General features: G+C 40.8%; 14 protein-coding genes across 23 annotated transcripts in view; 4 read left to right on the forward strand and 10 right to left on the reverse strand.

Moving 5' to 3' along the window:
• Nucleotides 1-7242, forward strand: part of pde6b (phosphodiesterase 6B, cGMP-specific, rod, beta) — a 13701-nt gene extending 6459 nt beyond the window's left edge. Inside the window, exons 10-22 of the mRNA XM_036529086.1 lie at nt 152-295; nt 439-504; nt 915-1061; nt 2065-2172; nt 2473-2582; nt 3833-3920; nt 4042-4142; nt 5146-5253; nt 5436-5499; nt 5591-5665; nt 5905-5988; nt 6711-6867; nt 7184-7242. Of these exons, the coding sequence (XP_036384979.1) occupies nt 152-295; nt 439-504; nt 915-1061; nt 2065-2172; nt 2473-2582; nt 3833-3920; nt 4042-4142; nt 5146-5253; nt 5436-5499; nt 5591-5665; nt 5905-5988; nt 6711-6867; nt 7184-7242 (1311 nt within the window). The remainder of the gene's footprint in view (nt 1-151; nt 296-438; nt 505-914; nt 1062-2064; nt 2173-2472; nt 2583-3832; nt 3921-4041; nt 4143-5145; nt 5254-5435; nt 5500-5590; nt 5666-5904; nt 5989-6710; nt 6868-7183) is intronic.
• Nucleotides 7243-16976: 9734 nt separating this feature from the next.
• On the forward strand, nt 16977-17853 carry LOC118778092 (heat shock protein beta-11-like). The gene has a single exon (XM_036529432.1). It carries the CDS (start codon nt 17067-17069, stop codon nt 17682-17684), a length of 618 nt encoding a protein of 205 aa, XP_036385325.1. The 5' UTR covers nt 16977-17066; the 3' UTR covers nt 17685-17853.
• Nucleotides 17854-19217: 1364 nt separating this feature from the next.
• Nucleotides 19218-19919, reverse strand: LOC118778169 (heat shock protein beta-11-like). The gene has a single exon (XM_036529566.1). The coding sequence runs from the start codon at nt 19916-19918 to the stop codon at nt 19307-19309; it is 612 nt and encodes a 203-aa protein (XP_036385459.1). The 5' UTR covers nt 19919; the 3' UTR covers nt 19218-19306.
• Nucleotides 19920-21575: 1656 nt separating this feature from the next.
• LOC118778190 (heat shock protein beta-11-like) lies at nt 21576-22339 on the reverse strand. Its single transcript, XM_036529597.1, has one exon. The coding sequence runs from the start codon at nt 22273-22275 to the stop codon at nt 21664-21666; it is 612 nt and encodes a 203-aa protein (XP_036385490.1). The 5' UTR covers nt 22276-22339; the 3' UTR covers nt 21576-21663.
• A 1681-nt stretch (nt 22340-24020) lies between these two features.
• Nucleotides 24021-24692, reverse strand: LOC118778417 (heat shock protein 30-like). Its single transcript, XM_036529944.1, has one exon. The coding sequence runs from the start codon at nt 24630-24632 to the stop codon at nt 24021-24023; it is 612 nt and encodes a 203-aa protein (XP_036385837.1). The 5' UTR covers nt 24633-24692.
• A 1431-nt stretch (nt 24693-26123) lies between these two features.
• LOC118778198 (heat shock protein beta-11-like) lies at nt 26124-27052 on the reverse strand. Its single transcript, XM_036529609.1, has one exon. The coding sequence runs from the start codon at nt 26987-26989 to the stop codon at nt 26378-26380; it is 612 nt and encodes a 203-aa protein (XP_036385502.1). The 5' UTR covers nt 26990-27052; the 3' UTR covers nt 26124-26377.
• Nucleotides 27053-28706: 1654 nt separating this feature from the next.
• LOC118778171 (heat shock protein beta-11-like) lies at nt 28707-29409 on the reverse strand. The gene has a single exon (XM_036529570.1). The coding sequence runs from the start codon at nt 29343-29345 to the stop codon at nt 28734-28736; it is 612 nt and encodes a 203-aa protein (XP_036385463.1). The 5' UTR covers nt 29346-29409; the 3' UTR covers nt 28707-28733.
• Nucleotides 29410-31063: 1654 nt separating this feature from the next.
• LOC118777833 (heat shock protein beta-11-like) lies at nt 31064-31766 on the reverse strand. The gene has a single exon (XM_036529036.1). The coding sequence runs from the start codon at nt 31700-31702 to the stop codon at nt 31091-31093; it is 612 nt and encodes a 203-aa protein (XP_036384929.1). The 5' UTR covers nt 31703-31766; the 3' UTR covers nt 31064-31090.
• A 1605-nt stretch (nt 31767-33371) lies between these two features.
• LOC118777834 (heat shock protein 30-like) lies at nt 33372-34054 on the reverse strand. The gene has a single exon (XM_036529038.1). The coding sequence runs from the start codon at nt 33988-33990 to the stop codon at nt 33379-33381; it is 612 nt and encodes a 203-aa protein (XP_036384931.1). The 5' UTR covers nt 33991-34054; the 3' UTR covers nt 33372-33378.
• Nucleotides 34055-35711: 1657 nt separating this feature from the next.
• carm1l (coactivator-associated arginine methyltransferase 1, like) lies at nt 35712-52992 on the forward strand. Of its 2 annotated transcripts, XM_036529034.1 has the most exons (13): nt 35712-36052; nt 37912-38037; nt 39266-39372; nt 39543-39647; nt 40692-40802; nt 42496-42673; nt 43952-44042; nt 48048-48129; nt 49116-49201; nt 49583-49672; nt 50519-50656; nt 50816-50905; nt 51481-52992. In XM_036529034.1, exons 1-13 carry the CDS (start codon nt 35890-35892, stop codon nt 51488-51490), a joined length of 1377 nt encoding a protein of 458 aa, XP_036384927.1. In that variant the 5' UTR covers nt 35712-35889; the 3' UTR covers nt 51491-52992. The 2 variants fall into 2 exon arrangements, with proteins under 2 accessions (XP_036384927.1, XP_036384928.1); XM_036529035.1 differs by lacking the exon at nt 51481-52992 and having other exon boundaries at nt 50816-50909.
• Nucleotides 52993-53866: 874 nt separating this feature from the next.
• cfap53 (cilia and flagella associated protein 53) lies at nt 53867-57559 on the reverse strand. The gene is made up of 8 exons (XM_036528170.1): nt 57502-57559; nt 57065-57294; nt 56474-56647; nt 55918-56221; nt 55146-55361; nt 54723-54939; nt 54463-54565; nt 53867-54124 (listed from the first exon to the last, which is right to left on the reverse strand). The coding sequence occupies exons 1-8, from the start codon at nt 57556-57558 to the stop codon at nt 53878-53880; spliced, it is 1548 nt and encodes a 515-aa protein (XP_036384063.1). The 5' UTR covers nt 57559; the 3' UTR covers nt 53867-53877.
• A 1308-nt stretch (nt 57560-58867) lies between these two features.
• Nucleotides 58868-73866, forward strand: pum3 (pumilio RNA-binding family member 3). Of its 3 annotated transcripts, none has more exons than XM_036529224.1 (18): nt 58868-58942; nt 59372-59467; nt 59876-60079; nt 60333-60471; nt 62104-62179; nt 62490-62583; nt 62689-62755; nt 63433-63607; nt 63930-64033; nt 65639-65717; nt 65816-65914; nt 66057-66110; nt 66248-66328; nt 66450-66592; nt 68058-68280; nt 69380-69467; nt 70281-70371; nt 72522-73866. In XM_036529224.1, the coding sequence occupies exons 2-18, from the start codon at nt 59383-59385 to the stop codon at nt 72649-72651; spliced, it is 1932 nt and encodes a 643-aa protein (XP_036385117.1). In that variant the 5' UTR covers nt 58868-58942; nt 59372-59382; the 3' UTR covers nt 72652-73866. The 3 variants fall into 3 exon arrangements, with proteins under 3 accessions (XP_036385117.1, XP_036385118.1, XP_036385119.1); XM_036529225.1 differs by lacking the exon at nt 58868-58942 and adding an exon at nt 58950-59005; XM_036529226.1 differs by lacking the exon at nt 58868-58942 and adding an exon at nt 58960-58980.
• A 2102-nt stretch (nt 73867-75968) lies between these two features.
• On the reverse strand, nt 75969-79692 carry kcnv2a (potassium channel, subfamily V, member 2a). Its single transcript, XM_036530146.1, has 2 exons — nt 78382-79692; nt 75969-76285 (listed from the first exon to the last, which is right to left on the reverse strand). The coding sequence occupies exons 1-2, from the start codon at nt 79687-79689 to the stop codon at nt 75992-75994; spliced, it is 1602 nt and encodes a 533-aa protein (XP_036386039.1). The 5' UTR covers nt 79690-79692; the 3' UTR covers nt 75969-75991.
• Nucleotides 79693-82730: 3038 nt separating this feature from the next.
• On the reverse strand, nt 82731-116188 carry vldlr (very low density lipoprotein receptor). Of its 7 annotated transcripts, XM_036528361.1 has the most exons (24): nt 115872-116188; nt 107349-107468; nt 103650-103772; nt 102117-102239; nt 100899-101270; nt 100489-100611; nt 99891-100013; nt 98083-98202; nt 97433-97558; nt 96589-96760; nt 95849-96073; nt 95014-95132; nt 94601-94740; nt 93854-93995; nt 93146-93295; nt 91357-91428; nt 89578-89649; nt 89089-89160; nt 88527-88598; nt 87654-87725; nt 86707-86748; nt 85994-86074; nt 85140-85309; nt 82731-83494 (listed from the first exon to the last, which is right to left on the reverse strand). In XM_036528361.1, exons 1-24 carry the CDS (start codon nt 116041-116043, stop codon nt 83459-83461), a joined length of 3039 nt encoding a protein of 1012 aa, XP_036384254.1. In that variant the 5' UTR covers nt 116044-116188; the 3' UTR covers nt 82731-83458. The 7 variants fall into 7 exon arrangements, with proteins under 7 accessions (XP_036384254.1, XP_036384256.1, XP_036384255.1 ...); XM_036528363.1 differs by lacking the exon at nt 89089-89160; XM_036528362.1 differs by lacking the exon at nt 88527-88598.
• Between the last annotated feature and the right edge of the window lie 3947 nt (nt 116189-120135).

A 120135-nucleotide genomic window follows, 5' to 3' on the forward strand; every position in this document is an offset into this window, starting at 1 on the left:
CAAGGAGGGAGTGCTTAGTTAATACACTGTGCTATATCACATTCCTTGAATTATTAATCAAAGAACAATACATCATTGTGACCTGTTTTCCAAAAATTATAAAACTGTTCAACCTAATATCTTTTAATTACTTTATCACTTCTTTTCCCAGTCTCTTACACAATTCTTGGGCTGGTCAGCACTCAACACAGACACCTATGACAAGATGAACAAACTGGAAAACAGGAAAGATATTGCTCAGGACATGGTGCTGTACCATGTTAGATGCCGTGACGATGAGATCCAGGACATTCTGGTGAGTGAATGTTCAGAAACATCAAGCAAATATGCAGCCTCTATCTGCTTTTATTCCTCACTCAGCTGTTTGAAAATCCTTTCTGATGTGCAACATGTCAAAGAGTCGTTATGGTGACGTTTTTTGCCTTGTTTCATTTGTAGAAAACACGAGAATATTTGGGAAGGGAGCCAAACGATTGTGAAGAGGATGAACTTTTACAAATTCTGGTATTGTGCTCCATGTCTGCATTTGTGCATCTTTCATTTGAAAAAAGCTTCTTCCTGTTTGAATATCAAAACGTAGAAGAATGGTAAAGGTCAGTTCCATATTTAATTAATGCTAGGTCATTACAGAAGCATAAATGTAGTCTGCTGTAGAGGTAAGAATACAAAATTTCTACTACAGAGCTCATTATGTACAGCACAGCAGCAGTGGAGAAGAAAGGATCTACAGAATCAATCTATAGAATCAGTACTATGACAGGGCCAATTTAGATTTCAGGGCCATTTTTCCTAATAACAGATTTTTTTACACTTACAAAAGCTTTTAATTGCATCCATGGAAAAGTAAAAATAATACAGAAAATGAAAAATGAAAATCGTTATGCTGTTTATATGTAATTTGTATCATTTTGCAGAAAAAAGAACTACCGGGCCCCAAAAAGTTTGAGATCTACGAATTCAGGTTCTCGGACTTCGACTGCACAGAGTTGGAACTAGTGAAGTGTGGGATTCAGATGTACTATGAGGTTGGCGTGGTGAAGAAGTTCCAGGTTCCACAAGAGGTAATAACCCAATCTGTTTCCCACTGGTCTTTTCACATGTCTGTCACCAGCAAAGCTTTTCCTTATTGCCTATATTATTGTGTATTGCCTATGTATAATGTGCAACCGTCCCGTCCCCAGGCCTTCCATAACAGATTCCACGAGACAGGCAGCCTGCTCTCTGTGAAGGGGCAGGAGCAGTAGAGAGTGCGTTAGCATTAGTTGTCCCATTACATACTCTAACACAAGCTGTAGAATAATTTAACACAAACATACTTCAATAAGTTACCATAAACATGACCATAAACAGCAATTACATGCTTCTTGCAATTAATAAACACAATATTGACAGATATCACAAAATATAATCCTTAAAAATGTAATTATATTGTAATTTTTATAAAATTTTAACATATAATTTATATGTGTATTCAGATATGTATAAATGCACAATGACAACATGCCTTTCCATGGATATGTGAGATATGTGGATCCATGGATATAGATATGTAGAGGTACAATGCAGTAAATTTCCTGTATAAGTGTAATAGAAATGCATATTGTGTAAGGGGGTGTTTCTTATTCACAGTTTGTCCTTCAATCTGATGAGCAATTGTAGTAATTGTACTTGCAACCTAAGCAAAACAGAGACAATGATTATGCAGACTAACTGTATTCAAATGGACAGAGCTGACCACCAGCATTAACTAGTGAATGAATTGGCAAGACATAGGCAATACAAGGTCACTCATTAATACTGAAGCCAGTCTAGAAAGCAAATAATGTTGCTGAGCATGCAAATATATATTATGTTCCAATTGTTTGATTATTAGAAACTGTGCAATATTAAAAACATCAGTCATGCTAACAACCAACCTCTGACAGTTGTATGTAACTAACATACACATATACAGTTTAATTTGTCCAATCAAACATTTTCCCTCGGTCTTATATCCGTATAGGGACACATTTTTTTGCAAGCCAAATTGTAATATTCATTCGCTTTCCTTCTTGTCTTCAACAGGTTTTAGTACGGTTCATGTATTCAGTCAGCAAAGGCTACAGGAGAATAACCTATCACAACTGGCGCCATGGTTTCAATGTTGGACAAACTATGTTCACATTGTTAACGGTATGCAGAATTCACGCTCTGAGGATTTCAATTTATCATGTATTTTATGTTAAAACTAATATTAATGTCTGACGGAAATGTGTTGGTTTTGACTTTGAATCAAATGAGATACCTTATATACTGTATTTTTCTCTTTTCTGCATGTAATGGTTAATGAAGAAATGCTTCACTTCCTGAATAATTTTAGTGAATCCCAATCCCTATTTTGTTACTACTGTTTGCATTTGAAATTTCCTCTGATTGAGTAATGATTTAGGTGTGGAGTGACATTGATTAAAGTACTGGTGTTTTCTGAGTCAGACGGGGCAGCTGAAACGGTATTACACAGATCTGGAGGTGATGGCAATGATTACTGCGGGTTTCCTGCATGACATTGACCACAGGGGCACTAATAACCTCTACCAGGTGAAGTGAGTATGCCTTGGAAATTTTTTCTCTTCTTTTGGAATCTTTAGGTTTTTCACTGACATTCTTGGCTCAGGCAAACCTTTTCTTGGCACAGAGCTTCACGCCTCTGATCTTGCTATTTCAAGAAAACAGTAGAAATGATCTGGTCATTTTACAAAGTCCTTATCTTAAGGGTGGATCAAGATTTTTTGCAGTAGGCTTGCATGTTTCAAGTCTGTGGAAAATGTAATCACAGAAATCAGAGATAAAAATCATCAGCTGTCAAACAGGGGTTTGACATATTAGCAGCAGGATAGCATGAAAGAGGAGGAAAAGAAAAAAAAGACAAGCAGCAGAATTAGCCTGAAGAGGAAAACATGTTTAAGATTTAAGATAAGGCTGCTGGAGACAAAACTATTTTAATGAAAATGGCAAATTACCAAACCCTGGATGGTCAGTTGTGCCAGTCTGTTTGTTAATGTTGAATTGATTCAAAACAGAAGTACGTTGAGAGGACACAGAGGTGGAGGAGTTGTTCCTGGGTACTTATGTAGCAGAAGGTTAATAGTATAGACTCGCTAAAAGATAGAGGGGTCAACAGAAGGAGATTAAGGAGTAGGAAAAAACAAAAGGTCAGATGTGGAAAGATAATTTTAATAAGTGGGAGACACATGCAAGGATTGTTATCCACTAGACATGCCAAAATCCAATAAGGAATGAATAAAACTGTTTGAAAGTTATCTGCAAGGTAATTGTGCCCACTGTGTCAGAAGAATGATGGTGCAGTAGGGGTATGTAATCCACCACTTCCTTGGGACTTGTCCTGAGAATGTAGATACGTACTCCAAGTACTTCATGGAATGGTGGTGCACATTCAATGGTTGTTAAATGAAGTTGTGAATGCTAATTCAAATCTCAGTACCTGTAATTAAAATATTATGTGATCCCAGATATTTTTCTAAATGAGTAGTCCTTCAAAGGACTTTCTGTTAATCCATACTTGTAAATAAGGACTTTGGACAGGCAAATCTATTGAAAGGAGTCACAATAGGACAGCCTCAACCAATGCAGAACTGACAATAAGCGCTTTGATCATTTAATTTAAAAATGTAAGTATGTGGATCTCAGCTCAATCTATTTACAAAATATTTGACATGCATGTAAAGGTTATGATAGTGCAAGTAATAGGTGCTTGTAGATAAATTTAAAAAGGAAATATTGCATGACCTGCCATTGCAGTGTTTTTTTTTTGTTTGTTTGTGTTCATGGGCAGATCGGCAAATCCTCTCGCCAAGCTTCATGGATCATCCATTCTTGAAAGGCATCATTTAGAATTCGGCAAGTTTTTGCTCTCACAGGAGGTCAGTTTTGTTCTGTTTTTAACAGATGAAATGGATGTTTTTTGCTTCCTTAAAATTAGGCTTTGTTTACAAATAAGCAAAGGTTACTATTCAATTAAAAGATGTTCTCTTTCCCGCCCAGTCATTGAATATCTTCCAAAACCTCAACAGAAGACAGATGGAACATGTCATTCACCTCATTGATATTGCAATCATCGCAACAGATCTGGCACTGTACTTCAAGTGAGTGATATCAGTTGATGAATTTACTATTGTGATGCAGTGTATCAGGCAGCATGATAATCCCTCAAGCTTTGAGAGGCATGACTCATAATCAGCCTAATTATGGCCTACCATTTATGGACTGTGTTTGGTTGGATCTTCCTACTCTAGAAGGTAAACAACAATCTTTTGTAATTGTGCCTTCAAAAAACTAATGGCATAAAGCAATGCTATCTTGAAAAGCATGGTTATTGGGTCCTTTCTGTATTCATATCTTTATTTCCACCATTGGCATAACCTCTCTTGCATTAAACCATTATGGTGACATAGTGCTTATGCAACAGTCAAAGGCCACCTCAGGATTATGGTGTAATTCCTTGAAATGTCTTTCTAAATGTGAAAATTAAGAAAGACGTGCTCATTGTAATGAACATTTCTGTAAGTAAAAAACTCTTTTTTTCAAGTCCTGAGATTGTTGTCACGACGTTTGAAACACTATTCAGAAAATATTTTTGTTGAGCTAGAGTCATACTTTCCATCATGTGTGTTCTTAACATTGGATAATTTAATTTTTTGATACGATGTGATTTTTCCTCATTTGAAGAACAGAATTAACATTTTACATTTGTTCATCATTTTGTCCTATGATACAATTATTTGCAACACAGTGCCAGTCACAGAGGAATTGCTGAATGAATTCGATAGTAAATACTAATAAGTAAATAAAATGTACAATAGTAAATACATATCTGAAGTGGTAATTTAGAATACATTTTCAAGCCATTTTTTCCAGGTGAAAAGGTCACATTTTATCTTCCAGTCTGAATGTATTACAGTTAGCACTTGTCATGTACAATATTGCTGTGCTAGTTAGAACAGTCAATAAACAGTATTGACTTTAACATATTATTCCCTCTCTTTGAAGAAAAAGAGAACTTTTATGGCCAAGTAGTAAACAATTCTGCAGTCATCATCATGATCATTTCTAGATTCATGCATCTGTTTTTTTTTCACCTTTTTATAGAAAGAGGACAATGTTTCAGAAAATAGTTGACCTATCAGAAACCTATGAGGATAAGAAGAAGTGGACGGACTTCATGTCCTTGGAGACAACAAGGAAAGAGATTGTCATGTGAGTGCAGGTTTCTGCAAAAGAAAAAAAAAATTCAACACCATTACTGTAGTGGAAATGCAATGAACATGTAGAGACCATACTAATTTTGAGTAACATGTTTTCGTGAAAAAAGCACAGTCTGTATCAGAAAACAGAAATCACATTCTTTGTTTTTGTTGTTTTTTATTTTGTACCCTTAGGGCGATGATGATGACAGCGTGTGACTTGTCTGCCATCACCAAACCCTGGGAGGTACAGAGCAAGGTGAGGAGCGACACTCAGAATCAGACTTTCGTCAAGTTCCAGTGCTGCCAATGGTGTTCTAAAACCTGTATGTCTTTCCGTTTCCTACCAGGTGGCGCTTTCTGTGGCGGCAGAGTTTTATGAGCAAGGTGACCTGGAGAGGACAGTTCTCGAACAGCAACCCATTGTGAGTGTCGTTTAGCCTATGTGTGGCTGTGTGCATGTGTGAGAGAGAGAGGCAGGTAATGTACAGGTGTGTGTATATAAGAAAGTAAGTGTGATAAGAGGTAGGGGTGTCTGTGTGTAAGGGGAGCGGAGTTTTGCATGTGTTTGAGAAAGCAGCAGAGTGCATGTGTGAAAATTTGATTGCTCGTGAACATGTATATGAATAAAGCACTCTGCCTCGATCCTCTTTGCTTTCCACAGCCCATGATGGACCGTAACAAGTCAGCAGAGCTGCCAAAGCTTCAGTGTGGTTTCATCGATTTTGTCTGCACCTTTGTCTACAAGGTACTGTTGGGGTTGTGTACAAGTACAAGACTCATAATGGTCATAATACAGCTGCATTTTGCAGCAGTTATTGACTGTGATGGCAATGTCCCTCTCATGGCCTGTCTCCAGGGTTGTGTACTGCCATTTTTCAAATTGTCAGATACTGTTTTAGCAATTGTGCCTTAAATAATTTGCATTTATAATAAAAGTTACAATAATTTAAGTAAACATAGGTTGATGTATAGAGCAAGACTGACTTTGCTCCACACAAAAATCATTGATCTCTGTTCTGTATATAGAACCTATATAATGAGAGCACCTTTTTAGTTGTTTTATCATGTGTAGTGCTATCTTAAATACTGCGCTGTGTAATAATGAAATTCTCACTGATTCACCATTACATAAGTAATGCCTTGAAACAACAGTAACACTACAACAATTGTAATACTACATATTAACTGTCATTAGACCATCTATTGAAAAGAGGATTGCTGGACCACCTGTTATCCTTAGGGTCACACAAAATGGATTGAAGTAGGGCTATCTCTAGGAAAAATGGTATTCACAAATCCTGTCAAACCATATGGACCATAAAGACCATAAAGCTTATGATCATTTGAGTGTTTTATTTGATTAAAACCATTGGAGCAGAGTGTGACTCATCTGGGTGAAAGCCACATGTGTCTGGTCTTCATCACAGAGCTCATCCTGATCACCCGCTTACATCCCCTTTCTTCCAGGAGTTCTCCCGGTTCCATCCAGAAATCCAGCCTATGTATGATGGCATCCAAAACAACAGGAAGGAGTGGAAGGCAAAGCAGGATGAGTATGAGGCAACGCTGAAAGTTTTAGAGGAACAGAAGAAGGCAAAAGAGGAGGCCGCACCGGTCAAAAAGGGTAAGAGTTTAACACGGCCATGTCCACCCTCACCGCTCAGTGTATTCCACACACACACACACACACACTGATTTTGTTTGCATTTCCTCTTTGTCTACCTTTGTTCACCACCTTGTACCCACTGAGTCCTTCCTTAGCTTTTCTAAACTGCTGAATGTTTGATTTGAATACCTCATTTCATATAAGCACCTCAAGGTCCTTGATCTGGCTTGGAATGTCCATCTCTGTTCAGTCATCAACTCCTTGTCCAGGATGACTTGATAGGCACCCTCTCAAAAGGGACGTCCTTCATATGCTTGTCTGTCTTGCTACGTAGAACCTGTCAACAACCCAAGCGGAGGCGGAGGGGGTTCCAAGACTTGCTCGATCTGCTAAAGGTCTGGGATCGTCAGGGAGGGAGGGATGTGCCAGGATACGACACAGCCACTCAGTCTATTTGCACAGGGGAGAGAGCAGCCTCACCCCGCAAACCACAGAATCCTGAGGAAGAAAAGCATGGGAGGGACTTCGACGTGCTGTCTGGGGGCTTGTGTCAAGCCACCCAGACACACCCCGGAATAGCGCCGGTCACCCACATACTTACATTGGCACCGTTGTTGCTGACTGAGACTTAGTTCCCTTCTTTTACCAGAGGGCAGTCATTCCTTTTTTCTTTTTGTCACAGTCTAATTTCGACCCTTGTTAAAGTCTTATCAGTTGATGGCTTTGGCCTTCATTGTTTCTGTCCCGTCAATCACAGTTGTGTTGAATTCTGTGACTGGTGGGGCAAATGGGGAAATCCTGCATGTTATGATTGTGAATAGATGAGTAGAGTGTGTATTTTACAAGGAGTTTTCCAGGAGCTTTGCTTATAACCATTGCCAGCTGGCTTCAAACCAAATGTAAAAAGTCACACAATACACATTTTTATACATAGAATGCTGCATTACGGATATCTTGTTTGATGATGCAAGGAGTGAAATAATCTTGCAATCCCTTTGGTGTACATATTGTAAGAACACAGTTTATTGCGATAAATACATGCATTTATAGTTGCTATTTTAAAACCATGATGAGTTGAAGTGGGTTCCTCTGCATTAACTCTTGGTATAATCTGAATCCTGTGGGATATTTTGTTGCTTTTTAGCCTGTATATTTAGAATTTTGTAAAACACTAAATTGATATCCATTTTGCTATTCATTTTAGGAGTTCATTTGACTACTTTTTCATAATATAATCACCGTGACTTACTGTGGTCCTCTCTCCTTCCAGTCATGAATCATTTACATTAGAGTTTTGTTTTTTCAGATAGTGGAGAAAAAACTAGTTCTTGCACTTTGAATTGCAATTGTATTTACTGTGTTTTCCCCATGTAAGAAAGGCTATTGGTAGCAATGGAAATACTAAGTAATTGATTAGGGAATCAAGCATTGTGAGATAGACTGTCTGAGTGTGCATGCACATGAATGCCTGGCAGGGAGGCAGTACAAAGGAGTTTGCTTTCTGGATTGTTTTCAAAGATCTATCCCTCTCGAAGTGGCTTACAGTAACTGTTGAAACTATCTGAAGAATTGCATTTGGGCAAGCGTTACAATGTGCCATGCAGGTGTTTTTTTCCACAGCAAATTGCGAGCACCTGGTACAAGTTCCTTGTGGAACTGAAAATGCATGAATGTTCAGTGTTAGACTGGATGGTCAACATATTCGAAAAACTCAATTTTGCAAATGCATGACATTGGTCACAAACTACAGTGCTGGCTGTCAAACCTATCTGCAATCTACTGTGATATCAGTCTAATAAGGTTGCTAAATCAAAGATTGTGTCTGAGGAACATTTGTTAAAGCAGATGTCTGTCAATGAAAGATGACTAAGGTGATCAAAAATATGAGCATGCTCTTTAGTTCTGAAAATTTATATCATATTATATTCTTATAATCTTCAGTATTCACCAATGGGAATAATTACAGAACCACTGCTGGAGAGAACATTAAAGCTGGTTGCCTTGATACATCTGGTGATTCATGAGTATACTTTAAGTGACAGTGATCCTGAACTTTGCAGCTGTTTTTTGTAATTACTCAAAGATGTGAATTCAGGGAGACCACGTGGTCTCTGGAAAGTTTTTTTTCTTTCTATTTTCTGGATACGTGGATCTAAGTGTGTGGAAAAAAACAAATCCGCTTAGACTTGAATGTATTCAATAATAAATGCAGGGGGGATATTTAAATTTTTGAATACACATTTACTGTAAATATACTCCACATGTAAATATCTTAAATAGTATAAGCGTATTATAAAAGGTTGATAGAATGCATTTATTCCTCTGCTGGCAACCAGCACAACCAAAGCATTAAACACAAAAACCATTAAATGTTCTTTGTATGCTGTCCATAGTTCACTTAAGGCAAACACAAAATAACACTATATGGCTAAGGGAAAATCATTTTTGCATGTTATCATTGAGGTTGCTGCTTTTTAATTTTGGAAACTGTCTCAATTAGAAATTTTCTGTAGCTGTTTTTTTTTTTATTTTATATTCCACTTGAAATATTGTTTGCTTGTTAATGACTATTGAAAACAAGAAACTGACTGTCCTTGGAAAACACATTTCAGATACTTACATTATACATTTAAATTAACAGTAGCCACAAAATTGAAATTCCCTTTATTTGCTTTTGAAAAATGTAACATGCAAAAATATATAGCTTTTTTTGTTGATAGTCAATGTTGTAAGGCTTTACCTGTATGTTTTGTGTAAAATGACGTGACACAAATAAATATATTTGTATGAATCTCATATGTCAACAAACACAATTTTCACTTATGTAATGACTAAAAAACTGATAGCTAGAGATATTTTTCCTGTTTGTGGTATGTACAAAAAAAGTTAGTGGGCAAAGATGTTTCACTAAAATGTTCAAGTTTGTCATTGTAATGCTACTGTAAGTATAAACAATAAGAGGATTCTTAATAAAAGGGAATTTAAAATATTGTCACTTAGGGTTCACTATTAACGTATGAATGTAAAATATATTTGTTTATATATTGTTTGGAAGGCTCTGTTTGGTTTTCCACCACAGGTAGCGGAAGGTAATAAAGACTGTTGATGCATCCAAAACCCCTTAGCCTACACAAACTCTTCGCATATTCTACCCATCAACAGCTGTATGTTCATATTGAATCTGAGAAGGCTGATTTAGACAGCAGACCAATTTTGTATATTTAGCTCTTGATGTTTCAACATTTGTGTTGTTCAAGTCTTTCCCAGAGTGGACTAATGTAGTTAAACTATTTAAGCTGTTACACATTGTAATAACATACTTGTTAGTCTTGGACAAGTTGTCCTCAATGTAAAACTGAAGATTATTATGCAACAACAGATCAGTAGCACAGGGATAATTACAGGGCAAGCTGGGTGCCATTTTAAAATATTACATCTGTCCTGCCAGTTGAAAACATTCTTGATTTAGCATTCATGTATGTGAAGACACTACATTTTCCACTCCACAGAAAAGTGGAGGGCCTCCTCTCCCCATAACTCCCCTTCAAGACCCAATGCATTTTTATCCATCTTAAAAAGGAGCATACCTCGAAACCTGCTTCAACCAGACATAACAGGTACAGTATCAAGCTGATCTGGAGGACCGAGTGGCACAGGCAGTAATGTTCACTCAGCACTTTCTTATATCGTCCCCTGACCTGAATCCTGGGATTTACGCTAAACCTAGAAAGGATTACGCCACCTCCATCTCCCCTGTAAGCTCCGTGCCAACAGCGCTGAAGGACAGGGAAGATGGATGGTATACATGCCGGGGCATTTACGGCTCAGTTCAAGTTTATTTATTCAAAGGACAACACGGCTCACCTGGGTCTCTCAGACAAAACAAACTGATTTCATACCTACTTTCATTCCACATTGGACATCTTAACATAAATACAAATAAAACATTTAATACATTATGTATTGTTTAGTTTTAATGCTAAGGAAATACAGTACCTTTAAAAAAGGATTTTTAGAATCTGTGTAGAAAGGATATTCTACATGTGGACTAGGGCTGGGCGATATGGACCAAAAATCATATCTCAGTATTTTTAGGCTGAATGGCGATACACGATATATATATCTCAGTAATTTCTACTAAGTGTGTGTGTGTTTGTGTGTATGTATTATTTCTCTTTTTTTTACTTTTTATTTTTCAGCTGAATTATAAAGTTCAAGAAAATCCACTGTTAAAAAGACAAGTTTTTTTTACTCTTTCATGCGTACGGTCACACCAGTGTGATTAGCCATTTAGTGCGTATGCTAAAACTGGTGCGATTAAAACACTAGATCAGAAAAATTCCAGCTAATTTTAGCTTTGAGGAAACAGCGATTTAACATTAAAAAATATAGCAAATGCTAACTGAAAACTGAGAGGCTTAATATCGATAATGAAAACATAACGAACCATGTAATGTAACACGTGCGCTACAAAATAAGTTACGTGCGAAAGGGTTAAAAGTTCAATAAATGCATGATGTTTCCAAAGTCAATGCGTATTCATGTTAAATAATTGTGATCTCAATATTGACCAAAATAATCGTGATTATGATTTCTGCCATAATCGAGCAGCCCTAGTCTACCTCCATGTTCCAGGAGAACTTGTGAGCGAGTGGGGCTGGGTTTGTGTGCATACGCAGAGGGAGAACGGGGGCGGGGTTGCATGGAGAGATGGAAACACTGGCACAGCTTTACGGAAGAAACGGGTTATGTTTCACAACATCAAACTATATCGATATAAAGGGTATTGTCTCATCCTATATCTCGTTTGAAAATATATTGATATACCTTAAAAAGTCGATATACCACCCAGCACTAAATTGTGGACTATATTCTGGAAATTGGCCTGATCTTCAAAGAAATATCATAAACAGACAATTACACAAGAGGGAACACTTAAATGTTATCTTTATTTAAACACAAAAAATGAACTTCCAAGTGCTTCTTTATTTCAGAATGGTGTCTTCATTGGCTGTAAAACAATGATATGTGGATTAGATAGCAAAATTATGCTTTGATGCGTTAAGAAAAGTAATTTCACTGCACTAAAATGCGCAAAACATTTTCTACAGCCCTCTTAAAACATAAGCCACGGAACATGAATGTTTTCAAACACTTATCCAAACACAAAATGAGACACCCAGCATTTAAGGTCAAACAGTACACAGAAAGACTCGCCCCCACATGCACACTTTGACCTTTACAGAGAGGCCTCTACTCAAATTCTTGGATTGGTTGCTAGGACTCCCAGCAAATGTACAAAATCAGATAATTTAGATATATTTGACAAACACAGTGATTATCTCAAGCTTAAAAAGTAGACAGCAGAAGACAGTAGGTTCAAAATACTGTGACAGACAACACCGTACTGACATTTTGGCACGTAATGATTGTCACTTTACAAGATGTTATTTTAAAAATGAAGGTGTGGATTGAGTTCCCGTACATTTTATTTTTGTCAGTTATTGTACCCATTTCTATTGGAGTAAAACACATTGCAGCATCTTATGTTGAAGTTCCATTAATCAATATATGAAAACATTAACATTTGTTGTAATGACTGTCCCAAAATTGACATCACTTAGCCTTTGCAAAAAAAATTTGATAGTCAATGCAAGACAAGCAAATTAGTGTTTTAATGCATTTATAAGGGTAAGGAGTGCCTTATTTACTCTGACTCATAAAATTAATGGGACCTTAATGTAAAGTGTCAGTGAAAACAATTACAGGTACAGAAAGCAATTATATTCTATCCTACAGGCTGTTTTTTATTTATATATATTATATATATATATATACACATACATATGTATGACTTATTCGACAATCTCTATTCTAGACATTTTTCTGTAACATTTTTAAGTATGTGTGTCAATATTAAAGGATTAACCTTCTGCCAGCTGTTTGGCTATGCGTTCCTGCTCCTCCCGGACCTTCTTCTCCTCAGCCTCAATCCTCCTCTCCTCTTCAGCTATGGGCTTCAGCTGGTCTGGAGACCATTAGGAAGAAAACTTCAGCTTGAGATCGCTAACCTCCATGCAAAGTCAACAAATCCAGTGAACTCATGCCAGTTGTCACTATTTAAGATCTACATGCTGAACAGCGTAAATGTTCTGTACTGTAATTGACAATCTGCCTGATATTTTCATAACAGCACATTTTCAAGTACTGCTAAGCCTCATAAGGGTAAATATTAATATGAAAATAGAAGCATTCTGTGATTTGATTTTCATACAGCTTGTTTTCTGCTTTATATACTGTCATTTTGTTGGCTCACAGCAAATGCAGCAAGATTCTACCAATATGAAAACTACCAAATATGTCTCATATATTAAAAAAAAAAAATCTGTATGTGAACAGTGACCCTTTAGCTTGCTTAAGTCAAATGTATATCCTGGTAGGAGAGCAATGATCCTGAATTAAACATACAAACATTATCTACACTACAGTAAATTAAAACAGATTAAACTAGTTTACCAGGATTCAAGGGTTAATTTTGATTCCATCCTGTACAGGCACCAACTTGACAACGGAATTGAACAGTACAACCATGAGGAGAAATTTGCTTCATCTTGTAAAGCCAGGTGAAAGAAATTCTGCCATCCATAAACTCAGACTGAAAGCAAATTCTTTCTTAAACAGGCGGCAGTGTAGCATAGTGGTAAAGAACAGGGCTTGTAACCAAAAGGTTCCTGGTTTGATTCCCCACTGAGGCAATGCTGCTGTACCCTTGGGCAAGGCGCTTAGTCCAGAACTGCCTCACCACAGATCTAGCTGTATGAATGGGTAGCATGTAAAAATTGTAATCCATGCAAATTGCTCTGGATAAGAGTGTCTTAACTGACAATAATATAATATAAATATAATTACCACTTGACAGTGAGTAATTCTGAGGCATTGTTTAGAAAGCCAGATCTAATTGCTACTTGCAACTTACCATATCTATTTTTGCCATAGATCACACCAATAACCAAGGCTGACCATCTTGCCGTCTGTAAATAGACATGAATGAGTCAGAAAGGTGTCAACGTATGAAGCCTTCCAGGATTACAAATTTTTTGCTAATTAACCAAGATTTAGCATTCGAGTAGTTTTTTTTTAGCTAATTAACAAAGATTTACAATTTACTTCATTTTATATATGTCTTTACAGTGACCTCGATAGAAATCTACGCGTGGACACTACAGGCCCCTTATGTTAGCCAACCTCCTTGCCTACAACTGCAACCTGCACTTTAGCCTGACAGCACGCACACTTTCATGTTCACTGCACCTTTGGGCAAAATTAAGAGAACAAATGAGACCTTAGGCTCAGTATGACACATGAAAACCTGCCGTCTGGTCGCGTCTAACTAACTGGGAAAGCTACAACAGCAAGCTGCAAAATAATACTGTGCCCGTGACCAATGCTCGAAGCCAAGCGAAAGTTTAGCTGGCAATCACCGATTAGTTATCTTGCCAGTATCACCTGGCTAGTTAATCATTCTGGATAGCTCTGGGTAAGCAGCCAGCTAGCTGGCTTGACAAATTATTGTGCATTATCCAGCCTGGTTGTCTAGAACATAGCTGTTTTGAATGCGAAAGACCTGGTCACAGTATTAAATTCAATTTAGCAGCCGATTTCCAAAACTGCAGACCCAAGTCTTTTAGCCATTTAGCTAGCTAGGTACATGGCAGCGGCGCTGACCTTCAATGGTACAATGAGCTTGCAAGCTGGGTAGCTGTCTGGCCAAGCAAAGGTTAAATTAAATGTAGCAAACTTAGTTGTTGAACTGATAAAAATATAAACGTTACCTACACGGATACAACCATAAACTCTGAACTCGTTTATGACCGTGATGCAGAGAAGTTAGCAGCAAAGTGGTAACTGTGTGCAACATAACTTGCTAACGTCTGCGAGACCCTATTTCAATGTCAACTGAATTGTACCGTGTCCATGTGTAATACCGTCGAGTAAAAACACCTGCAATGCACTGACAGAGTAACGAAGACACATTTTTAAAACATGTTAAAAATGTGTCATTCAATTTCTTGCAAAAACGTACCTTAATGAGTGGCGACACCTGCACTGGAGGAATCATTTTGTTCGTCAATGTTCCCTGACTGTGAAAGGGGCGGACCTTAAGCGCCAATGGATGATGGGAAAAATTAGTGCTGGCTCTTCTTCTTTAGTGAGGTTTATTCTTGGTAAATTGCGCATTGCTGCCACCCATTGACTTGGAGTATATAATGGAGTTGAAGGAAGTCCAACTTCTGCCAGCTATTCATGTGTGATAAAGAAAATCAAGAACAGGTATACACAGCTGGAAATATACGTGCAGTACAAATCAGTGATATCAGTGATAAATCTCTTCGATTTTTCTACCAACATGAACATGAGGAAGCTCTCTCTTTCCCCTTATTCACATCCTAAAATTCTGACTGTAAACTATGACTGGTCATCCAGTTTTTCTCCTTCCTGGTTTTGCCTCTGCAAACACTAACTACGATAATCTGAGAGCTGCTTGGAAATCAAGCAACCATAAGAACACAGACCTTGTAATCTTGTAAGTAACTTCCTTTTTTATTTTATTTTAAAGATTAGCTTACTGCCTGCTAAGTTGTTTCCGATTTTTAGTATTACGTGAATGATGTCAAAAATGAGCCTGTGTGCCTACTGTTCACATATACTAGATATAACTCGCTACCTACTCAACGAGTATCAACCAACATAGGAGAAAATTGGTTACACAGCATGGCAATCATGTTACTAAATGTTAACGTAAATATGGCATTTACTTGTGCCATGACAAGGCCATCTTTAGATCAACAATATCTTATTTTACCAGCATTAGTATTTGATAGCGGAAAATGATACTGCTCGTACTCTATAAGACCAAAATGCTCAGAACAGTAGCATGCACTTCAAGCACGGCAAAAGTTATCAACACGTTTGTTCCTGATGATACATGATAATGCATAATGCATAATACATAAAGGGCATTAAACTATATTCTATAATTACGATTGGTTGGTTGCTGCAACATGCTGAATCAGATGGCACCGCCTTAAAAGTGAAACCAGTTCAACTTTAATGTTATACTGCTTCCCAGAACCATTCCTTCGGCTAACAAGGTTGTTGTTCTATGTTGTGCAGTGTTACATTTTGTCTGTTAGGTTTACAGATTATACATTTCTGGTTCAATTACTGAACCAGGGTTTTTCTACCAATCCGTGTACAGTGTTTTCTGAGCTCTTTTTATCCACTTTGATTTATGATGATTTATTCCATGTAATTGCTTCTTGCAATTTTTTTTTTTTTAATTTTCTTGTTCAGTATTTAAAGTAAGGCTATTCTAATACACCTATTTGATGACAAGGGCTTTACTGAGATTCTGAGCAGTGCTGAACTCCTGTCAGGAGGTGTAGATTACTCTGTCACTTCTGTAAATAGGACATGAAGAATGCAGGAGGGATGTCTGATGTTACTAAATTTAGAACTGACACAAGCCAAGATTCAGAAACACATGAAGAAAAGTACATTAGACACCACACAGAGAAAAGTATTACAAACCACTTTTGTTGGCTCATCAGCACTGACAAAACACGACATCAAATACAGATGCTCATTAACAACACAGTTAGCTGTTCCATTGCAGTTTTGCATTCTAACACTTTCCCATACAGAACTGTACTGATATAGTTTTCTGTTGCACTTGTTTAAAAAAATAATAATAATAATTACACTTCACCCGGTCTTCTCAATCAATCAATGATAATACTTTAGAAATGTGCAATGTGTAAACTCATTCAAGAAATGCACAAAGCGTTTCATAGCTGTTAATTCTTCCTACTCAAATAACACTGTCCTATTAAAGAAAGATATGTTGCACCCTCAGAACATCTGTTGCTAGGGGATCTGTAAATAGAACAATACTGTATTCTCCAGGCATTTGACAGTCACATTGTAATAATACAGCCTGCTTGTTTTGGAGTATGACTGAACTGGCGTAGTCATAACACTGGCACAGCCTGACGCAGAGCAGATAGCCAGCACAGTGACTGGAAGGCATCTGGAACTTTCCATGGTGGACTATAAAAGCTGTGTGCTCTGAGAGCTCAAACAAAAACAGCACGGACACAGAAGCTAGTGCAACCCCAGACGAAAAAGAGGAAGCCCGCTCAAGATACCTGGTGAAGATGCTGTGTCCTCGCGTATTCCAAGCCTCCTACAATCCACTGATGGATTTCCACTGGCCCGTGCGCAGTCTCTGGCCAGAGACACGACCCCTGTTCTTTCAGATGGAGCAAGAAATGATGAGGCACATGCAAGAGATTAAGCACAGCTTAGAGTACATGGAGCAACTTCACAGAAAGATTTTTGAGGAGATCGACCCACTTCCTCCTTCAGTGGTGTTCCAGCCGATCACTTTCAAGATGGATAAGGAGGGAGACCGTTTTGCTCTGACACTGGACACGAAAGACTTTGCCCCAGAAGAGCTCTCTGTCAAACAAGTGGGAAGGAAGCTACGAGTGTCCGGAAAGAATGAGAAGAAGCAGGAGGATGGAAAAGGTTCCTTCTCTTACAAAAGACAGGAGTTCAGACAGGAGTTTGATCTGCCTGAGGGTGTAAATCCTGAAGCAGTGACATGCTCCTTGCTGGATGGGCAGCTCCAGATCCAGGCACCAAGGGAAGCATTGCCTGGAGCAACTGAGAGAGTGGTGCCTATTGATTGCGTACCTTCTGCGAAGACCCCGCAAGCACTTAGTTCAGAAAGTGAGAACAGCGTTGATGCAAAAGATTCTTCGAAGAACTGAACTGACTGTAATGCTGGCATAGTATTCCACAGGATTATGAGGACTCAATCAATTCTTGAAAGAAATGTGATATGCTCTATTTTTAATTAAAATAATTTAACTAATGTAAATCATGAAGATTAATCTTTTTCACCAAAAATATATATTTTCCAAGACATATTTTGACATGAGATGAAAATATAAATAAAATATGAAATTAAAGAGTTTATTTAAAATGACACGTGTTTTTATTTATTTTGTGAAACATTTTAAAGGTACATATATTTAGATGGCATACATGAATGTATTGCAAAATTCTGATCTAAAATGGTTAAATCTTAATATGTGCACCATACTTTATCTGCCATGCAATGCCAAAGTTTCCTCTTCCAAAGGATACTTTGTTACACTGGGTCCATGTCAACTAGGTCGCTCAAGCAACTTTGGGGTGGGGTCATGGGTTAGTGCATGAGTAATGCAATGATTTCTGTCCTAGCACAGCTGCATGTTATTCTTGAAGTACACCTGGCAGCTACGTGGTCATTGCAGCAAACTTCGGCATTCTGGTTCATCTTTGGCTGGAACTTCTACTGTATTTGGGTGGGAATTGGTGTGACACCAGGGGCCAGAGGTCTTGCTCTGTCTAGATGCTCAGGGTCTTGACTCTAGTTGCTTGTCAATAGTTCATGTTCATGGGGACCCTATTGGAAAAACAGTTAGTGGGTGCCCAGGTAAGGGGGTCCTTAATGCGCAAATTTTGTGGATGATCAACTATGAGAACAGGCAACTGTCTAGCTCCCATATATTAATGCATATGCAAAATGAATGAAAAGAATGAAATAGAAACATAGAGAGAAAAGTATACAATAGATACTTTGCCCATGTCTGTGTTACTGGGCTGTGAGGAACACTAAATTGTGAGACACATTCAATTTGAAAAAAAGCAAAAACTTCTGAAAACGTGTAAGAAAACTGTGATATAGTTTTATATTTTACTCAAAAAAGTGAGCAATACTCCTACTTTGGAGATAATTAGATTGTTTTTGAATAGCATGAAGGTATCTAACTAGCTGTCTAGTTGTTCTCTTTATTTTGTCACTCCTGTTCTAGTTCACTTGTTTTCATGAATATCTACACAAACCTGCAAGTTAGGCTGTAAGTTTTACCTTTCACATATCCCATAGAAAATACTCTTGACCGCTACTGATGTATAAATCTGGACACTCAACATTTAACACTTTCCTTTCAGTCTTTTGTTTGATTCATGTATATTTTTTGAAAAGTTGAGCATTGAGATTAGTTTTTTGCATGTGTATATGCCATGCAAAAAAAACCTTTTTTCAGTGTTTGACTTTTTGGTTTCATGAAATTAAAACTCAGAAACAAATATTATAATTTCACATTTTATTCACAATCAACATTTTTATTACAAAATCATTGCTTTCAGACATCAACAAATTCTTACATCTTACAAAATTGATTGATGAAATAGACATAAGATTCAAGTAATATTTATTTTTAAATCCTAAAATTGGAATGGGTTAAAATCCCCTGACGTAAACCCATTAATACTGAGTCTTCTTGGACAATCTTGACGACAAGCAGCATTTAAAATGCTATCAGTCCTGCTGGAGGTAAGTCCCCTAATGGTCCTTCTGAGTCTCTTCTGTGCGTCCCTCTGCCTGCGTGCTCTGAAAATGCAGAGTCTTCTCAGCAGGGCTGCAGGCGATGGGAACCACCCTCTCCTGGGGCTCGGACACGGCCGCCCTGGGCGCCTGGATCTGGAGCCGGCCGTCCGTCAGGGAGCACGTGACCGCATCGGGGTTGACGCCCTCGGGCAGATCAAACTCCTGTCTGAACTCCTGCCTTTTGTAAGAGTAGGAACCTTTTCCGTCCTCCTGCTTCTTCTCCGTCTTGCCACACACTCGTAGCTTCCTTCCCACCTGTTTGACGGAGAGCTCTTCTGGGGAGAAGTCTTCAGTGTCCAGTGTCAGGGCAAAGCGGTCTCCCTCTTTCTCCACCTGGTATGAGACTGGTTGGATGCTCATAGAGGCTGGGACCTGGTCGATCTCCTCAAAGATCTGTTGCTGAAGTTTCTCCATCAGCTCCAGGCTGTTCTTCATCTCCTGCATGTGTCTGCGCATCACCTCCTCCCGAAAGAAGAGGGGTCTTGTCTCTGGCCAGAGACTGCGAACGGGCCAGTGGAAATCCATCAGGTGGCCGAAGGAAGGCTGGAAGACGTGGGAGCACAGCATCTTTAGCAGGTCTTTAGTGGCGTTCCTTATTGCTCTGAGATAGCAGTGTGTGTAGCGTTAGCTCTGATCGCTTCTGTCACAGCAGCCAGAGCTGGCCGCTTTTAAAGCTCCTTGCTGTGAGCTCCAGACTGTTCGTGAACATTCCTGTCATTTCCACATTCCTCCACTGTGTGTCAGCCTAGAGGGAAATGATGACGTCACTCCAGTCATATTCTAAAGCGGGAAGCTTAGAGCTTTGGCTGCCTGCCAAAATATGGCCAGTCACAGAGTCGCTATACTTACTCAGGTGAGTCGCACTTTAAAATGTATGAATTGATTTTCTAAATATATTACACAGAAAAAGAGGTGAGAGTTGGACATCTGAATTGTTTTCTATTTATGCATTCATTTTACAGCACTGCTTACTTACTTCCAGAGTTGAGGCAGTCTGAAATCTCTTTCAGCAATATTTTAAACAAAATAACCCTGTGTTTTGGCTCAATGATGTTGTGGAGAGTGGACAACCATAAATGTTTTAACAAAGGAGATGGTTAGATGAAACAAGAGTGGGCTTTTCTATGCTCTCTTTTCTTTACTCTTTGATGGGGTCACTGCTTCACATGGCTGAAGAATCCCTATAGTGAGGTGTAAAGGGTTTGCTAGCTCATGAACTACAATAATCTGAATGGTGACACTGTTGTGATGAAATGGGTCAATTGCAAGGTGTCAGACAATGCAAGCTAGCTAACGAGGTTTCCCTTGCAGGCCCTCTCCTGATGCAACATGAGAACCTGAAAAGGCCTTGGTCAGTTGTAACTAAATATCTCAGGAATCACTGCTGTTTGAGAACTAGACCAAAGTGTTGATGTTCCCCTCTGCAGTGGACTTGCCTGAAATTTTGTGCTGGAATGAAAAAAATTGTCTGCCAACAATCTCACGCAGTGCTGCTAATTCACAGTCACTCAACAGTGCAGACAAAGTATCGATTTGCAGGTTTGTAGAGACAAATGAATTTCAGATGGTAATCTATCCGGTGGGAGTTTTTCATGAATGGTGACAAGTCAAGTGAGAACTGAAAGACATGTGGCATCATGCCCTGATCTGTACTTAGTGATGAAAGGCCGCTAACATCTGTCATTTTAGATGAGCGTGAAACGTTGAATTATTAATTAATAAATGTCTTTATTTGAAAGTTCTTTTTTTCTCTTTGCACACTCTGTCAGTCCTGTTCTAGTTCACCTGTTTTCATGAATATCTACTCAAAACTGCAAGTGAGGCTGTAAGTTTTACCTTTCACATATCCCATAGAAAATACTCTTGACTGCTACTGATGTATAAATCTGGACACTCAACATTTAACACTTACCTTTCAGTCTTTTGTTTGATTCATGTATATTTTTTGAAAAGTTGAGCATTGAGATTAGTTTTTTGCATGTGTATATGCCATGCAAAAAAACCTTTTTTCAGTGTTTGACTTTTTGGTTTCATGAAATTAAAACTCAGAAACAAATATTATAATTTCACATTTTATTCACAATCAACATTTTTATTACAAAATCATTGCTTTCAGACATCAACAAATTCTTACATCTTACAAAAATGATTGATGAAATAGACATAAGATTCAAGTAAAATTTATTCTTAAATCCTAAAATTGGAATGGGTTAAAAACCCCTGACGTAAACCCATTAATACTGAGTCTTCTTGGACAATCTTGACAACAAGCAGCATTTAAAATGCTATCAGTCCTGCTGGAGGTAAGTCCCCTAATGGTCCTTCTGAGTCTCCTCTGTGCGTCCCTCTGCCTGCGCGCTCTGAAAATGCAGAGTCTTCTCAGCAGGGCTGCAGGCGATGGGAACCACCCTCTCCTGGGGCTCGGACACGGCCACCCTGGGCGCCTGGATCTGGAGCCGGCCGTCCGTCAGGGAGCACGTGACCGCATCGGGGTTGACGCCCTCGGGCAGATCAAACTCCTGTCTGAACTCCTGCCTTTTGTAAGAGTAGGAACCTTTTCCATCCTCCTGCTTCTTCTCCGTCTTGCCGCACACTCGTAGCTTCCTTCCCACCTGTTTGACGGAGAGCTCTTCTGGGGAGAAGTCTTCAGTGTCCAGTGTCAGGGCAAAGCGGTCTCCCTCTTTCTCCACCTGGTATGAGACTGGTTGGATGCTCATAGAGGCTGGGACCTGGTCGATCTCCTCAAAGATCTGTTGCTGAAGTTTCTCCATCAGCTCCAGGCTGTTCTTCATCTCCTGCATGTGTCTGCGCATCACCTCCTCCCGAAAGAAGAGGGGTCTTGTCACTGGCCAGAGACTGCGAACGGGCCAGTGGAAATCCATCAGGTGGCCGAAGGAAGGCTGGAAGACGTGGGAGCACAGCATCTTTAGCGGGTCTTTAGTGGCGTTCCTTATTGCTCTGAGATAGCAGTGTGTGCAGCGTTAGCTCTGATCGCTTCTGTCACAGCAGCCAGAGCTGGCCGCTTTTAAAGCTCCTTGCTGTGAGCTCCAGACTGTTCGTGAACATTCCTGTCATTTCCACATTCCTCCACTGTGTGTCAGCCTAGAGGGAAATGATGACGTCACTCCAGTCATATTCTAAAGCGGGAAGCTTAGAGCTTTGGCTGCCTGCCAAAATATGGCCAGTCACAGAGTCGCTATACTTACTCAGGTGAGTCGCACTTTAAAATGTATGAATTGATTTTCTAAATATGTCACACAGAAAAAGAGGTGAGAGTTAGACATCTGAATTGTTTTCTATTTATGCATTCATTTTACAGCACTGCTTACTTACTTCCAGAGTTGAGGCAGTCTGAAATCTCTTTCAGCAATATTGTAAACAAAATAACCCTGTGTTTTGGCTCACTGATTTTGTGGAGAGTGGACAACCATAAATGTTTTAACAAAGGAGATGGTTAGATGAAACAAGAGTGGGCTTTTCTATGCTCTCTTTTCTTTACTCTTTGATGGGGTCACTGCTTCACATGGCTGAAGAATCCCTATAGTGAGGTGTAAAGGGTTTGCTAGCTCATGAACTACAATAATCTGAATGATGACACTGTTGTGATGAAATGGGTCAAGTGCAAGGTGTCAGACAATGCAAGCTAGCTAACGAGGTTTTCCTTGCAGCTCCTCTCCTGATGCAACATGAGAACCTGAAAAGGCCTTGGTCAGTTGTAACTAAATATCTCAGGAATCACTGCTGTTTAGGAGCTAGACCAAAGTGTTGATGTTCCCCTCTGCAGTGGACTTGCCTGAAATTTTGTGTTGAAATAAAAAAAATTGTCTGCCAACAATCTCACGCAGTGCTGCTAATTCACTTTCACTCAACAGTACAGACAAAGTATCGATTTGCAGGTTTGTAGAGACAAATGAATTTCAGGCAGTAATCTCTCCGGTGGGAGTTTTTCATGAATGGTGACAAGTCAAGTGAGAACTGAAAGACATGTCGCATCATGCCCTGATCTGTACTTAGTGATGAAAGGCCGCTAACATCTGTCATATTAGATGAGCGTGAAACGTTGAGTTATTAATTAATAAATGTCTTTATTTGAAAGTTCTTTTTTTCTCTTTGCAAACTCTGTCAGTCCTGTTCTAGTTCACTTGTTTTCATGAATATCTACACAAACCTGCAAGTTAGGCTGTAAGTTTTACCTTTCACATATCCCATAGAAAATACTCTTGACCGCTAATGATGTATAAATCTGGACACTCAACAGTTAACACTTACCTTTCAGTCTTTTGTTTGATTCATATATATTTTTTGAAAAGTTGAGCATTGAGATTAGTTTTTTGCATGTGTATATGCCATGCAAAAAAACCTTTTTTCAGTGTTTGACTTTTTGGTTTCATGAAGTAAAAACTCAGAAACAAATGTTATAATTTCACATTTTATTCACAATCAACATTGTTATTACAAAATCATTGCTTTCAGACATCAACAAATTCTTACATCTTACAAAATTGATTGATGAAATAGACATAAGATTCAAGTAATATTTATTCTTAAATCCTAAAATTGGAATGGGTTAAAATCCCCTGACGTAAACCCATTAATACTGAGTCTTCTTGGACAATCTTGACAACAAGCAGCATTTAAAATGCTATCAGTCCTGCTGGAGGTAAGTCCCCTAATGGTCCTTCTGAGTCTCCTCTGTGTGTCCCTCTGCCTGCGCACTCTGAAAATGCAGAGTCTTCTCAGCAGGGCTGCAGGCGATGGGAACCACCCTCTCCTGGGGCTCGGACACGGCCGCCCTGGGCGCCTGGATCTGGAGCCGGCCGTCCGTCAGGGAGCACGTGACCGCATCAGGGTTGACGCCCTCGGGCAGATCAAACTCCTGTCTGAACTCCTGCCTTTTGTAAGAGTAGGAACCATTTCCGTCCTCCTGCTTCTTCTCCGTCTTGCCACACACTCGTAGCTTCCTTCCCACCTGTTTGATGGAGAGCTCTTCTGGGGAGAAGTCTTCAGTGTCCAGTGTCAGGGCAAAGCGGTCTCCCTCTTTCTCCACCTGGTATGAGACTGGTTGGATGCTCATAGAGGCTGGGACCTGGTCGATCTCCTCAAAGATCTGTTGCTGAAGTTTCTCCATCAGCTCCAGGCTGTTCTTCATCTCCTGCATGTGTCTGTGCATCACCTCCTCCCGAAAGAAGAGGGGTCTTGTCTCTGGCCAGAGACTGCGAACGGGCCAGTGGAAATCCATCAGGTGGCCGAAGGAAGGCTGGAAGACGTGGGAGCACAGCATCTTTAGCGGGTCTTTAGTGGCGTTCCTTATTGCTCTGAGATAGCAGTGTGTGTAGCGTTAGCTCTGATCGCTTCTGTCACAGCAGCCAGAGCTGGCCGCTTTTAAAGCTCCTTGCTGTGAGCTCCAGACTGTTCGTGAACATTCCTGTCATTTCCACATTCTTCCACTGTGTGTCAGCCTAGAGGGAAATGATGACGTCACTCCAGTCATATTCTAAAGCGGGAAGCTTAGAGCTTTGGCTGCCTGCCAAAATATGGCCAGTCACAGAGTCGCTATACTTACTCAGGTGAGTCGCACTTTAAAATGTATGAATTGATTTTCTAAATACGTCACACAGAAAAAGAGGTGAGAGTTGGACATCTGAATTGTTTTCTATTTATGCATTCATTTTACAGCACTGCTTACTTACTTCCAGAGTTGAGGCAGTCTGAAATCTCTTTCAGCAATATTGTAAACAATATAACCCTGTGTTTTGGCTCAATGATGTTGTGGAGAGTGGACAACCATAAATGTTTTAACAAAGGAGATGGTTAGATGAAATAAGAGTGTGCTTTTCGTGCTCTCTTTTCTTTTCTCTTTGATGGGGTCACTGCTTCACATGGCTGAAGAATCCCTATAGTGAGGTGTAAAGGGTTTGCTAGCTCATGAACTACAATAATCTGAATGGTGACACTGTTATGATGAAATGGGTCAAGTGCAAGGTGTCAGACAAATGCAAGCTAGCTAACGAGGTTTCCCTAGCAGGCCCTCTCCTGATGCAACATGAGAACCTGAAAAGGCCTTGGTCAGTTGTAACTAAATATCTCAGGAATCACTGCTGTTTGAGAACTAGACCAAAGTGTTGATGTTCCCCTCTGCAGTGGACTTGCCTGAAATTTTGTGCTGGAATGAAAAAAATTGTCTGCCAACAATCTCACGCAGTGCTGCTAATTCACAGTCACTCAACAGTGCAGACAAAGTATCGATTTGCAGGTTTGTAGAGACAAATGAATTTCAGATGGTAATCTATCCGGTGGGAGTTTTTCATGAATGGTGACAAGTCAAGTGAGAACTAAAAGACATGTCGCATCATGCCCTGATCTGTACTTAGTGATGAAAGGCCGCTAACATCTGTCATTTTAGATGAGCGTGAAACGTTGAATTATTAATTAATAAATGTCTTTATTTGAAAGTTCTTTTTTTCTCTTTGCACACTCTGTCAGTCCTGTTCTAGTTCACCTGTTTTCATGAATATCTACTCAAAACTGCAAGTGAGGCTGTAAGTTTTACCTTTCACATATCCCATAGAAAATACTCTTGACCGCTACTGATGTATAAATCTGGACACTCAACATTTAACACTTACCTTTCAGTCTTTTGTTTGATTCATGTATATTTTTTGAAAAGTTGAGCATTGAGATTAGTTTTTTGCATGTGTATATGCCATGCAAAAAAACCTTTTTTCAGTGTTTGACTTTTTGGTTTCATGAAATTAAAACTCAGAAACAAATATTATAATTTCACATTTTATTCACAATCAACATTTTTATTACAAAATCATTGCTTTCAGACATCAACAAATTCTTACATCTTACAAAAATGATTGATGAAATAGACATAAGATTCAAGTAAAATTTATTTTTAAATCCTAAAATTGGAATGGGTTAAAAACCCCTGACGTAAACCCATTAATACTGAGTCTTCTTGGACAATCTTGACAACAAGCAGCATTTAAAATGCTATCAGTCCTGCTGGAGGTAAGTCCCCTAATGGTCCTTCTGAGTCTCCTCTGTGCGTCCCTCTGCCTGCGCGCTCTGAAAATGCAGAGTCTTCTCAGCAGGGCTGCAGGCGATGGGAACCACCCTCTCCTGGGGCTCGGACACGGCCACCCTGGGCGCCTGGATCTGGAGCCGGCCGTCCGTCAGGGAGCACGTGACCGCATCGGGGTTGACGCCCTCGGGCAGATCAAACTCCTGTCTGAACTCCTGCCTTTTGTAAGAGTAGGAACCTTTTCCGTCCTCCTGCTTCTTCTCCGTCTTGCCGCACACTCGTAGCTTCCTTCCCACCTGTTTGACGGAGAGCTCTTCTGGGGAGAAGTCTTCAGTGTCCAGTGTCAGGGCAAAGCGGTCTCCCTCTTTCTCCACCTGGTATGAGACTGGTTGGATGCTCATAGAGGCTGGGACCTGGTCGATCTCCTCAAAGATCTGTTGCTGAAGTTTCTCCATCAGCTCCAAGCTGTTCTTCATCTCCTGCATGTGTCTGCGCATCACCTCCTCCCGAAAGAAGAGGGGTCTTGTCACTGGCCAGAGACTGCGAACGGGCCAGTGGAAATCCATCAGGTGGCCGAAGGAAGGCTGAAAGACGTGGGAGCACAGCATCTTTAGCGGGTCTTTAGTGGCGTTCCTTATTGCTCTGAGATAGCAGTGTGTGCAGCGTTAGCTCTGATCGCTTCTGTCACAGCAGCCAGAGCTGGCCGCTTTTAAAGCTCCTTGCTGTGAGCTCCAGACTGTTCGTGAACATTCCTGTCATTTCCACATTCCTCCACTGTGTGTCAGCCTTGAGGGAAATGATGACGTCACTCCAGTCATATTCTAAAGCGGGAAGCTTAGAGCTTTGGCTGTCTGCCAAAATATGGCCAGTCACAGAGTCGCTATACTTACTCAGGTGAGTCGCACTTTAAAATGTATGAATTGATTTTCTAAATACGTCACACAGAAAAAGAGGTGAGAGTTGGACATCTGAATTGTTTTCTATTTATGCATTCATTTTACAGCACTGCTTACTTACTTCCAGAGTTGAAGCAGTCTGAAATCTCTTTCAGCAATATTTTAAACAAAATAACCCTGTGTTTTGGCTCATTGATGTTGTGGAGAGTGGACAACCATAAATGTTTTAACAAAGGAGATGGTTAGATGAAATAAGAGTGTGCTTTTCTATGCTCTCTTTTCTTTACTCTTTGATGGGGTCACTGCTTCACATGGCTGAAGAATCCCTATAGTGAGGTGTAAAGGGTTTGATAGCTCGTCAGCTACAATAATCTGAATGGTGACACTGTTGTGATGAAATGGGTCAAGTGCAAGGTGTCAGACAATGCAAGCTAGCTAACGAGGTTTTCCTTGCAGCTCCTCTCCTGATGCAACATGAGAACCTGAAAAGGCCTTGGTCAGTTGTAACTAAATATCTCAGGAATCACTGCTGTTTGAGAACTAGACCAAAGTGTTGATGTTCCCCTCTGCAGTGGACTTGCCTGAAATTTTGTGATGAAATAAAAAAAATTGTCTGCCAACAATCTCACGCAGTGCTGCTAATTCACAGTCACTCAACAGTGCAGACAAAGTATCGATTTGCAGGTTTGTAGAGACAAATGAATTTCAGATGGTAATCTATCCGGTGGGAGTTTTTCATGAATGGTGACAAGTCAAGTGAGAACTGAAAGACATGTGGCATCATGCCCTGATCTGTACTTAGTGATGAAATTCCGCTAACATCTGTCATTTTAGATGAGCGTGAAACGTGGAATTATTCATTAATAAATGTCTTTATTTGAAAGTTCTTTTTTTTCTCTGCACACTCTGTCAGTCCTGTTCTAGTTCACCTGTTTTCATGAATATCTACACAAAACTGCAAGTGAGGCTGTAAGTTTTACCTTTCACATATCCCATAGAAAATACTCTTGACCGCTACTGATGTATAAATCTGGACACTCAACATTTAACACTTACCTTTCAGTCTTTTGTTTGATTCATGTATATTTTTTGAAAAGTTGAGCATTGAGATTAGTTTTTTGCATGTGTATATGCCATGCAAAAAAACCTTTTTTCAGTGTTTGACTTTTTGGTTTCATGAAATTAAAACTCAGAAACAAATATTATAATTTCACATTTCATTCACAATCAACATTTTTATTACAAAATCATTGCTTTCAGACATCAACAAATTCTTACATCTTACAAAAATGATTGATGAAATAGACATAAGATTCAAGTAAAATTTATTTTTAAATCCTAAAATTGGAATGGGTTAAAAACCCCTGACGTAAACCCATTAATACTGAGTCTTCTTGGACTATCTTGACAACAAGCAGCATTTAAAATGCTATCAGTCCTGCTGGAGGTAAGTCCCCTAATGGTCCTTCTGAGTCTCCTCTGTGCGTCCCTCTGCCTGCGCGCTCTGAAAATGCAGAGTCTTCTCAGCAGGGCTGCAGGCGATGGGAACCACCCTCTCCTGGGGCTCGGACACGGCCACCCTGGGCGCCTGGATCTGGAGCCGGCCGTCCGTCAGGGAGCACGTGACCGCATCGGGGTTGACGCCCTCGGGCAGATCAAACTCCTGTCTGAACTCCTGCCTTTTGTAAGAGTAGGAACCTTTTCCGTCCTCCTGCTTCTTCTCCGTCTTGCCGCACACTCGTAGCTTCCTTCCCACCTGTTTGACGGAGAGCTCTTCTGGGGAGAAGTCTTCAGTGTCCAGTGTCAGGGCAAAGCGGTCTCCCTCTTTCTCCACCTGGTATGAGACTGGTTGGATGCTCATAGAGGCTGGGACCTGGTCGATCTCCTCAAAGATCTGTTGCTGAAGTTTCTCCATCAGCTCCAGGCTGTTCTTCATCTCCTGCATGTGTCTGCGCATCACCTCCTCCCGAAAGAAGAGGGGTCTTGTCACTGGCCAGAGACTGCGAACGGGCCAGTGGAAATCCATCAGGTGGCCGAAGGAAGGCTGGAAGACGTGGGAGCACAGCATCTTTAGCGGGTCTTTAGTGGCGTTCCTTATTGCTCTGAGATAGCAGTGTGTGCAGCGTTAGCTCTGATCGCTTCTGTCACAGCAGCCAGAGCTGGCCGCTTTTAAAGCTCCTTGCTGTGAGCTCCAGACTGTTCGTGAACATTCCTGTCATTTCCACATTCCTCCACTGTGTGTCAGCCTTGAGGGAAATGATGACGTCACTCCAGTCATATTCTAAAGCGGGAAGCTTAGAGCTTTGGCTGTCTGCCAAAATATGGCCAATCACAGAGTCGCTATACTTACTCAGGTGAGTCGCACTTTAAAATGTATGAATTGATTTTCTAAATACGTCACACAGAAAAAGAGGTGAGAGTTGGACATCTGAATTGTTTTCTATTTATGCATTCATTTTACAGCACTGCTTACTTACTTCCAGAGTTGAGGCAGTCTGAAATCTCTTTCAGCAATATTGTAAACAAAATAACCCTGTGTTTTGGCTCATTGATGTTGTGGAGAGTGGACAACCATAAATGTTTTAACAAAGGAGATGGTTAGATGAGATAAGAGTAGGCTTTTCATGCTCTCTTTTCTTTACTCTTTGATGGGGTCACTGCTTCACATGGCTGAAGAATCCCTATAGTGAGGTGTAAAGGGTTTGCTAGCTCATGAACTACAATAATCTGAATGGTGACACTGTTGTGATGAAATGGGTCAAGTGCAAGGTGTCAGACAAATGCAAGCTAGATAACGAGGTTTCCCTTGCAGGCCCTCTCCTGATGCAACATAAGAACCTGAAAAGGCCTTTGTCAGTTGTAACTAAATATCTCAGGAATCACTGCTGTTTGAGAACTAGACCAAAGTGTTGATGTTCCCCTCTGCAGTGGACTTGCCTGAAATTTTGTGTTGAAATGAAAAAAATTGTCTGCCAACAATCTCACGCAGTGCTGCTAATTCACAGTCACTCAACAGTGCAGACAAAGTATCGATTTGCAGGTTTGTAGAGACAAATGAATTTCAGATGGTAATCTATCCGGTGGGAGTTTTTCATGAATGGTGACAAGTCAAGTGAGAACTGAAAGACATGTGGCATCATGCCCTGATCTGTACTTAGTGATGAAATTCCGCTAACATCTGTCATTTTAGATGAGCGTGAAACGTGGAATTATTAATTAATAAATGTCTTTATTTGAAAGTTCTTTTTTTCTCTTTGCACACTCTGTCAGTCCTTTTCTAGTTCACCTGTTTTCATGAATATCTACTCAAAACTGCAAGTGAGGCTGTAAGTTTTACCTTTCTCATATCCCATAGAAAATACTCTTGACCACTACTGATGTATAAATCTGGACACTCAACATTTAACACTTACCTTTCAGTCTTTTGTTTGATTCATGTATATTTTTTGAAAAGTTGAGCATTGAGATTAGTTTTTTGCATGTGTATATGCCATGCAAAAAAACCTTTTTTCAGTGTTTGACTTTTTGGTTTCATGAAATTAAAACTCAGAAACAAATATTATAATTTCACATTTTATTCACAATCAACATTTTTATTACAAAATCATTGCTATCAGACATCAACAAATTCTTACATCTTACAAAAATGATTGATGAAATAGACATAAGATTCAAGTAAAATTTATTTTTAAATCCTAAAATTGGAATGGGTTAAAAACCCCTGACGTAAACCCATTAATACTGAGTCTTCTTGGACTATCTTGACAACAAGCAGCATTTAAAATGCTATCAGTCCTGCTGGAGGTAAGTCCCCTAATGGTCCTTCTGAGTCTCCTCTGTGCGTCCCTCTGCCTGCGCGCTCTGAAAATGCAGAGTCTTCTCAGCAGGGCTGCAGGCGATGGGAACCACCCTCTCCTGGGGCTCGGACACGGCCACCCTGGGCGCCTGGATCTGGAGCCGGCCGTCCGTCAGGGAGCACGTGACCGCATCGGGGTTGACGCCCTCGGGCAGATCAAACTCCTGTCTGAACTCCTGCCTTTTGTAAGAGTAGGAACCTTTTCCGTCCTCCTGCTTCTTCTCCGTCTTGCCGCACACTCGTAGCTTCCTTCCCACCTGTTTGACGGAGAGCTCTTCTGGGGAGAAGTCTTCAGTGTCCAGTGTCAGGGCAAAGCGGTCTCCCTCTTTCTCCACCTGGTATGAGACTGGTTGGATGCTCATAGAGGCTGGGACCTGGTCGATCTCCTCAAAGATCTGTTGCTGAAGTTTCTCCATCAGCTCCAGGCTGTTCTTCATCTCCTGCATGTGTCTGCGCATCACCTCCTCCCGAAAGAAGAGGGGTCTTGTCTCTGGCCAGAGACTGCGAACGGGCCAGTGGAAATCCATCAGGTGGCCGAAGGAAGGCTGGAAGACGTGGGAGCACAGCATCTTTAGCGGGTCTTTAGTGGCGTTCCTTATTGCTCTGAGATAGCAGTGTGTGCAGCGTTAGCTCTGATCGCTTCTGTCACAGCAGCCAGAGCTGGCCGCTTTTAAAGCTCCTTGCTGTGAGCTCCAGACTGTTCGTGAACATTCCTGTCATTTCCACATTCCTCCACTGTGTGTCAGCCTAGAGGGAAATGATGACGTCACTCCAGTCATATTCTAAAGCGGGAAGCTTAGAGCTTTGGCTGTCTGCCAAAATATGGCCAATCACAGAGTCGCTATACTTACTCAGGTGAGTCGCACTTTAAAATGTATGAATTGATTTTCTAAATACGTCACACAGAAAAAGAGGTGAGAGTTGGACATCTGAATTGTTTTCTATTTATGCATTCATTTTACAGCACTGCTTACTTACTTCCAGAGTTGAAGCAGTCTGAAATCTCTTTCAGCAATATTTTAAACAAAATAACCCTGTGTTTTGGCTCATTGATGTTGTGGAGAGTGGACAACCATAAATGTTTTAACAAAGGAGATGGTTAGATGAAATAAGAGTGTGCTTTTCATGCTCTCTTTTCTTTACTCTTTGATGGGGTCACTGCTTCACATGGCTGAAGAATCCCTATAGTGAGGTGTAAAGGGTTTGATAGCTCGTCAGCTACAATAATCTGAATGGTGACACTGTTGTGATGAAACGGGTCAAGTGCAAGGTGTCAGACAAATGCAAGCTAGATAACGAGGTTTCCCTTGCAGGCCCTCTCCTGATGCAACATGAGAACCTGAAAAGCCCTTGGTCAGTTGTAACTAAATATCTCAGGAATCACTGCTGTTTGAGAACTAGACCAAAGTGTTGATGTTCCCCTCTGCAGTGGACTTGCCTGAAATTTTGTGTTGAAATGAAAAAAATTGTCTGCCAACAATCTCACGCAGTGCTGCTAATTCACAGTCACTCAACAGTGCAGACAAAGTATCGATTTGCAGGTTTGTAGAGACAAATGAACTTCAGACCGTAACCTCTCCGGTGGGAGTTTTTCATGAATGGTGACAAGTCAAGTGAGAACTAAAAGACATGTCGCATCATGCCCTGATCTGTACTTAGTGATGAAAGGCCGCTAACATCTGTCATTTTAGATGAGCGTGAAACATTGAGTTATTAATTAATAAATGTCTTTATTTGAAAGTTCTTTTTTTTCTCTTTGCACACTCTGTCAGTCCTGTTCTAGTTCACCTGGATTCATGAATATCTACACAAAACTGCAAGTTAGGCTGTAAGTTTTACCTTTCACATATCCCATAGAAAATACTCTTGACCGCTACTGATGTATAAATCTGGACACTCAACAGTTAACACTTACCTTTCAGTCTTTTGTTTGATTCATATATATTTTTTGAAAAGTTGAGCATTGAGATTAGTTTTTTGCATGTGTATATGCCATGCAAAAAAACCTTTTTTCAGTGTTTGACTTTTTGGTTTCATGAAATTAAAACTCAGAAACAAATATTATAATTTCACATTTTATTCACAATCAACATTTTTATTACAAAATCATTGCTTTCAAACATCAACAAATTCTTACATCTTACAAAATTGATTGATGAAATAGACATAAGATTCAAGTAATATTTATTCTTACATCCTAAAATTGGAATGGGTTAAAATGCTATCAGTCCTGCTGGAGGTAAGTCTAATGGTCCTTCTGAGTCTCCTCTGTGCGTCCCTCTGCCTGCGCACTCTGAAAATGCAGAGTCTTCTCAGCAGGGCTGCAGGCGATGGGAACCACCCTCTCCTGGGGCTCGGACACGGCCGCCCTGGGCGCCTGGATCTGGAGCCGGCCATCCGTCAGGGAGCACGTGACCGCATCAGGGTTGACGCCCTCGGGCAGATCAAACTCCTGTCTGAACTCCTGCCTTTTGTAAGAGTAGGAACCTTTTCCGTCCTCCTGCTTCTTCTCCGTCTTGCCGCACACTCGTAGCTTCCTTCCCACCTGTTTGACGGAGAGCTCTTCTGGGGAGAAGTCTTTAGTGTCCAGTGTCAGGGCAAAGCGGTCTCCCTCTTTCTCCACCTGGTATGAGACTGGTTGGATGCTCATAGAGGCTGGGACCTGGTCGATCTCCTCAAAGATCTGTTGCTGAAGTTTCTCCATCAGCTCCAGGCTGTTCTTCATCTCCTGCATGTGTCTGCGCATCACCTCCTCCCGAAAGAAGAGGGGTCTCGTCTCTGGCCAGAGACTGCGAACGGGCCAGTGGAAATCCATCAGGTGGCCGAAGGAAGGCTGGAAGACGTGGGAGCACAGCATCTTTAGCGGGTCTTTAGTGGCGTTCCTTATTGCTCTGAGATAGCAGTGTGTGCAGCGTTAGCTCTGATCGCTTCTGTCACAGCAGCCAGAGCTGGCCGCTTTTAAAGCTCCTTGCTGTGAGCTCCAGGCTGTTCGTGAACATTCCTGTCATTTCCACGTTCCTCCGCTGTGTGTCAGCCTAGAGGCAAATACGCTGACATCACTCCAGTCATATTCTAAAACGGGAAGCTTAGCTTTAGAGTGGTGGCTGCCCAGTAGTCCCCCCTTATCCGCGGTTTCAGTTACCCGCGGTCAGCCGTGGTCCCAAAGTATGAAATGGAAAATTCCAGAAATAAAGAATTCTTAAGTTTTAAATTGCGAGCCGTTTTTGAAGCGTCATGAAATCTCTTGCCGTCCTGCAAGGGACGTGAATCATCCCTTTGTCCAGCGTATCCACGCTGTTTACGCTACCTGTCCGTTAGTCGCTTATGTAGGCTCTAGGATAAAACATATAGGGTTCGCTACTATCAGCGGTTTCAGGCATCCGCTGGGTGTCTTGGACCATATCCCCCACAGATAAAGGGGGACTACTGGTATTCCCACTCACAGAGTCGCTATACTTACTGACAGTGCATGGCGTCGTTAGGTCCAATCATTTGGGGTATAGCCCCGAATATTTTAAACCTCGCCAAGAATATTTTCGCCCTGAAAGATGAGGTGTTTATAGCAAAACAACAGACAGTGTAAGAGAGAGGAACTTGACTTCCCGCGTCCGAAGGTGAGATAATATTAATGTATTATAAAGGTAGATATATGCCGATCTCTCTTCAAAAGAAAAAAAAAGGCCCCAGGTATACTTGACTTAGCCTTTTTAATAGTTAGAAACTCCATTGCTTACTGAGATGAGTCGCACTTTAAAATGTATGAATTGATTTTTCTAAATAGCCTATGTCAGACAGATAAAGAGATGAGAGTAGGACATCTGAATTCTTTTTTATTCACACATTAATTTTACAATGGTTGTTACTTACTTTCAGTGTTGAAGCAATCTGAAATTTCTTTATGAACTAACCTTGTGCGTTAGCTCATTGATGTTGTGGAAAGTCGGCGACCACAAATGTGCATAGGCTACCCTGTTTATACAATGTGCAAACTCAGGATAGTTTGATGAAGTAAGAGTGTCCTTTCTCCGAAGAAAATACTGTTTACCTCTTATGTGGGCTATAAATCTGAGAACTGTATAGTTAATGCTAACCATATACTATATAATGGCCTTTCTTTCGTTTCGTTTTTTTCTTTATTAGGTGCTTTGTGAGTTTTTTATGTTGACAAAATTTTAAAAGTAATCTGTAACGAAAATTCAATATCAATTAATGCAATGGATATGAATTCCAGTATTGCTGCAACGTCAGCACGAGTTCAGTATACGTAATATATTAAATTTTAGCTGAGTTTGAAAAGTGCGGGTGTAGAAGAACGAGTGTAGAAGTGGAAGAGCTCCAAGTATTTGTCCCACTCACCTGGATTTCCTAACAATTCCTCAGCCACAATTGGAACTAATTAGAGATTAGCTAATTAGTTCAAGTTGTAGAATAAATAGCCTACTTACACTACAAATACAAATACTTGCATTTTTGGGGACAGGATTTCTCGGAGCTCAATTCGTAATCCTGTTTTTACCATTTTGCAATCATATTATTTCGTGTACTCACACAACTACTTTTACATTCTCGGTAGGAGTCGCTCTTTGTCCTTCAGTAACTTTTCCCCAACCAAGCTCCCCTCCGCCCCCCACCCGGTTAAGGGTCTACCTACTGTCCACTTCCATGGCAGTGTAGTTAACTAGGCAGATGCGGGCAAAACTGCACACAAAAGAATCGATACCCCATCACTTGTGGGGCAGAAACAGCCCATGGGACTATGGACACGTATATAGAACCGGACTGTTTCTCTGTCAACCTGTTGTTTCTCAACGAAGATCAGGCAAAGGGTGAAATTAACCTGTCCAAACAAAACCAGCAATGCGACCTTACTTTGCAGCTGAGCGGAGAGGTTGGGGAAAACGAGCTGACTGTTAAAGACGGTAAGTAGCCTACAGTTGCTGGCTAGGTTGATATCTGAGCGTGAATAACTATTTCAGCAAGTATTTTACAGATTATATTTTTTGAAAGTTGTATTTTGCTCAGAGGTACGCATTTTTATTGTGATTAATAAAATATTATTTGCAACACTTTCTCGTAGCAGACTAAAATGATTACTGGCAAATATTACTGTGATTATTTGAACAAATGAATGAAATAGGAAGATTTTTTTTTCTTGTTCAATCAATCTGCGAATCGATCGGATTGATTCGGAAGTCCATATCAAGGACAAGTTTACGCATCGGCAAAAAAAAAACAAAACATATAAGTTCATAAGTTGATCTATAGACATTAATTCTGCACATGCATGCTCTGGTTATAGTCTCACAACAGCCCCGAACATATGCAATTTGTCGACTGTATGTGCTGCAATGTCTTAGAGGGCTTCCTCATTGTAAATGCCTCATTTTTGTCGATATCAATTTTCTGATCATTACTCTTGGGGATTGAATTAGATATCCAGCACACAGCTGTGATAATTTAATTTAATTTAATTTAACATGCGTGCAAAACTATATGTCAAATCCAATATGTCTTGTTGTGTGTGACAATAATTTCATGTGTCTCACATGATATAATACAAATTTAGTATCTTCACGTGCACCACTCATTTGTTTATCAAAGTTTACTAAAATTGAAGTTTGGTGCTGGTTGGCTGTTGATTGGTGTATGAGTTTGTTGGGTCGTATTACAGCTTCAACCAGAAATCCAACTGTGTGTAAGATGCAGTCTCGGACAGATGTACAGAAAAGTCACATGGTGTGCGCCATGTCTTTAAAGCACTAGAAACTATTTAGCCCCCTGATAAACGGCGCAAATTAAATTTACAGTGGTGTAGTCTGTCTTGAAGTTCTAGTACGCGTTGCTTCGGAAAATGAATCAAGCTGCAAACACATTCATTGAAACCGAAGAGTGGATTAAAAAATAAGGCTGAGCGCTAGAGTGCTAGAGTAGAGTGCTTTTGGACTTCACGCTCTTTATGCAGGTGCTGTGCACATTCTGCCTGTGTGGGACTGGGCGAGACGGGCTGACAGGTCCATGGATTTATGGCCCTGTTGTGCAAGCCCTGGGAACCTCACCGGCGCTCGGGACGCACAGGGACCGCGTTATGTGAGCTCAGCATTGTCTGCTCAGATTGTTTTCCCTCGTACGGTACGCTGAGCCTGACCGGGCAGCAGTTTCTGCGTTTTTGGCGGACAGGATCAGATAGCAATGCAGCACGTTAGCTGCTGCGTGCCAGAGCTCACACTTTATGCCCCCCACATACACGCAGACCCCAAGGCAAGGTTCTGGAGCCTGAACTTAGACTGACTGTGACCAAATAATTAGATTGCATCAAAACACTTTTGAATTGAAAACAAATGGTGGATTGAAAGTTCGTTATGTTATTTTTACTTACAGAGCAACTTACATATCATAGATATGGTCCCATATTACCAATAGATATGTTACTCCAGCATTCCCCCTTTCTCATGGGGACGTCAACAGCAAGGATTTTTATATTCAGTAGAACTTGACATGACAAATCAAGTTCCCAGATTGCTAAACCATGTTGCTATCCCTATAGTTTAAAAATACTGGATATGGTAAAGCATAGGTTCCTCCTAATTCCTCACAACGTACAAAGGGAAGGTGAATGAATGCTTATTAAAGAGAAATTTGAAAAAAAAAACCAAAAACTTTTGATTTGTTAAAACATATCAATATGTTGTGAACACAAGACAAATAACTTGATGCAAAATTGTTCTTTTCCCATTTTCTGGTCAGCGTATGAAGTCTCTGGTTTTTGTGCTCCCTGCAGGTAATGGCGTGTGCTTGTTTAAGTTTTCCATCGGCAGGGAGACTGAATGTTGCCGGGTGGGTAGCCAGTCCTTTGTCATCACACTGGGCTATGTCAGTGTTCTGCTGCAATTCAAGACACGAGCTGGTGAGTGCTGATTGCCAGTCATCCCACGTGATCATCCAATAAGTTTTGCAACACCATGCACAGTGTGTCAGTTTACAAACCATTGCTTTGTTACTCAGGGCATCCCTTTTTTGCACTTTAACTGAACTCTGCACAGCCACACAGCCAACAAAAATAAAGACAATTGCGAAGGGTTCCATTTTAATGCCATGATCTACCACATCAAATGATTTTGTGAGTTCAGTACATTTTTGTGGCAAAGACAATGCATGCAGTACTCCACATCAAAGGCCAAAATGCCAACATTAGTTGACAATGGGTCCAGTATTTGACTCCTGTTTCTGGGAATAGCAAAGTCCATTTCCCCTTAGTTACACAAGTGTGAAACATTTCCAGAACATGTGCAGAACATCTGAGTGTGACCACGCTTGTTGGAGAATGTCCGAAAATGCTTCTACCATGACGGCTTCTGCCATGTACTGGCATGCCCTCATTGCCTGTGCAGTCAGAACCAGGTAGCCATAAGTCAAAACAATGGACACTGACAGAAAGCAGTTGAAATCACTAGGACAATCTTTTGACTAAATGGGTAAAATCCTTTAAGACAAAGTACATTATGTGTGAGAGATGTCAAATAAGTGTTGTTCTATGATAAGTTAGTCAAAGGTCTGTTTCCCACTGATGTTCACGGTCATCTTTGAGTCAGCCCTACAATCAAAACGTGTCTGATTCCTGGTTTCCATGGGAAAGCTTTTCTGTTCAGCCCTTTGAATCAAAGCCATCCCCACCCCTTGTTAAGCAGGATGGTTTGCGTAGCATAAACTCCACAAACCTCCCATTTCTACAGTTGGATATTGCATTGCATCAATCCAGGTTTTATCCCGAGACCTTCCGGAACAAGCCCAACTCTCTTGCTGTGTCTACACACCTGCAACCCAGAAGTAATATTCTCAAATAATCTATTTCGTATGTGGCAGTGGTCTAAAGTAAGTGATATAGACATAATAGTAAAGAATGCATTTTTTCTGGTACCATGTTCTTACACTATGTTCTCAAATCCCTGATCTATACCAGTTATTGCATTTTACTTTTGGAGTGTGTGTTTCAAAGGTGACTTCTTGTGGTGCCCTTAGAGCATGTTTGAACCTGTTAGCCAGGTAATGGAAAACCTACACCAGCATGGTGGTAAGGGCATGTGTCAGAAAGTGATGTCTCAGTGGTAAATAGGGCATTTGTTTTGTGAACCCAGAGTTCCAGGCCTTCCACAAATTGCTGAAGAGGGAGAATGACACCAAGAAGGAGGCGTCTGTTTTTGACCAGCGAACAGATGATTCTTCTGCCTTGCAGTATTTCCAGGTAACTGATGTCATGCACTTGGTTGCCAAAAAGGGAGACAGGATCATGTGGAATTGTGGACAATGGGTGTGAATTGGCCAGAGGAAATTATGGACATGTGATTCCTCCTAGCAGTGGTGTTTCCCTTTGTTGAACACTCTTTTATGGGTTTTATGTCCCTGTGGTTGTAGTTTTATGGCTGTCTGTCACAGCAACAGAACATGCTCCAGGATTATCTGAGGACGGCCACGTACCAAAAGGCTATCTTGGTGAATGAAGTCGACTTCAAAGACAAGGTGAGAGCAGTGGCAGAGTGGAGTTAGAACAGTTGTTCAATCTACTCTGTATGCAGGATTCTCTTTGGTTCACATGAGTCAGATCAGGGATTCCCAACATTTGCTGGTTTCATGCTATTACTTAGTGCTATAAAGCACTAAGTAATAACTTCTCTTGCTGATAACGTGCTATCATGTAGTGCAAGTGTAATATTCAAAGAGAATTGTTGCTTATATTTCAGTCTGCAGATAAACCACTTCTGCTTGTTTTTTCCCAACAGTTTTTCAGATTAAATTGATTTAACAGTCAAACAAAGGATTTCAAGATGAATTAATGTCTGAAGACAAAGTTGAAAAATGCAGAATTTAATATCTTTTTTCCTCCAAAATTATACACCATCAAATCCTTTTTGTTAGGCAAAAGCAATCGATGATAAACCAGTTACAGGTAAATGACAGAATTCGCATAGTTTTACATCATGATTATACATTAACATTTTACTATCTTTGCCAGCTGTAGCTAAAACCAATGTAACTGTAGATCTGAAAACATGGCCAGCAATTCCATATCCCCATCCATCTAACGGTGTGCTGGCCTGTACCTGATTATTAACACGTTGCCTGGATTTTTGGTGATCGTGGATGCAGATTATTTTTTGTCTTGCCTTAGACCTCCTGCATTTCTGTCAGACCCCATAGCACTCCACTACCCCAGACTGGGAACCACTGGTTCAAACAAAGCTATTGCAAATTCTGGCTCCGTTACAGGCCTCAGCTGCCAAAGAAAGGTATTTTAGTTCTAAATATGGTGACTGTAACCTTTGAAATCTGGGGGATTGTTTAATTTCTTTAAGTTTCCTCCAAGGGCTACTAAATCAACCAACACAGCTATATCAGGGCTCCTCCTCACAGGCACTACCACCGAACCCCCCCCCAAAAAAAAAACACCCGAAGATAAAATTATGTTACTTTAATTTTTTTCCCCATAATGTCAAAAGCAGAATATTAAATAGCGATGACAGTATGGAATGAGAGAATGTGATGCCCTGCGTATTTCTCTCTCAGACAGTTTTAGATGTTGGTTGTGGATCAGGAATCCTGTCATTCTTCGCCATTCAGGCTGGAGCTAAGAAGGTGTACGCAGTAGAGGCCAGCTCTGTGGCCAAATGTGCTCAGGTAAGTTTCCATCCTATTCATTTTCACTGGTGCTTTTAAGCAACATAATGTGCTAAGAATTTACCTGTGGTTCTACAAGGTATCCCTTTACCTCTGAGTTTTAAAAATTAGAATGGAACTTTCTGGAATAAAACATTCTGTGTGGAGTTTCCACAATGTCACTTGTCCCAAATCATCAAACATGACATTTTTATGAAACAAGCACTCAAAGTGCGCACAAGCTTGGTGAAAGCTTTTAATCAAAATGTTTAAATATCGAGCTTTTTTCCATGATTCCTTTCTTATTTTGCAGCTTTGGGTGGTTGAAGTACTTTTTTAAAATAGTGAGGGAAAATATTCTGTTTTAACCATTTTGTTTAGTCATTTGTGGTCCTTGGCATCACACTTCTTAAATAAATAAGATGAATCATTTGTCGCGTCGTTAATAACCATACCGCAACACTGCATTTAGCTTTAAACCCAGGGACTACTGTGGTCCAGCGAAAACACCTGATGTAACTGTAACTTCTCGGAAACCCAATCCCCGAGTTGCGACTACAGTCCCCACAAGACTACACTTTGCCCCAAGGTTGACTTTAAAGCTGGAAATTCCAAATGTTTAATGACTTGAAGACAGTTTTGGCTAATAAAATGGTTTGGGGGTGAAGGAAACACATTTTTAATGGATGGACTGATCTTTTCCTAACAGTCAAGCATAGTTTACTTTGCTCCGTTTTTCCTCATTTTCGCTTAATCCATATATTTACTCTTTTCAAGATCGTTACCAGATTTATCCTATGTCATTTCTCCCAGTTTTCGCATGATCGGTCAAGCGCAATGTCCAACTTGTTTCTGGCTCATAAATTCACATTTTTGTTTTTGAAAAACTGGCAGAAAGAGGGTCTTTTTCTGCAGTATCCTTGATTCAGATCATTAGTTTCTCATTCCTGGCCCAAAGTCCCACAGCTCACGCTGTGCCCCCGTCAGAGCCGCCACATGGCCAGCGTTTGCAGGCATGACGTATAAGAGAGGGCATCGCAGGAAAACGCTGTGTGAAAAGCACATGAATGAACAGGAGAGGGCACACGCAGGGACAGATCAACTGCGTGGAAGGCAGAGAGCCGCTTAATGCGTGTGGGCTCCTTGAGAATAAAGAATATTGGAACACTGACTGCACAGGCGGGGAGTGGTTACCGCTGGAAACCCTGCCTTCTTACCCCCACCCCCTTCCACCCTCTCCTGAATCTATTGTGCCAGTAACCACTTGCAGGAAAAGCAGTCTGCTTTGAAGACTAAGGCAGGTTTCTTGCTCCGTCGACTGGAACCCCCTCTTGATGTTTGCAAAGCTGGAAAGTGCATCAGATAGCTTAATGGGAGATTTCACATTGCAGGTCTACCTGAACGTGATTAGTCACTGGTTACATTGTGCCGTTTTTAGACGGGCACATGAAGGTTACTCCAGGGGACAGACCATATGGAGTATAAACGTTTGATCTCAGACATCTCAGACATTTTATGCAGCACTAAGGACATAGTAAATGGTACAGGCTTGCATGTAGATTAAATTATGTGTGTGTCATTTATTTCTCCTGCAACATCAGTTTGACAGTACAGATTGTTATTGAGGTACGCATAGGTTAACAGAAACCATATATCAAAGACAGTTCCATGCAAATGACACTGATGGTGGCACTTTTGACTTTTTTCCATACAGATTCTAGTTAAGAGCAACAACCTCTCTGACAAAATCACAGTTTTGGCAGGGAAGATTGAAGAAGTTTCCTTTCCAGAGGATGTGGACATCATCATTTCTGAGCCCATTGGGTACATGTTGATCAACGAGCGGATGCTGGAGAGCTACCTCCATGCCAGAAAGTGGCTGAAACCCAATGGTTAGTCTGGCAGATTGTGTCCTGAGTAGTTCCCTCACATTGATTCTGCTTACAGTACTTTGTGTCATGTTTTTTCATTGTAGATAGATGATGCACATTTCATTGTGCATTCATTCTGAGGTTTGAATGTTTTTTTTTCCCCCAAAATGTAAATATGGGAGCAACAATCCATCAGTATGACATATGACTTGATATTCAAATACTAGAGTCATTAACATTCTTGTTGCTTATTATTATATATATGCACTTGTTTATACACTTGTATATATAGGGGACACACAAAATAATAGAAACACCAAACAGTATGTGAAGATCTGTAAACTGATAAGCTGATAAGGTGCTGCTCTTTGCCTTTAGAACAACTTCAGCCTTTCTTGTAATGTGGTGATACAAGTTTTGAACTGTTTCTAGTTTTATATTGGAACATTCTTCAAGTACAAAAGCTTCTGGTCCTTTGAGAAATGACAGAAGTTAAATTGTCTGGAACTTTCCATAGAGATTCCATGATCTTAGATTTGGTGAGTGGGAAGGCAATGGAAGGCGTTCGTAGTCATCCTGGTGTTCAGGAAACCCCCTTGAATCTGTTTAGCAGTGTGTATTGGGGCAATATGGGAGCATCTTGAGGAAACAGTGTTGAAACAATATTTGTCTAAAATGGCTTCATACTCCTTGCCCGTAAATCTACCATGCAAAGTCATAATCAGACCCAGTGACTCCTACAAGATGGCTGCCCATACCATAACCAACACCATGTTTAAAAGTTGGGAACAGGCAATATGGGTTTCCTTTGGCTTTGTTTAAACATAAACCCATCCAGATGTAGGAAAAAGATTCATCAGACCATATTACTTGATTCCACTGCTCAGAAGTCCCAGTTTAGTGCTCATTATACCAGTTTATGCATTGTTGTGTCTTGGCGTGGTTACAAGTGGTTTCCGAATGACAACCCTACCATAAATATCTTGACCCGACTCACAGCATGCAGGCCTTTTTGAGACCTGGTAATAGAGGTATAGATTCAGTTTAGTCTTTTTTGAGGTCAAAAAAGTACGTAGATAGATGATGACAGTGGAATTCACTTCAAACTGTAAACCATGTGATGGCATTATGATTTGAAGTAGCAAGCTTTGCACTTGACACAATTTTTAAGCTCAGTTGGTTATAGTAAATTGTATTGAAGTGGAATGAGATTGAAATTGTTTTCAGCTGATACATATTTCCCCCATATTGGCTGTGAAGCGGCAGTTCTACACTCCTCCTTGTGTCCCCTCTCAACAGGAAAGATGTTCCCGACCTTCAGTGACATTCACTTGGCCCCCTTCACTGATGAGCTGCTCTACATGGAGCACCACGCCCGATCCAGCTTTTGGTGAGAGGGGTGTTCACCAAGCTTCTAGCTCCTGATACTGTGTTTCAGAATGGTGTATGTGTGTGTATGCTCTGCGTCAGTGTGATGGAGCCTCAAGATTCTTCGGTCTCCACTATTCTGTATGATTTCCTTTACTCCATGTGAACAGTAGAGCAGAATACCAGTGTGTTAACAGCCCGTGCCCTCCTTACAGCCCCCTGCCAAGACCTTTCAGCACCCTCGCAGTCCTCCCAGCATCTGTGCTGAATGTTTACAGTTTCGTATGCGGGGGTGCATTTGACATTCCCCTCTGGGGTCTGTGGTTTCAGGCATGCAGAGTCAGTAATCCTCCTCCCACCCACAGATCGGAGTCTGCAGGATCAGGGCTGTGATTCTGGGCGCTGTTAAATGCTCCAGTGAAGTCCAGATCTGACTCATGCCCTGGCAGTCATGACTGTTCAGATAATCCTATTGGTTGCCAGTGACCTGCCACCACTATTAATGAAGGCCATAGCAGGTCATCTGACCCCACCCCTCTCAAACACTGACTTACCCTAGTATTGCAGGTGATGTAGAACTGAATTTTAGACTATATGCGATTGTGATACCAGTGTAAACACCTACCTCTCCAACATTGGTTTTCTTGCTGAAATACCTCATCAGTGAAGTAGTCTTTTTGGTTTGCCACATTTTTCAGCAGGATAGCATGATGTCACAAACATGAACAGGCAACAGTACCTAACAGCTCCAAAGTTTAAATCAGGCTTTGTCTTTGTGAAGATTGCATCTTTGTTTCTACATGGGTACTCCAGTACTCCACCACAGTTGAAGATATGCTGTCTAACTTCTTTAAATTGTCCTGTGTGTGTGTTTGTGTGTGTGTGTGTGTGTGTGTGTGTGTGTGTGTGTGTGTGTGGGTGTGTGTGTATATATGTGTGTATGTGTGCATGTGTATGTGTGTATGTGTGCCCGTGTGTGTGTTCGTGTGTATGTGCATGTGTGTGTCTGTATGTGTCTGTGTGTGTGCTTTCACTTGGCAATCCACTGGTGTCCCATCCAGCATGTGTTCTGCCTTACACTCAGTGATCTACTGACTCACTGCATCTTGTACAGGATAGTTTGGTTATTGGTCACTGATTGATGTATTACCGCATTAGGGAAAGTTGTCCAAGCTCCAGTGTTTGCAGGTATTCTTGGGTCGAGGCACAAATTTAACATAAAAAGTCGTAATGTAATATTTTAACTCAGTAATATATTTTCAAGAGGCTGGAGAGCAGCCAGTGATGCGTTACGGTATGTGTGTGTTTTCAGTGCTAATGTTATCCTGCTGGTGGAATAATACTGCATTAGACAAGACGCTAATGGCTTTAACACAGCCCATGTGGGTGCTTCAGTCATGTCTTTGCTTGCATGGAGAGGACAAGCAGATGAGAGCACCTCACGGTACACTGACAGTTCAAACCACACCACCTTTCATTCATGCAAGCCACCAGCAAAACATCTGAAACACTGGCCACTAAAAAAAACTTATTAATAATGAAACTGGAGCCATTGTTATTATTAAAATTATGCTTTTCTTTGAAGTGAAGCCACAGAAAATGAACTCAGCTGCCACTTTAATGCTCAGACATGGTTTAATAAGGCCACTGTGGATGTGGCGTTCCTGTCATGGAGATAAGAGCGATGTGGATTACGTAGGTGTCCCTGGCAGGACAGTAGCATTCCTCTCCTTCCCCCGTCACCCCTCAGCCACTACCTGCACACCATTCAGCACTGGTGTTGACAGCATCCCACCAGGGCCTGCAAACTCTGGCCTCATATCTGTGCACATATCAGCTATTCACTTTACCACCATTGTTTACCAAGAATTTACAACCAAGGATGGCAAACGAAATCACTGAAATGGAGGATGCCTTGATATAAATATATATACTGATATGTGTTTTCAGGTGCTCATAACTGAGTTGCTGTAATGAAATACATTAGCGTTCTTCTCAGTGACAACCTTGAAAACAGTAACTTGCAACAATTGTGCATTTTGTGGTTATAAATATACCAGCCTCTAATGTGTCCCACTGTCTCATACACAATGAAATAGTATATATGAAAAATATAATTTTTCATTTAATTTGATGTGGAATTTATGTATTTATTTGTATATTCAACCTGATAGTGATACTTAGTTACAGCTTTTAAAGTATAAATTATTGAATTAATATTATAAATAATATTAATATTAATAGATTTATTAATATGAATACTGTATTATTTCTGTGGTATTAGTAATAGTAGTTTGCATATAATTCCATATTAACTTTGTCAATGTGTGGGAAAGATGGTGAACGGAGAGTGTCAGCTAGAGACCATTTGGTTAGATGTTGTGATGACATTATTTACTTACTTACTGAGTCCTCCTCTTTGGAACATAAGGCCTCTTGCCATGTGGAGTCCATCTCAAGGTTACTTTAGGGATTCAGTTGTACGTGGATGAGCCATTGGATACATTGCTTTTTGATCTCTGATGTCCCTCTTAAGACAAAGGGATCATCAGATTCTCCTGAGAAACCCAGTATGAAAGGATTCTACCATCCTCATGCCAGATTTCTGATCCGTACAGATTCTGACCCCCTCATATCCCTATTAACAATTATTGGTATGTCAGGGGTGGCACTGACACCCATCAGTTGGATTTTGGCTGCATTCTTGAGGCCTGTTTGTTTTGGCAAAGCTGTTCAGTCTGTCAGTCTTCTCTCTGAAGGCTGGAATAATATGATGAGAGAACAGCAAGCTCTCCCAGGTGAATAAAACAGAGATTGTGTAGTCTTATACCCCAAAACAGTTGGACCTTACTCTTCTTCTGCTGACCCTGAAACTGTTGTGGCTGACCAGAATTAGGAGAAAATCACACTTGTGTTCTTTTCAGAACAGGGGTAGATTGGTTGATGTTATTGTCAATAAACGCTCAGTTAACCTTATAGTGGTGCTCACATTTTTGCCAACTACAGCTGGTCATATCTGCTAGATAAATCTTGAACATATGCCCTCTTACCTCTAATGGCGCTCCTCCTCATGTCTTTATTCTTGGTCTTATTCGCCATCTGGGCCTGCTGTTGGAGCCTTGGTGACTATGACAGCCAGACATAACTGTTTGTACAAATCAACTTCATGATGAGGTGATGAAGTGATCTTTTGTCTCATTAGTTAGTGCATAACATTACAAGATGGAACGTTTGCAGAACATGGAATTGAGGCATAATCTGATCAACCTTTTGCTGATCTGACCCCTTTTAACAAGGTTCTGGCTTTCCCCTTGGAAAATATAATGGCTACACCATTTCGTTTTGTTGTGATCAGAGAGTAAGATATTGTTTATTTGTCATTCCAACACACAATTTAACTATTTTACCAAGGGTGGCACAGTGGAGCAGCGGGGAATCATTGAAAAAAAAAGAGAATGAAGTCACTTTCAGGGCTAGTTTAGTCTGTGAAAGAAGTTTATTGAAATTTTCATTGTAATCATCAATACTGTTCTCATTATGGATAAAAAATTATTTTTATCACCTGACAAGTTGTTTATTACTGTTTACTGATGTTCAATCAATTAAATATTGCTGTAAAATGTTCATACAGTTGAGATTGTGTAATATAGGTAAATTGAGAAATTGTGGGTCTGTTCAGCAGCCCTGCTGACTGTCTTGAGCAAGAGAATTACTATTATTTCTAGTAGTAGTAGTACTTATTATTAGTATTAGTAATTTAGTTATTAGTAATTATTATTAGTAGTATGAGTGATGCTATTACTATTTCCCTCAGTAATAATAATAATAAAAAGAAAAAGAAGAAGAAGAAGAAGAATATGCTGAACTTTACTCCTACTTTCATTTCTCAAAATATGTGGACTTCCATGGTATCAGTATAATTATGGACATAAAATCTTGCACATAATTACAATTGTTGAACTGGATTTAAACAGATACCATTAATCTCACAGGCATTAATACAGTAAATCTGTGTCACTCTCCACAGGCATCAGACCTGTTTCTATGGGATTAACCTGAGCAGTCTTCAGAGTGCTGCAGCAGATGAATTCTTCAAACAGCCCATCGTAGTGAGTTCTCAATGGCTTTATCAGGTTTTAGATGTAGGTCCCCTTAAACTTAATCCTGGGGACCCTCTTTCTATACTTGTGTTTTTTTTCAGCCGTGTGTGCTTGTTGTCCTATCCATAACAGAGTGTTGTCCTTGATAATTAGTATACCGTTTCCCAGAATATTACTTTGAAATGCAAAGAATTTTGGAAATCTAGCCCAGTACAGCACACTCTGCTTATAAGAAAGGAACCTTTGTTGACTACACAGTGTCAATTATCACATGCTGAAAAATATTGACACTTTTTACACAATTTAGTGAAGGACGTTGGACATTGACTGTTTCACCACATTGCAGACCACACACCACCGTAAATTGGCAGTGTGATGTTAAAATTATTTCTCAGTCATACTGCTATTGTATTTATTAAATGATTCAGGGAAAACATTGTACATTGAAGTAGATTTTGTTTCTTGTGAAGAATTTTGAGCAGGATTCCTGAAATAAGTGAAAAGTATTGCTTTAATCCTAATGTCATCCATTCATTTTGAATTCAAATTTTAAGAATCAGCTGCTTTTAACAAATAAAATTGTCCTGGATGGATGTGATTCTTATAGGCAACAGCCACACAGGTCGATGTGCGAAAGAAGTATGCACAGAGGCAGTTAGCCTTGAACCGCATGTGATTTCCTACACATGCAGCCAAGGGTTTGCTTTTGAATTATCCATTAAAGGACATGAGCATGAAAGACATTTGTTCATATACTGCTGGCATTGTCTCACACTATGCAAGAACAATATAAGACAATTTTTCTGACATTATGGCCTTGGGAGAGCAGATTCTAAAAAAGTCAAGTGGGACGAAGAAAACTCATTTGTATTTATATGTTGACAGTTCGTTTTGACTTTCGTCTGTGTGTAATTATTGTAATTATTTCCTTATCAACCTTATCAACAGTTGTTTTACAAGAAACAAGTATTTTGTTACAGTTTTCTTCTTTTTAGGATACGTTTGATATGCAGATCCTCATGGCAAAATCTGTGAAATACAACATCAATTTCCTTGAAGCTAAAGAGGAGGACCTGCACAGGTTAATAATGTCTAACCATCCTCATTGTTTATACTACAGTACATGTCTTTCTCATGTATAGTATTGATAGTATAGATAGTTGTGTAGATACATAATAATATAATATATATTTTTAATACAATAGTATCTATAATATTTGCTTTGTGCTGTACATTTGATTTCAGAACTGGTTTTAACCTGTTTATGGCAGAGATAGCTGCCAGTTTGTCTTCAATTAATCTTGTAAATCTGCCAAATGAATAAATGTAAATGTAATGTAAATCTACATGGCAGTTCTGCACTTTGTCATTTCAACCCCTAACACAGCCTTTTGGCGTGTGTTGTTATAAGTCTATGACAACCCACATAGTAATTGTAAGTGTATAACTTTGGGTTTTTCAGGATGGAGATACCCTTTGTCTTCCAGCTGCTCCAGTCTGGGCTGATACATGGACTGGCTGTCTGGTTTGATGTGGCATTTGTAGGGTCTAGGTAAGGCCCGGAATGCAAATGTTGTTCGGACACTTACCACTGTTAGGATACTCTCAGGAAAGTGGAGTGGTCAAAGATTGAAGAGGCCTGGACATAAAAGGTCCCTTTACAATTTTTATGTACTCCAGAGAGATATACAGCACTGAAAGATAGTAATATATGATGGGGGCACTCAGGCATCGACTACATTACAATGCATTACATTACATTATTGGCATTTAGCAGAAACTTATCAAAAGCAACTTACATTCCCCACAAGCATTTTCCTTGCAGGTACACTGATACAAGTTACAGCTGATTGGTAGTAACAGTTTGTTATCAGTTAAGATGGTTTCTGCCCAGCAATGGACGTAAGATCTCAATGTGTAAACATGCCTGTCTCTGGACAGCATATCAGCATTGACTCCTATCCCCAGTGAAGGCCAGTTCTGCACCAAAGGGAGATAGCACAAGCAGGCACAGAAAAAACACTAAATCAATAACAAGGAACATAGTGTGCTTCCACTGATACAAGAAAATGCACTGACTACCTCAATGGCATAGATTGTTCCCAGAAAATAATGATATAGTAAAATAATATGACAAATAAAATAATGGTGAAATAAAGAACAAACCCCCCCCAACCTGTGAATTCTGTCCATTGTACACCCAAGTTTCTTCATATGGACTTAAAATATAAGAAAGCTGTCTCATAAAGTGGCTGAAATGTGCAATTTAAAAATGTTTGGGGTTAGAAGACTGATGTGTCCTCATCCGAGATGAAGCATATTGGCATTAAACAATAATAAACAGTCTCCTGTATGTGTTGTGTTTACGTGAAACTTTGTGGGGCGTTTTTGTGTTCAGGGTGACAGTGTGGCTGTCCACCTCTCCAAATGAACCCTTGACCCACTGGTACCAGGTTCGCTGCCTACTTCAAACCCCACTCTATGCCAAGGCAGGACAGACGCTGTCCGGGAAAGTCCTGCTTGTGGCAAACAAAAGGTAAGAATTCACCACAATGGAAATACAGTCCCATGAGTGTTTCCTGAACATTCCTTTGTCCTGGGAGGTGATGTGAGAGAAAAACGGTGCCTTTTTTATTGTCCGCTTCTACGTACTGCAGACCTCGCCAATAACTGCATTTTGTTTTTTCCCTTTCAGACAGAGCTATGATATTCACATCACAGCTGTCGTGGATCAGTCTGGTTTCAAGTCTGGCAACACTTTGGACCTGAAAAATCCTTTCTTCAGGTGAGCTAGGTGAGATGGATCATAGTAATGTCTTTGAAAAGGTTAATTTTCCTGTATGCTAAGATAAGGTGCACACTGTCAACTTTTTGTCTTTTGCATGAGACTCCTTTTTAATAATGAAATTTTTCCCTGTAACAGTCAACGTAGAAACTGGTATCATTTCTACGATGATGTGGACAGCAGCTGAGGATGAGGCAGCAAACTCAAATTTAGATGAGATTCCATAGTTGAGATACTAGCGCCACCTATTGGTCATTATTATTACAGCAAATTTAGTGTACACTCATTGCAGTGTTCAAGAATTGAACATTAAAAATTGAAATGGAAATTTCAAATGTTAGTATTTTTCATAATCTGTGAAAAATCTGGATATCCAACAGCAGGTAATTTTTAATTCTTGCTGAATTAATAAGTAGGAGCATTTCTCATTTCAGTTTCAGAAAAGTGTTTCTGTTTCAAGTTGTTTCCTTTCTTTTTTTCTGTTTGCCTGCATCTGCTGTTATATATATATTTTTAAGCATACAAATGTTCTTGTCCCCTTTGATAAGTCCATCCCGCTGCTCTGCTATCTCCAGGTATGCCTAGGCCTAGTGGCTTGGCAGGAAGAACCCGATGCTGACAGACTCCATCAGTCTGGGGAATGTGTCACTCGCCCAAGTTCAGGGAACCTTGATGTCACTCGAAGATCCTGTAGCTGTTTCCTTGTTATTCAGTCTGCCTATGGCCACCTTCATTTATCTCAGGTATACCTGAGCGTAGCCAGGTGTGGTGACCCAGGAGAGTTTTACACTTAGCAGTCAGTGTGACTAAACCATGTTGGTTGTGGGTTGATATATTACTTTTGTGTTTCACAGTTGTGTGACACAAATGTATTATTACAGTCAGCTCTTACACTAAAACAGACATATCAACCAAACATGAACACAGTTTGCAAAAACATCATACAGTTTTAGCCTGCTTTTTATCCAATAATGCCATTTCATACATTGCCCATTTTAAACTACATATTATCTCTGTGTGCTTCCAAGATAAGTTAAAGATATGCAGCTGTGCTAACCAAACAATAAAACAATCCAGATATAAAATGCATGTGGTAAGATGTACTGCACAATAAGGTCAGAGACTGTCATTTATACAACAATGCAGAATGAATCCAATGAGGCATTTCCTGGCATTGCAAGGCACATCATATTATACAAGTATTAAAAAAAAAAAAAAAAACATGAAAACCAGTCCACCAGCCTGAGCATCTGACACTGATATGCTGCTTGCATGATATCACCTCCGGAAAGTGCAGTCATTTGAAAGAGCACATGAATGTGTAATGTGTAAGCCTTTCCCCTTTTACTCAACTGCATCTATAATTTCATACGATGAATATTAGTTCGGCTGACCACAGTAACTGAAGAACTCTAGCTGAAGTGCAGTAAATAATGCTAATATGAATGATTGTCATTGGTAATGTTGGTATTTTATATAGACCTATTTTTCCTGAATCATTTCAATTCTTCAGCCTGTAACTTCCATATTTCTATCTGATAAATTCAAGTTAACAGGGAGTGTAAAAGAAATACAGCCATTGTTAGGCACTACAGTGTTGTCAAATTTTCAGACATGCACAAAATTTATACTTGTTGACACAATGAGTTCTGTTTGCTCTCTTTGTGCTGTCCAAATTGTGAAATCTAGGGGGGTAAATACAAAATGCCTTCTACAAAAGTATTAAAGAGCAAAAAAAGAAATTTTCAAGGAAGCACTCAAGTCTTGCATCTCAACCATGCTAGAGAGTGGGCAACAAAGTGGTGAGCAATTGTCATATGTAACAAATGTAAAATATAGAAGTAACATTCTGTTTTTGTAAGATCTTGTTTTTGTTGGCCAGTTTGCTGGTCACAGTGATGGTTTGTTGCAAATTACGGTGGTGGTTCATTGAAAATTACAGTGAAACTGTTTACCAAAAATATTAATTTAAGCACTTATTTTACCTTTGTCAATAACAAAAAAAGAATTGACCAAAATTAGAAAATCATTCTAAGAAAAGAAGAATATTCAATGATGCAAATGGATTACGTACAATGAAAATTACTTACGGCAAAATCAATACAATTGTTCTGGTGTGAAGTACATTGTATCACATGAAATAAAAGTGACATATTTCCTTAACTGCACCTAGAGTATGGTATTAATATTAGCTTACTGTACTTACTGACATTTATTTGAGCATTTTACAAGTAAAAATCAATATTTATTTTTCAGACTTCATTGATTCTCATCCATTTTAATTATTAGATGTTTTAATCATCTTTGTTACTGGTTGACTAAGGAGAGGTGATGTGATCACCCACTTGCGTCATTTTGCCTGCTTGAACAGGATACTTAAAAAGTAGTTGAGTGATCAGGAAATATGTGCATGTGGAGAGATATGGCAGAATGAAAACAATGTGTGTGTGCGTGTATATATATCGAATTATGTCTAATTTCATTACAAAAATCCACAAAATCAACATTTTGTAGAGATATTATAGTGTCATAGCGTATTGAAAGTTCATAGTGTGGTATGGATGACCACATCAAAGTAATATTATAAATGATTATAGAGTCATCAAAACTAAAGAAAGCAAAGAAAAAATTCTCCAACAACATCTTCCAGGTCTTTAAATGAAGCAAAAAAAAGCACCAACATGTATACCAAATTCATTTTATTTTACGATTCCATTTGTGAGAAACTTTGACAAAATAACATTGGCATTCTTACAGTAAGCAAATTATTGAGCCATCAAAATTCAGCATGGAAAAGAGACATTCCAAAAAATATTTATCAGTCAAAATCCTAAAGGGCAGAAACAGTTCAGCTCCAATATGTAGAGGTCATTTTGTTTGCAATGCCATTTTGCAAGATAGCGACATAATGATGTCAGCTGTCATACAGTATGCAGACTGGATCTGGTTAGGGGTGCAAGGGCCTGGCTGAATCAGGCTTGGCTGTATCGCTCCCCAGAGGAAGACAGGGCCTTGTTCCTCCTGAAGGGGTGGGTGCGGCCTGTGGTGGAGTTGGGCTGGCTTAGGAGCCGTTGCACCTTCTTCTGGTACTCCTGCTGGAACTCCATGCCTTTCTGGATCTCCTGCTCGGCCTCAGCTCGGTCTTTGTCTCTCAGCTGCTGCTGGTGCAGTATCTGAGCCAGCAGGTCTGCCTGGTGCTCCATGCTGGCCTGCTTAATGCTGAGGGGCAGAGCCAGGCAGTCATCAAGTGCTTTCTGTCTCAGGCTAGCTATATTAGGTATGTGAACTAATCCACTGACATCCAAATTCAGTCAATCACAAGAATTATCAAACTGGAGAGGTTGCATTTAGTATGCAGCAAACTAGTTTGCATACCCCCAACCACCTGAGAAGATGGCCAGCTGCAAGTCCACTGGAGGTTAACCTGGTGTAATAAACGTTCTGCATTCATGATGTACATAGACTATAATCTGGTAAACCATAGACAAGGTGGGTATTTCTTTGCCAGTTTGTGTGTGTGTTTGTGTGTGTGCGTGTAGTTGGTACACATTGCATACCTGTTTTTCTGCTCCTCCTCCAGCTTTCTGTGCTCCGCGATGATTCGGTCCAGCTCCTCTTTCTCTTGTGCCAGCTCAGCTTGTTTCAGGTTGTTCTGATCCACTGTGGAAAAGTGCAGCACACAATGATCATGTCAGACACACACACACACACACACATTCAAACAAAAAAGCACAGGCAGACAATTATCTGCGTAATTTGCAGACACATACTTAAACAAGGCAGCTTCCGACCTCCCCCTAATCCCCGCCCTCCTTACATTTGTACTGGATCTGCAGGCGCCGGGTGTCCATCACTTCCCTCATCAGGCGGTCCCGAGCTTCCCGCTCCCGGCGGAACTGCGCCGCCCTGCGGGCCAAGTTCTGCTGAAGCTCCTCCTCAAACAGCTGCTCCGCCTCCGCCTCCTGCCGCTTCTGCTCCTCCATCTGTTCCGCCAGGTACTGCTGATACCGGCGCTGCTCCTCGCGAAGCTGCATCTGTTGTACAGGCACACAGATGTGTACGCTCATCTCCCAGCCCGCCACAACCTCACCTGGCCCTCTCCCTCTCTCGCCCTCCTTTGGCTTGTAGTGCTTTATGCTTTTTTTTTTCCATTAACCGACCCGTGCCTGCCTCTCCCACCTCCCACGGCTCTGGCCTGCCCCGCTCCTCCTCCCCCCGGGCTCCCCCCCTGCGCTCTCACCTTCCTCTGCTCCCTGTCCTGGCTCTCGTCCTTCTGCCCCAGCAGCTGCTGCATGATGCTCATGTCCAGGGCCAGCTCGGCCTGCTGCTCGCGGGCCAGGCGCTTCATCTTCAGGCGCAGCGAGTGCTCCAGCTGCCTGCTGGTCTGCTGCTGGCTCTGCAGCTTCCTCCTGCGCTCCCGCTGCTCCTCCAGCTGCAGCATCTCCTGCTGCTCCCGCTGTGCAGGGAGAGAGGGCGCACAGGCAGGAGTGTTATTTACAGACCGCCGGAGAAAACAGAAAGAAAGAAAGAAAGAAAACTTGTTCCGCGGTGGTGGAAGGGCCTTCCTCACCCAATCAGAACTGTGGAATCACTCGCCATCTTCCGCAGGAGCCTGAAAACCCACCTTTTCAGAATCCACCTGTCCCCTATTGTGTAACCTTCCTGTTATGTTATGTTTTTATATTTTATGGTATAAAATGTAAAAAAAATCTCTACTAACCTTGTCTCTATGTTGCAGGTTTTGTTTGCAGATTTCTTTTTATTGTTACAGGATATACAGGGGCATGGTACTATTAATAATTCATTTGCATTCCTACTGCGATCTTTTGCCTATGAGGTAGGAAGCTAACCTGATTGATGCACTAATTGTAAGCCGCTTTGGATTAAAAGCATCTGCGAAATACCAAATTGTAAATTGTAAATTGGTATGAACTGATATGCTGTAACTTTAGTAGGCCTTCTGTCTGTGTCATTGATCGGGCTGTGCTGGGTCCTGAGTAACGACACTGTACCAGCAGCTGCGCCTCTTCTTCCTTCAGCTGTTTGGCCTGCATCCTCTGCTGCTCGGCCGCCTGTATCTGCATCTGCAGGAATTCCTGCTGCTGCCGGTTGTTGTGCTGCCGCTGCTGCGCCTCGCGCTCCTCGCGGCCCTCCTTGGCCAGCCGGTCTCTCTCCCACAGCTCCGCGTACAGGCGGTCCTCCTCCTCGCGATGCTGCCGCGCCTCCCGCTGGCTGCGCAGCTGAGCAGCACGCTCCGCGCAGACCTCCTGCTGCAGCCGCTGCGTCTGCATCGTCCGCAGCTCCTCGCACTGCTCCCTGGGACATGGAGAAAGGGGGTGACCTTGCGCTTGTATCTGAAATGCCCTCTGATCCCTGCCCTTCATCTACCTAATCAATCTCCCCTGCCTCTGCAGGCATGGACGTATGAGGGACAAAGAGGACAGCATGGTTCTCTTGTTTGTACTCCCTGTCCCTCACGCCCATGTCTCTTCCTCTTGGCCTGTCTCCACTGCTCACACCTCCACACACTAGAGAAAGGACATTGTTGAGCTGAGCAGAGTATTATACCTGAAGAGCTGATCCAGCTTTTCCGCCACCACTCTCTGTCTGTCGCTTTCCCTTCTCTCCCTCAGGATTTTGGCTCTCTCACACATCTTGGCCTGTCTTTCCAAGTCTGTCTCCTTACTGGCCTCCATCTCTTGCAGGAGCTCCCTCTCCTCTGTCTCCAGCAGGTCTCGCAACCTGGGCACACCAGAACAGAGGAAAGGGGAAGTATTTAGGAATGAAGCAGCATAGTCAAAGCAAGTGTTCCTTAGATGTCCTGAGTTCAGATTTCATAAAATGCACTATTATCACTATAATTACAATTATTAATAGTAATAATAATGGAACAGCAGGTCCCATTTTACAGAAGAAGACACAACAAATGTCTGTTTCTAAAAAGAAAAAATAATATAATCTAAGTATCTAAATTTTTTTTTTTACAATGTTATTCATTTTACAATGTTATTCATATAGCCAGCTGACTATCTACTACGGCAATTGTGGATGCACCTTTGTGGGAGTCAAACCAGCAACCTTTCGGTTACAAGTCCTGCTCCTTAACCACTAAGCATACTTTAAGATACTTTAAGAAATACAGTACAAGATTCAACTGACCTCTCCCTCCGCTCATCAATTCCCATTCGATACTGGTTCATGGCCTCCTGGACCCGCCGCTGAATGGTGCCTAGGACAATGCGGCGATCAGTGGTCTTTTCCCATTGGGACTTCATGTCGCAGGTGTTCTGGTACCGGGTAAAGTCCAGCAGCTTGTCGTGGGCCTCCTCCTTCCTTCTTCTGTCCAGGATGATGTGATCGACCGGTTTCGCTGACGGAAACTTCGCCCTCTAAAGAAATGCTTTCCATTTTATTCTGGTTTGGTAAATGTTGTTGGAATCTGTGTTGTTCTACAAATATACGCACCAATCTACATGTCTAGCTGTGAGGGCTGACAGTAAATGGCAAACGTTAATTACAGAGCGAATATTTACACTGTTTAAAGTTTGTGTTTAAGATTAGCTTGCTGGCGAACATTATGTCTGACATAAACTTACCACAGCAACTGAATGAGGCGTTGGGCCCGTGAATTCCCGACATTGTACTGTGTACATTTTTTGTTATTTAATATTTTATAGAATTATCACAATTATTAATATTTATATTTCTTTTTATTTATTACTTAAAATAATGACCTATGCACACGAACTGAAACTTGTTCCCAAACCACTGTAACTTTCAAACTCTGGTCTGTCTCATTAACGGTCTTTAGTGCTCTTCCCTTACGGCGCTACTAAGGTTTGTTTACGGAACAACTCACGTGGTACCAAGGCAACCAGTACCTCCTGATCGCGGACAAGCCGTTTCAAATAACCAATCAGATCTGTCTGTCAATAGCTTGGTTCCACTGCTTTGATATTTCGCCAGTGGACGCTCTTATCCAGAGCATCCAAAATGAGTACATTTAAAAATATATTTTCGTTGTTGATATGAAGTAGACGATCTTATCCAGGGATACATACAAGACGACTAACTACATCTTTTTCGAAGACTTAGCTCATTCGTGGGTGGCTTTCCTTTTCTTGCACAGGAGCTGCAAGGACATGAAGTTCCCAGTAAATAATGTGGTTGTAATAAAGGTTGTCGTTTGGAATAATCACTGTCTCTGCCTGCTAAATGATTCTGATCAGCCCATCGTCAGGTATTACTTATCATCACGACTACCCAGCGAAACTGTTTCGTTACCCTGATGATGACATTCTACTAAAAACTGTCTGGATTTGTAGCTTTCATAAAACTTTGAACACTGAATGCGCTATAGAAAGATTAAACACAGCCAGAACACCAGGCGTGAAGGCATGGACAGTGTTGTCTGTTGATGTCGCCGCGTTGTTACAGCACTTTCATTTCTGAAATATGAAATTGACATTCAGTTTTTATTACCTGACCCGCCATTGTACTCATACCCACCCACCCCCTCCCCGCGTGTAGAAAATCGGGTAAAAGTTGATGGCAAAAAATGAAGCAGTTATCAGTAGTCTGCCTGCCCGAAATTTCTTAAAACGAAATACCGTACGTACTTATCACAAGACATTATTTCTATCTATTTATTTTTGTCGGATAGACGAATAATGTATTGCTGCCAGATGTGTTGCACATTCTTACGAACTTGTGTGTTCCCACAGTAACTTGCTAACGTTGTCTAACGTTAGCTACCGCAGCTAGTTGGGTAGCTATACAGCTACAGTAGTAGGCTTTGTCGGTGAGACCGTGAGCTGGTGCTGTAGCTAGCTTTCTAATTTGCAAGTCCATTAAATCCAAAGGCACTCTGGCTAGCTAACGTTTGTGCCCCTTAATGGCATGAGGAATTCTCTACTACAACGTGGACGTCAAGTAAAGTCTCCACTAGCGTCAACCAGAAGAATTGTCGTAACATCGCATTTGCGACAACAAGAGCGATGTGCCGTAAAGAGTAACAAAGTCTGAACACATGGGAAGGTATGGTAGCGTGTGTTAAGGTTTTGCGATCAAACAACGTAATGTCAGCTACTTTAACATAGAGTACGTTGTGAAATGTATTGCGTTAACAAGCTAACTTATAAGATGTGTATTTGCTCAGTGTGGATGTTACTAGTAGTGAACGAATAAAGTAAATAATGCCTAGCTAGTGGTGTTCGTTTGTCATTAGCTAGTCTAACTACACTATCTTTGCTATAGTAATAACTGCAGTAACTTGGGATCAGCTCAGATAACCGATTTACCCATTTACGTGACATGAGACACATTCTACTTACTATCTTTTTTTCTATTTTAAACTGATGTGCATTCACAGATGTCTTTACAACAATAGCTCGCTAGTTTGATCAGTCGGTAGCAAAGAGATCACGTTACGTGTGTATTTTTCTCTATTTGGGTCTCTTCAAACAGTGTGAGCTACGATGGAAGCAAAACATAAGAAGAAAACGTTCTCCCCAAAGGGTGACAAGAAATATGCACAGAAAGGAAAAGGCAAAAAGTTCAAAGGTATGTATTCGAGCCATAGTTTCATTTCATCAGTCAGCTATCTATTCCGAAGTTGTGGAATTGAGTCTAAGAAATGTACTGCCCGACGAATATGGGTGGGGAGAGGATAAACAACATTTAGAAGACTCAAGCCTAAATCAAACGTCTTTAGAGGATTACATTAAGGGACAGATCCACCGTAGGGTATGGGCGAAGCTGATGCTGAGGCATAAGTTGTCCATCAGCTTCTTTTAGTTGTACAGTATATCCCTTACATAGTTCTCAAAAGCCAGCAACACGTAAAACAAGCGTGCCACATCTGATGGTGGTATGCTGATTCCAGGACGGTTTTAGAATGGAATGTTTATATGATGTGTAATTAGCTTTACAAATATCTCTAGTATGGTTGATGATGTCATGAAATCTCAGAATCCACAGGTAAACCAGGTGGTAAACAAACTGGCAAGCCAGCTGGGAAACGGCCATTCAAGCATCAGACTACGGAGAAAGGGAAGAAGTTTGAGAAGACTGGAGGAAAGGGAGGCCCACAAAAGTTTCTGAAGAAAAAACAGATAGATGGAAAATTCTCAGGGAAGAGGAAATTTCCCCAGGGGAAGGGAGATCAGAAGGAAGGTCTGGAACATGTTCAAAAAAGCTACTTTAATTAAGTTATCACTTCTTATGTGGAGCTGTCATTGCTTTCATAGTACAAGTAGCCATTATGGTGAATAATTACGCATAGTGTAATATTACGTGTTCCAAAAGTTAGATCAAGGATGAAATTTCTAACTCTGCAATATTTTATATATAAATGCACTGTGTATGGTCTTGAAATAATTGCTTTTCTTTGACCAGTTATTTATGTGTTTTGCAACTGTCTGTGCAGGTTCTGAAGCAAAGAAGCCTAAATGGGATGAGTTCAAACAACAGAAGAAGGAGCTGAAACAAAATCGGCAACAGAATGAGAAAAAGGAGAGTTATCACATCATCAGCCGAGCCAAACAAGTGTGGGAGATGGTGAGGAGGTAAAGGACTGCTTCTTTTCTAAGCCAAACTGAGGCATTTGTTGCGGTCTTTACTTAACTAGTTGCTGTTGGTATGTCTGATCTGCCAGTGAAACAGGTTTCACTTGGACATGGTCCCCTAGAGATGGAACTCCTTACATCAAAACATCATTTGACATGCTAATTAAGAAGTCAGTGACAAGATAAACATGTAATGTTTGTGTCTTACTGTGAAAAATGACTTAGAAAGGTCTTTAACCCATTGGAGTAAGCTTGCATTCATTTTTGTGTGTCTTAGAGTGAGCTTACCTTGCAGTTCATTCGCCTACATTATATATTGCTAGCAGTGCTAAAAAAGGATTAAATATTAAATTAAATATTTGACAATATAAATACTAGCTCCATGTCATTTCCTGGTGCTTTCTTGCAGTTTCTGCCATTGCTTGACCAAAACATGTTTGTCACACTTTTATATTTCTAAACCTTTATATCTCTAAACTTATACTTTCATGCTGAAACCTTCTTAGACTAAACTTCTAATTACTTTTCATTTTCTAAGCATGAATTACTGTAGGCCAGCTGAGAATTCCCCCACTCCCAACACAAATGTGGAAATATAACATAAATTATGCATTTATCCGAAGGTAATACTAATTCTTACATTTTGACCTTCCTAATTGCCATAAGTCAAGGTAATAGTTGTGAACTGAAGAAGGTTTTACAACCCTTTTGTGCTGTACAAATAAATTAACTGACCCATTAATTGAGTAGGCAAGGTGGTGTGTGAGATATCCCTATGCAAATTAATCTTTTTTAATAGCAGTGTATTTAACCACCGCAGCACTGAAACACAGCCGTGCACCATGTTTCAAACCCAAAAGGCAGTGCTCTTTGTATTGAATTTTATTGTCATTCAGATTGGTTTGGTTAATATGGCAACAACCAGGGAAGCCAAACCTCACCAACTCTGTGACAGAACAAGTGTTTCCACTCAATCTTCTGAGATTGACAGCTTCATGCAATACTTGTAGTTTGTTACATTTAGGTAATTTGGCAGGTATTGTTACCCAGAGCTTTTCATGAGAGTAAAAGAAGAAAGAACTGAAAAAAGCTGCTCTTTCAGTGGATAGCTCTGTGATCTCCTGTCAGTCGTGTATAAAAGCACCTTGGAGGTGTATTGATGTGACGTTTGAACGTGGTTCTGATTTCATTGCCATTCTCGTTTGAAAGGATTTGTGTGCATTATTGAAAAATGTGGCCTCTGTTATCTGCAGTATCACAGGAACTTGAGTTCCTTTGAGTGTGTGGCTTTGTTTTACATCCCTTTAAGTTGTCAAATTATTTTCAGTGAAATCGTCGCCATACAAAAAAACACACCTTGCTACCCTCACAAGAAGTTTTTCTGCATAATTCTTACTGTCTCTTAGTGATTAGAAAACTGCTTTTACCAGCCAGAGTCTTGTGTTTCCTCTTTTACTCCTACTACAATGGGACAAAATCTGTGATACCAAGGGTAGCCTGTGTCATAATGGAGGAGTGGGGCTGACGGATCACGGTTCAGAATGCTCATTCATGGATGGATACATATAAAATTGATCAGTTTTTCCTAAATTCCCTAGCATGTTCAACTGTACTAATTTCTCTCACAAACAGGAAAGACTGTGACAAGGAAAAGAGAGCCAAACTCATGAATGAGCTACAGGAGCTTGTACACGGCAAAGTAAAAGCAGTGAGTATGCATTTGGTGTATTTATAAGCTACTCTATTTCCTTTAAAATAAAAGTCCTTATTTTAGCATTGAGGATTGATGGTTGAGGTAATAAACCAGCTGCGGATAAGCTAACTTCACAAGAGCTGAGGAATTAAAAGCCAAGGTTTAGGAATTATCTGACTGCGTATGCAGAGACCTGGTGTTTTTACTGCAGTAAAATGCACCACAAAAATTGGTGATACAGTATATTTTGTGGTACGGCATTAGGTCAAGGTAAACAAATCAAACATTTGTCAGGCGTGTAGACTGAAATATGTTCTTTTCCCAGATTGCCTTTGCACATGATTCAACCAGAGTACTACAGTGCTTTATCCAGTTTGGAAACGACAAGCAAAGGCAAGAGATCTTTGATGAGTTAAAAGGTAAAAGCGAATTCGGTCCTCAATGATAAGCATTACTTTGAACGTTACACAGTGACCTCATTTTAACTTCAGACATTAACACTTTGTTTTGTGTGTTTAATACAGATCACATTGTTGAACTTAGCAAGTCAAAATATGCAAGAAATATTGTGAAGAAATTTTTAATGTATGGGTAAGTGCTTCTTTTTCCCCATCTTTCAAATGGTATGTAAAACATGTTGCATTGACAATGTGAAGGGTTAGAAATGAATTGTGCATCTGTTCAATATAGTCAGCTCTGATATCAGAGTTATAGTGAGCATGTAAGTGAAACTTACCATTGATTTAGTTTTAGTAAAATAAAGGAATAACCTCATCCAGTACCCTCTTTAGTTTATATTTATCTCTGTGTGGTTTTATTGGTTTGGACGTGTTTGTGTGTTGGCAATCCAACAACTGAATTTTAGGTATGGTAAGCAGCTCACTTTTGGTCAACTCAAGTGGATCTTTGTACTGTGATTCATTAATCTTGGATCCTGTACTGCAAGCGCTGCAGAAATAACACTAGTCTAAACAAGGAATCATTTTATTGAACTGTCGTACAATTTTGGCCTGGTTTGCAGTTTCTTAGAGGCATAGTTACTTTGAGCACGAGTCAGTGTTTTTGGGGTAGATGGCCTGTACTTGATTTGTTTAAGAAACAGGTTTAATCTAAGGATGTGGATGAATACAGGGTATCCTGATCTGTAGCATCTCCAGCTGTAGAAGAGTTGCGTACTGTTGTGGTTGTGTTTGCAGGTAGTCCCTGATCTCTACATGTAGCTGTGCATTCTGAGTCTAAACTCACTTTCTCCTCTGTCTCCCCCTCAGTAACAAGGAGCAGGTGGGGGAGGTGATGAAGGCCTTCAAGGGGCAGGTGAAGCAGATGCTGAGACACTCCGAGGCCTCCTCGGTGGTGGAGTATGCCTACAATGACAAGGCCATTCTGTCCCAGAGGCTCATGTTGACCGAGGAGCTCTACGGGAACACATTCCAAGTCTGCAAGGTAAGCTTTCGCCACCAGGGGGCTCTTGCTGTCTTTCGCAATTATTCTTGGCTACACCAGTAGCAGGCAGCATGTTTAACAAAGCTGTAAAGGCATGCAGTTTATTCAGCTGTAGTTTGAGCTACTTGCTGACAAGGAACATGTTTAGACTGCATATCCAGTAAACATTGTTTAGATGTCAATGCTGGGCAGATGCCCCACATAAGCAATTGGATGTTTGTGTGCAATCACTGTTAGATACCTGTCAGTTGGAAATATAGTGTCAGCCCCCAAACTACATTTCAGTGCAGGCTGAAGTGTATGTATATGTGTTGTCCCCCAGTCTGCAGTTTGTCCCACACTGGATAAGGTGCTGGAGAGCAACCCCGAGAAGCAGAGCAGCATTATGGAAGAGATGAAACAGATTCTCACGCCCATGGCCCAGAAGTGAGTGTCATATACCCCAGTCCTCAGAGAATCCAAATGTTGAGTATGCTAGCCAGAATTTTTAACACAAGCAAGTTTGTTCTCACATAACATGTTTGTATTTAAAGTCACCACCTTAAAGTGTGCTTTTGGGTGTGTGGTTCCTGCTTATTTCCATGTCTCTTATTCTGAACCCAAGTGGGGAAAAATGGGATGTGAGTATTAGTACAAGAACATTATATTACATTATTGTCATTTAGCAGATGCTCCAGAGAGGCTTACAAAGGTTACAATTTTATCCATTCATACAGTTGGTTATTTTCTGAGGAAATTGCAGGTTAAGCATCTTGCCCAAGGATACAACAACAGTGCCCCAGTGGGGAATTGAACCAGCCACCTTTTGGTTACTACTTTTGATTACCACTACACCACACTGCTGCCCAGTTTGCCTTTTAGTAAAGTAAAGGTGAAGGGTAGCTTTATAAAAAAAATAAGTTGTTCCTTCAGGGAGCTTTTTTTCCCTTACCCTGAGCCCTGGTGCAACACTGACCCACTACACATAACTGTAATTGCTTTCTTCAGAGTAAAGATCAAATATAACAGGTGACTTCCTGGAGCTGACAGACGAGTGCTTGCACTTTCAAATGATGTTTATTTTATGTGATTCTGACACACAAAAGGCACTGAACTGTCAAGATCACATAAAAACGGCAGGTACCATAACAGGAATTTCTCCTGAGGCTTCAGAATGATTGATTGATTCTACCAATTCATCAGTCGCCCTCATAAAAGTTATATTGTAACAATGCTCAGAGTCTCACCTTTCCAGGATTAGTATTGATTCTTTGCTTGGAAATAATGAGTGAGAGCGCTTAGACAGCCAGGAAGAGCTCGGGTTGGTACGGGAGGGCAATGTGTCTGTTTTTGCAAAAAGATGGCGAGCGGATAACACCAAGCTTGTTCATTTTTCTGGGTAATGGTGATTGATTAAAGCTGTGCGACGTGCAGATTATGATTCAGCTTCATATTAAGAAGCAGTCTAAATGATTTATGTTCCCACATTATTACTTTTATTAGTTGTCTTAAATATTACAGGCTCAGTTTTGTAACATGTCTATTGTTCTGTAAAGGAGCAGCCAATGTGGGAAAAGTTTGAGATGTTAGGTTTGCTATCAGTTATCTGTATTGATTTATTATCAGAACAGGCTTTCTCCATCCAAGACGATATTACACACTTTGATTTTATTTTTTTACAGAAATACAATTTTATCTAAAAAGCCTTTCTTGCTAAAATGCCCATTAATGTAGTGTTGGATCAACTTGTCTCTTTAAAACAACAAGTAATGTAATTTTTCTGTAGCACTTTGTTATACAAATCTCAAGATATTTGGTGATAAGATGCATGCAATGGGTTCACAGAGTTTAGCAATCTTTTAAAAAAAAACTCCTGTTATGAAATAGCTGTTTTAAATATTCAGTGTGTGAAAAAAGAAACATTTCCTTTTTCAACCTTTGTTTTGATGGTGAGAAAACGTAAAAGCCATGCAGCTTTCATTTGTGTGTAAACGATTGATGATGTGGACTTTTTGCATGTACTTCATGGGCTTCTTCTAATGTTTTCTACAGGGAAGCCGTTGTAAAACATTCATTGGTTCACAAAGTTTTCCTGGACTTCTTTCTATATGCCATACCCAAGCAGAGATCGGTACGTTTGATCATCTTTATCTGCCTGTATTGTCTGAACGGAGTATGAGCTGGAAATCGTCCGGAGTTCCTCAGTGGGTTTGTGACATCTCTCAACAGGAAATGATCGAGTCCATACGGGATGCGGTTATGCACATGGTGCACACTCATGACGGAGCCAGGGTAGCCATGCACTGCCTGTGGCATGGCACACCAAAGGTCAGTTCTCACTCTGTAGCTCAACACAGCAGAACAAGCAGGAAACATGCTCCCAGTGTGTGTCTCTTATTCTCAGTTGCTGAGCATAAGACTGTTGGGCACCTTCACATATTAATATGTCCATTTTTGCTTATCATTTCAGGATAGGAAGTTTCTTGTAAAAAACATGAAAACGTACGTCGGCAAGATTGCTATGGTATGTCTTTTTTTTTTTTTTTTTTGCGTGGAACCAGTAATGTTCAGTAATGTTCAGTAATGCATGATATGTACCTTTTTACTAATCGTTTGACTGGAGAGCTAAGTGATCAGATGGACTCCTTGTTCACTCTGCAGGGCGAGTATGCTCACTTGGCACTTCTTGCTGCCTTTGACTGTGTCGATGACACCAAGCTGGTAAAACAGGTCATCATATCGGTGAGCATTCCCTAAGTCTCCTTTGAGCCTTAGATCAGACTACATATTGCATTGCATTTTAAAATCATCTCTTATTGATCGCGTTACAGTGGCTGGAAAATTGCTCTCTCTGCACCCACAGGAGCTTATTGCTTCCCTCTCAGAAATCATCTCTAATAAATACGGAAAGAAAGTGATTCTGTACCTGCTGAGCCCTCGAGACCCAGCCCACATCCTACCTGAGATCATCCAGGTGTTGGAGATGGGGGATGGGAATGCCCACAGGTAGGTCTCTACCCTGTTTGGCATCTTAGACTGTGCATTGACCAAAACAACAGTGCATAGTAACTGCAGACTGTTTTATATGAACTTTGTACAGTTAGCTGCAAGTAATTTTCTACCAGATAGTTACCTACCATTTACTACAGAATATGCTGCTAACCCTATTTTAGTCCCACTGACTTTAATTACTCTAGTCGTGTGTATATTTGGGTTAAGTGCCAAACACCAACAGTCCAATTGTACAGTTATCAGGATGCTGTCATATTTGTACTATAATTCATTTATTTGGCAGACATACTCATTCCAGATTCAAGTAGGTGTTTTGATTAGCTTAGAGAGCACAGTGCAAAGTATAGAATACATTACAAATTACAGTTCACCAAAGTGCAAGTGTAGTGGAGCCAAGTAGGTGTGTTGTTTTGATACTTTTTCCCGCATTATGTAACTGTTTTTGTAATCGCAAATTGTACATTAGACTTGTCTCCCTGCAACAACCTTTTCACATGCGCAGGAGTACTGGAGCAAGAAGAGAGCAATCCTCTAATATACTTGCATGTAGCCAGTAGTTATTTTTCACATTACAGGTCACACACACCGCACTATAACAGAGTAGGTGCTCATCAGAGGGTAGGCAGTACTGTACTAGCACCATCCAGGCAACTTGCAGGCCGCCTGGATGGCGGTGAGATAATGGTGAGATAATAAAGCTATAGCCGACCCACCCACCCCTATACCTGAGAGAACGAAGGCAATATGTTCAGCCTCTTCGGGACCCTCGTCAATGTCAGAAAATGACATGGCTAGTTTTTACATTACATTACATTATTGGCATTTAGCAGACACTCTTACCCAGAGCGACTTACAGGTCACAGTTTTTCATCCATTGACAGAGCTGGATCTTTACTGAGGCAGTTCTGGGTTAATTATCTTGTCCAAGGGTACAACAGCAGTGCCCCAGCAGGGAATCAAACCGGTTCGGTTTCGAGTCCTGCTTCTTACCACTATGGTACCCCGGTTTTCAACTTTCAACTTTCAACTCAACTGTAGAAATTAGCCTGTGCTCAAGGTGGACGCCTTCCCAGCTGAGCTAGTTGGAATCCGCAGAGCTGAGTAGTGTGGAGTGGAGCACATGTTGCAGAAGGTTGCATCAGCCCCATAATGAGAATGTAATTGGTTTGGTTAGCTACGTGAAGGGGTCCCTGGCTCTGTGGGCTTGCCACATCTCATGATGTGCCATATGGACACATAGACGCAACTTCAAAATTCAAAGCCGACCTACCCCCAATACACAAGGGCAGCCAAAAGTGTTAAAATTCTTAACTGATGAAAGAAATTACTACCCTTAACCATAGCCTCAATTGGCATGGAGCAGTAGGAAATGCACAATGTAGCACAAAGTACTAATTACAAATTACAATTCTTGAGTATTGGGTGCCAGCCTAACATTATTTTTCTTACTCTCCCTCAGTAAGAAGGATGTGGCAGTCCGGCGCAGGGAGCTCCTCGAAGCCGTGTCCCCTCCGCTCCTGCAGTACCTCTGTGACAACGCCCGTTCCATGGTGATGGACAAGGCCTCCAGTGTCGCCGTGAGTGACATCCTGGGAGCAGCCACTGGTGACCTGCGACCTGCTATGGAGGCTGTGGCTGACCTGGCTGCAGAAGACTTCACACCTGGCGGAGTGGAGGGACAGGTGAGATTTGACAGCACAGGCCAAGTAAATTCCATCCCAGGTCTCTCACCAAAGCGTAATTATGGCACCCAGGTAGGGGCCTTTAGGCATGAGCACAGTACATAAGGTCATGCCTCTGTTCTGGTTAAATTATAATGTACATTGTGAGAATTGTGTGTTGTTTCTCCTTTTGACCAATTTTGATGTAAAATATCAGCATACTCCATATTGGCTCAAATATCTTATTGAGACTGAAGGAAAGGCAATGTTCCATGCAGAAAGCAGAAATTTGGATTGCCAAAGGCTAGTAAACACATTTGGAAAAGGGAGAGCCACTTAAAACTCCATGCTTTCAATGAGACAATGCTGAATCCTTTCTGCTTTATTATAAGTTAATCTTATAGCATGAATATTATTTTAACTGCCATATTTTTTTCTGGCAGTCACATTAATTTCCACTAGAGCATGGTGGCTTTTACACTGTATGCCATCATGGGCATTTGGATAGCCTCACCATTCAATTTTTTCCTTTCCTCTGTTTCACACTTACGTTAAACCAGTGAGTCTTCAATGACTCCAACTGCCTCTGAGTCTTAGCATCTGTCTCCATCAGTGTGACTTCATCTGCAATCAAGAGCTGAGACTTCCTTACTTTTATCTCAACTTCTCCGAGCAACGTTTCCTTGTTTGCTGTGATTAATGATAGAGGCGTGCGGCTTTGTTTCTCTCGTTTGTTTTATCACCGATGGAAGCAGTGTCATAATGCAGCTGTCTGACTCCCCCCACAGCTTGTTAGGAAGTAGGCCAGCGCCAGTAGTGATAACAAGCAGAGCTGACACTGTTATTCTTTTTCAGTTTGATAAAAATGACAGGAAAATCACCCTGGAACTTGAACTAAGGGAGCCAGCCTGGGTCCAGATTTATAGTAGAAAAGGGGTATCAGAAAGAGCAGGCTTGTGTGTTTTCTCATACAGCTGGACTGTAATGAGAAGACATGCGCATTTCAAAATAAAGGCTTAGCCACAGTTGTTTTTATGTAGAGATTACTCTCCCAAGCATGCACACAAAATCATCTCTTGTCAGAGTCTCATTTGTTTCTCTCCCTTTTCCTGTCCTGTAGCTGCACATGGCCGAGCACCCTGCAGGCCACCTGGTGCTGAAGTGGCTCATCGAGCAGGACTCCAAGATGAAGGAGGCCCAGAGAGAAGGTAGTGTTTACATCGGATCATACTGTGCCTCTGGTCCATAATAACTCCAGCTCGCAAAGGCCGCGCAGCCGGGATTAGGGCATTTCAAAATAGTACGGTCATCTATAGGACGATATTAAACTCAGATTAAAAAGGGCTTGCTGCATACGCAGTACAGTACTGTGTATATGGATTGACCAAAGCCTCCAAGTTGTGTCCTGGTGCCAGTACTCTGCAAACTCCTTGTCTGAATCGATACTTAAAAGTATCTGATTTTTTTTAAAGCAGACTGAGCTGTTATAAAGTCCTGGGGTCAGTTCCCAGTTTTTTTCTTTGTATGGGAAAGCCCATTGTGTGTTGCATGATTTAGTGTATGAATCTGATGCATATCTGTTACAATACCCAGTATCACTCAGGTTCATCTAGATGTTTGGAAACATTGTACAGCCTTAGTAGGGTCTCAGGGAACAGAAAAATGTGCAAGAGCTAAATCGGTTACACTTGTATTCTGTTCTACAACAGAAGCAAAACTCCATCAGTGCGTTTTGGTATTGGATAAAAGCAGCAAGGAATTCCAAAAAAGAAGTCAACCATTTGGATAGCAGTAAGCACACTGAGATTCATACAGTCCATTTTCTTTACAAAATATTAGAGAATATAAAACCACCTACACGAGGCTTTAACCCCTTACAGCGACAGTGTTTTTCTCCTCCTCTCCCTGTTAGGTTAGATTTGACCTTTGTTGACCCCCTTAACTCTTACAGCAACATTCTGTTGAGGTGAATCCCCCCTGATTGGGCTGCATCTGGTTTAACCCCACCTCCCTCCCCACAGAGCGGTTCTCCAGGGTTCTGCTGGAGCGGGTTGGACTGGACAAGCTGAAGACCTGGGCTTCAGTCAACAGGGGAGCCATTGTTCTCTGTTGGTGAGTCGAGTTTGCCAAGTGTCTTTATCAGCCAAAAACATGGGTTTTACAACTTCTTGATGATGTGAACAGCACCAAGGCCTGGGCTCAGAAAAAACATTTTACAGACAGTTCTCAGTCACCAATAATTATTTCATAAGTTTAATTTCACCTGTGTATAAATCTACTCTGTAAATGCTTGGTCCGTCCACACAGTTTCCCTGTGTAAGATTTTCACACAGACCAGTACTGTGTGCTTTTTAAGTTTCATCACAGTTGAAGATACTGAGCAGAGTAGTGGTTAGGCCACAAAAAGAAGAGAGAGAGACTGGTGGGCTAAAATCCAAAAGGGCCAGAAGCTTATTGTTGTACACTTGAGCAGGGTATTTCACCTGAAGTGAATCAGTACAGACCCCAGAACAGGGCTGTATAATGTGTAGCATGTAACCTAAACAATAAGAAATTACATTTCCTTCATGTGAGGAAGGTGTCAAGTCATGTAATGTTGTTCAGAATTATGAATGTCTGGATCATAACATTGACCAACAAAGTTCTGAGTACTTAAATAGATGAATGGGTTGTAGACAGCTTGTCATTTATTTTGCATTATCATTATTGCTGTCTCATTATCCATCTGACAGTCTGTCATGTAAATAACACAAGAAATGGTACAGTGACAGATTTCTGTCGCAAACTGTGGATTACTGACGCCCCACCCCCCACCCCATACACACACCTGCCTCTGTTTTTTCTTTTGTCCTCACACCCCTCCCTTTCCCATATCCTCCTCGGTCTTTGTGCCTGACCTCATCTAATCTCTGTAAGACTTTAAGTAGCAAGACATTTGCCAGTTTACACGACACAAGGAAAGTAATTCAATAGGTCACATTTTTGTTTTCATTTTTAGTTTTCAACAAAATGTTTATTTCTAAAATTGGAGTATTCTTTATTTGAGGTTGTACAGTATTGTTACATACCACGCTTACAGAGCCATAAATCTACAAACTACAAGCACTGCAGTATATTGGCCACACCTTAGTATACAATGTAATATAGTAGCAACCAGTTGTTGATAGATGTAGATAAAAGTTACAAGAGTGGAATGAATAAGAAACTACACTGATTGCCAACTGTTTATCATCAGATTGTGTGTTTTCCTGTCTGGTCGGGGCTATGTCATCTCAGTTTGGTTGTCAGAGCTGTAGGTGGAGTCATTATTCCTAATTTTAGAGCTGTGAAATGTTAGCTAGCTTTCTAGCTTCAAACAAACAGCAATCCAAATATTATGCAGTCATTTTATCATTAATCTGATAATAAATGACAAATTGGTTGGATCATCATAGATGGTCATCTTAAATGTCTGTCTGGAGACCATTTCTGCAGATAAAATCAACAACTATAATAAAGGGAATGTAGCCTGCTAACTAGCTAATTTGCTGACTACCAGTATCGTAAGATTGTGAGGTATCTAGCTACATGTTAGATAGTTAGGTGTTTAATAACAGTTGTCCACACAATTAGATATTAGCCTTTCTTAAGTGTAATTAAGGCAGCTAGGTAATTACATTAGCTGGCTAGCTTTTGTTGAAATTGGTGTTTAAAATGGTTTCAGCTAATTAGTAAGATTGTCAGTGAATTTTAGCAAAGATATTTACCTTTGTGTGGTAGTAGCTGTTGAAGTGTTTTAAATGTGGCTTTCATTATTATGTATACTGAAGCAATGAGCCATTACATGATTCAGAATGCCTGATCAGTTAAGGGAGATCTGTACCTGATTGTTCTCAAAGTCAGTGGCAGTGGTGTATGTGGGTTGACTTGAAAATTCCAGCAATGTTAAACATGGAAGCAAGTTATGTATTTTCAGAGTTTATAAATTTAAAAAAAATTAATATGAAAAAAATTACCAGCACATGAAGTTTGGTATTATTGAACATGGAAGTTACATGCACGTGGTATCACAACTGTTGGTGTAGTTACTGTTAGTTCAGTTTAACTAGGTAAATTGTTTGGGAAGAAACAATATCCACCATTTTAACCATAAATAATCATGACACATACAAGCTTTGGCATTTTTCACACATAGGCTAATAATGGTAATGGAAGACATACTTTTGGTAATTTTTGGGTCTGCGGTATCCCTCATGTTTAGTCCCGTTATTTTTTTTCTTTAGTCTTCTTCAGAGGGTGGACGAGGGTGTCGCAGCAGAAGTGAAAGATGCACTGAAGTCCATCATTCCTGAACTGCAGAAGATTGAGAACTCGAAGGGAGTGGAAGCTCTACTAGAAAAGCTTGCCAATTAAAGACTTTTCTTGTTTAACAGACATTTAAAATATTTGCAATTTCTTACCACATCTGTTATTTGAAGATTGCAAGATGTGTTTTACGAGTAATTCACCTTTGTCATTGATGTGTCCTCACTGAAGGTCACACAGCCATCATCCAGAAAGAGTGAGAGGGTTGCACCGATACACATTCAGTACGCAGTGCTACGGCTTGCATTCCAGAACCTTCCATAGCCTTAATTTCTGAAATGCAAAATTTTGTTATCTTTTGTGTCGGGTTTGAGCAGTCTGAAGGGTGAGTGAGTCATTTTTACTGGAGACATTTATGCCAGTAACAGGGGTTCATGGTGAGTGTTCACAGGGAGATGACTTTGAACATCAGAGACCCTCCCACAGCCACATCCCATCACAATTTAGCGGTTAAGGTCCAAGTGTCATTTAAATGATATATTCTTTGCATCATGACTTTCAGCAAAGATCATGTCCTGTGTTGTCTTTTTTTCCCTGCATTTTAAGGAAATAAACATTTTGTTTATGAAAATGGTCATCAATAACAATGTTTGTGGGAAGAAATCCAATATTATTTCCACAATATGTGTTTTGTATTACTAATAAACACTCTTTGCAAATGAGATGACTGCATATATTGGTTGTTGGAGCCCATTTCAGTTCCAGGGCTTCACCTTCACAATTTAATGCTTTGGTACATGCAATGTCAAATCCCTCCTCTGTAACTTTGTATCCTGGTATTTAACAGAAAATGGAAACGGAAGCAATGGGTCCTTACTGGCAAATTAATTTAGTAGGCCCACTGACTCCCATCTGTCCTAGAATCCGTATGGATTCCCTCAGCCGAGAAACGGCTTATTTCTTAGCAGTGCCCTCCAGAGATCTCTCCTCTAATCTTTTAAGGGATTATCAATGACAATTTCACTATAATTTGGGGATTTGTTTTAGTACTATACTGTATGTGCCATGGTTTAGTGTTCCCAAGGAATCCAAGATCAATTACTACACTAACAAGTGCAATCCCTGTAAGCAGTGTTTCTATTTTTGCTATCAAGGTCTTCTGCTTTGGAGACCACGGACTGCAGCTGTACAAATCAAATTGTGTTTGACCTCTGTCTCATTTTGGATTGCAAGTCTTTCTGATGATCTGATCTTTATTTGCTCAATTTTCAATTCAGATGAAGGGAGCAGAGTTCCATTTCACATTCAAAGATGTGACTTTGATCAGGCCATTTTAAAAATTGTAAGGTCATATCTTTAAAACAGTTTGATTTTGTTATTTAAATACAGGTAGTAAAAACCTGTAATATATTTTGAAGTTACTGGATATCACTTTTTTGCATCTCAAAAACCATTTGTTTTCATAAATGTCTCATGAATGTGTATAATATTCTGCTTTTCAGATTTAAATTACAAATCTGACAATATCTGTGCAGTTCATCTTTACTGTAATCCTTGCATAGCATTGTATTGCTGAAGGCAGGATGTTTGAATAGGCAAAAGCAGATAAATATACACAATGATATGCTGTTATCTTATGTGTGTGACCATGCATGCACACACACACACACAAAATTAACTTTAAATCCTTATATTCATCCAGATGTTTCATCTTATAGTGACCATTTCAGTTTGTGTTTCACCCTATCTTATTTCCTGCTGTTCAAATGAGACATTTTCTGTCAGCGTTATAAGTGTAGTTGCAATCTCAATCAGTGAAAACAGGGAAAATATGTGATAGGGATGTATTTTAGTATTTAGGCTGTAATTTAGTATTTAGACTGACAGCAGTACTGAAGATGTTTTTTCTGCCACAAGTGAATGTGAGTTCAGTCACCAGTTCTGTAAGTGAATCTAAATTACTCTCAGAATCATTTTCATGTAGAAATGAGTGAATAATTTGTGTGAACCCATAAAAAGGATTTGAAAGTAAGCTGTTTTCAGACTAAATCGTGTCTATGGCTTGAGGAAAATTTCTAAATGATTTCCGTGCGACATTTGAAATGAATCATTCATGCAGTTATTGAAGATGAATCTGGAGTTACTTTCGAGACCGTGTTTAAGTATTCACTATGAATTAAAAATGCCTCATGTTTTGTTTTGTCAAAATGTGATTTCATAAAAATCATCATGTTCTTAGTAAAAAAAAAAGAACAAATTGGTCTGCCTTAGGTGTTATTTCAAAATTATTTCAATTTATTATGTTTTAAGGCTGCAAATATGCTTGGATAAAGAGACCATGAATGAAATGTAGATAGAATAGATTCTCTGTAATAACAAATATTAATTTATACAGAAGGATGAGTACAGTATTATACTGATAGGTCCCTCTATCTAAAGCTAGAGCCATGAAAACACTGCACCATTGACTCCCACATATGTTCTGCACATAAGAACAGTGGAATAGGAAAACATTTCTTTGCATGTATATTTATGCAACATTTAGACATTGTTGCGAAATTAGTCAACAGTGTGGAATTGTTTAATGGAAACCAGTTGTTGAAGTAAGTTACAATTCATATCTGTAGTGTTTAATAAAACTGGGGTGCATTAATGGCGGAAGGCAGCAAAAATAGCAAAATCTATTTACTACATAATGTCCTGTCATTGTTAACATAAAAAAGCATTATGCTGAAGACTAGTAAACAAGGGTTACCTTCAGCTCCTTTGAAGATTTGTCCCGGCAAATCTATGCATTTACAATGAACAACTTTTGGCAAAGTAAGCAAGCCAACATCAAACTGGTAAGTACGCAGTATGGAGACAGTTCATCAAGAATGACTATACTTATAAAGAAGGATTGTATGTATTTGAAAAAGAATTTTAGGTAACATCTTTTGGTAAAAGACTATTTTTTTCCTCCAAAAATGGAATTTATACTGAACACATGGAACTTACACAAAGGAAATGCTTTTCACCACACCATTGCATAATATTTGTGACAGGCAGTTATGGAGTCCAAAAATGTTGTTCTTGCCCAGAATTGACTCTTGCCTTTTAGCCATTTGAGTACTGACACCCAGACCTTTCAATCTTTTGTCCTGATGAATGGCTGTGTAGTTTGATGCCATTGTGTCTGTGTGGTAAACAGCAGGCTGCAGCCTTTACACATAAACCAAAACAGAAGTAAATTATACATTCATGTAGGAGTGACATTTCAGTCACTTTATTTGTCTTGTTCTTCAGTTTTACATGAGCTGTTCTGTTTTTGTCTTTTCACCATGTCAAAAATGCCCCCCCCCCATTTGAGTTGCATTCAGGGTTTCTCAGATGGTTTAGTCTTTTTTCAGCATCTGTGATCACGTTGTCAGGATTTAGGGGTCGAGTCAAATCGAGTCATTCTCGTGTCTCAGCTGTCAATTTCTATGGATGGGTGGTTGTGCTCTGAGCACTTGGGTTGTTCACATATCTCTGTAAACTTTTTGACTGCCCTCTTGGTGAACCTCACTTTCCCACGGTTCTTCAGGTTGGAGGTGTACTCGTGGGCCTTGAGCTTGGTGTAGTAGTCTGAGAACTTGTTGTAGAGGATGGAAATGGGCATGCCGTTCAAAATGATCCCAAAGGAGATGCAGGCAAAAGCGAAGAGCCGGCCCAGGTGTGTCTCTGGGAACATGTCGCCATAGCCCACAGTGGAGATGCTGACCTGGGAGGGCAATCCAGAGGTTACATTATCAGTGAAGATATATTCTGGTTTGGAAAGGATGGGCATTGATATTTTCTATGAGAAAATAAGGACAGAATGAACATTTTAGAATGAAAAGACTTGATATGCTGTTAAAATGGTAAAGTTTTTTTTTTTTATTATTTTGCAAAGACCATCTCCCTCTTCCAATTACTTATTTTTGTTAATGGAAACCTGATTTTTGTCCTCAGTTTGCTTAAAATTCAACTGCTGTTCCAATAATATTTTTCCTCTTACAGTAGGAAAATGTATATAGTATTCACATGATTGAACCCTTTTCTCATGAACAGTTTCTAGGGTTGCATTAGGTGTGGCCTCCATCATTTGTTTGTCTATCATATGTACAAGGTGCAGGCTGGTCAGATAAAAACCTACACAGCATTCTTCAACTGACATTTAGTGATCCTCAGCATATACCCAAGGGACCCATGCAAGTGACAGATAGTCAGAGCAGCTTTACTTTTCATAACAACAATGATGTGCTTCTCATAGCGTAATTATTTCACATATTTCCCACAGGTTTTCCAGATATACCAATTCCACTTCCGCACACATTCCAAACAACCCACACATGACATTGAGGGCAGTTTCCACAGAAACAGTATTGTACATTATAATGGCTACAGACAGGTACAAGAACTTCAATTAATGCCATGCTGCAGAAATGTGAGGACCTTTCAAATTGAAACAGATTTCGTCGGAACCAAGTTAATCCATATAAACACACACTCGGCCCTAGCATTAAATCCTGTGGCATCAGTAGCTAGGCATACATTTTTCAAATGGCTCTAACATTTGCATCATTGTGCTTTGACAGTTTAACAGAGCTAACATAGGTATTCCAAAAACCACATATGCTCTCTGGAGTTGTTTTTCAGGGAAGCCCAGTGACACAGGGGATATTATACCCTCTTTGTGTAGGGGTCCTCTTTCAAACATTATGTAATAGCATCACAGAATTAAGGCACTAGGTGGGAATCCTTTCGCCAGTAACTAGGCAGCATGCCTGGCTGAGTGAACTGAAATAACCATGTCTCTTTGAATCTCCACCAATTAGAAGAGACAGCTTGCTGCCAGGGGTATCCCTAAACACCTATTCTTGGCACTGGAGCAACCAATGGAAAAAAGTGTCCATTAACACTCAGGCATGGACTATTTGCTGACTGTCTCTGAATAATCCTAGGTGAACGCAGGCCAGGGTTCCCCCCATGGGCAACTAAAGTGTAATACTGCTGTTGGCAAACCAGTGATTGGTACTTCCTCTGGGCCACGTGGATCTAATGGTGCCATTTATAGTTGTGCGTAGCTTACCTAAAATCAACCTGAATGTTTTCATCAGTCAGCCAGATTGTTTCTAATGTCATAAAATGCTTGCAAGTGGATGTAGATGGACACTGACATCATGGCATCAGTTAAAATCACTGAAGCAGTATACTGTAATGTGACAAGACACTCCATGTCATTAACATTACAATATAAATAAAATCCTTTTACAAAACATCCTCTAAAATAATTTTAGTTGCTGACACTCACAAGCTTAACAAGTTATGTCAAGTAAAGCTAGACAATGGCAAAGAAAGGCAGTAGTGGTGTATGCAAGGAGCATTGTAAAAATGAATCGGTTGTGTATTGGATGCTTTGTCAAAATGTACATATAAACATCTAATATTTTCTTGTACTTGATTGTAGAAGAATAAAAACCATGAATATGTATATTTCTTTGTCAAATGAAAAAAAAAAATACAACAATGTGTGAAAATTTTGAAGACCTGGTTAACGTAAGTATATTCTATCTGATGAGTGAACAAATAAAAATCTTGTTAGGCAGCCATATTAATATATATTTATGCATATTAAAATCCACTATACTATCAATGAAACATTAATGCATTATCATGATATGGAGGTATTAAGGTATTTTATTTATAATTTAATGTATTATTCATATATTAATGTATTGTTTTGGTATGTGGTATGAAGATGTATGGTGACCCTCAGAATGATGGGATTCAGAGTGACCAATCAACAGAGATCAACAGATTGCGGAAGGTACTTACAGCTGCCCACCACCAGGCATGGGGGATGCTGGTGAAGTTGGTGTGGTGGACATCATGCTCCACCGTGTAGACCATGGCCGAGAAGGTGAAGATGCCCATGGCGATGAAGAGGAAGAGGCAGCCCACCTGCTGGTAGCACTGGCGCAGAGTGAAGCCGAATGCTCGCAGGCCTGTGGAGTGGCGCGCCAGCTTCAGGATGCGGAAGATGCGCATCAGACGCATGATGCGGAGCACCTGCCCCAGCTTGCCCACCCGCCCCACCGTCTCAATGTCCGTGTGCTTCCCGTAGTCGTCGTTCTCGAAGCACTCCAGGATCAGCTGCAGGTAGAGCGGGAGGATGGCGATCAGGTCCACGGCGTTCAGCACGCTCCTGCCAAAGCGCTTGAGGTCGGGCGTGGACACCAGCCGCAACAGGTACTCCATGGTGAAGAAGGCGATGCAGAAGGTCTCCACGTACTCCCCGTAGGTCTTCCCGCTCAGCTGGCCCGCGTGCGTCTTGTACTGCATCTCCTCCACCGTGTTCATGGTCATGGCCACCAGGGACACCAGGACAAAGAAGCTGGAAGCCACTGCCATGAGCTTGGCGGTGACCGAGGAGAAGGGCTTCTCCATCAGGTTCCAGATGACCCGACGGGTGTGGCCCATGGCCATGTCGCGGAACAGCTCCTCGTTCTCCTCCATCTCCACCTCCGCCTGCAGCTCCCTCTGGACCTTCAGCTGCTCATTCAGCTCGTCCTGGCGCTCCTCGAAGGAGATCCTGCAGCAGCGGTGCGTGTTCTTGATCCGGACGCCCCAGTAGTTGATCTCCTCCAGGAAGTTGCGGGGACACAGCTCATCTTTAATCCAGAGCACCCCAGTCCTGTAGAAGGTAAAGATGTTGTGGAAAACATCAGGGTCTCTGTCGAAGAAGTACTCGTTGTTCTGGACAATGTAGTCGTCACAGAGATCCAGCTTCCTGTTGTGGTCGGTATACGTGGCCAGCCGTCCAATCCTGGTCTTCGGGTACTTGGCTGCAACCCTGTAGGACATCTGATAGACCTTGCCCCCCACATTGATGTTGAGCATGTAGTTCTTTTGAGGGGAGGACATAAGCCTCAACGGCGACACGGGCATCTTCTCATCCTCATCGTCGTCCTCAGCAAAGACATCGTAGATGTCCACACTTAGGTCCTGCATGGAGTTCCATTGCTTCACCAGGCTTTCCTTGGCGAATGGCAAAGTTTGATCCTCCTCTCTGGCAGTGGAGTCCGAGCCCCCAAGCTTGTAATTGGGGAAGAGGCTCTGCCTCCGTCTTTTGAAATTGAGCATGCTGCCAGTCTTCTCTCGGCCGATCCAAGATGCCGCAGGTCACTGAGCAGACGGCGCCTCTAAACCTGGAGGCATTAAATGTCTCTAATACCCCTCCCCCATCCGCCCCACCCTCCCCACGGCTGAGTGGAGGATGCGAGCAGGAAGCAGCACTGACCCTCTAATGTTGCTGACTGAGAGGATCTGTGTGCTTAAAGTTTTAAATATTATCCTCTTCCAGGATCTCTCTCAGCCCTGACGTCTTTCATTCGCTTTACATTCAAAAATCTACTGGCCACTCAGTGACCTCTAGCAACTTAATGGGATTTGTTTACCTCATCTTGGTGGGGATTTTTTTTTTCAATTTTGTGATTTAATGCATACATTTTGTTTTGTATTAATATACAATATACAGTACATGTTTTACTGTACAATATACAGATTGGACTCAGTACTGAAAACAATTTGATAATGCTCATGAAAAGAAAATGGAACCACACATACAGAAGATTTGCAGTGACTGGAAATTCAGCTTCAACAGATTTTCTTGTGAATATGATAAATGCAGATAACTGGTCTGTGGTGGCAGGAATATATTTCTCTTTGGGCACTTTACTGATATAAAGATAAAAAGATTCAAGACATTTAAGTGTTAAAACAGAGGAAGGGTGGCTGATCTCAGCCTAGCTAGCATAAATAGCTGATATTATCGTTAGTGACTGACAATCTTTGGAATGAATCAGCACAGGACACAACTCCACAACTTCATTCATAAAAATAAGACAGAAAAAAGGCCCAAAAAAGCATTTGTCCTGACATTGTTGATCTGTACATACAGTATATTGTTCTGCCGTTCTTGATCACACCGAGTACATCACCCATCATTCTCTCCAAAAATAAGAAATTAATACATTCTTAATTTAACAATATGAACTTGCTAATGTGGCCAGTAAGAGAACAAAAAATATCAATGAGAGGTAGGTCATTCAGACTTAAGACCACTGGGTTACAGACAATGGCAACAAACCCAACAGCAATGTAACAGGTATGCTTCTCGTCCTGTTGAAGAAGACAGACATTCACTTGCAAAACAGTTGGGTTTAAAAGAAATTCAAAATGTCATGACTAGCACTACCAGTCTCTCCCAGGCAACTGGCATATCTAATGGCCAAACAATACCACCACCTCTCCTTATGTCAGGTTGAACTTTTGTACCCTTGTAAGCCTCTCTGGTGCAAACAAAGGAAAATGCCAATTAAAGACAACTTAGAGGATCTTGCCCCTTTGCGTGAACTTGTTTGTGCTCAACCCCATTACCCACTTCCAACATGCTGTTAATTCTGTCTCGTGTTTACGTTCCACATTTTAATACTAGCAACCACTGCCCCTACATACTTTTGACACATGTAACATTAATATAGGTGGGTAGACTAAATTGCACCAGGGGTTAGGGGTGATGAAATGTACAGACTAATACCAGCCCCAGCCTAGATTCCTTTAGTGAACTCTGATGACAGCATATCATAAACCCAAGCTGCATTTATTTAGCTACTATTAACATTTCAATTAATTACTGTCTATAGTAAACTCTTGCATCGAAAGAACTTTTACAGACGGATTTGATTTCCTGCAGTCACGTTCTGGCATGTGTGTAAGGAGGAGGAATCTCCCATCACGTGTCAATGGGAGTCCAAGTCCGGATCCATTTAATTCCCCCCCGATTACAAACAATTCTCCATTCTCAGATAGAGACTAGAATCTATTAAAGCTTAATCCAAACAGCCACCTGGTTCTGTTTTCTTCTGTTGAATGAAAACAAAATTAAAATACCCCCCCGCCCCGCCATTAGGCAATATCACGTGCTGTAGAATATGGAGCAGGTAATATGCAGGACACAGGACATGCATAAATAAATAAAAATGGATATGCAAGTATAGAAATGGCTGTAATTACTTCCGTAACCCACTTCCTGCACACAGACCACTACTAAAGTCCTTGCAAGTTTGGTGGGCAGTAGCATATGGTTAAATCTGAAATATCACTGCATACTGTATCAATCCATTGAATCACATTTTTGAAATCTTTAAACATTTATAAGAAAACTGTGGGAGCCACAGTCTGTGTAGCACACCTATGCAAGTGGTGTTTTACAGTTTAGTAACCCATGTAATTATCACCATTATTTTACTATACATGGCTAGCATAATCCATTAAGTACACTGCCAATTTTCTGTAAAGTCAAAGGTAGCACATCTATATTTCAGTCACATAACCTTAATGTAGAAGTAAGAAACTATGAATTTGAGTTTGTCCAGACAGAAAAAGTCCATGAGGTATGGTGCCACTTCATTAACTACCTTTAAATACCCAATATTGACCACATTCTCAGGAACAATGATTCTGCAAAGTGGTCTAATTTGAGTTGGTGTCATCACCCTTTGCATTGGTTTAAAAAAAAAAAAACCTCATACAAAAATTACTGTTAGTCATTACTCGTCTAAAATGGTACACCTTTCATTCTCCAAAGAAATAAACACCATTAATTTTACAAGAACCTTTTCTTTGGCTTACCATGAAAAGGAGCACAAGGCTGAGTGGGTAGCACAGAACATTTAATTTCCACATTTTCTCCAAACATAACATACTTCTCCAGGGACAGACATCACAGCTGCAGCTGAATGGACATGAAATTGTATACCTCTAGGACTGGGCTGAGAGAGTGGGAGACTCAATAGCAGCACTTGTAAATTAAATTGACATTTTAAATGGATAATTCTATTCGGCCAAGCACACAGGACACATCAATGGTTCCAACAGCATATGGGGAAAAAGTAGTAGAGATTTAGGGTGCCCTCCAGTGTTCTACTCACCTCTACTTCCAGCCCATACAAAATCATTTTCAAAAGGTATTTCTACCCAGAAATCTTATAAATCCATTTATGGGGGTCCCGATGACATGATCCCTTGACCCATTTTTAAGAGATTAGTAAGCAGGCAAGACCGAATGGAGATTTTTAAAGTCTTATTTTATTTGAAGTGATTGCAAATGTTTTATTCCTCACAGTACAGAGCTTTTAGTCCCCCTGTACAATGCTATAAAAGGTCACAGGAACGGCACACAAACATACAAAATATTTTAACAAATTATTCAGTTTTAAATACATTTTCCTCTACCCTGGTACTATGCCCAACCATAGCAAAAAATTGATTCGGTCAAATGTATACAATCTTATTTACAGAGGAGCATTTGAACAAAGTGCTTGAGAGTCCTGATTATGTTCTCTAGGGAGGGATATGTACAATTTTTTTGTTTTACAAATGTCACAACAGCACTTTCCTTACAGAGCTCATTTCCCCCGCACATACACACACAACAGCTTCATAAGAATGTGCTTCAGGAGGTAATGTTCAGAAAAAAGATACATCTTTAAGCCATGACTGTCTAAAATTTGCATCTCATTAAATATTCAAACCATAAATATCAGACGGGATTGCAGTGAGACCAAACCTGGGTCCCCCAATAACCAATGAACCATGTTGAGCTGCAGAAACTGGAAACTGGAGTGGAAATGGACCATGCCCCAAAATTCTGTTGCTTTGGGTATGCTTAAAGCAGGCTTAAAGGATGCAATGCATTATTGTATGCACAATAAACAGTGACACATACATCCCTCAAAAATATCAACTTAATGCACTTCAGAAGGCATCTGGTTGTAGCTCTGCTGCAATAGCAGGCATTGGCATGGATACCAAAAACCGTTAACAGATGAAGTAGCATCTTAGGGTAGGGTTACGATAAGTCATCTTCTGTATTCACAACTGATATCTGTAAAAAGGAGAAAACAAACATTAGTGAGTACTACATTTAGTTATCCCTGACCAAAGAGTGATCATCACTGAGCAGTATGCATCTATGCTGCCTGACCCATGTGCCTTATTTTATATTGTGTGGTGAACCAAAAAAAATATTAGGTGTTATAAGCAACACCTTAGACTTGTGAAGGGCTGTTCAAATGACACCATTACAACATTACAAGCACTAGAGCTATTCTCTGGATCCTGACTGGACCCTTTTCAGCCTGGTTCTGTCATTCATCTATGGGTTGTGATTTGGATTTACATTATTCATGTATGGAAGTGCAGACATTTAAAGTCATTGTAGGGATTCATTCATTGCTTTGGAATTTCTTGTCACCCAATGTGGGGAACAAGGCAGAGGTCTCCATTCAATCTGCCTTTGGAATTTACCCCTTTTTTCTGCCCAACGAAATTTCCATTTTGGGGAAAATAATGCTTAAAAATGACAACTTAGAGGGAATACCAGAATTAAACTGAAATAATGAAAATCTGCATTAAAAACTCCTTTTAAAATTTCAATGACTCCATAATTATGAAGTATTTTCATTTCCCAAATAATTTCCACTTTTCATGACAATAATTACTGACATGATCAGCAAGAGGAACTGTAGTGCGCATTCAATGCATCTTACAAGAAGTACAACCGCAAATATTAACAGCTGTGGTGTGGCTAACAATACTGTTTGATCACAAACTTATCCTGCATGCCATGCACTTCAACCACGGACACCTTGCTGGTTTAGATCTGTCTACATTTTACCATCCCTGTCTGAAGACAAGGCAGCATTTTATTAATCTTAAAATTGTTAAGTGCTATGGAAAATAACTCAAGATATGTGTCATGCCTAACACCCTCATACTAAAGCAACACAAGATGTGGTATATTATAACCTTATCTGATTCAATTCTCCACAAGTAACCTCATACTTTAACGACATATTCCCCAACTATATCAGATGCCCATATTAAAACAGATTAAGAATGGAATAACCCAACTTCAGGCCATTCAACCCTTAAACAAATGCATCCCTCCACCCGTTCTCAGGATGACAGCAAATTGTATCTGCAAGTAGCATTACTCATTCTTAACAGGAAAAAAAAGCCTTGATCAGGTAATGCCTCTGCTGTAGATTGTCTATTTTTGTACACTAAGCTGCTTTATGTCTTATTGCGTGGGATGACTATCCATTTTAGCAGTACGCTAGCCTCATGCTAATTGTAAAAACACTGCAATCTGGGTGATAGAAGCAGAGTGAAGTGAAACTAGTTTGGTTCAAGTGAATCTTTAATGGGCCTACATTTTTATGAAAAATCAATTTATCAATTTTATGAAAAATTGCTTAAATGTTTAAGAATGGCCACCTGTACATGGTTTGAAGGTTGCTATGGAAATCAAACACACAGGGAGGGGATTTATAAATCAAGTGTCTATTCATCATTCATGCATCAGGGGACTGTGTGGCACAGATAAGAGTGCATGAAAGGCAACAATTCTTTGAAACCAGTTCCTTGCTTTCTAATTTGCACCGCACACAAAGGCAAGGATCCATGTGACATTTCTGGTGGAGCTGCCCTTCATGGGTGACACACACCGTGTTGGGTTAAAAACTCACCGCCGGGTATGTGTGGCCGACAGAAGAGGCATGTCTGCTGATGTCGATGTTGAGGTCTTCTTCGGTGGTCTTCAAGTACACGGGGTTGTCGAAGTTCATGCTCTTCTTGTTCTTGAGTTGCCAGTTGCGCCACATCAGGTAGCCTCCAGCAGCAGCCATGGCCAACAACACTGGGGAGAGTGGCATGCAGAGAGACTGGGTGATGCCGCTTGGATCAGAAGGGCTTCCCACACACTTATATTACACGGCATGAGCCATTTGTCTAATGGAAAAGGGATCAAACTGCATGGGCATCTCCGGTAAATGTCGGTCTTCAGATCAGCAGAGTTCCGTAAGTGCACTAAACTGCTGGAATGACTGACTATCTGCTGATTTACGATCAGCTTTTGAAATCTGCAGTCATATGTGGAACTAAGAGGTAGGTAAGTGAGTGTGTGTGTAAAGCAATGGAAAATTAATCTCTTAAATAGCCATTTCTCAAAAGTACCGGAGTTAAGCTAATTCACAGACAATTACAGAGGGAGATAATAAAACTGTTAATGTTTTGAAACATTCATCTAATGAACCGTTTTGCCAGCAGTGTATTGAAACTAGTAGGAGGAATTTTTAAAGAGGACATCCCTAGGACAAAAAACTTTATCACTGTGGTTCTCAGTTATGACAACAGATTGAGAATGGATAGTTCATTCCAGTCCTCAAAAGTTTTCCTAAAAAAAAAAAAAAAAAAAAAAAAAAAAAACACTTATACTGGCATATTGTAATGTGAAGATACAGCACAGAAATATGTGCTGTGTGCCTTAGAGCACCCCACAGAGAGCTCAGGTGCTGAAGGTCAAAAGAAGGGTAGTACTCACAGACAGGGAGAATGGCCCAGGCTGCAGCAGACCCTTTTGCAGATGAATTCACCTCATGGATGGAGGTGCTGACATTCCCCTCTTTAACACAAAAGAAAGCGGGTTAGCCTGCACGTGCTGTAATAGGACTCGTTCTTCTGTTCTCCAAATAGGCCATTTGCCTTCACATTTCCACTGACACAGAACTATCACATGTTGGGAACTGTGCCAAAACTGATTTTTCCAGAAGCCCTTCTGCTTGTCATTTTCTAAGAGTAACAACACTCAATTAAGCCAGTCAGCGAGGATTCTGTGCCAAGAATATCCTTGTTAAGAACCTGTAAAACCACCCGGACTGTGATAATCTGGGTTGGCTTTTGTATGATCATATTGAAGGGAAATTACTATAAACAAAAATTTCTTAGGCCAAGCAGATGCATATGCAGGCAAATGGAATGAATAATGGACAATGGAGATGGATGAACACAAAGATTCAGCAAGACATTGGCTTGGATAAATCATTGAGTATAAAAGATGTTTATGCTGGGTATACATGAGCCCTTTTCCCTCCCTCTTGGGAAAATCAATCATCCCCCCCCCCGTACTTTAGGAAAATATCAACAAGCAGGACTATTACCATTCACTAATGCCTATCCTTGAGGTTTGGGGGTCCGAAATGATCTGGACCTGATAACATGTTCATAAATGGGTAAATCAGACTGAAGTGGGCTTACCATCAGGGACTGGCTTGGGGATGACTTTTGGTATTGCGGACACTTTGAACGAAACAAAATATCAGGATCAGTGCAAGATGAGCATCACTACAGCCACAGGACACAGATCTTTAACGTGCAATGCAGGGAAAATTATCCCAGCCACGACTGCAAAGCCAGTTGTATCTCTTTGACAAGATAAACAGCATTTTCCTCATTGTTTTGGCAGCCAGCCAGCAATAGAATTTACAATGCAGCTCAGAAATGACACACTAGTGAAGGACATGCACTTAATTTGTCTTGGATTCCAACACAGAAGTTAGTAAAAACAAACATCCAACTCTTTATGGTCTGCTGCAGAAAACATTCTGGAAGCATCACTACTCTAGTCTGCCCACAGCAGCGTTGATCAACAAAATTTTAAACAGTAGAAGCAAATATGAGTTCAAGGAAAATGAATTCTTCAAAATGTTCATGAACTCAACATCTAACTGATTCACCAACCTTAACTTAATGGATTCAGTTAATGCGATCATTTAATAACCAATACGCATAAATTTCATTTATTCATTTAGTCAAGCCACACCGCGCTGCTCCTGTTTGCCTTCCAAAACAAGCTATCACAAAAGGGTGACTATCAATTCCCACTCTATTCCTCAACCAGTTGTGCTAAACCACTTCCACATTCTAGAAGCAACATTGGTAGAATACATGTACATCATGGTACAAAATGTACAGCTCAACACCTGGGTCTTTACCATGTCTCCATCTAACAGTTTACAGTCAATTTAATCAGCATAAAGCATAAGCCAGAGACCCCAACTTCAGCCACCACACAATGGTCAGGCCTCAAATGTAGGGGGATGCAGCAGGTCTTTGCAGTTTTAAATGAAAATGTTTTGAGCATATATCCCAAGCCTGTAATGCTACAGTACCCAGGTGCAATGCTGCCAGACAGCTGTCATTACCTGGAGGATGAATGGGGCCCACTTGCATTTTCCCACCATGCTTTGTGGGCGCTGAAGACGTGGCCGTTGTGACTGTCATGAAATAGGGCAGTGAGAAGCATTTCAGCAAAAGGCAAGAATCAAATTTTGCCCATTCATACCACTGAATCGGAAATTGCCCACACAAAACATATCCTATAAAACGCCAAACAAGCCACTAAAGGTCAGATTTAATTTCTGTCACATAAGCTAAACTCTTCCCCCAGTCAAGAGTACATTTAAAGCAGCAACATTAGCAGGCTACATATATTGCACACATCATGGTATGAAATGTACAGCTCAACATCTGGCATTTTCCTTGTCTAAATCTCTGTAGAACCCTCTTTTAAAATCAGTTTCATCAGCATTAAGTAAAAGCCACAATCAGACCTTATTTACTTAAATCTGTGGCAGTCTTTTGTATCCCTGGCTGATGTAAGTCTCTGCAAGACAAGTGAACTAATATATACCCACATACAGCATATGGTGTAGCATCGGTCTTCCACCGTGACTGCACTTGCAAATAAATCCTATATGTGGGGTGATTTCCTAGGCAATAGGGTGGTATTGATCACCGGCCATTTGCTACGCCAAGTATAAACTCATTTCACTGCATTTCCACCACTGTGACAACCAACACCAAATGCAAGATTCCCCTTTGTTATCCACTGGTTCACATCACTGTCTATAACTCACAAACCAGTCACTACGCTGAAGCATTAATACCAACAGCAATGTCTCAGTCTGACCTTTAGGCCCCTCAAAAGCATTATATCAATGGTGGTGGGATTAGTTACAATATCCAGATGTAAGGCTGGAACCAGACTGCAAATGCCATTTGACAGGTGTCATTACCTGGAGGACGAGTGGGGAGCATTTGCGCTTTCCCATCATGCTTTTTCGGCACCGAAGATGCGGTCGTCTTTACTGTCACAAGAGAGGGTAATGAGGAGCTCTATCCATTAATGGGAAAAATTTAAGTTTTCCCATTTTGTTATTCATACCATTCAAACACCACTGACACCAACTACTCTAAGAGGCACTCAAACCACTATTTGTCAAAGTACCAATTCCTTTCAATTGGACATGCTACATGCTAAACACAATATTAGCAACTTACACGTATACATCATTCAACAAAAGTAGTAAGTTCAATATCTGAGACCCTTCACAGTACTCCATAGCTGTATACCCCTCTTGAAATAAATTTTGAGCATTTTGTAAGAGCTGCAGACTTCAGCCAGAACAGCCTGCTCACGCGTCTGTACTATTTGGCTTGTCACCACGTAACATGCAGCTAGACACTGTAGTGTGAAATGCGCATTAACATGTTTTGAGCTCAAATCAAGGCTGGAACACCACAGCTTCCAAATGCAAGGCTAGGAGGAAGGTGCTAATACTGCCCTACAGATATTACCTGGAGGACGAGTGGGGCGCATTTGCACTTTCCCATCATGCTTTGTGGGGGCTGAAGATGTGGCTGGCATGACTGTCACAAGGGCAATGAGTAACACTTCAGAAAAACAGTGATGGATTTTTATATCATTGAGTCTGAAACTGCCCCTATGGCCCTAAACAAGCCACTAGACCAGTGTGTCAGTTCTGCTCAACCACAGACATTGACACTTCCCCAGCACAAGTTAAGTAATATAAGTAGACTACATGTACATCATGGTACAAACTGTACAGCTGAACATATGGGTCTTTTCCATGTCTGCATCTCTGGCAATCTTTTACAATCAATTTAAATCAGCATAAAGCATAAGCCACAGACTGCCACTAAGGGGGATGCAATGTTAAATGCTCATTAACGGGTTTTCAGCTCAAATCCCAAGGCTGTAATGCCACAGTTTACAGATGCCAGGCTGGCAGAAGGAAGTCAATGCTGCCCGACGGATGCCGTTACCTGGAGGATGAGTGGGCCTTGTTTGCATTTTCCAATCATACCATGTGGGCACTGGAGATGTGGCTGTGATGACTGTCATGAAAGAGGGCAGTGAGCAGCACTTTAGCAAAACGGAAGAGTCAAATTTTGCCAATGAATGGACAGTCATACCATACGTTGCCCACACAACCCTTAAATCCTAGGGCTTCATCCCACTCTGTCCCCTACACCCTTGTTGGTCAAATCCCTTGACTAGGGGCACTGTGGCCTCAGTATTTAGCACTGTCTAAATAACATAGGTGAACTGCTGAGGAGAGGGTTCTTGCACCTTCAAGCAGGTCTGCAAAAGTGCTGGCTTCACAGTGAGGGAGTGAAGCCTATGACATATTCCTCTGAGGCAGAGACATCTTAAACCACAAATCTGTGATCAGTCACTTACCCCTGATAGAACACAACACAACACATGGCAGACACTAGTTCTCAAATGAAAGCATTAGCATATAGCCCGCTTTGTCACTTTTAAATGAAATGCATAATGGATGACATACACATACCCAATCACATGTAATGCTTTGCGCTGCGATGAAAAAGTAGCTACCTGACTGAACTTGCTAGGTACAGAGTACACGCTCTCAAGCCATTACAGCCACCTAGCTAGGTATTTATGTAGCTCTGTCCCGCTCTGGATAACTTTACCAGTTACACATTTCTTTCAAGCAATAGATGTTAACCAGGTGCTGGCTGCCAGGCTAACTACCAGAGCTTGAGCTTTTGATTTTTCTCCCTCTTCCAAGGACCAACAACCAAAACATGCAAACTTAATGTACTACACTGAGCTCTCAGGTTCTGAAGCCTATGGCAGAATGAAGTCAGCAGACATCTAGGCTTTAATCCCCCCCATCTGCTAGCCCCAGTGTCCCATTCAGTGATGTCAGCAAAAATACTCCTGGGCCTCCCATGAGGGAGATTTGGGGGGGGGGGTAATGGAGGAGGATGGGAATGCAGCCAAAGGCACCCAAACAAGTCACTAGGGCATCAAAATATCAGTTTCTCTCAGAGGCCATGCAAGATATGGATCCACTTCCCAAGCCTCAAACGCATTCTGAGATCAGCAGACCACATGTACACATCATGGCAAAAATATATACAGTGAAATTAAAATTAAACGTCCAGTTAAAAAGGACAACTAATGCAACTGAATCCAAAAGGTACAACTCCGATACATTAATAAAACGGGCTGTGGCACACTTGTTCCTGTGTTGAGCTCACCTGCTTGTCACAGTAACATATGGCTTATGCAACTACTGTTAACTGTCAAGACAAGTTTAATGGGGGGTACTTTCAAGCAACAAAAGGGATAGAAAGTAACACCCATTCCCTAAACCAAGTAATGACTCATTTCATTGCTTTTTTCCTCCACCATGGTGACAACCAATACTTAAATGCATGGATTATCTTCGTCATACAGGCTTGGATTTCAGCGCGGTGACTGGATTGAGAGTTCTAGACAGTGAAACATTAACACCAACACCATTAGTCTCACTTTTAGGGCTGCCATCACTGAGTCAATGAAAAATAATTATACTCTGATGGTTTCTCAGTGCTGCACAACTGTGGCCAGGTGTTTATGAATGTCTCAGACTTCAGCCCCAACACACTGTTCAGTGACCTACCAGGTTAGTGACCATGTCAGACAGAGGGATGCGACAAACTGTAAGGCTATGAAATGCCAAAACAAGTTCAGCTCAAGTCCCAATTACAGTTTAAGCAACACTACAGCTGCCCGACGGATGCCATTACCTGGAGGACGAGTGGGGCGTGTTTGCATTTTCCCATCATGCCTTGTGGGCACTGGAGATGTAGCTGTGGTGACTGTCATGAAAGAGGGCAGTGAGCAGCACTTTAGCAAAATGGAAGTTGTCAGGTTTGCCAATTAATGGACAGTCATACCATCCAGACATTATGTTCAAACATATTCAAAGACAGGAAATCCAACATTACATATTTATAAATTTATATACACATTTCATGTCAGAGGACCTGCTATACCAAGCTAAGCAGTGAAGCCTGTGAAAAGACATTATGAGGGAGAAAGGGAAATGGAAGAGAGGAAAAGTGCAGCAAATTCTTCTACACTGGCCTTTCAACATGTCCAAAGGAAAGGACCTGCACCATCCTTTCCTTTTGACTTGAAACTAGACCCGTTTTGAACACATGCACCCTGGTAAGCATTAAACATTTGACCATGTATTGAGAACTCTTCATCTGAAGCTGATCTTTGAAGCCAGTGCTTGCATTCAGTCTAACTGCCAAAATAAAGTGCCTGGAGTACCCAAAAAAGGCTCATGTTTGGTAATGGATGAAATGGAGATGAGAACAAACCAGATGTCTGTGTAGGCAATGGCCTTGACATGAACTGTTAAATAGCGAGAGGTGAAGGAGGGCCTTATGAAGCCTTCTTGCTTCGTGAACTGGTTGGTTCTAACCAAATTGTTAATCATAAATGAAGCAATCCTCAAATATAATCTTCCCACTTCACAAAGCCATCCTTTACTCAGCACTAACCAGAAAAAAAAAAACTGAAGACTTTCGCCAACTTGGTAAGGCTTCCTCATTTAAACAAGAAAAATGTGCCACATTCCTTTCTGGTTATAGGATGCATTCCAGGCCAGATCTCCCACAATAGGTCAAAAAGTTCAGGGACCGTCACACTCCCGGTCCAGTTACCCCGACACACAAGCCACCACACACAGCTTACAATTCATGTTAATTCATGTTAACTCAAAGCAGCCGCATATGCATACTCTCCAAGTAAAGTCACAAAGGGATCTGATTCCCAGAGACAGACAGGGAGGGGAAAAAAAAGATGGCAGGGTTTGTAGTTGATGTCTCAAGGGAGAACACAGCCTGAATACGGGAGCTTAAACTGCTATCCACATTCAAAAGGCTTCCAGTTCTTTTATGCTGCTCGCGTGAAAGCATCCCAGGCCACAATTTACCATTCTCACACCCTCCGTGGAAGCAATTAAGGGAGGTTCCCACTGGTGCCCTTTTACCTTTAATGAGTTGGACACCAAAATAATTGGCCGTTTCTGGATGACTTTTTAAAACAAGCCATATAGTCATTCATAAAGTTACTACATCCCATACAATGACCCCAGTTCCCATACACACACAGCTTGCAGGAATTTGAATGCCAAGTGCCATCTCTATATTACTAAACATTGGAAGGGGCCAGATCTTTCACTCAAAGAAAAGCACATTGTAATGGAAGTGGCACAGGCTTGGGCAGGGGAGGAAATAAAGGAGAAAGTTGGTTAGACGTAGAATAGAACAGAGTGACAATCAAAGCCAGTCTACAGCGAGAGCTGTCAAGGCGATGTTTGAAATGCTACATAAAAGGAGAGGAATCAATGCTCTGGGAACTTAAAGCAGAATGGATACGAAGGGAACCAAAAGCAGCCTTAAAAAGAGGCGGAGAATGGGGCCTGCATATTCCAGCAAGGACCAGACTAAGGAGATGTGAAAAGACAGATAAAGGGTAGTTAACCCCTACGGGGCCCGGCTCCAGGACCCGCGGGGTACTTGCCAGGTTTGCAGCGGAAGCCGTCGGCAGCCAGCTCCTTGCCCTGCGGACAGACGCACGTGTATTTCGGGGAGTGCTTGTTGATCTGTGGGGCTGGCAGGCACATATAGGCACAGCCACCATTCACCTCCTTCTCAGCACACCAGTTGGTTCCTACAGGAATTCAAAGAAAATAAAGGTCTCATCATTCATGTCCAAGTCAATCTGAAGTACATAAATGCTGCTGCAGCGGTTTTAAACTCCTTGGTGCTCCATGATTCAGATCCATACACTTCTCCTTTGAGGCCAATTACAGATCTGAAGAGCAGCTCAGGAGGAAAAGACTACAAGTTCAGGACTCCTGGTCCTGGAGGTAGAAGTAAAGGTTCAAAGCTAAAATATTCCAGCCCATTACAGAAGGACCAACTGGCCAGGCTCCACTAAGACAGCAGAAGTAGTTCAGAGTTCAGCCAGCAGGCTGCAGGCTGCAGAAATGGAAACTTCATAACAGGTTCTCCAGAACCTGCACCTACAGTGACTTCTGCCCATTTATTTTGAGTATTGTATTTATATACACAGCATTTCTCCAACTACTACTACCTGAGAGGGTAAATGACAGTCAAACCTATGGAAGTTAGTAGTTGTGCCCAAGAGACTTATTTTCTTGTGTAACGTGCAGGGTCTGAATGCTGATCAAAGCAGAGGGTGGCCACAAAGCTGTGGCAGACTCACCGGACAGCTGGATCAGCTCATGGTAAACAATGATGTCCTGCGGTTCATTCAGATTGCTGGCCAGCGTAATCACATCCGATCCGGTGAACTTGTTTGCTCCGTAGATCGCCTCGTTCTCCCCATCTGTCCAGAACACTCGATCCTGAAAAAATTACACTGCGCTCGAGGCTGGGACCAGATGCACAGGAAACTGATTACCAAGGGAGCACCGGCAGGCTGCCGGGCAGGGCTGAATGCTCAGCTGAGATGTGCACTGCAGTGCAATTCAGGCATAAACCAACAGATGTCCCCCATGTTAAGGGTCTCACAAATGGCAAATCCAATATTACAAGACAGCACTATTCTTACAGTTGTATCTATACATCAAAATCAATCCAATTATAGCAGGAATGAAAAAGTAATTGTAAAAAGAAAAGATTCCAAGATTAAATATGAATGCCTAAAAATCAATTCAAGCCTTCTCAATTAAATTGCTTACACAGCTTGTTTCATCAAGACTTTGCATTTCAAGTTTTTTTGTAAGAGGAAAAAACTGAAGTTGAACAGTTGAAGAGCAATGCAAGCCTCAATGTTCATTCACATAACAGTATTTTAGCCTAAATTTTATCCACAAAGCAACCCACAGATCAACATTACTATTGTTAGACCCATTTTCTTGGAATCTGTATGCTGATAACAGTTCATTACACGCCGCTTTGCCACCCTAGTCCCGGTATACAATATGCAGCATTCACCCAGTGTTTTTACCTCAAAGACAGTGAGGGCAAAGGGATGGGCCAGGTAATCCGGAGACTGAAGGACCTTCCGTCGGTTGTTGCCATTAAGATCCACACTACAGAGCATGTGGAGCTTGGAGTCAACCCAGTAGAGTCTGCTCTTGATCAAGTCTGGTATCAATACAAACATACATTAAGCACCAGACACCACCACAACTGAGTCAAGCACTTGAATGTGAAGGATTGTTACTGCTCACAAAAACTGACAAGTTAGCACAAGGACTTTGAAAGTACACATAAATCCGTGTGTGGATTCTAACAGCGGATCATCCATATTGGTTAGTGAGCAGGGGCAGTCTTATTGAAATGGAAAAGGGGACAGAATGGGGTTGCAGGTAGTCATATCTAGAGACCTCTTATAAAGGGAAAATTAGGGGCACTCACCCAAAGTGATTCCATTAGGCCACTGAATGTCCGTCTCGACCAGGACCTGCCTGTCAACTCCGTTCATACCGGACTTCTCAATCTTGGCCGGCTCACCCCAATCGGACCAGTACAAGAATCTAAGAAGGGGGGAGGGGTCAGCTTTTCTAGGAATAATTAACACTGCGCTTCAATTACCAGGCAACAGAGGCCATTCCTTTATGGATTACAGGGTATAATAAAGGCAGGTCTGTTATGAGGGTTGTGAAACAATAGCTCCAGACAGATGACAGCCATGAGGTTTACTGACATCCAATTCTTTTCCTGAGTTTAGAGTTTTGACATTCTGAAAATTCTGATATTAAATATAGAGATGAGTCAGCATAAAAGCTTAGTCAAAAAATGCAGAATCACACTTTACAAACTGACCTTTGTGAAGTCAGTATTTGAGCTGATTTTGCTGTGTTGTAATGGCAGAGCTAGACAACTCTAACCTAAGGGACAGCATTGTACACCATGTAAACAAAAACCCCTGTACTAGTTGGCATGCAATGAAATTTAAATTTTGGAAAATGTTTTGGGGAAAAAAAAAAATCAACTGAGTTAAATACAAAAAAAAGTGCCTATTCAATTCCTCATGATTCAGGTTTGTTCAGCTTTTCCCCTTAACATTATTAAAGCATTACAACATATTTGGTGGGTGTCCATGGCAGGACGAGGTGAATGTGGCCCCTGAATATACGCTATAATTACCTGCAAGTACAGACTGCAAAAAATTGTATTTTAAATGCATGCGATTTTCAAATATGCTCATAGGACAAAGACATCAATCATTTTGTAAAATCGATCCAATTACCCAGAGAGGGGATCCACTGCAATGGAGGCAGGCTCCTTCAAGCCACTGTTGAACAGAACCTTCTTCTTAGTCCCATTGAAGTTGGCCACGGTGATGGTCTTGGTGCCCAGGTCGGACCAGTAGATGTTCTTATAAATCCAGTCCACCGCAATCCCAACAGGGGTCTGCAAGTTGTCAATCACTTTTGTGTAGCTGCCCACCTCATCTCGTTTGTCCAATAAAGTGCTGAAAAGATGGCACACAGGATTCAGCTCAAACGGCGAAGAAAACAAAGCTCCCACTCAATTTGGGTCAACTAACTGGGACCTTAAAACTCGCACAGCATTCTTCATGGTGATCTTGTGCAAACAGCTTGTGTGGAGATCCTCAGGAGGGGTTGAAGATGTCGACACTCACAAATATGCACTCTGATGGATAACACAATTCCCAAACTCTGCAATGCTGCATATTTCATATTTCAGTTCCAAAGTCTCTTGCATTCTGCTCTTTGATCACTACCATGTCTTTAGATAAGCCTGACAAACATTTACACTGATTACAGCTGCAAAATGCCACCCAATTATTGATCCAGTTTAAGAATTTGGCAGGGAAAACAATTCATTTTAATGCTCGAATCACAAATGTAATCAGACACTTTCTCCACCAAAGAATAAAGAATTCTAGACTAAAATGCCATGCGTTCATCTCAATTCTATGTGGCATAACTTCACCCACAACTCACAAAGCTTGTCATGTGGTACCTGAAGATGGCCTTCTGCCCAAGGTCAGCCCAAAAGATCCTCTGCTGGGTAAAGTCAGCATCCAGGGCCACTGTGTTGCGTAGCTGCTCCACGATCTGGGTGTACTCCCTTCGCTCCAGTCCCAGTTTGCGAATGTCTCGCCGGTTGGTGAAGATCAAGCAGGGCTCCTTCCCTGGTGTGTTTGGTGGAGTGGTAAGGAGAAGGGGAGGATGGCAGATTCTCAATGTGAGCTTGTTGAGCAGAGCCTCCTGAAGCCTTATTACAAGGTTATGGGTTTAAATTCCATACACGACAGACACTCTGCAGGGGATTTTTCATTGGATTTCATCTGGAAAGTGGCTTTCCTCAGTAGTCTCCAGTTGGCCATCCAACTGTAGCCCTAGCCTACTTAGCGACACCTAGTTTCCAAGATCTCAAAGACAAGGTGGTAGAGCATGCCTTTCAAAGTCAAGAGTCAAACAAATGGGTCAAGTCCCAGGTACTTAGTAATGGACAAACAAATTCAATACAAAAGTCATGCATGAACAAATACTACATTTTGCCAAAAGTTTCTCTGAAACCCCCAAGCAAAATGTTATAATCCATTTTGCAAATGTTTTCAGAAGTGACATTTTTTGAAATGATTTTACATGCATTAAAGATTTAAAACATTCAACAGAAACACTAAGTGGCAAGCTAGCTGTATACACGATTCGTAATTGAATCTGGATGGTGTTAATTTTCCAGAACATCTATGTGAGAACAATGGCACAACAATGTGACCCAGAGCAGTTGTGCAAATCCAAACGCCCGCCAGCCACATTTTTAGATGAAGCATCCCAAGCTGAGTGTGTTTGGTACTTACCCACTGCTTTGCACACTCCTGTGGTTGGGTCCATCTGATATCCACTGTGACACTCACACTTATACCCCCCTTTCAAGTTGATACAGATCTGGCTGCAGATGCCAGGATTCAGACACTCATTGATATCTGAGAGAGAGAGAGAGAGAGAGAGAGAGAGAGAGAGAGAGAGAGAGAGAGAGAGAGAGAGAGAGAGAGAGAGAGAGACATGATCAAATCTACAGTACAGAAAGAGTGGACACAGTCTGTGCAATGAGTGAATTCTGTAGTTCCCATTTAAGCGATCCCTTAAAAAAAAAAAAAAAAAAAAAACCCTCCGGGTTTGGTAGTTTTGCCTGGAGGCAAATGGGCAATGAAAAGACTCCCTTAATAAGTGTGCCTCCACTCTCAGCCACCACCTCTATGCACAATCAGAACATTAGCCAATGTACAGCAACTGTCTAAATGGTAATGCACTGCACAACATATGCAGCTAACTACTCAAAAAGGTTGAATTAGTGGCAGTTACAGTTGAAGAGCCCTCGTATCCAATACAATATTCAATCTGCACATCAAATCCCAAGCCCTAGTTCTAGATTACATCACTGTGCCCTTCGCAAATGTGTTTTCTTCCCTTTATTAGTACGGGACGCATGAGGCTGCAACACACGTACCACCACAGGTCTTGCGGTCAATGAGTTGCAGCCCTGGTGTGCAGTCACACTCGTAGCCAATCACCATGTCCCGGCAAATGTGTGAGCAGCCTCCATTGTTCAGCAGACATTCATTCAGGTCTGGGGAAAGAAATACGATGCTTTAACCTTATCCATAATACTGAGGTGAGAAGCACATTTGTAAAACTGGTATCTCCCATTTACCACAGGAATGATTTTAGACACCACATACAAAAGTGTGGTGCCATTTTAGAACCCTGGTCTTTTACAGTAGAAATCAAACGTATTCAGTTTCACTGTCAACATTCTGAGTTAGTGAAATTGTTTCTTTAAAGAAAGAGTGCTTTATTTGCTTTAGATGTACAAATATTGATTTTGTCATACCAATAAAGCTAACTGAACTAAGCTTTAGTGTGTCAGCACATACATGTCTGCGCTTGCAAGACTGTCTCAATATGAAAACATGGATTACAAGTTTTACAAGTCCTACTATCAAGTATTGCTAAGTATTTTGTGACACACTCATGCAGTCTGGATTTTATTATACAAGAGGTAGGAGCGAGACTGGGACCCAAAAAATAAACCAAAAATAAAGACCTGCCTTAAGTCCAGACACTAAAATATTAAAACTTAAGTAATTCCCAGCTGAAAGAGGATTTCCAATTTCATTTAAATTATATTAAATTTGTTTCTAGTGCCCCCGCTTTCCTGTGGCAGGTAGAAATAATCAGTGTTCAGGCATTTAGCGTTATGGGGATATTCCCAGAAGAAAATGATGTTGACTGCAACTTGAATCAAGCAAAACAATACTGTTTTAATAGGAAACTACACTGTTTCTTCATTAATTACATGTATGAAAGTGGACAATTCATTTCTATGATGCGAAGTCATTTACAGCTAAACAGGGCTAAGACCTTTCCAGAGACCTGGGAATAAATACTGCATTAGCTATGTGCAAAAATCTAAATCAGGGAAAGACCACAGGGATGAGTCTACTTTCTCTCCTAATCATGAAAGTAGACCAAAGCACAATGACAACCCACAGTCCCTGAGGCTCTAGACAGGAAATGCCTATCCCCGCTCCAAATTCTTAGCTGAACCAGTGACTTAAAGGTAACTCTTGGCAACACCCTATTCATTGTTAATTGGTCATGTTCTCCACATGCACGTCATTTTTGCTGGCTAGACCAGTACACTACACTATAGGGGCTTGAAGGAATTGGGAATACTGGCAAGGGAGAGTTGAAGGAGAATAAATGGCAGTTTAAGTTCAACATGCATTTTACATGGCCCAGTGGCCCTGCAAAATGCAACACTACTATGCCATTGCATCAGATGGAAGCGGCTAAGGAGGATTCAGCTGACATTTACAGTTAAGGGTGTGGCACAAGCTATGCAAACATTTTACCAGTGCTGTGCAATACTAACCAGTTTTTAATAATCCTCATCCAAGAGGCTGGATGATATCAACCTTTGATCTCAGTTTTACAGTTTTTTTTTTTTTTTTTAAAGATATCGATATTCCAGCTCCAGGCAGTGTTTAACCGCAGAAGCCACTGAAGAATGTCTAGAGACAGTCACTGAGTATAGCCCATTTTACTCTTTTGCAGTGGTGGGATTACACACAATGGCCAAAGAGGTGCCATTTCTATACAAGAACAGCTGTGAGTTTCCATCTTCAGTTTGATGACTAAAGATTAGGTGAACATAAGATTCATTTAACAGAGGCTTGGTAGCAGAGCAACTGCTAAATAAATTAAATTCACAGCACACTCTGGTGAATTAAAACATCAAGGTTCTCCACTCACTGCATTCTTTGAGGGGCTCGTCGCTCCAGTCCGGACAGTCCCGGTTCTTGTTGCACACTTTGCTCATCTCGATGCATTCCCCGCTCCGACACTTGAACTTGTCTGGGCCATTGCACTGGGTCACTGGGTGAAAAAGAGCACAGCGACAGACATTTAATCCCCTCTATTATGCAGAAATAATCCTTGAAAGTTGTACAAAAAGGTAAGAGGGGGAGAGGGCAACCATCTGCCACTCATTCAGAACCCTGTGCAATCCCTCCACTCCCACTTTAGAAAACTTTTAATCTCACTGTAAATGGGATCAGACACTTCCCCCACCCCGCAAATGAACTCAAACCAAAGTCTGTGGTTCAGCAAACACTGTGGAAATTGTGTACAATTGGAGATAAATCCAGGATATGAACTCCTACTCTTTTCTGTTAAATGGCTAAGGCATACCGTGTTCCATCTTAACTGGACTGTTCTGTACCACTGTACAAGGCTTATAGTGTAAATTTAGCCATTTTTAAGCTGCATTGAGAAATATTAGAATGATACATAGAAATCCCCATTTCAATTACACAGCAAGAGTAATCCATGAAACCCCCCACAGACTCACAGTTTTTGCAGTTGACCTCATCGCTGCCGTCGGCACAGTCACGCAATCCGTTGCACTGCCGGCTACCATGGATACAGTTGCCATCGTCACACTTAAACTGGTCTGGCCTGCATGTTCGAACAGCTGGAGAGCACAATAAAAATCTATTAAAAATAAGCCTGTGACCCCAAATCATCCTTACTAGACTGCAAAAACAAATGCAAAAACCCTTCATAATGGTGGATGTCCTACACATGCTTCTAAAGGTTCCCATCTACCTGCTCAACCCCTTAAGCCCCAACTCTAACGTCACTGTACTGGCCCAACACCTGCATCCGCCCCACATTTGGAAATGATCTTAATGTTCATATTGTATGACTCCACCCATGATGGCAGGAGCCAACCAATCGCGAGCCCCGTTTCATACTCACGGCAGTTGGCCTCGTCGCTGCCGTCCTTGCAGTCAGGGTCCCCATCGCAGCGCCACTTGCGGTGGATGCACTCTCCTGAGCCACACTGCGTCTCACTGGAGGGGCACTTCGTCGGCGGAGTGGGGTGGCGACCGCAGCGCTGGGGAGACTCGTCTGATTGGTCCTGGCAGTCCACGTCGTCGTCACACACCCAGCTGCCCGGGATGCAGGTGGCGTTGTCGCACTGGAACTCGCTGGGCCCGCAGGAGGAAGGGGCACAGCCCACCTCGTCGCTCTCGTCGCCACATTCGTCCTCGCCGTTGCACACAAAGTTGCGTGAGATGCAGCGCCCGCTAGCGCAGGTAAACTCCATCGGGGCACAGGTAATGTTACCTGGGGGTGGGGCGTGAAAGAAAAGGAGGCATTGTACCACATGTCCCACCAGTGTATTGATTTCATTAAAATTTAATGCCCCATTCCAATAACACATTTTCATTAGCCTGTCCTTTAACAATATCACCAGGAAAGATCCATTCCCCTTTTTTAAAACATGACCTACATATCTCTGCTGGGTTCATAAACCCCAGCAAGGGTAATAAGTCTATATTTGACAAGTGGCCCAACTGCAAACCCAAAAAAAGAAGGAAAAAAAAAAAACACACTGAATAGCTTGACTGTGTGGCAGACACGAGCCACATGTGCAGCACTCTTGAATGTCCCTTAAGCAACTCCCTACTTTATGATTATTAAATGCCCAAAGCTTTGAAAGCAATGAAACTAGCATTTCCAGAGTTCAAACACCCTTTAGACACCTTTAACACAAAGTGCATACACAAGACCTGGGAAAAGCACAAGGTTCTCCTAAAACAGTGATGAGGGCAACCTCTCCATTAAGAAGGTAACCTTTTTCTTGCAGAAGCAAACATACATTCATTTCCATGACACAATAAGTGCATTTTTATCTTCCATGCCCTAGTCTTCAGGGGTAATACTGAGCACTAATATTAGCACTCCAAGTCATACTGAAAAAAAATCAATAAAATGTTCATTTTCAAGTGTTCAAATGATCAATTTCAAGGCACAGAAGAAAAGCGCCATTTCTATCATCAGGAAAAAAATGCTTTTTAATTCACAGAGTTTAAATATTGGCAACACTACAGTAAGAAACTTATTGCTGATCAGATTTCAGGCTGATGTGCACTTCCTGTCCCCTCCCCCCCTAAAAAAATGGGAATGTACCACAGTTAGTCTCATCCTCTCCATTATCGCAATCCTTCTCTCCATCGCACTTCCAGAAGACCGGGATGCACTGCATTGACCCTGCCCCACAGCTGAACTCATTGACTCGACAGGTCCGTGTGTCTGCAGGGAAGAGAACAGCATTGGAGGGAGGATCATTTACTGGGCTCAGAGGGCATTTTTTTTTCCATACGTACAGCGGGCCTGCCAAATGTTCTCAATTAAATGCTGAATGCACAGGATTACGCAAAATCAATCCATTTGATTTAATTCAAGTGTACCAATCATTGGCCCCCGCATTGATCGTGTTAATCTTGATCAGTGTTTTAAAAAAAAAAAAAAAAGATTCAATTCAACTTTATTCAGATTCTGGTGTATACACCACCCTCAATGGCACAGGATACAGCTCAACACAGCCCCCAAGATGCCAAAATCAAACCCTAATGAAATCAAACCCTAAATGAAAACAGGTTAGATAATAGATTTCATAGTTACATCCTTCCCATACTTGTTCAGATACTGTTGTGTAAATAAAACCACTGTATTCGACAAAGTACATAATGGAGAGAACTTAATCTTTAGCATGAAAATGCCTAGAAAATATTACTTTATAAAATCAGGAAATTACTGCAGTCTAAATGTTACCAAACACAGCATTTTATTTCTCTCATGACACAGTTGTACTAAAAAGCCTACTGTTCTAGTTTGAGTCAACTTGTGGAGTCCTTGAATAAAGCTACTCCACATTTAAGGCACAAATGAACAAGCCAAGCCATGGACAAAATGGAAAAATGCTGTTTAGGAAAAACTACACCCCAATGTATGGTTTTTGCCTTCAAGAACTGTATGATCTTGAAACATCACAGGCACAAGTTTATGTGAATTGATTTTGTCAACTATAAAAATAAAGCCACTAGTACAGTACAAGAACATATCATGTTCTACACCAGATAAAAGTTGGCAGTCATAGTCAGTTTCCATTTGCTGCTGATGGAAGGTTTCCAACAGCTGGTCAAACAGACATTACGCCAGGCTTCCCTGCACAACTCCAATACTTCATATTCGCTTCATTTGCTTGACTAAAAAGCATTGTTCAACACATAGCCAATTTTCTTATTGGGAACATTAAATTAAAGCCTTGTTTACAAGGACATCTGGTTTCTTTCGCCGTCTACAAATTGTATGAGCGAAGGCGTGAAAGAGCAAATGGAAACTAACCTTAATATTCTCAGGAAGTGCCTGAGAAACTTGATCCTATGCACTGTGTGGTTATCCAAAGCTACGTCTAACATTTACGCAGCTGCTGTCCTGAGCAATCTTGGACGAGTGACCTCACCAAACGATGCAACTGTGATTGAAAGCTTTCACTTAGGAGAATCCCATCAACCCCTTCTTTACACCGCTTTCAGCGCACACACCCACTTGTAACCACTTTACTTCAAATCAATCACAGCGAGACTGAGTGTAACTGAACTCAGTCTCCAGGGTCACCCCATAGCTTTAACGGAGAATGAGTTTGGGTGGCAGACTCACGGCAAACTTCCAAGCTCTCGTCGGATCCATCTTCACAGTCTGGCTCCCCGTCACAGTGCCATCTCTTGGGGACACACGCACCATTGCGGCAGACGAAGTCCACTTCTGCACAGGTCTTCCTTACTATGTGGGCAGAGAGACAGATCGGGTAGATGACCATTACAGTACGACACCAGCAACTGGGCGGACAGACTCACATGACAGCAATCTACCCGATTGAGCCCGGGTATCCACACAGGGAAACAAGCAGAGGAGAAAAGGACAATCCAAAAATGCAATTGAAAAGCGCAGAGTAGCCACATGTACACAAATTAGTTAGCGCTGGCTCATAAGTTGGACAGATGCTACACTACAACAAGCAAGGACAACAAAATTGCCCAACAAAAACTGTGTGCACTCTTGCAAGGCTAAAGGCATTTTCATTGGCCTTACTTGGTTTGGATTTCCTCAAGTAGCTTAGCATTGTATGTGTAATCTTAGCAATTACATGTTTAAGTGTATACTGCCGCTCCACACTTGTTTGATCACAAATGTGATTTGAAAATGCATGGCTATCAAAACAAGCTCATTAAAATGCGTAATTAAAGGCTAGAAATTTAGAAAATGAAACCTAGCAGACCTCAAACAACTAGACTGCAGCATACAATCTGCTCTGAAATCACCCATCTGCTTAGTAAACATTGAATTGCATTTATCATTTTCCCATTTTACATATGTGTTAATTGCCTCCATTTTCTATATATTTTCCTAACTTGGAAAGGCACTTGAGCACCCTATATGAACAAAAAACCTTTTCACTTCTATTCATCCATGTACATCTCAGAAAACAGAACAGCTAGGCTTTAGAAGAACACAAAGTACACAATGTCTAGCTTACAGTGAGAGGAGCACTGTCTCCTACGTCTTCACCTGACATTGAACTTGAAACATGCCCCCAAGCCCCAGAAACGCACTGAGAGCTTCCTGCTGTCCTTGTTTTACAAAGTCACAGCTCCGTTCGTCTATAACTGCAGATAATTCCTTCTGCTCCTGGATCAGTCACCGCAATATTCCAGTGCACAAAGCCTATTTGAGCTTGCTGAAAAACTTATGCAATTTTAATAAAAAGTAACTGCTTGTAGTTACAGCGCATCTTTTCTGGCTATGACATTACTTCATAAAAAAAAAAAAAAAAAAAAAAATCAGCCCCTTCTCAAAATCCCTGTTAGAGCTTGAGACAGGAGCACATCCCTGTTTCAAGCGCAAGGAGCCGGTGTAGGATTCCCAGCAGCCTAAAGGCCGTAGGCTATAAACTGACATATCAAATCTGAAACTGTGTCCCAACCATTTTCCATTCCTTTATCACATGCTGCTACACAGAAGAGACAGGGACTAGTCTTACATCTAAGCAACATGGTGTTTAAAATATCATCTGATGAAATCACTTGAGCGCAGTTATGAACCAACCCCCTCTCCCATCTTTTCCAGATGATCTCCAACAAAAAATGCATTACAATTACATAGTGAAAAACAGTAAGGGTCATAACACTAAATACATGTTAACTGGAACAAGGCATTGTTTGAGACAGTCACACAACTGGCCCACATACACACAGAATAAATGATGAGATGAGATGCAGATAAAGACTGAACCAGCTGAAATACAAAAGATCTTTCTCTAGACAGGGGATGCACTGTCTCCTTGCCTCCAGAGCTCCATCCAGAGGAGGCCTGCCTGTCTAGGTTCAGCTCAAGTGCCATTTACACAGCGAGTTAGTGAAGGAGACAAAAAATCTAATTCCAAACAGGAGAAATGGAGCCACAACACTTCAAGTTTAACCTGAGAGACTGGCAAAAGCAAGCGAGCCAATATTATCTTTATTCAGGAGGCACCAGGAAACTATTTCTGTCATTTCTTACAGGAAGGAGGAAGCATGTCACCAGTCTTAAAACAATTCATATCCAACTGCCACAATGAGGTTCCTGAACTCCTTTTATTCCCCACAATTACAACTCCTTTGTGTTGAGCATGCGTCACACGGCTCGCCAAAAATACCAAAAAAAGTGCTCATGGGACTGAGGATGAAGCATGTATGGAGAAATCAATGCATCACGTCTGTGCAACATCTGACATTTTGGGACAACACTGAGTGCATCTCTAATGAGGGCTGCAATGGAACCATTAAGACAAAAAATAGCCTTAACCTTTATTTTCAACATTCTGAGGCAGCAAAGTACAGCTCTTCAAGTGTCACAAAGTCAACCCACTGTGGCTTTTGCCAGCACTTAATATGTACTGACATGCGGTGAAATGTAGAACAATCATTTGGCCACAATGCGACATGTCCAATACAAGCACTTGAAAAGAATAAGGTTGCAAAACACACATTTTTAAAACGGGATTAAGGTCTGGGCTGCTCTGCGTGCCTCTGGAAGCCTTGGCACATCCTGCCAACTGATGAAAATTCATAACATTTAGCATAGTTTCAGACAACTACTTGTTTTGTCAGATCCAATTTTGCATTTCAAGCAGCTACTAGGCATACATGTGAACTTACATTCTATACTTTGTTTACACACTTATTCTAAAATATGTACACACACTAACGCATTCATAAGGCACTCAGTTTTATTACCATTGGTTATCGTTCCATAACAAAGTCAGTAGGGCTTTCATGTAGAGTGTCAGGCAAGTTTAGTAGATTCAGCTACAATTACCCAACCTCTACAAGCTTGCAGCTCAGAAGTACTCAAAAAACCAGTCCTCACTGCAGTACTTGGACATTGCATTAGTTATCAAGCGAACACACAACACGCCAGGGTGCATACTGCTAAAGCACCCACAAAGACATTAGCTGTTTGGGGTATATTTTATTTCAGTTGTGTCGAAGTGATCATGACCCCTTTTCCATCCAATTTTCAGTCTATTCATGTCCACTCTGAGTCCACAAGTACCTCCTTGTGGCAATCTCATGCTGTGGCTTGAATGGCAATAAGTGCCTGGGCCATTTCTAACTTGAATGGGCCATTGGCATTCTTTTCACATGTTTTAGAGTGCTAGGTAATCATGCCTGGGTGAGGTAAAGGCTCAAACCATGAGTGTTCTGGATTTTAACATGGGTATGTTGGGTAGAGGAGGTACACAGTCAAACAATTAGGACAGGTTTCCCCAATGGAAAATCTTTAATGCGATTCAATTTAACCCAGCTTTCACTGGATTTCAATGATTTCTTTTCATGCAATTGTGTTTCTAATGATCCAGTTCTGACTTTTGTACCTAGCTCTCCCTCCTGTCTTCACCTCCTTGTATCTATGTGTTATCTGGGTCATGAGTGAATTTGGGAAAAGTGAACTTGTCCTGCCATTTTTAGTTCCTCCACTATACCTTTGGTGGGCAACCTTGAGCACCAGGCTCACTCTACAGGCGCACTTAATCCAAGAGACCGTGAGCTATAATACAACGCTATTGCATCAGTACTGTAATTGGTGGTTTGAGAGGCACTGAAATTTCACACTCTACCATTTGGCTATGGTTCAGGCAGTGTCTCTAAAGTACCCGTAGAGCCAGTCATTCATTGAGCTTTAAGCTCTCTGAAAAATTGGGTTTCCTGCGCTCTCCGCTCTCTGTCCTTGTTTGTAGCTGTAACGCAAGTGAGGCGCTTCCAGGCGAGTGTCCTTGCCATGACACGGGCCTGGGCGTGTCCGAGCAAACCGACTCACCACAGGTGTTCTCGTCGCTCCCGTCCGAGCAATCCTCGTCCCCGTCACACTGCCACACGGAAGGGATGCAGCGGCCGTTCCCACACTGGAACTGCGATGGCTCGCATTCCGTCCTTGTTCCTGGGAGGAAGGGACAAAGGGGGAAAACGGACAACTTAAAGGCCCTGTTGATGTCTAATTTTCACACAAAGCAAGGCATTTGAAACCAGAACAATGGGGTCAAATAACCAAGTCTGACATCACCCCGACAGAGGCTTCATACCAATGCCATTCATGACTTAGGCAAACTACCAATCTGTGGTACAAAAATGGTGCTATCCTTTTCCCTTGAGAACAATGTGGGTTAACCCATTGAGAGCAGTGTTATAAATTGGTTTCTTTCCTTAATGTCCTTGTATCAGGCACATCCCTCACTCTCCACTCAAATGGCTCCATTTTCCTACTTTTGGAAAAAAAAAATGAACACCAGATAAAAATTACACACGACAACTAGTTAAAGGTATAGATAGTCACTAGGCAAATGACTGACATCAATTTCAATAGCCTGTCGTTTCTGACACTAGAATAGCAAAACTGACATGGCAAACACATAAACGCAAATAAAATCATATGGAGAGGAAGTTACACACAGCTGACAGAGACCATAGCTTAACCTTATTAGTATTATATCCTGTAAGTGTGTGGCCTCCATAGCCATCTAAAGCACATGGGATGCTGCAGCAACCGCTTAAAGCCCACATGGTGTGAAACGGCTGCCACGCTCCTCACTTGACCGCTGTTTGCTTGCCCTGGACAGCGGCCATCGGGTCTGCAAGTCCAGATCCGATTAATTATCTAACAGGCGGCAGCGTTCTCTCAGAGGGCAATTAGCCATCACCAAATTGCCCTTTTTGAGCGGAATGAAAGGGGACGTTAGAGGGAGCTGGGTCAGGGGGGAGCCTCATGGGGTCATCACATTGCTGTCTCTCCAACTCCACCGCATCGCATTATAATCCTTTGGTTGAGCACAGCATGGCAGAAGTACAGTTACATAAAGTCTCAGCGACATTTTTAACACCAAACCACATTTTTCAATTTTAAGAGTGTACCTTAGATTTAATTTCTTGAACATGTTTACCGGAGGTTCTGCAACATTCTTGCACAGCAACACCACGCATGCATTACATGTGTGCTGTACTAATGTGATTCAAGGCAACATTGTGTGGCATTGTGATAATGTGGTTATATGCAACATACAGCCAATACAACATTAAATATGACTCCCTCAATTGTACAGGACATTTGATTTCCATAAATCATTCACTTCAGCAATTAATACTTGCTTAAAATGACATATGGAAATCTTATTGGGCCAAATAATTTAAATCATTTATTTGTATAATTTTATTATATTTAAATTTAAAGCAAGCTTAACACATGCATCCATGGAGCAAAGCTGGTATGGCAGAACACAGACCTAAAATTCAGTCAGTGGAAAAACCTGAGGCTTGCCATGCAACGCAAATATCCAAAAGTACAAAGTACAGGCACAACACATTTTAAATTTTAATTAAATGGGCATCGAGCTGGAAAGTACTTTCACTGTAGGGTTGATGTGTAGGCAGTTGTGGTCAGAATCCAAGCAGGTTTCCCTCCTCCCTCAAAAACTTCATAAGTATAATTGAACCATAAAAGACCTCAGAGTACTTTGATGTTATGGCATCCTATTCTAGACAACATAGCTATTTAAAGTATGATTGATGGCACTGACTTTGGTCTGTGACTTCACATCAAGCAGACTATTCCAAAACTACCCGCAAAAGACACAAGCCATTAAGCTCTGCTGATGTTTACTGCAACAATATGAGCGGCGCGTACCTTGCTCAGCAGCTGTGGCCGGCGCTGCTTTTGAACCTGTGACCCCTCCTGTCATTTTAGAACAATGCATACCATTCATCAGCGGGCACTTAAAACGGCACGCAGGGTGACGTGCAGCTCCACACGGTGCGAGAGTCAGCTGCTCTCCTGCACCACTGCCAGCCTCCAGAGAGTTGAATAAACTAAAGCTCTGACTGTGATAGCAACACTCTCACAATATGGTGGACAACTCTCACTGACACTCAGCTATACATAAAAATTTAGTACGAATGCCGCGGATCTAAGGAAAAAAAAAAGTTTACATGTTGAGATTACCTGAAGATTGTTGGCTTTTTGTTAGTGAGGATTATGGCACTGGAAGCACAAGTCATGAGCACCTTCAGTAGTGACAACTCCCTTCAAAAGCATACTCTGTTCCAACTTAAAATGTTTCTTCAATGTAGCATAGTTCATGAGACCACAAAAGTCAATTCATACCAGTGTCCCACTTCACAGTTCTTTCCACTACAGATACAGTGCACTGGAGCTATGTAACATACTTATTTTTTTGACCTTGTGAAACATTTGCTCTGGAAGTGTAGAGGATTCAATGCAATATTGGAAATGACAAAGCAGATTGAAATGCCCAGACAGTCTGGTAAATTCTGACAATGCATAACAGTTCACATGGTTGCTCAAAACTGGGCATATCTGAAATAGCAAAGATTCCAGATTACTGAGCAAATCCATGCTGATGTCACATTAAGGTACAAAAATCTATCGCAGGATCAATGCTTACCAAACTAAAGCTGAAAACAAAATGAACGCTTCCCTAAAATGTATTAGTTCATTAATAAATGTTACAACTCAGCATGCCTTTGCCAATGGTTTAAGAACCAGGTTATATCAGGAAATAAGACAGAGGTCCTGTAGGACCATTGTTTAAATACCAGGATCACTTGGATCCATAATGTGGTATGTTTGAACATGCATTTGCAATTCACATTATAGCTATGGATGAGTTGCACATCTAGCATTCTCCTGAATAATTGAGCTTACTTTGACAGACTGAACACCCTCAACACACCCCCACTGACTTTCTGTCTAGTGGGCACATACAGAAGCTGAAGTGAAGCTACATTCAGTACAGTGCCATTTAGCCAATGGTGAGATGGTGCTGATAGTGCTTTCCAGCATGCACTATCATAGGTCAAGAAAGAATGACCTAGCACTCCTTTTAGTATCTCTTCTTCAGCTTTACCAATTCTGACAAACTAAAATGACCAAAACCATTACCCATATTGGTTAAGCAAACATATTGAACAAAGGCATGCTGTAATATACACTGTATGTGGGTAATGGTAACATGTATGTTGCTAGCAGTAGGCAATGGCTATGCTGTGAGCTACAATCAAGGTTTCACAAAAAGACACTTGTCAGGAACACCATACAACATCCTAATCTCTGTCCAAACATTCTGAGTTCCAAAAAATTAAGCAATACACAAACGGGCCAAAATTGTCCATAACAAATGATACAAAACTCCAGATTTGGTGCACAGACTGGAGATACTCCTAAAAAAAAAAAAAAAAAAAAAAAAGAAACTTCCTACTACATCCCACAGCAACATCAAACTTATAAGTCTATAGACAAATTGAGGCCCATTCAATAGACCCTCCAGTGGAATATGAAACATTCATTTTCCACACCACAGCAAAAAGGGACACAATGCACTGTCACTAACAGCTTCACAGAACCTGGGAAGCTTAACCATGGAAACAAGAAATGCATCCTATTTTTGTTACTCTTCCTCATTCAGTTTTTTAATTTCCAAGGCAATAATGGCATATTTTCCTTCTGTGACAACATGCCAATCTCATATATTCAACAATAGCACTGACATTCAAGCTAACTAATAAGAAAACAAATGTGCCAGAAATATGAGTATAGTTGCCAAGATGACTTTATGCCAGTCTGAAGTGATGGAAACATTAACCCACTTTCATACCTTATCCCCATCAACATTCAGTGCATTTAAATCTTGCTTGTTAAATTTCAAGGCAATCATTTATATTTTGAACTGTTAAAATACAAACCTCAGTCATCAATTTCTCAGCAGTTAGTGTAAAGGTGACCACACACGATTTGCTTTAAGGTATCAAAGATGAAAATGTGAAAATTAAAACAAACTTCAATGGTAGCGTTTTAGGTAGCTTGTGGCACCTTTCGTTTTACCCAATCACAAAAGCCCAAATTTAGTGTCATTTTGATGTTATGCATTTTATGATTGAACTAAGGTAAAGCAGGGAACCTCTAATAAAAGTACTTCAAATCTCATTTTCATTTCAAGATTTATCCAGATCACATTTGGGGATTGGCCATGAAATCTGCTAGCAACAGAACAGATTAGTGTTCTAATGCCATCTACAAACCGAAAATTTTCACAACTTGGTTGTCCTCATTTTGGGTGCCCTCAATGTGGAACTTCAGATAGACCTCAGCTGGTAGATGCAAGGATTCAGGAAAAATTTACTGTATACTGGTAACATTAAACATGTTATCAACATTGACAAACTGCTGTACCTCTGCCAAATTCTTCTAAAAAGAGGATTAAATTTAGTTGCCAAAACTCTGAAATCCAACAATGCCTACCTAACCTGCTATAACACCCTTTGTTATACATATTTGTGTTTTGGAATAGTGGCACCATCCCTCCCCGGTTTGCTAAGGTGATGACTGCATGTAGGACAGAATTTCAGACCTAGAATGAAGTGCTTACAGAATGCAGCAGCTTTGGTGTAAATATGCCACTCCAGTGAGGGCTAAACTTCCTGTTATACATGTATTCTCTATGTTGGCATAATAAGCACATGAGAAACTTTGCATAAGGTTGGTGGCATGCACCCTGTCCTTCATGTACCATAATCTCTAGCTACTGGAAACATTGAACTTGCTCCATCAGCATCTCTCCTTGTCAAGTGGTGTAGCCAATAACTGACCAGTATGCTGCATTTCCATAAAGGCAGTGACCAAGAACATTCAAGATCTACAACAGCTTACACAATGCAGACCCCAGGAAACAACTTGCTCAGTCACTGACAATAATGCATGGCCATCTCATGTCACAACATGAAATGTCATTTACCATCAACTGCAGACAGTGCAGGCAGGAATTATTCTCTTTCCCAAATTCGACTGGGAGACCTAATGACACTTTCTGCTCCATTGTCACGTACCTTCCGACATGCACTTAAGCTCCTTCCTTTCCGCTTTTAAACCAACTGTCACCATTTGAGAAAAAAAAAAAATCAGTATTTCAACAGATTGAAGACAAGAGTATGAATACAAATAACCTTTAATGGCAAAAAAGCATTTCAAAACAATCTTTCAAATTACACATGCAGCTTTGTCCTTTGTCAGCGGCAAAAAAAAAAAATCTGACAAAGCTGTGTGGAGCCATACATTTAAAAATTAACTATTTCCAGGAAAGCACACTTAAGACATGCTCAGACATTCTAAAATCAACAGTAGCTTTCTGGAAAAACTGAATACCATTTCACATTTCTCATTTGATCATATTCCACTCAAACCATGCTTTTCCCCCCAACAGTAAGTCACCGATTAGTATGTCATTGTTGTTGCTGTCAATTTGACAAGATTACAACCATTGCTCGCTCCCTCGTTAGCCAAATTGGTTAAATCATTTGCATACTGTAACCTTGCCATATTTGAATGGCATCCATGTATTTGACATGCAACAATTTTAAGGGTAATTTTAATTAGATCTTGGCACCGAGGTATATTATACATTAACAGCTAAATGAACAAGTGTCTGATTCTGCTGCTGTTCTCATCGCTTAGTTTGATCATGTGACTGCAGGGTTGACCCATGCCGTTAAAGTACCCCCTTTTTGCTTTACATTAGCATCCCTAAATCTCACTGATTAGCTCAGGCCTGAGCTAAAACTGCTACATGGAACTGGCCTGTGTCTCACTTGCATGTTTGCAAACATGATTTTTTTTTTTTTTTTTTTTTTTTTAAAAAAGCAAAAAGTTTACATTTAAATGACACCAAAAATCTTAATGAGAGCCACTTGGCAAAAAGTGATTTATTTGCACAGAACTAATGAGACTGTCTGAAAATGAACTGGCTCTGACAACCACTTTGTTATCAAGCAAGTACATCTGTTATAGCTAGCGCAATCAAGCAACATAATGCTGAACCCACCTGAAAATGTCAATTCCATGGAATAGTCAATTCCTAATTAAGCAAAAATTAAAATCTCTATGCTAGGAATATCAACCACACACACTACCATCATTAGTAACAGTAGCAGTATTTTAATTGTTTTTGCATTGTAACTTTAAAGTTCTGTCAGGACAATGTTTATGGACTGTTTGCAGTCTGTGCTTTAAAGCCATATGCCTTGATTTGTAAAACTACTTGGCCTTCATAATCAGTCACAATGGTACACTTGTGTACACCTAATAAGGATACAGTTCATGGCACCAACAAATTGTAAACCTGGCTGAGAAATGCAAAAGGAATGTTTATAAACACTTGCTTCACTTATTTCAGTGTACTTCTGCAGAACCAATGATTTTCTAGAGTAACATTTGAACAAAAGAAGAAAGGGCTCTGGTATTTCTTACAAAGCTGACAACCACTGAAAGCTTTGTTCCTCCATTCAAAAAAAAAAAAAAAACATTGCAAACTTCATGCACACTGGCTAACTGGATATTCAGTTATACAGTATATGCAAGGCCTGTGGTTAATATGAGTCAAGGATCTTTTAAATATGAGGTTCAACTACTGACAGTGTGAAATGTGCTCAGACACCACAACTTATCTTAGAGGGATCAGCATTACCGTCTGGTGTGCTGGGCAATGATTTTCCACCAACACAGCAAGTCACCAAAATGCTTTCCAGTGATGGTTCACTCAAGTGATTATTTTGCTCCTTGATTGTGTGGTAAGGATTATGGGACAAAAGCAGCAAACTCAGATCATTCACAGTACAATTTCAAAGGGCATTCATACTAACTGAAAGGGAATGGATGCAAGGCATGTCACACTTTGAATTACATGACATAAATTAAGTCATTGCCTTGATTCCTGCCATCTGGAGGCAAGACACATGGACCGTATAATTTCCACACTTTTGTGTAGGAAAGAAGCAAACATCTGCAGGTGAGGAAAGTCTGGGGGTGGGGGGATAGGCAAGGGGCACACCATTTTCCTTAGTACTGCAAATTATGACAACAGGTGCAATTAAGGCAAAGTAGGAGTTTGCTAAATGTCATACTTCTACGACGTGGGTACTAGATTATAAAAACCCTTAAAATAATTAAAAATCGGTCTTTCTGTGACAATCACAGTCGCATTTTGGCGTTTCCGAAACTAAGACCTTACAGACACGCAGTTACAGAATTACTTCAGGATGACAGTGCCCAAACGCCTGGTGTAGAGCTTTGACAGTTGAATCTACAATACTCTTCCCGTGCAGGTAAACGGGAAACAATTCATGCATTAAAGAGCTTTGATTGCGCCTCGAAGTGGGGCCTCGTTCCGTCAACGAAACGTCTCTTCACAAATCCCCCCCCCCCCCCCCCCCAACGCCACACACAAACACACAGTGACAAACAATCCCGTCTGTACTGAACTGTATTCAGTAATATTTGGCGATTCAAATATTTCGAAAAATTAGGCCAGCTCTCAACATTATAATTTGCAGAGCGCTCCATTCGACAGACCCTGAATAAATAAGAGCCTACAGCATGCGAGACAGGAACAATAGCACGGAGCTATAGCTAGACACTGTAACAAATGTCATTTTCACGGTGGAACAAAGTGCTGCCTATACGTGCCCAACGACAACTCGCAACAAATGCCGGATGGTTAGGCCTGCTATACCTCACTTAGTATCATATGAGACACCGAAACACTACGTAATTTTAGTCACCTGTTTACTGGCAATTGACCACCCCCTCCACGGGAAAATGCGGTCTTACTAATGGCCAACTGGGCAATGTATATATCAGAGGCTCGGCCCAGTTTAAAAATCAACCTTTCAAATGAGTGAAAAGAAAAAAAAAAAAAAGAGACACGCGAACAAACACACCAACTGAATTCATGAATGTTTTGGTCATAACAAAGAGATTATTTACCCGCAGGCGCACGTTCCTGTGGAATAAGCACATCGAATGCACGTAGTTTACAGCACAATTAGTATTCAGGGAAAAAAAAATTGCAAGTCCTTTCTTATGACAGTTGAAAAATCTTGACAAGTCACACGGATAGACGTTGATAGGCACCTCTTTTCCGGCCGCATTTTAAATAATTTATTTTAATTCACCTGCCACTGATTGCTAGCAGCTGCTAAACACAGCAATGGCTGAGAAACGCCGACTGATTTCCTTCGTACAGCCACCAAATTTAAACGTATAGATACGTTTCAAATTAACAGAAAAAAACACGACAGAGGCCTTCAATATCTAAGTAAACCTATTACTTGAATGTCTATAGCCATATTTACGTAGGGTGATCAAAGGGGAAAGCGATTTCTCGGTCTAGTGTCAAACGCAGTATGGTAATTTTAGCGATAAGCACCGCGGTTTACACAAAATTGCACACAAGTCACAAGAAACCACCTCTAAAAAATCGTCCTTACGTTTAAATATACTTACCCCGAACATAACCACACTGCTGAAGACATATTGGCAGGATAAGAAATCCCAGAATAGACGTGACCATTTCGTGGTATAGCTTTACTGTGATCACTGGCCTCGTCCTTCTGCGCTGATATTGTAGCACTACCGATACGCCTCTGTGGGACAAACGGAAACCACCGTAAACCATGCGCTTTTATCTCATTTAGTCAGCACGCTTCAATTTCCCTGTATTAGCAAGCTGGTTACAGAACAGCAATCCATGTCCTAATTTACTGATGGCGTGAACCTGCAGCAAATAACCGCGCCAGTCGAGCAGAGGGTTTTTTCTTCAACATGTCATTTACACATATTTAACCCTTTCTGCACCCCAACAGTAGTGTTTTAACAATTACGATTGTTCTGTGCTTCTAAGTGTGATATCTTTATTGTCACCGTTACTATTCTTAACAAAATCATTTTATTTCTGTGTACCTTTATATCTAGCTAAATATTGCAATGGAGTTGCCTAATATATTAATTAGTAAATTGATTAAATAAATGTTCCCAACTAACACATTGAAGTGCACGTTAAAAGCGTTATTAAACAGATGGGATTCGGTTATTTGTGTACATACAAGTTCCGGCGATGCTTAAAACTCAATTTTTAGCATTAGGAATCGGGGTAATTGTAACCAGGTGTCGAAAGTAGTCAATTTTCAACACATTGATCAAGATGACGTTACTAAGAATGACGTAACTTCGACTTGTAAGAGGATGTCTGTTGAACCTGGTGCCCTAGCAGAAATAGATGCATCTTTTTTTTTTCTAACAACTGAACGATTAGAGGTGCCCTTGCGGAAATTAATCAGGAGATGAACACATTTGGCCGCTGAGGGATTACATCTGTTCAAATACAAGGGCGTCAGCTATTTTCTCTCAAGAACATGCCAATGTCAGTCACGTCTTGATTTCTTACGTTTTACTCATGGCCTTCCTCCTTTGGCTTTAACCCACCAAGAGCAAATATGACTGCATCAAAACAGATCAAAAGACAAACACACCTGTTTAGCTAGGCTACTTGCTATAGTTTAATAAGCTATAATATGAGGACTACGTATTGCAGAGCATTGTAGTAGCCAGCTAGCTAATGAACGTCAACAAGTATTTAATTAGTTAATGCAAGTTAAGCAAGATTACTTGTTCAATGAAATACCATCATATCGCCTTATCTCATCAACTCAGTGGTTTTAACAGAAGTAAAATAAGTCATTTATAAATTTGTTGGTCTTTTATTTTGGTCATTAAATAATTTAAATGTAGCTGCTTAAGTGATTGATTGACTGCTGCATAGCAACCAACACATCCTACTAGTACATAGGCCTACTTTATATTTTGTACTTCGGTACGAACAGATGTGAGCTGTCACATTGAAAGTTTAATGAATAAGCTCTAAATTATACTAGAAAACTGCATTAATGCTAAAGAATGTCAAAATCTGTACAGCTGGAACAGGACCAGTGGAATACCTGTATTTCCGCAGCCATTAGCCCAAATCTTTGAGAGAATGCTGACTGCTATGTCATGCTTTGTGCAAGAAACTCAGAAACACATGGGTCAGTTGTCTCTCTGGAGGGAGATGACACAGCAGCATCCACATTCAGCTTTTTTTTTGTATTCAAGAACCTCTTACTCAGATGTATATCTTTCAGGTGAGAGAGGGGAAGGTGCCAGCAAAAAAAGGAAGATCACGAAGGTGTCACCGTGCATTTTTGTTCAGCAGCAGATGTCATACTGTGCATTTGCACATGGAAACCACAGTGGCTGCAGCGGCCTCTTTCCCTGCTCTCATCTGCTCCTGAAGTGTGGTGGGAGGGGTAATGCCAGGGAAAGCCACTAGCAGCTAAACGGTTGCAGGTGAAGATTGAACACAATCTAGTTTTGCATGCAGCTAAATTAAGTATAAATTGGCACAATGATAAAGTCATTGTAAACCAAAGGAAAAAGTCTGAACTTAGATGTCTGGCCCATCCAAATAACAAAGCCACTGACTGTGTACATCTCAGTGATGGCAGTGAATTTGAGCATGTAACCAGAATGGTTGATTTCCAAGGTTTTAGTCTCTAAACAAAATCTCTGTATGAGTCAAAGGCAGAGACATGCAAACAAAGCAGTAGGTCAGCAACAATTTTCAGGAACTGTTGATAGAAGCTCCAATTTTTTTTCAAAGAAAGTCTCTCTTCTCATACTCATAATTGTAGGACAAAAGCAACATGAGCAGGAACTGAACCACGCACGGCCAAACAGAATTGCCATGGAGCCAGATGCTAGATGTACAAATGCTGGCAGTCCCAAACACAGGCTGCTCTCATGGGAGCTGTTGAGAGGGAGGTTACCTCTGCGGAAGCTGTAAGCAGGCCACTGCTCAAATAAGCCTAAATGCAGGCGCTGAATGCAAAGCCATTTCAAAAGGCATAAACAATACAGGCTGAACACATCAGGGCCAATGGAGCTATTAGGCACTCGGCCACCGAGCACTGTAGCTACACCGAGAACTGCAGAAGCATTAGGGCCACCCATGCACTGTCCTAACTGCAGTTTATCCGATGTGTGCTGAAAGTCGTGCCCCACTTTTATCTCATACAAAATGTATTTGAAGTGAAACTTGTCCATACAGTTAGTAAATTTACATAAGCTGCACATTGCTGCATGTAAGCATCAACATTATTTCAGTGCAAAAAAAAAATTCTTCCATTTTCTTTTTGCTTTCAATGAAGGTGAGGCATGTTTTACAGTACAACTGTACACTGTAGGGGTGTTGTGCATTCTCAGAAGGCTGGAAAAGTGTCATTCATTACCAAACCAATATTAAATCCTGAATTTCCTTCAATGAGAGGTTTACATGCATTTCTAAGAAACAAACTATTGTCTAACCATCCTTAAGTGTTAATTATGTGTATTTAATTGCTGCTAGGTTAACTACAATACACAAGACTGTGCAAAAACAAAGTGTCCATCTGACGTACAGAGTGCAAGGTAAAATTATGTAGAGGGGTATTCACAGTATTTAACCTCCTTTAACTGTCCTTACTGTTTTCATCACCTTTCATTGCTGCTTTCTGCTCGTAACTACGTAGTATGCATGCTGAAAAAAAAACTTCACAAGTTGTACTCTTAACATCTCACCTATGGGGGAGTGTAGAGACAACGTGAATGGTAAGTTATTGGCTCCTCTGCCACCACTGTAGTGCAGCTGTGGTGATGTACCATTGGAAACTCAATAAAAGCGCACATCAAAACTTTGAGTTGAGACAACATGGTATGGTCCACTTACACTTTAATGCAGCCAGTGAAAATAATGTGTTTTTATCAAACACATCAAAACAGATAGCTGCTGGGATATTCTGAAGGAAATAGTTGTCTTTTTTGAGTCAATGCAATTCAATTCAGATGAAAAAAAAATCCAGTACATTACTTGAAATGATTCATATTGTCATGAAATAAACTTCAATCAAGACAATTTTTTAAAAAAGAATAATATCCTGGCTTTAGAGGCTTAAGAATTTGACCATTTTTTAGGTGATTTTATTTTCAGATTAAAATGAAATAAATATTATTAACAGGCCTCAAGTGCAGAGAGTTTATGGATCCATTGTGTCCAGCTAACCTCATGTTGTTAGGATTTGCCTACAGTCGAAAGATGAATGTGGCGATAAACAGCTTAGCGTTAGTGGGAAAGCTTGGCAGTCTGAGAAATTTCCCTGCACCTTCTCCAAGTTACGAATAGAAGTAATTCTCCTAGAGGCACTTTTTGACCTAGTTTCTCCCAGCCCGTGAAAGAAGTATGCAAATCATGGGTTGTATTCCTCTAAGTAACTGCCCCGTGAAATAATAAACAGATCAATATACATCAATATATAAATACAATACTCCAGCATGCAAGAGAGTGGAATTATTGTCCTTTGTGTGTATTTAGCACTACTAAATGATTCTCTGTTGCTACTGTTGGGTGCACTTCAGGGTAACTTAAAACCTGTTTGAAAGCCTCATGGAATGGTTCTGTGAAGAAAATTATACCCGGGGAAAGCATATTATCAGATGTTCCAAGTATTTAAGCCGTGTAAGAGTGATAAACTGTTTGTGGGCTTCCAACCAAACATCCAACCAAACTCTTTCCCACAGGTCCATTTTCGAGTGCTCATGAGCTTTGTGCCCAAAAATGTAACGTTACGGAGGAATTGGATATACAGGTTAAATGGTAATTGTAGGTTTATCTACTGATAAGCATTGATGTTTCATCTCT

Source organism: Megalops cyprinoides, chromosome 5, assembly GCF_013368585.1.
Source record: "Megalops cyprinoides isolate fMegCyp1 chromosome 5, fMegCyp1.pri, whole genome shotgun sequence".
In the NCBI taxonomy this organism is placed as follows: domain Eukaryota; kingdom Metazoa; phylum Chordata; class Actinopteri; order Elopiformes; family Megalopidae; genus Megalops; species Megalops cyprinoides.

Bases quoted from the DNA above. Each gene is read 5' to 3' on its own strand.
- LOC118777834 (XM_036529038.1), bottom strand. From the start codon at position 33,990: ATGCTGTGCTCCCACGTCTTCCAGCCTTCCTTCGGCCACCTGATGGAT.
- LOC118778417 (XM_036529944.1), bottom strand. From the start codon at position 24,632: ATGCTGTGCTCCCACGTCTTCCAGCCTTCCTTCGGCCACCTGATGGAT.
- kcnv2a (XM_036530146.1), bottom strand. From the start codon at position 79,689: ATGCTCAATTTCAAAAGACGGAGGCAGAGCCTCTTCCCCAATTACAAG. The intron at 76,286-78,381 runs GTAAGTACCTTC...TTGCCCTCCCAG, and splicing joins ATGCCTGGTGGTGGGCAGCT to GTCAGCATCTCCACTGTGGG.
- LOC118778169 (XM_036529566.1), bottom strand. From the start codon at position 19,918: ATGCTGTGCTCCCACGTCTTCCAGCCTTCCTTCGGCCACCTGATGGAT.
- LOC118778092 (XM_036529432.1), top strand. From the start codon at position 17,067: ATGCTGTGTCCTCGCGTATTCCAAGCCTCCTACAATCCACTGATGGAT.
- LOC118778190 (XM_036529597.1), bottom strand. From the start codon at position 22,275: ATGCTGTGCTCCCACGTCTTCCAGCCTTCCTTCGGCCACCTGATGGAT.
- pum3 (XM_036529224.1), top strand. From the start codon at position 59,383: ATGGAAGCAAAACATAAGAAGAAAACGTTCTCCCCAAAGGGTGACAAG. The intron at 66,329-66,449 runs GTGAGCATTCCC...CTGCACCCACAG, and splicing joins TAAAACAGGTCATCATATCG to GAGCTTATTGCTTCCCTCTC. The intron at 70,372-72,521 runs GTGAGTCGAGTT...TTTTTTCTTTAG, and splicing joins GGAGCCATTGTTCTCTGTTG to TCTTCTTCAGAGGGTGGACG.
- carm1l (XM_036529034.1), top strand. From the start codon at position 35,890: ATGGACACGTATATAGAACCGGACTGTTTCTCTGTCAACCTGTTGTTT. The intron at 39,373-39,542 runs GTAACTGATGTC...CTGTGGTTGTAG, and splicing joins CTGCCTTGCAGTATTTCCAG to TTTTATGGCTGTCTGTCACA. The intron at 44,043-48,047 runs GTGAGAGGGGTG...CACTCTCCACAG, and splicing joins CACGCCCGATCCAGCTTTTG to GCATCAGACCTGTTTCTATG.
- LOC118778171 (XM_036529570.1), bottom strand. From the start codon at position 29,345: ATGCTGTGCTCCCACGTCTTCCAGCCTTCCTTCGGCCACCTGATGGAT.
- LOC118778198 (XM_036529609.1), bottom strand. From the start codon at position 26,989: ATGCTGTGCTCCCACGTCTTTCAGCCTTCCTTCGGCCACCTGATGGAT.
- LOC118777833 (XM_036529036.1), bottom strand. From the start codon at position 31,702: ATGCTGTGCTCCCACGTCTTCCAGCCTTCCTTCGGCCACCTGATGGAT.
- vldlr (XM_036528361.1), bottom strand. From the start codon at position 116,043: ATGGTTTACGGTGGTTTCCGTTTGTCCCACAGAGGCGTATCGGTAGTG. The intron at 107,469-115,871 runs GTAAGTATATTT...CCTTCCTCCCAG, and splicing joins GCAGTGTGGTTATGTTCGGG to GAACAAGGACGGAATGCGAG. The intron at 88,599-89,088 runs GTAATATCTGTA...CTCTTGTGACAG, and splicing joins GCGCCCCACTCGTCCTCCAG to TAAAGACGACCGCATCTTCG.
- cfap53 (XM_036528170.1), bottom strand. From the start codon at position 57,558: ATGTACACAGTACAATGTCGGGAATTCACGGGCCCAACGCCTCATTCA. The intron at 56,648-57,064 runs GTCAGTTGAATC...TGGTGTGCCCAG, and splicing joins ATTGATGAGCGGAGGGAGAG to GTTGCGAGACCTGCTGGAGA. The intron at 54,940-55,145 runs GTGAGAGCGCAG...CCTGTACAACAG, and splicing joins AGGACAGGGAGCAGAGGAAG to ATGCAGCTTCGCGAGGAGCA.